A 143,536-nucleotide genomic window follows, 5' to 3' on the forward strand; every position below is an offset into this window, starting at 1 on the left:
TGGTGGTGAGGAACTTTAGTATGAGTAGCTCTATTTTGGCTTAGTCTGTTGGGCCTAGTGCAGGAGCTCAGTCCAAACGAATGGTTTCCTTTAAATTTTATTTAACGGGTCTAAAGTTGTCTTCAGTTATTAAACTTTGTCCTTCCAGGTAGAGAGGGGAGGAGGGACGCCTTTGCATAACTTTATGTCCTGCTTTTAGGCAAATGGAAGAGGACAGAGAGCTTTTTGTGTATCCAGGGACTTCTCAATTGCCTTCAGCTCAAAAGAGTCCTTACTGCTAAGGATGTTGCTGAAGGCAGGTTTGGCTGCTGCCACCCAGGAACCGAACACGAAAGGTGAGGAGTGTTGGTGAAGGAAAAGTAGTTGATTCAAGTGCCAGGAGCCTGAGGAGATGGCAGAGTATTGTCTTAAACACCATCATCTCATCTTTCTCTGATTACTGAGCAATTTTATTAACTAATATAAAGGGAAGGCGTAAAGGGGGTACCTAGCAGAAAGCAAGCTTTGTGCAAATCATCACGACTTGTTCACTAGGTATCAGTCAACAATGAATCATCAGGATCTTGTTATCAGCTGTCTACGGCAGGCCCGTTGTGGACTCTTGATCTGTTCATGTTCAAAACCATGTTCTAATCTTGTGACCGTTAGCTGTGTAAACAAGCAGCAGATTAATTCTAAACTTTAGAGAGAAAGCCAGCCAAAAGCAAACCAGAAGCAAAATTGCTTCCCTTTAGCTATCCTAGCAGTATAGCCTGAATGGCCCTAGGGCTGCGCTTACAAAGCGGCATATTTCGGGGTGGTACCTTCTGGTTTCCTTACAGGTATACTACTTTTATTGATGCTATCAGTCACTACTATTCCAGTCCCTTCACCTCAGACCACCCCAGCCCCAGTCTCCCTCATTTTTCTTTCACCTCGCGCCGTTTGCGCACTCATCTCCTACCCAGCAATGCCCGGAACGTAGCGATCCATCAGTAAGCACTGTTGCCCCAGTGTTGTTTCTGGCGGGGATTCGCTGTGTGCGGCTCTCTGACAGGGAGTGGTTGAAAGGGCAGCAGGCACTAGTGAAGAAATGAGGTGCTTCACCGCATAAGATGGGGAGGAAGGAGGGGTGAGCCTCAACCTGTGCCTTTGGCGCATCGGGAAGGAGGGTGGGCTTTGGAGGGGTGAGGTGGGCTTGAGGGCCCGGGTTGCCCGGGTGGATCAGGGGTGCCAGGGGCCTGGGCGGGGCCTGGGCGGGGCTCGGAGCGGCTGGGCTGGGGGTGAGGCGGGCACTGCGCGCGGAGGCGCAAACGCGCAGACTCCCAGCAGAAGCAGGACCGTGGGACTCGAGAGGTTGCGGAGCTCAGGAAGGCCATGAGGCGCGCTGTGGCAGAGCTCGTCTCGCCGCTTGTGGGGCTGTGGCTGTTGCTCTGCAGCTGGGGGTGCCCCGGGAACGCCGAGCCGCGGTCCCCGCCAGATAAGATCGGTAGGCGAGGAGTGGGCGCTGCAGGAGGGCATCGGACAGCCGCTGCATAGCGCGCCCAGGCTCGCGGGCCCGGCGGAGGCCGGGCTGCTGGGGCCAAGCCTGCTTCGCAGGTCGCACTTCACCCTCAGGGCGGCTTTCGGTCCTCCTGGGAGTGGGATCGTGCCTTCGCAGGCGTGGAGAGGTGCCCACTTGAGAAATGGGCGTGGATGGGGACCGGGGCGGGTGGGCGCCAAGCGTTCCTGCAGCCCCTGTGCCCTAGGCCTGAGGTCCCTCTCTGCGCCTTCCCTTTGCTGCACCTTGCGAGGCCAGTGTTCCGACTGGACTCGGAGCGCCCGGCCTCTCCTGCTATGCAGATTTCAGACGCGCAGACACAGCACAGGGCAGTGGAAACAAGCTGACCCTGTCCGCTTCCCTTGACAGGCTGGAACCCCTTTCCCCGTCTCCGCTTTGCTGAGGTCGACCTGCTCTCAGAGGCCCCTGGCTTGCACAGTTTCTTTGCTTAGGACTAGTAGAGCTGCTGAATTCAGAATCTGCTCTTTCTAATTTCAGGTGCTTTGGTGTTTTGCTCCCTGCTCCTCCGCCTCTTTTTAAAATTGTGTTCTTCCGGATCATTAACCTATGTACTTTGAGTCTCCATTGAGACAGAACAAAGCTAGAAATGGCGGTCACTTTGTTTAGCATGCTTACTGCGAATGCCCACCTCTTCTGTTCCCTTGAGCTGGGCACCAAGAGGGGTGTGCAGGCCCATTGGTGCCTCCACAAAGACCTGTGAGACTCTCTGGGCATTGGGGAAAAAATTAAATGTGTGAATTTTTAACTTAACATACTACCACTTTTGTCTGGTGTCTGTGTCTGAGCAGATTCACAGAGTTGGATCTTCACTGCAGGTGTCTTTGCCCCCCTTCTCCAGGCTTCCCTGAACTGTTGGTAATAGCTTTCAGTAACAGCCATTATTAGTTAATGGTCTTTGAAAAACAAAACAAAACAAAACAACACACACAGATAATAAGAGGGGGGAAAAAACTGTTCCTTTTTTCCCCCTCAGCGATTATTGGAGCTGGAATCGGTGGCACTTCAGCAGCCTATATTCTGCGGCAGAAATTTGGGAAAGATGTGAAGATTGACGTGTTTGAAAGAGAAGAGGTGGGGGGCCGGCTGGCCACTATGACGGTTCAGGGGCAAGACTATGAGGCAGGAGGTTCTATCATCCATCCTTTAAATCTGCACATGAAGCGTTTTGTCAAAGATCTGGGTATGTAATTTTGGTCTTAGATCTCATCAGATTTGTGTGTGACATCCCTGGATATTTTTCATCAGATGGAGACCTGAAACTTTTCTGCCTTGTTAATTGTCTTTGACGGTGAAGTTGGTAAAAACTGTTTTCCTCACTTTCCTGTTAGCAGTTGGTACTAGCTGCACTCCGGTAATGGGACACTGGTTATCAGTATCTTCTGTTATCTGGAATTACAGACAAGGGGTAGGGATGGGGGTGGCTGCTCTTGTCAGTTCTTAAACCTCTGGGTTTGTGTTGAAGAATCAGAGAATGTTTTGAGCTAGCAGCAACCTTTGTGTGCTCATTTAACAGCTGAGGAAGTGAGACCCAGAGGCTTGAAGTGTCTGGCTTCAAGTCACTCACGCAGCTATGGGTATAGACATGTGCCTTGAACTTGGGATGTCCGACTGTTGCCCTGCCAGGAGAGGCACCGGAGGGGTTGTGGGGCAGGCCTGGCAGGCCTCTGCAGGCCCTTTCCTCAGGGAATTGTGTAATTTTGGCCTCCTTCCAGTTATCTGAAATATCCAGTTATGCAAAATAGGAGTCTAATGGGAATGGAAGTGCCCCTTTCCCCTCAGCTGCCTTCCACATCCCCTGTGGATGCTTCCTGGGCTTCTGTTTCCTCCATGAAGGCAAATGTCCCCCCGGAACAAGTCATGCCACAGAGAGTCCTGTCTGACAGTTTTTTTTAATTTTTTATTTATTTTTATTTTTATTATTTTTTTTTGAGACAGAGTCTCACTCTGTTGCCCGGGCTAGAGTGCCGTGGCATCAGCCTAGCTCACAGCAACCTCAAACTCCTGGGCTCAAGCGATCCTGCTGCCTCAGCCTCCCGAGTAGCTGGGACTACAGTTATGTACCACCATGCCCGGCTAATTTTTCTATATATATGTTTTTAGCTGTCTGTATAATTTCTTTTCTATTTTTAGTAGAGACGGAGGTCTCACTCTTGCTCAGGCTGGTCTCGAACTCCTGAGCTCAAACAATCCGCCCGCCTCGGCCCCCCAGAGTGCTAGGATTATAGGCATGAGCCACTGCGCCCAGCCCAGTTTTGTTTTAAATTGAATTCAGTTGGTACTCTGCCTTGTTTCCTTTGACTCTCTAGTGTTTTTAGACTAAAAATAGCCAGATAAAAATATATCTCATTTTGATTTGTCTGTATGATCATCTGACCCATCTTCTAGAGAATCTGCTTTTGGACAGTAGTGAGTGTATAGTGTATCGCACTGTTCTAAAGATAGAACTACTTTAATGTGTCTCCTGAATACACATTAAATTTGGGAAGCACCAGATTCATTCACTTCAGAGTGTCCCCAGGAGTTTCAGATCACCTTCTTTCATTTGATCAGCACAGAAACCATTGACTTAGCTACCGTTTCTCTGCTTTTGCAGGTCTCTCTACTCTTCCAGTCTCTGGTGGCCTAGTGGGAGTGTATGATGGAGAGACTCTGGTGTTTGAGGAGAGCAGCTGGTTCATAATTAACATGATTAAACTCATTTGGCGCTATGGATTTCAGTCCTTCCGAATGCACATGTGGGTAGAGGATGTGTTAGGGAAATTCATGAGGTAATTTTTTCCCTTCCATTTAACCTAAGACCTTGCAGTTTGATGAACTTTAGGAATTATAATTTCTTTGAAGAGTTCTACCTATGTGCAAGGTCTGTTTGTAAGATTGCTAGGCAAAATGTTTTGCAGAAAATATTCAGACCATTTATCCACTCAGAAATTGAAAGGGTAGTTTAGTTTTGTCTTGATATATATTTTGCAAATGCCTTTTTAGTGTTGCCAGACACTCTTAGATGCTTTACCAATGTTAAGTGCTTGAATTCTCATGACATCTTTCTCAAGTAGGTAGTCTTCTTAGCTTCTCTGCACAGATGTGGAAGGTGGCATCATAGAGAGGTTTTAAGTGTGCAAGTTCACCCACCTAGTCAGTGGTGGAACTGGAGTTCCTACGCAGGCATTTTGGCTCTAGAGTCCTTACTCTTAATCCCTGCACTGAGCGGGTGTTGTGTAGATGAAAGAGATAATGTGTACAAGAGCTTGTAGAAAGGATCAAAAAACTTAAATGCGCTTTAATAATGACATGATGTTTCAGGGAAGCCAGCAGCCTGAAGTAGAGTGTAAGTTCTGTACCCCAGTAATTTAAATTGGGATATTAAATTCCAACACTGTCCTGGGTAGTGAGAATACAAGTGTCTCTTTTTCGTCCTTATACTTTTATAGATTTTATCTTTTTTTCTTTTATTTTTGGGACAGAGTCTCGCTGTGTTGCCTGGGCTAGAGTGCAGTGGGGTCAGCCTGGCTCACAGCAATCTCAAACTCCTGGGCTCAAGCCATCCTCCTGCATCAGCTTCCTGAGTAGCTGGCACTACAGGTGCACACCACCACACCGGGGTAATTTTTTCTATTTTTAGTAGAGACAGGGTCTCACTCTTGCTCAGGCTGGTCTCAAACTCCTGACCTCAGGCCATCCTCCTGCCTTCACCTCCCAGAGTGCTAGGATTACAGGCGTGAGCCACCATGCCCGGCCAGCTTTTCTAGATTTTAAAAAATTTTCTGTCTATGAATGTGCATTGCTTTGTTGATCAGGAAAAATAAAATAGTTGAATTTTGGAAGATGCAATCTATTTTTTAAAAAGCTCTTGATATGTTAATTGGTATGCTGATTTACAGTTTTAGGTGCTGGAGAAATTCAGCCCCTTGTGAATGTTAATATTTCATTACTGTGACTGTTTTTTTAAAATTTAATTTAATTTATTATTATTTTTTTGAGACAGAGTCTCACTCTTTTGTCCTGGGTAGAGTGCAGTGGGCTCATTGCAACCTCACACTCCTAGGCTCAAGTGATCCTCCTGCCTTAGCCTTCCAAGTAGCTGGGACTATAGGCATGGTGGGTCACAACACCTGGCTAATTTTTCTATTTTTAGTAGAGATGAGGGTCTCACTCTTGCTCAGGCTGGTCTCAAACTCCTGACCTTAAGCAAACCTCCTGCCTTGGCCTCCCTGAGTGCTAGGATTACAGGCCTGAGCCACCACATCTAGCCAATTTTGTCTTTTTCTGTTTCCTAAGTTCTACCAATTTCTGTTTCACCTCAGGGACATCCTAAATTCTTCTATTTCTTGCTTGCTTTTTTTTTTTCCCTTAAGAGACGGGGTCTTGCTCTTGCTCAGGCTGGTCTCAAACTCCTGAGCTCAAGCAATCCTCCAGCCTTGGGCTCCCAGAGTGCTATGATTACAGGCATGAACCACTACTCCAGCATGTTTTTTTGTTTTTGTTTTAAAGGAACATGAGCTAAAATTTAATTGTTCATTTCTTACATTTGAAGTACTCTTTGATGACATCTTTGGCTGGAGATTCTTTGCTGTAGTCCTTAACTGCTACACACCTGCAACCAACCAATATACAGGGTTTCCCCTCTTGTCAATTTTACAGAGGCCTACCGATTCCCCTAGTTTCTTGTTGTCATCAACCTTAATTAGATTGATCTGGTGTTCAGTACAAAGGGCTTTCACCATCTTGACATATATAGGCTCATCACAGTAGGATGTAAGCACACAAAGATAGGCTTGGTGCTTGTCTAAGGCTTTGGTAGCTATGCGAATTCCACATGCAAGGCCATCATGGATGAGGGTGGTCTTCAGGACCTCTTATATAGCAGTTTTAACGTCTCTTACACCTCCAGCAGCAATGCCTTCCTTGGCCATGGCGATGGGTTTCAGGTGGAGCCGAATCTTGAATGCTCCCCAGCCTCTGCCTCCTTGGTACTTGGCAGTCGTGGGGAAAAAGGACGTTACTGTGGTTGTTTTAACATAAGAAAATAATAGTTTTTTTGTTTTGTTTTTGAGACAGAGTCTCGCTCTGTTGCCCAGGCTAGAGTGCATGGCATCAGCCTGGCTCACAGCAACCTCAAACTCCTGGGCTCAAGCAATCCTTCTGCCTCAGCCTCCTGAGTAGCTGGAACTACAGGCATGTGCCACCATGCCCGGCTAATTTTTTTCTATATGTTTTTAGCTGTCCAGATCATTTCTTTCTATTTTTAGTAGAGACGGGGGTCTCGCTCTTGCTCAGGCTGGTCTCGAACTCCTGACTTTGAGCAATCCTCCCGCCTCGGCCTCCCAGAGTGTTAGGATTACAGGCGTGAGCTACTGCGCCCGGCTGAAAATAATAGTTAAAAAGGTAAAATGACCTGTCATATGACCAAGTATTGAACAGGAGTAATGTAAGATTTGAGAAGTTGCTATAGCTTTTATAACTTGCAGTAGTTAGGGACTTTTCTCTCTAAACATCATTCTTAGGTTAATTCCTTGTGTTCCTTTCTTTCCTCTGGGTAAGAAAGTCTAGCAATAAGTCCAGCTACAGTGCATACTGTTTTAAAGTACTCATTCATTCATTTATTCATTCACCCAATACTGAGTGCCTGTTATGTGGCACACATTAATCTGGGTAGAGGGTATAGGACCTGGAACATGTCCTTGCCCTCAAAGAAAATATATTTTAAGCGTGGTGTAGTGGCATGCCTGTACTCCCAGCTACTCTGGAGCTGAGGCAGGAGGATAGCTTCAGTCCAAGAGTTCGAGACTGGGCTATGCAACATAGTGACACCCTGTATCTAAACATAAAAAAAACTAGCTGGGCAGGGTGGCAGGTGCCTGTACTTTCAGCTACTTGGGAGGCTGAGGCGTAAGGATTGCTTGATGCCAGGAGTTTGAGATCAGCCTGGACAATATACCAGGACCTTGTTTCAAAAAAGAAAAAGCAAACCTCCTTCACCACAAAAAAATATTCTAGTGAAGAGACAGGCAATAAACAAATAACTAAGAAAATATATAGAAGTTGTATAGAGACAGCCAATCACTTTTTATAGAAGGTGGTGGCATGTTGCTGTATGCTCAGCAGGCAGGTCAAGGTCAGATGCAGCCCTGCCTGTGTGTGTCTTTTCTTTTACCTGTGGCTTGTTTGTCACGTAGGGAATTGCCCTTCAAGAAATTATGAAGTCATGTTTGAAGGGAATCGGGGTATTACAGAACTGTGAAAAAGACCCAGTGATATACTGTTTTTTCTTTTTTCTTTTTTGGACAGAGTCTCACTCTGTCCCCTTGGGTAGAGTGTACTGATGTCATCATGTCTCACTGCAGCCTCAAACTCCTGGGTTCAAGCGACCCCCCTGCCTCAGCCTCCTGAGTAGCTGGTACTATAGGCACACAGCACCACGCCTGGCTAATTTTTCTGTTTTTAGTAGAAACAGGTTCTCCCTCTTGCTCAGGCTGATCTCCAACTCCTGAGCTCAAGCCATCCTCTTGGCTCAGATAAATATTTTTAATATCACTCCTTGTTGGAGATATTGTGGAATGTCACAAAACCCAGAATTTGAACCCACATAGGTTACCAAAGAAGAATCTAGGACAACTAATTCTCCTCCATTTCAGTTAAAGCAGTAGTTCTCAACCTTGGCTGCACATTAGAATCACAGGGGGGGTCTTTTAAAAATACAAATGCTGAACTTCACCCCTAAGAGATACCTGTAGCCAAAGTTGAGAACCATGGGTTGAAATGTGCAATTGGAGGATATTCGTTTTTTTTTTTTTTTTTTTTAAGACAGAGTCTCGCTCTGTTGCTTGGGCTAGAGTGAGTGCCGTGGCATCAGCCTAGCTCACAGCAACCTCAAACTCCTGGGCTCAAACGATCCTACTGCCTCAGCCTCCCAAGTAGCTGGGACTACAGGCATGTGCCACCATGCCCGGCTAATTTTTTCTATATATATATTTTAGTTGTCCAGATAATTTCTTTCTATTTTTAGTAGAGACGGGGTCTCGCTCTTGCTCAGGCTGGTCTTGAACTCCTGACCTCGAGCTATCCACCCACCTTGGCCTCCCAGAGTGCTAGAATTACAGGCGTGAGCCACCGCGCCTGGCCTGGAGGATATACTTAAGTTTTTTTTCTTTTAAATAGTATAGAAACCTGAAGCCCTTGCTCAAAAATTTATCTTTTTTTGTCTGTGTGTGTGTGTATTAGATCCAGTTTGTCCTCATGTAAGTAGCTTATGTGATCTTCTGCAGAAACTTTTGGGGATATGTTAACCAACCTTAGGGAGGCACATTGTCATTGTGTTCTTCCATTTCAGAGTGTACATAGTGTAAACTAAGGCCCATGTGACAATAATAAAGCATGACACTTGAAAGGGGATTCAAGTTTGTGGTTGGCAACACTTTAGATAGACGCCCCAGGGGTATGCGGTCATTCTTCTCCACTGTTGGAAGTACTTGGGTGGAAATTCTGCAGCCCCTGACATCCACATTGCCTGGTTATTATCCAGTTCTGCACATTTATTTATGCAGTTTGTCTGGTTGGATGCCATTCTATACTCCAAAGTCCAACCTCTTATCTCACCCCTTTCAACAAAGCTTTTCCCCTGATTGGATGTTATTCTTTACTCCAAAGTCCAAATTCTTGTCTCACCCCTTTCAACAAATCCTTGCCCTAATACCTCACTCAGCAATCATCTTTCTTTTTAAACATCCATTAAGGAGTATATGGTGCACACCGTGTGCTTGTGTTCTATAGTATGCACAGTAACTAGAAAGCAGTAGTTGAATTGAATTCTCTGGTCTACTGATAGCTTCCTTTTGAGATACCTTGTCATATAGGCTAGGTTAAAGCTCATTCTTGTCTCTAGAATTAGTGCATTTCTGCAAACATATTAGATCCCTAACACTTCTTGATCTATGTTGACTTAAAATCACAAGGTCTGTAAGTTTGGAGAAGAGAGCTTCATTTTTTATAATGGGTTACGACCTGCAGGCTGGCCACCCTTCAGTTCGGGGAGTGTATCCTCCAACAGAGACCAAAAGAAGGCACTTCAAAGGGGGAAGGGTGAGACAGGAACTTATGCTGAACAGGTCGGCTAAGTGTACATATTCGGCAGTTTACAAGAGAAGATATGAATATTTTCAGAGGGGGGCATGTGTGTGTATATTAAGTAAACATGCATGTTACATATGTTCCATGCTCACTTTGGGGTGGAGTCTTAACATTTAAATGCAGTAAAATTAGGATCTATGTTTCAAAAGGTAAAACAGGGCCAGGTGTGGTGGCTCATGTGTGTCTGTAATCCCAGTACTTTGGGAGGCTGAAGCTGGAGGATCACTTGAGGCCAGGGGTTTAAGACCAGCATGGGCAACACAGCAAGACCCTCATCTCTATAAAAAAAAATTAGCTGGGTGTGGTGCCCTGGGCCTGTAGTCCCAACTACTCAGGAGGCTGAGGCAAGAGGATTACTTGAGACCAAGACGAAGTTGCAGTGAACTGTGATCACACCACTGCCCTCCAGCTGGGGTAAGGTAGTGAGAGCCCATCTGTTAAACTCCAAAGGTCCTAGCACTCTGGGAGCAAGACCCCATCTCTACTAAAAATATAAAAAAGTAGCCAGGTGTGGTAGTGCATGCCTATAGTCCCAGTTACTCAGGAGGCTGAGGCAGGAGGATCGCTTGAGTCTAGGAGTTTGAGGTTGCAGTGAGCTACAGTGACACCCCTGCACTCTACCTGGGGTGACAGAGCGAGACTCTGTCTCAAAAAAACCCAAATGGGTGAAATGGAGGACGGAGAGGTGCCGTGTGTACCATTTAGATTTTGTTTCTTTTACTGTATATTTTTAAAGTTGTTTTCTTTCAGTTGACATCTTAAAACAGTATTTATTGTTAATAATCATTATCTTAATTGTTTTAAGTTAATAACAACTTGCTCTAATATAGTTCATGACTGGGCACGGTGGCTCATGCCTGTAATCCTAGCACTCTGGGAGGCCAAAGGCAGGAGGATTGCTTGAGATAAGGAGTTCGAGACCAGCCTGAGCAAGAGTGAGACCTCATCTCTACTAAAAATAGAAAAATTAGCCGGGCATGGTGGCACACACCTGTAGTCCCAGCTACTCTCAAGGCTGAGGCAGGAAGGAATGCTTGAACCCAAGAGTTTGAGGTTGCTGTGAGCAAGGATGATGCCACCGTCCTCTACCCAGGGCGACAGAGTGAGATTCTGTCTCAGAAAAATAAATACATAAATAATATAGGTTCATTATTTCTCCCCTTTTTATTGTCATACAATTATATCTTTATACATTATAAGCCCATTACTATAGTTCTATAATTATTGCTTCATGCAGTTACAAACAAATATATCTTCATACTGTATTTTATATTTTTATTTGTTGTGGTTTGTTTTTGTTTTTAGGGTCTCGCTCTGTTGCCCAGACTAGAATGCAGTGGGATCATTATGGCTTACTGCAACCTCAAGTTCTTGGGCTTAAGCAATCCTCTTCCGAGTAGCTGTGACTATGGGCACGTGTCACCATACTCGGCAAATTTTTCTATTATTTGTAGAGACATGGTCTCACCTCACTCTTGCTCAGGCTGGTCTCAAACTCCTGGCCTCAAGCAATCCTCCCACCTTGGGCTCCCCATGTGCTAGGATTATTGGTGTGAGCCACCGTGCCTGGCATATTTAGTGTATTTTAATTTATGTAATTACCTTATCAGTGCTGTTTATTTGTACTTGTGGATTCAAGAATCTGTCAAGTGTTCTGTCTTAGCCTGAGGATTACCTTTGGAGTTTCTTGTGGTCAGGTCTGCTAGTGTTGTAGTCTGTGTTTTTGTTTATGTTGGAATGCCTTAATTTTACTTCATTCTGAAGGATAATTTTCCTGCTTATAGAACTCTTGGTTAACAGTGTTTCTTTCAGTATTCTTTGTCAAGATAGTCCCTTCTGGTCTCCACGGTTTCTGATGAAGAGTCAGCTGTTAATCTTATTGAGGATCTTTTTATGGGATGAGTTGCTTTTCTCTTTATGCTTTACAGATTCTGTCTTTCCACAGTTTGAATATGATGTGTCTAGATATGAATCTCTTTGCTTTTATCTTATTGGTGTTTGTTGAGCTTCTTGGATGTGCAGATCAATTTTTTTAAATCAAATTTGGGAAGTTTTTGGCTATTCTCTCATAGGATTCCCATTATCTGAATGTTGGTATGCTTCATGTTGTCCCACGGATCTCTGAGGCTGTGCTCATTTTCCTTAACTTTTTTTTTCTTTCTGTTCTTCAACCTGTACAATCCCAATTTACCTATCTTCAAGTTTGCTGATTCTCCTGCTATTTCAAGTCTACTGTTGAGCCCTGTAGTGAATTTTTTATTTCAGATATTGTACTTTTCAACTCCAGAATTTTTTTTTTGTGTGTGTTTTTTTTAAATCATTTCTGTGTTAATATTGATAATCTATATTTGGGGAGACATTTCTGTCATACTTGCTTTAGTTCTTGAAACATGGTTTCCTTTAGTTCTTTGAACATATTTATTATAGCTGATTTAAAGTCTTTATCTAGTAAGTTCAATGTCTAGGCTTCCTAATGGATGGTTTCTATTGACTGTTTCCCCCCGCCCCTGTGTAAAAGCCATACTATCTTGAGTATCTCATAATTTGTTATTGAAACCTGGACATTTAAAATGATATTATATGGCAACTCTGGAAATCAGTTTCACCTTCATCTCAGGGCTTGTTTTTGTTGCTACTGCTGCTATTGGTTTAGTGACTTTCTGGTACTAATTGTCTGAAGTCTGTATTCTTCATGTAAGCCTTATGTGTGTTAGGGTATGTTTTCAATGCTCTAGCAGGCATTTACAGCTCTGCTTTAGCATTTATACTTGCTACTTGCTCAAAGCGTCAGGGTCAGCCAGAGGTGACGGATTAGCCTGATCTTTCCTGGTCATGGGATAATAGCCTTGCACATGCACATGCCCTTCTAGATTTCCGGGAACATGTTTTTTATTTTCATTCCCCAGTATTAAAGTTTTTAAAGTTTTGGTCAGTCTCTTTTAGCCCCAATTGGTATCAGTCGCAGGAAGCTGTGATGTTAAAAAATTGCCACTGATTTTTTTTTGACACATGCCCTCAGGATGGGGCTGTTTGTATACAGTGAGCTCTGAATCAGGTCAAAGAAAGACAAGCCCCGAGGATAGAGCTTTTTGGGATCTGCCACATAGTGACAGAACTGCCATATAGTGACAGTTCTTTGGGGATGGTGATTTTTAGGAACCCCAAACCGGTTCTGTGCTGTCCAGTAGCTTATGAGTTGCTGATTTCACATTTCTTATAGTGGCAAGACTTGCTGTTTTTCAAAGCTACTGCAGAGCTGGCATGAGGAGGAAGGGAATAGGGCAAGTTAAAATGCTATAGGGCTCATTGTTCTTACTGAGATTCAGCCACTTTTCTTGAATCAATACTCCTTGCATTTTGACAAGGATTTGGTTTATTTCCAGAGTTGTGAAAAAGTTGATGTTGAAAATTTTTGCCAGTATTCTCAATGCTTTTATGGAGGAGCAGATTTTCAGAGGTCCTTACTCTACCGTTGTGAAAGTGCTCCCCACCCCCCTTACTTTTCTGACTTTACCTCCTTCTCTTCTGGAGATCTGCATCAGCTGCACTGGCCTCAGTGTTTCTGGAACATGCCAGGGAAGCTTCTGTTGTGTGGATTTTGCACTGCTTTTACCTCTACCTGAATATTTACCCCCAGGTATTTGTATGCTTTGCTTCCTCACCTTTTTCAGGTCTTTGCTCAGCTGTCACCTTCACAGTGAGGCTTTCCCTGACCTCTCTAATCATTTTATTGGACTGTCTTATTTAGAGTTACAACCCTGCCAACCCCATGCATTCTCATTCTTCCTTTCTGATTTTTCTCCTTAATACTTACCATTCTCTAACCTGTTATATAATTTACCTGCATTTAGTTAATTTTTATTTCCTATTTTCCCAACTAGAACACAAGCCGCATGAGGGCAGAGATTTTTTTCTGTTGCGGTGACTTCTGTATCCTCCGTACATAGAACAGTGCCTATCTCAGAGTTGATGTTCCACAGATATTTGTTGAATGAATAAATAATGTTAAGGGTTATATTAGTGTAATTTGAAAAGAAAAAGGCTGTTTAAACAATCTGACTAGCAAAAACTACTAGTTATATGTCTTCTTATTTTATTTACTTATAGATTGATTGAGAAAAGATCTTGCTCTGTCACACAGGCTAGAGTGCAGTGGTGTCATCACACCTCACTGCAACCTCAGCTCCTGGGCTCAAGCAATCCTCTTGCCTCAGCCTTCCAAGTAGCTGGGACTACAGGCACACGCCACCACGCCCAGCTAATTTTTCTATTTTTAGTAGAGACGGGGTCCCGCTCTTGCTCAGGCTGGTCTTGAACCCCTGAGCTCAAGCAATCCTCCCACCTTGGCCTCCCAGAGTGCCAGGATTACAGGCATGAGCCACTGAGCCTGGCCTGCCTTGTTTGTTTATTGGCAACTATAGCAAAGAAGTTAGACTTCATGAGTTTGAGTCTAAAACTCATGGTTGTTTTTTTATATCAGTCTACATGATCTGGGCTTTATTAGTAAGCAAAAACAAGAGTTTTTTTTTAAATAAATGAATGATGACATATAAGAGTATACTTTAGGAATTCTGGGAGATTTATAAATACTTCAAAAAGAAACTAGAATTAGGTAGATCATTTCACCTTAGTAGTTTGAGTATAAATCCTAACCTAAGATCAGGAAGTGTGAATGGAGTAAAAAGATAGATATTAGGAAGATTGATAAGGTCTGCTTGGGTGGGAGAAGCAGAAAGGAGATGTGAAACATGTTTAAGCTTTAAAACTAAATAAGGTTGGGATGGGGTGAATGGAGATCAAGCCTGGTGGAAAGACAAAAATTTAATTTAGACATGTCTAAGTGCTGCTGGAAGATATAAAGAATGAAACCATGATATATCCAGTTCTTTAAAGGTGCTACCAGTGACCATATTAATGCATAAGAGTGTATAAAGAGTACAAGGACTTCTAAAGGAGGCAGAGGGCCAGGATTGTCTGGGACAGCTGGGGAATATGGTCTCTGAGCTGTGTCTTGCATGATAGGTAGAAACTCACCAGAAGGGAACATGGAAGTCAGTTTGATTCTTGTGATACTATTTCCCTTTATACATCCCCTTCTCCTCTTCTTGTTTGGTGTTTAATGGCCATTTCTCTTCTTTTCATAAAGGATCTACCGCTACCAATCTCATGAGTATGCCTTCAGCAGTGTAGAAAAATTACTACACGCTATAGGAGGGGATGAATTCCTTGGACTGCTTAACCGAACACTTCTTGAAACCTTGCAGAAAGCAGGCTTCTCTGAGAAATTCCTTGATGAAATGGTCGCTCCTGTCATGAGGATCCATTTTGGCCAAAGTGTGGGCGTCAATGCTTTTGTGGGTAAGACAGGGCTTGGAACCATGGTGGACTTTAGTTCACAAAGGGGCTCACCTGATGCTGTGGTGGCTCCTGACTTTAGGCCAAGGTTGGGGAAGGCTGCCTCTCTGTGAACCTGAGACATTATTAGCAAAATTTTATATATCTACATGTGTATTTTTAGGGAGAGAGAGTCCTTAGCTTTCATGAGTTCAGTGATTCTAAAGTGGGGGCCCCAGGGGCCATTTTTCAATGTCTGGAGACATTTAGAGCAGAACATCTCATTGGGAGCGGAGAGTTGGGTAGGCGATCTCTTACAGATTCAGAATTAAAACACATTTTTTCCACCTCTTGACAGGGGCGGTGTCACTGTCGGCTGGTGATCCTGGCCTTTGGGCAGTAGAAGGTGGCAATAAGCTTGTTTGCTCCGGGCTCCTTCAGGCTTCCAAAAGCAATCTTATATCTGGCTCAGTAATGTACATAGAGGAGAAAACAAGGACCAAGCAGACAGGTAAGCTTTAACTTTCAGTTTATTCTTTCTTATTTCCACTGTAGAAAATGATTGCTCAGGGAGGAAAACCTCTCTTCTGCCATCTCTACTCAGATCCATAATGATGGAAGTCTAAACTGCATATGTTGTCCCATGTAGAAATGTCCCCAAATGTACTCAAGTACAGTGGCATGACTCCTTGGATTTAAAAAATAATCTTATTCTCAAAAGTAAAAATTCCTTATTTTGAACTTATTGACATTCTGAAAACTGGCCTCAATGTAATAAAAATGCAAGGGACAGTTATCTTAAGGGATAAAACTCCTTTAATTCCTCAGAATTACAGAGAAACTATTAAGAAGGTATAGAATTATTTTGAGGAGATATAAAATATAGTATGTTGGAAACACTAAAGAAACGTGTGCTTCCTTATTCCCTCTAGGAAATCCCACAAAGATGTATGAAGTGGTCTACCAAATTGGATCTGAGACCCGTTCAGACTTCTATGACATCGTCTTGGTGGCCACTCCATTGAATCGAAAAATGTCCAATATTACTTTTCTCAACTTTAATCCTCCAATTGAGGAATTCCATCAAAAGTATGAACATATAGTGGCAACTTTAGTTAAGGGGGAATTAAATTCATCTGTCTTTGGCTCTAGAGCCATAGATAACTTTGGCCTTGGTACAGTTTTAACCACTGATAATTCAGATTCGTTCGTTAATAGTCTTGGGATTTCATCCCCTGTAAGGAAAGAGGAAAATCTTCAACCATCAGCAGATGGAACATATGTTTGGAAGATGTTTTCCCCAGAAACTCTTACTAAAGCACAAATTTTAAAGCTCTTTTTGTCCTATGATTATGCTGTGAAGAAGCCATGGCTTGCATATCCTCACTATGAGCCCCCAGAGAAATGCCCCTCCATCATACTTCACGATCGACTGTATTACCTCAATGGCATGGAGTGTGTAGCAAGTGCCATGGAAATGGGTGCCACTGCAGGCTACAATGCTGCGCTCCTTGCCTATCACCGCTGGAATGGACACACAGACATGATTGACCAGGATGGTTTATATGAGAAACTTAAAACTGAGCTATAAAATGATACTTTTTTTCCCCTCTCCTGGTTCCAAATGAGTATCACTGGCAAAAAAGGACAAAGTCTGAGCAGAGATGATTTTGAATAGGATATTTTGCCAATATTCCTTAGTAATCCCTGTGGATCATAAGAAAAGTACAAGGTTCTAATTAAGTGTGATGACATAACTATTGCACTATGCCCTCTCCAAAATTTCTTAAGTATTCTTTCAATATGCATTAGCAGTGTTGCTCAAACTTGTCTGATCATAAGAATTATCTGGAGTTTTTTAAACATGTGAATTCTCTAGCTCTTCTCTTAGAGATTGTTTCATTAAGTCTGAGGGCAGGGCCCTGGATTTTGATCAAAAGCGTAGAGCATTTTAAGCTGAACACTTGAGGGAGAACTTAAAGACCATGTTAGTTGGAGATTGGTCCATTTGAGCTTTTACATCTGGCTGTGATCTTCAGTGAGATAAAACTAATAAGGGAGCTGGTGTCTTTATGTCTGGCTCTTAGTAATTTTATAGCCTGTTTTGAAGTAAATGTGCTCATGCCTAAAGCCTTGACTTTCAGAATGTCCTTTGATTGGTTCTGTCTTGATATTAGGGGTGAAATTTATGTCTTAGTTGTGAGACTTTAAGATGTCATACAAAAATCTCAAGTAAATGAAAAGCAAATATGAGCTACTGAGCTAGAAACTGGCATTCTACTACATCTTCACTTAAGCAGCTTTTAAAAATACTGATAGACCCCCATAAGCAAAGATTCTGATTTAATGGATCAAGGATAGGACTTGACATTGTAACTTTTTACAATTCCCAATGTGCAACCAGGGTTGAGAATCACTGATGTGGGGGCAAAACTGTCTACAAAGGGATTTTAGTGCCCTTAAAGCAGATCCATTTTGGAAGGGATGATTTGTCTCAATGAGAACTTCAGTAGTCATCTTGATAGAAGCATTCACAGTCTAACAGCAGAGGCAACTCAAGTAACTCTGAGCAGTTGGCACTAAAGCAGGATACTGAGAGTGACACCAAGCTTGACCAAATGCAGCACATGTTCAAAGTGTTAAATGTTTCAGTTACTGTAGCATTCTGGGTGAGAAACTGGTTGCTGAAATCTTAAGACAGTGGCTCTCAGCCTTGGCTGCACACTGGAATCACATGGAGGGCTTTAAAGTGTCCCAAATGATTCTAATGTCCAGCCCAAATTTGAGAACCAGTTCTACATCTGTTGTACAAGGATCATGATTGGCTGTCATAGGCACTGGTAGAACAGAACAAGTGCTTAAGAATTCTAACAGTAAGTGCAACCAAGTTAACATGTACTGTTATTAAAGAGAAAGCCCTTCACCAGATTATGGCAGTATTACTTTAGCAAAATGGTGGAGAAGACTGATTTTTAATAAAAATGATTTCTTCCCTAGTACGGTTTATTATTATTGTTCCCTAGTACAGATTATTAATATGCTGATGAACTGCCAAAATATATTTGATATAGAGGTGGGATTAAACTCATGGTCTGTCAAAGGGTCAGCTTTTTTCTAATTTTATTCTTAATAGATGTCAAGGGGCATTTGTATTTTTTTCCTTTTATGGTCTTAATGAAGACAATTTGTAGAGAATGTAATACTGTTACGTGTATGCTAAATATTGGTACATACTAATGAAATAAGTTAATTTCTATCCTTTGTAAACTTGTTTTGCAAAGGCATATATTTTTACTTTTAAGAATACCTACTGGCCGAGTGTGGTGGCTCACATCTGTAATCCTAGCACTCTGGGAGGCTGAGGTGGGAGGATTGCTTGAGCTCAGGAGTTCAAGACCAGCCTGAGCAAGAGCGAGACCCCCACTTCTACTAAAAATAGAGAAATTAGCCATGTGTGGTGGTATATGCCTGTAGTCCCAGCTACCTGGGAGGCTGAGGCAGGAAGATCGTTTGAGCCCCGGAGTTTGAGGTTGTAGTAAGCTATGATGATGCCATTGCACTGTAGCCCAGGCAACACAGTGAGACTCTGTCTCTGTCTCACACACACACACCAATGAAAAATGTTGGTATTATATCAAACCTCCTCTGGTTACATTTCTCAGTAGGGCATCTGAAATTGCTTTCTCAAAACCAGAACAGGTTATGAATACTTCAGGCACATTAAGTAATTGTAATGCAACTACAGTATTAAAAGAATAGTGGGAAAAAAATACTATCAGAGCTTGCTGTTCCAGGTGTATTAGGTAGTTTTTCCACAATTATAGTACAAAGAATAATTTTATTGGAAGAAAAAGTGTTATCAGATCTGGCTATTCCAGGAGAATTTGTTTATTCAGTATGTTTGTAATCAGGTCAAAAAATTTATATTTTATTAAGTTCCCAGGTGAAACTACTGTTTTAGGAACCATGCTTGGGGTGCAAGTTCTACAATTCAGCTCTATGTTTCTGCAAAAAATCAATGTCCATGATGATTTACAAAGAGTTGCTGAAGAATGGAAGAATAGAAATGTATTGCACTTCACATCAACTTTCCTTATTGTGATTAAGTTAGTTTAATGCCTCTAGCTCTTTTGTTGTAAATTTTCTATAAATAGGAAATACCATTTTAGAGAGAGAAATACTTATCATAGCCATTTACTATGACCTGTGTTTTACAAGAACCTCACATATGTGTATATTCCATTCTGTACAGTTTTAAAGTTTTTCAAGATTTGCAAGCTTTTTACCACATCACAAAAAGAACAGCAGTTGAAACACTTGCTTTGTAAGGTTTCTTAATGTTAGGTGTAATACAACTATCTATAATATATCTCTTATTTGAGCTTGTGGGGCATAAAATTCATGAACTAGATATATTGTGGACAAGACTCTCACTACCCTTTCTCCACTCACAAAGACCACAATACACTGCAATATATTTTTCTGGAATCCTATTTCTACTCCTGTATTCAAATTTCCCCCCACTGAATGATTATGTTCAAAATACATAACTATAGCATTACTTCCCTGTGTTTTACTTCTGTTGTACTGTATTTGGAATATAGATGTTCTTGGGCAAGTCAGGAGATTAAAATTATTGCTCTTAAATTTTCAAAATTATACTTAATATTTCAGAAGAAACCCACTGATGTTTGCAGCTTCTTTATCTGTTCAGTGTTGAAAGATGGAGAAAAAGAATCTTTGCCATATTTTACATTTAATAAGATTGTTCTGCCAGGCGGGGTGGCTCACGCCTGTAATCCTAGCACTCTGGGAGGCCGAGGCAGGAGGATCGCTCGAGGTCAGGAGTTCAAGACCAGCCTGAGCAAGAGCAAGACCCTGTCTCTACCAAAAATAGAAAGAAGTTAGCCGGACAACTAAAGATCTATATAGAAAAAATTAGCTGGGCATGGTGGCACATGCCTGTAGTCCCAGCTACTCGGAAGGCTGAGGCAGAAGGACTGCTTGAGACCAGGAGTTTGAGGTTGCTGTGAGCTGGGCTAACGCCATGGCACTCTAGCCCAGGCAACAGAGCAAGACTTTGTCTCAAAAAAAAAAAAAAAGAAAAAAGAAAAAAAGATTGTTCCATTTTAATGCATAAAACCCTTTGAAATAAGTTTCAACCATAAGAGTAATTAGTATCTACAATTCATGTTAGAAAAAGTTAAAAAATAAGAGCAAATATTCTATATTCAGAAAATCTGAGATAGCATTTTTGAGTATTACAAAAGTTTATTTAACAAAAAGTTTAATATGAAAATGTACATGACCTGCTTTTTACATCATAGTAAAACAGGCCCTTTGGAGAGGGGACATGGATTTCTCTACTGAACAGCCATTATTTATACTCGTTCCAAGGCTTCTAACATGATGATACTATTTCCTCGTATTACCTAAGAAAGAAAAGTAAATCAGAAAACAATAATTAAGAGACAGATCAATGATGATTAAAGAATTTTCATCAAATCATTAATGGTTTTTCAATATTACAATGTCAGTTTCTGAGGGTTCCCGTAAGCTGCAGGGTCACCAAGTCTTTTTAGACATGAAGCCATGAAGCCATTTGTTAAGAGGCACGTTTTCCAGACAAAAGGCTGACAATTACCTTTATGAGATGCCAAGTCTTCACTGACTTGTCTTACTTTCTAAACTGCAAAACTGAAATGAACCTATCCATCCCTATCCTTCAGGGATCCAAAAATTAATAGGAAAGACAGGTATAGAAGAATAAGTTAGGTACAGTTTAGAGGTGCAAGATCATTTAGGGAACAAACCAGGATGGAAATTGGTAAAGGCAGGCTTTATGAAAATGACATCTTACCTGGGCCTCAGAAATTGAGTAGAATTTTGACAATAGGAAATTCTAGACAGACTACAATTAAGAAGTAGTATAAGGGGATAAGAAAATAATCTAATTTGACTGAGTGGACATGAAGTAGGAAAGAAAGATAGCTGGCATCAATCTTAGAAGGCCTCAAATGCCAGTCTTAAAGTATTTAGAGGGCATCATGAAAGCCACAATGAGCCAATGAAAGTTACAGCTGGGGGAATGACAATTATAACACTTCTTGAAACCATACATACAAAGCTTGAACAGGAGCGGCAGGAAAAGAAGTTACAAACAAAGGGCCCTAGGAGAACAGTGTCTGACCCAGTACACATGCCATACATGAAGATAAGCAAGAATACTTATGAAAACATAGCTGAAACAGCTGGTAACTGAATTCAGCAAGGATAGAAAAAGAGGTGAAACTGGAAGGCTAGGGGAGTGAAAACAAGAAGTTCCCAATGGACTGTAGATTACAATAATCCGTAGTGACCAGTCAAGTAGAATTGGTTTAGGTGAGTGCGGTGGGGGAGATGGGGTGGAGGCAATGACAGAAAATGTATTATAATTTGAGGTGTTTATTAGAAATGGAGACATTCTAAATAACATTCAGGCTAGGCACAGTGGCTCATGCCTATAATGGCAGCACTCTGGGAGGCCAAGACTGGAGGGCATTCTAGCTAGGATGACAGCAAAACTCTGTCTTCCCCCACCAAAAAAATTTCAATGTATAGCTATACCAGAGTAAAAATACTTATAACTTGTTCTTTTTTTCCCCTTCATTATTCTTGTTTTATTTATATACACACTGTGATTTACTGTCCCCCCATACAAATGTAAATTTTTGACAGCAGGGACTTTGGTGCAAAATCCCCAGTGCCTAAAACAGCAGTAGGTACACAGAGGTCTCCTGTACCTGTTAAGTAAACAAATGAATTTGCATGTAACTCCTGCAGTTGATAGAAGGGAAAATGACTGGTGGGAAGAGAGTCTTAGAGCCTGGCCGAAAATATCAGCAAGTATGGTGACAAGATGGCAAAGAATTAAAGAGCAGCTTTAAAAGAGAAGAACTTCGCCAGGCACAGTGGTGTGGGCATGTAGTCTCAGTTACTCGAGAAGCTAAGGCAGGAGGATTGCTTGGGCCCAGGGGTTTGAGATTATAGGGAGCTATGATGGTGCCAATGCATTCCAGCCTAGGCAACAGGGCAAGACCCCATCTCTTACAAATAAAAAAGAGAGAGAGAACAATGCCCTAAAAATGACAATGGTCATTGAAGGAGTCTACAGTTCCGTACTCTCAAGTTAGGAATAAAAATGTAGAAAGCTAAACAATATGCTTATCTAGTTCTCATAATTTTAAACACCTTGCCTGTTTTTTTCTTTTATATCGGATGATGAACATCACATCCCATTGATCAAAGCATAAAAACTAGCATTCCTTCCTAGTTCCCTCCTACATTTGTTGATGACTGAAAATTTCCCTAGGAATGGATGGTGGAGGAGAGAAGTTGTTTTGGATAACTGGATAACTAAGATTTTCCAATCTAATGGGCATTTCTTTTTAGCATCATTAGGAAACAAAAACTCGGGAACTTTCACGAACATTTTTTCAAATGGCATTACATACTTGTCTTGTCACATAATATTCAGAAAATAAGGCTAGTTGGTGAACACCTTTGCCTTGAATAGTATTTTCTTCCCCTTATCTGTTGTCCGAAAATATTACGTGGAAAATTCTAGAAATAAACAATTCATGAGTTTTAAACTGCATGCCTTCTGAGTAGCATGATGAAACCTTACGATGTCCTGCTAGGGACTCGAATCCTCCCTTTCTCCGGTGTTTGCACACTTCCCATTAGTCATTTAGCTATCTCTTAGTTATCAGATTTGACTGTTGTGGTATCATAGTGGTTGTGTTCAAGTAACCTTTATTTTACTTAATAATGGGCCCCAAGCCCGAGAGTAGTGATGCTGACGATATAGATATGCTAAAGGGAAGCAATAAAGTGCTTCCTGTAAGTGAAAAGGTGAAAGCTGTCAACTTAAAAAGGAAAGAAAAAAAAATCACATGTCGAGGTTGCAGAGGTGTACAGTAAGAACCAATCTCCTATCCATGAAGCTATGAAGAAGGAAAAAAAAATTCGTGGACAGTATACATAGGGTTTGCTACTATCTGAGGTTTCAGGCATCCACTCTGAGGATAAGGAGGACTATTATAGTGTTTTTCCTCTTTTGCCACTATGTTTGAGGCCCAATACCAAATCAAGTTGGAACCATGAGGTCCAGAATTACGTATTGCTTCTTTCGTTGTGCTGAACTGCTAGTTTTTGCAAAGTGCTGCTCAGGCTTTCAGCCTCTTGAAAGAGCACAGTTGTCTATTAAGAAAATGAACCTAAAATGGAGTGACAGAAGCACAACTCTAGCAAGAGCTACTGAACTATGTAGAATAAGATACAGAATTTTTACTACATTCTTAGAGGTAACTGGGGTGGAGTGAAATCTTAAGGAAGACAGAAGTTATGCCACTGACAACTCTGGATGTCTCAGAAAGAAGAGAGTTGAGATGTATCATTAGGTAACTAGGCAGCTGACAGATGCTACCAGCAAGTTAACTCCCCCTCAAAACACACTCATTCTTAATACAGTAGCATTAAGAAATTATCATGGCCTCAACGGGTCACTGACTTGGACAAGGTATTGACGAAACCAACTGTCTCCTTTGCCAAACAATTTCTGATAAAACAAAATGAACATAAACTTAACCTGTTTGTTTCCCTTCTTCCAGCTTCAAAAAAGTCCAAAGTCCATTTCTGTTTTTCCATTTTCCTTAAAATGTCTTTTTATTAAAGACCATGATGTATTATCATTACTTCATTTTCAAAGTAAAAACTCAGCTGTAAGAATTACTGTCTGCTGATCAGTTTAGGGGGAAAATTGCCAGAAGGATCTATGATCCAAGCTCAATTCCTTTTCTGATAAAATTCCAATGAGCAGTATGTCACACAATTCTCTAAAAATATTATCTTTTCAAATAAGAATTGACATTCAATATACCAAGGCCTTTCTGAACCCTTTTCAGCAAATTTGTTGAGATGAATGAAAAACCCAATCTACCCTCTATTAGAATGAAGACTTCCCAATTTGTAAAAAGGGTCAGAGGAAAATCTTGAGGTATTTAGAAACTGTTTTTATAAGAACCTGGCTGCCAATAATTCTGTCAGAGCTTTATACAATAGAAGCTCACAGGGGAATGCAAGTGAAAGGCAGTGAATGCAATTTGGGGGTTGGGGGTGATATGTAGAGACTCTAAACTGTTTTTTCAGTCATGAGTACTTTGACAAACCCTGAGAAGAGCGATTTTTTAAAATTTACATAGGCAAAGATGTTAAAAATAGGTCTATCTTCAACTCCCTACTGTTGAAACTGTAAAAAAAAAATTAGTGAGACAGAAAAAACTCAAGGCTAACAATAAGGAACTCTTATCACCTTTCAGAGGTTGTCATGCTCAATGATTTGCTAAAGCTAAGTTGTCCTTTAGGTTCACCTTTTTCAAAAAATTTGGGCTTGCCACTTATTAGGTACCCTGTCCTATGTTAGACAAAGAGGGATTCAAAGTCTGGGTCTTATTGACAAATATCAAAACTCTTCTTCAGTAGTCATACAACTATGGCCTAATGAATGTAGAAAAGTTTGCTCCTCTAGTGAGAACTCAGTATTTGTTTTTCTGGTTTTCCCTGTTTTTTTCTCATATCAATGGCTATCACTGTGATTATCCCTTTTAACTTTTACTTTGGTTACTTTTAAGTTTGAAGTGTGATAAATCCGAAAATCTAGCTTAACTATGTATACAAGTAAAATCAAAAAGTGTGATTTGTGGACTGGCAGATCTGCATTACCCTAGGCAGTTGATAGGAATACAAAATCTCAAGCTCCAACTCACACCTACTGAATCAGAATCTGCATTTTAGTAAGATTCCCTGTGGCTGATACATATGTTAAAGTTTGAGAACTATTGCTATAATAACTAACTGACTATGGGCCTCTATTATAAAGCTCCTAAATTATTTCCAACAGCTATTTCAAGCCCTAGGACCTTTGAAGGTTCTGTACAGTTGGGATCTTACCTATAGGTAACCAGATATTATCATAGCTAAATGACTGCCATGTGTTAAACTATTAATAAAAAGGAGACGGAAAGTCTAATCTGCCTGTGATTTGCTTTTTCTGGGGGGTTATCAACTCTAATTTAATCCAAGAGTTTGATATAAGGAAAGTTACTATACATTCCAAAAGAAAAATGAATTGTCTAAGAGAAATCTTAAATCTTCACTTACCACCATTCCGATATTGTTCTGTTGCCCACTAGTTGCCATCTCTACACATTCATCTATCACAAGATTCATAAAGGGATCAAATCCCCGTAATATTCCTTGGACATGTCTGCCACCATTTAATTTCACTATTAAAAAAGAGAAAAAGAAGTTTTAGGAAAACTACCCACTAACCATCAACTATTCATTAATAATTAGGTGGGATAAAACAGTTATTTGAGATGTTTGACACCCTATCCTTACTGTAGGACAAGCACTGGGTTACATGTGCTTTATATTTACTTCCACTTTTTAAAGTATTCCATAAAGTAGTACTATCTTTACTTTACAAGACGGAACTGAAATTTAGAGCTTTTAAACAACAGCATTCAAGGTTATATAGCTACTGTATGGTAGAGGTGAGATTCAAACTGAAGGCTGTCTACCTCTAAATCTAAAGCCCATGGTTTTAACCCATGGGTATACTTCAAATATTGTGTGGGTCAGATTTTTAGTTAGGTTGAACAAACCTGTTTTTCCTACACACTCCCAAGAAACAGATTAACTGTTGCTTGTCTAAGTTCTTTGTAGCTTGTTTAAAGGAAAAAAAGTTGATAAATTTTCAAATACCACAACACAGAAAAATCCTGTTAATTTTGTCAAAGTAACGGAGGACTTACAGGAAATTACTGAAAGTCTGAACCTGTTAAATTTATGAAATATCAGAAATTAGGTAAATAAAATCGTCTAGTTAGGAATTTAATCAATCTGTTTATTTAGTGGATATGAATTAGGGATTCTGTGTGCTCTATATTTTTATAAAGTTGTTCCAAACATACACTGCCAAGACACATGTAAGAAGCAACTGAATAATTAAAAACAAACTCACATGATAACTTCTTGTCCATAAATCTGAAAAAGCAAAAGGGTAAAGATTATGGAACTGATTTTAAAATTTTAAGCATAAACAAGAACAGAAGTAGGTACATTTAAAATAATTTGCTAACATTTATACAATAGGAATAATTAAAATTTAAAACAGTAAAAACCTTGTATTGCTGTAAAGAGTGAAGGAGTAATGGGTTACCTAAATAAGATACTCTATAAAGGAATGTAAATCCAGAAGGGGAAAAATTAAAATAAAAATGAAATGCATTTAGAATATATTAATCTCCATTAAGCTGTGTATTTATAGTAATGTGAATTACAAAAGCATTCTTATTCAATGCTCTTGTTTCACTGATCTTTCGATTAGATTTTCAATAATAATAGAAAAACAAAGATTTGGTTACCTTTTGGTTATTTTCAAAACTAAATAAACTAAGTTGTAAAGACAACAAACCGTAATCAAACCATATCCAATTCAATAGGTATTTTACTTCATATTTAGAAAAATAAGTAATGTTGTTTTACTGAATATTAAAGCATCAAGTTTGTATGTTCAGAATAGTTCTCAACATGTAAGTATGTTTTAGTAAAACAAAGGCATATTTTGAAACTTTAAACAATTTGAATTAAACAAGAAAATTACAGTTTACTGGCATAGTATGAGAACACTAAAGCCATGCAAGAGTCTTTACCTCTTTCAGTTATAGGCTAGAAAATATGAAATTTCATTCAATTTTTTTGTATAAGGTATCATACAATGATTCAAAGATAAATAAAACCTGGGGTCCTGAATGAAAGTGGGAATGGATATATTTACAAATAAAAATATTTATGGGATATGACAAATAACACCATATATTTTAATAGGATATATTATATAAAACATAGCAAATATAACATACAAAATCTTATTAAATCCTTACAACTTTTCAATTATGTACTATTATTACCACCATTTTACAGATGAGGAACTAGGCTCAGAAAGGTTAAATAAATTGTTCAAAGACACACAGCAAGCGAGAAAGTTTGAGCAGAGACCCTGTCTCCACTAAAAACAGAAAAATTAGCCACGTGCGGAAGCCCATGCCTGTAGTCCCTGCTACCGGGGAGGCTGAGGCAGGAGGATCGCTTGAGCCTAGGGTTTGGAGGTTGCAGTGAGGTATGATGACGCCACCGCACTGTACCCGTGGGAACTGGGCGACACTGTCTCCAAAAAAAATAAATAAATAAATAAAAATAAGGATCTCCTACTTAAAGTTTGACTTATCGGATGTAGGAAAAAATTCCAACAAACGACGAGCCTTCTCTGATTTGAAAAATGAATGTTCTTAACACAGTTCTAATGTCAGAGCAAGATATCACACGACATTCAAGTTTAACTTAATTACAAGAACACATTCTCTAAGGTTAAAGTGGTTTTTTGATTCTAATTCCTCTTGTACTATAAAACACTTGCATCCAGCTCCCTCTTTAGTTCCTTACAGAATTACCCCTCTAGCCACCTTAACTAGAACATGATGCCATTCACGATGTTCAACAAAGGGTGGTAGTCGACATCTTCCAGTAGCGAGGGAGAGCGCGGGGAAGACGACAGGCCGCGACCTCGGGACTGGGAGGCAAGTCGCCAAATGGAGGAGCCTCGGCTGCCTCGGGCGTGCGTGCTGGCGGGAAACGGAGGGTGACCTAAGGGACGCGAAAACTTCGGTGCCCATACTTACTTTTTCAACTCGGGAGGGTGAGCTTTGCTCATGGTATCTACTCCGCGGAATCAGAGACGAGTAGAAACGCAATTCGCCGCTTCCAGCACGCTCCCGCGGTAGGCCCGGCGGCTCGGGTCTGACGTCACTCATCCCCTCAGCCAATTGCTTGTCGGCACTTTTCACATTTCACCTCGCGATACTTGGGCAAGTCCGAGCGCGTCTGTCACGCGCAGTTACTGGCTGTGCCGGCAGGGATTGGCCAGGACGGAGGTGGGGCCTCTAGGCACCTTCCTCAGTTCCGTTTCCTTTGTGTAAAATTGAGATAACGGTCCCGCCCTTAGCTTGTGGTGCCAACGCGGCCAATCTTCCATCTGTGGACCGCATCGTTTGTTTTCTTCATCTATGCCGAATGAAAATGAGCTCTGGAGGAGTGGGCCCCTCGTATTTCTTAGGCTCGTATTCCCGCAGCGAACTGTCAGGGCAAGCCTAGGGTTCCAGTAACGTGTAAATTAGCGGCCTCTTTGCCCCATAGCAGCGTGAGGTGACTGGGCCTGTCTCCAAGGATTTCACTCTGTTCCCGAGTCACGGTCCTTGAATGGTCGGAACACTGCCTCCAGAACCCCACTAATGTGCCGTTCCCCCATATATAGACGTGAGGCGCAGCACACAGACGTTCTCTAATATGAGGTATTGACTTTCCACATCAAGCATGAGTGTAAAAGTGGTCTCTGACTCATTCCCATTTTTTACCTTAGCCCAAAATAGGAGAATCCAGGAATTACAGGAGAGTAGACCAAAAGAGAAGGCCTTGTTGATTTTAAGTAGGAGATGGTTCACCAAAATTCAGTTCATTCTTATTGCTCAGGAATGGCTCTATTTAAATACCAATAATAATAAAGTCCAACCCATCATATGTAGTACTTAGTACTTTTTTTTAAATTTTATTTTTTTGAGACAGAGTCTTGATTTGTTGCCCAGGCTAGAGTGAGTGCCGTGGCGTCAGCCTAGCTCACAGCAACCTCAAACTCCTGGGCTTAAGCGATCCTACTGCCTCAGCCTCTCGAGTAGCTGGGACTACAGGCATGCACCACCATGCCCAGCTAATTTTTTTCTATATTTTTTAGTTGGCCAGATAATTTCTTTCTATTTTTAGTAGAGACGGGGTCTCGCTCTTGCTCAGGCTGGTCTCGAACTCCTGACCTTGAGCGATCCACCCGCCTTGGCCTCCCAGAGTGCTAGGATTACAGGCATGAGCCACTGTGCCCAGCCAAGTACTTAGTACTTTTTTAGTACTCAAAATCCTAGACACTGAATTTTATCTAGAGGGGTCATAGCAGAGTACCTTTCCCACCACTTGCTGTTAGTGTCTAGTGGAAACCAGAAACGTGATATCGATACTGAATTTCTCTTGTCGTACTCATAGACAGTTCATTTTCTACATTAAAGAAAATCAAGTCATAATGCCCTAACCTTCCCTCAAAGTTATCCCAATTTACAATGAACCAATTCTGACACCTAAACTATAACAAATAACTAATTTCCACTCTTCTGGACACCTTAAATTTCTTATTTCACACATTACAAGAAGCATACTGAGAAAGTTACATATTTGCTGCCCAGGTATAAAGGTATAAGATAAAATAATAGTAAGGGGAAAGTTAAACCTTATTTTTAAAAACCATACCACTAGAGTCTGCAGGCAGTTGTCGAGGAGTGGTAGTGACTTTCAGCTTCTGGAGTTGGTCGTCCTTTCCTAAGGCGCCCCTGAAATGATTCAACCACCCTTCCAGTTGTGCACCATCTACAGGTGGTTATGATGTTAAAATGTCAGAAGTATTGAAAGGATCAGTTTCCTTTCAGAAATCACAAAGATTTAAAAAACAAAAAGACTCTCAACAAAATCCTAATGTTGACAAAGATGCTACCTTGCCTGCTTTAGCTAGGCAAGTCAAGACTTTGGAACTAAAGGCTGTTAAACAGAAGGAATCTCAAAAGACTGATAAAGATTGGAAGATATTAGAAAAAGAGATTCATATTCTTGTGCAGGAACGTGCTGCTCAGGACAAGAGGATCCAGGACCTGGAAACTGAGTTGGAAGATGGAAGCAAAGCTAAATGCTGCAGTCAGGGAAAAAACATCACTCTGCAAATAATGGTTCACTGGAAAATCAACTTACTGAATTCACAAGGATTAATGAACTACTAAAATCCAAGTTTTTTGAAAATGGAAACCAGAAGAATTTGAGAATTCTAAGCCTGGAGATGATGAAACTTAGAAACAAAAGACAAACAAAGATGAGGAGTATGATAGATAAACAGGAAGGCATGGAGATGAAGCTGCAGGTCACCCAGAAGAATCTCCAAGAGTCTTCGGGGCAAATAGCCCAACTTGAGGGGAAACTTGTTTCAATGGAGAAAGACAAGATTGATGAAAACTCTGAAATGGAAAAACTCTTAGAATACATTGAAGAAATAGTTGTGCATCAGATCAAGTAGAAAAATACAAGCCAGATATTGCCCAGTTAGAAGAAAATTTGAAAGAGAAGAATCATGAAATTTTAAGCCTTTAGCAGTCTCTTGAGGAAAGTATTAGGTTGTCTAAACAAGTAGAAGACCTGAATGCTAAATGTCAGCTGTTTGAAAAAGAACAAGACCTTGTAAACAGGAATAGAGAAAGGGATGAAAATCTAAGTGGTGAGATGCAAAACTTAAAAGAGAAGTTTATTCTTGAAAAACAAGAACATGCAAGGCTTCAGCAAAAAGTTACAAATTGATTCACTTCTGCAATAAGAGAAGGAATTATCTTCTTTTAGTCTTCAGCAGAAGGTATGTTCTTTTTAAGACGAAATGACTAAAGAGAGGAATCTCTTTGAGGAAGAATTAAAGCAAGCACTGGATGAGCTCGATAAATTACACCAAAAGAAGAGACAAGCTGAAAGGTGGGTCAAGCAATTGCAAGAACAAACAAAATTTAGAAATGAAGAACTCAAACTCCTAGAAGAAAGGTGAAAGGGAAAGAAGGTGAACTGGAGAAAAGTAATGCTGTTAACACTCAGGCCACCCTGCTTTTGTAGGAAAAGTGTTAATAGTACAGTGCAAAACCCTGGGGATGTTACTGCTCAGTCTGAAAGCTATAAAGCATTAACAGCTAGTGAGATAGAAGATCTTAAGCAGGCGAAGTCATCATTACTGGAAAAAGTGGCCAAGGCTGAGAAAAGTGCAGAGGATGTTCAACATCAGATAATGGCAACTGAGAGCACAAATTAAGAATATGCAAGGATGCTTCAAGATCTGCAGACCAAGTCGGCACTTAAAGAAGCAGAAATTAAAGAAATCAGTTTCTTCTCTTAAAAAAAATAACTGATTTGCAGAACCAACTTAAGCAATAAGAGGAGGACTTTAGGAAACAACTGGAAGATGAAGAAGCAAGAAAATCTGGAAGAGAAAATACAATATCACAATTAACTGAAGAAATAAGTGGTGTCTCTTGTATGAAGAACTGTAGGCCGGGCGCGGTGGCTCACGCCTGTAATCCTAGCCCTCTGGGAGGCCGAGGCGGGTGGATCGCTCGAGGTCAGGAGTTCAAGACCAGCCTGAGCGAGACCCCGTCTCTACTAAAAATAGAAATAAATTATCTGGCCAACTAAAATATATATAGAAAAAATTAGCCGGGCATGGTGGCGCATGCTTGTAATCCCAGCTACTCGGGAGGCTGAGGCAGTAGGATCGCTTAAAGCCCAGGAGTTTGAGGTTGCTGTGAGCTAGGCTGATGCCACGGCACTCACTCTAGCCTGGGCAACAAAGTGAGACTCTGTCTCAAAAAAAAAAAAAAAAAGAAATAAGTGGTGTCTCTTGTATGAAGAACTGTATAATAAAACAGAACCTTTTCAGGAGGTGTCAAAAACCTGCTCTCAGTTTGCTAAAAAGAAACAAAGTGAGACAAAACTTAAAGAGGAATTGAATAAAGTTATAGGTATCAAACGCTTTGATCCTTCAAAGGCTTTTCATCATTAAAGAAAATTTTGCCCTCAAAACCACATTAAAAGAAGATCCAGCCTGTCCTTGAAGCTAAGATGATTCCACTACATTCTAGCCCTGGAGACAGAATAAGACCCTGTCTCAAACAAACAAACAAAAAAACACACAAAAAAACCCAAAACAACAAACCAGAGAAAAAGATTGAAAAACCAGGGATTCCAACCTGTGGGATGATACTTAAGTAGCTAACATGTGAATGGATTTCCAGAAAGAGAGAAGAAATAAACTGATGTAGAAAAAATGTCATCAAGAATCTTGTCATCCAGAGATAACCAATATTTAATATAGACATTTTCAGGCTTTTTTCCATATACATAAGCACATACAAACACATACCCACACACACACACCACTATGGGATACTAAAATATTTGCTGCTGGTAAACTGTTTTTTCCTTTAATGTTATATTGTGAATGTCTATGTCAACAAATGTGCACCTGCACAATAATTTTTAATGGCTGGTTAACAGCTCATTACATAAGGTAGGCAAAATATTTTTATTCATTAAGCTACCACTGCTTAGTTTTTTCCTCCATTTTTGAGCTATTATAAAAATTCTTCAGTTATCCTTATTGCTAAATCATTTCACATCATTATTATTTTCTTCATTTATATTCCTAAAAATAAAACTGCTGTGTAAGAGGGTTAAAAAAAAAAAACTACTAGGAAAATATATTACAGCCTGGAAACAACAAACAGACAGGCTATGTTATCGTTTCAAGTAATAGGTTCCTAAAAAGACAATGAGGTCCTTATCAAAATGACAAAGTGCCAGGCGGGGCAGAAACACTGGATGTTGCAAAGGCCCCAGGCAAAAATGGTATTTGGTAATGGGGGACTGCCCCTCCTTCGCTCTAAGGGAGTCACAGCTCCTGCCTAGCCCAGTTCACTTACTTTTTTCCCCTTGAATTTCCCGTGGCCAGGGGATTGTCTCAATAGAGTTCTGTTAATTCAGGGGGCTAAGTAAGCAATGCTCAATTTAAGCTTTCATTGCATTCTGTCCTATGAAAACCAGGTTCTTTCAAACCTGGCACTTCACAACTCTCTTCTAATCAGGCAGCCAACAATTACTCTTTTACTGTTCCTTCCTGGATATTGGTATATACCAGAATCAAAACCCGCTTTCTTTTCAGGGAGAAAGTGTTACTGTAAGATTGTCCTGTCACTCTGCTGCCGACAGCCTCAGGGCCCATCAGCCAATAAGAGGGAAGTTCTGCTTCCCACAATCAGTGTGATGTTGCTTCTCATGTTTCTGCATGGTGTCCAGGCTGAAAGATACAGTGTGTAATAATTTTAAGAACTGCACATCCACCCCTTGATGGTCAGAAAAGGATATCCACAAGGAACTTTTCAAAGTTCTTATCCAAACTACTCTCTGTCCCAACTCCACATCTTAAATCAACTTTGTGCCCCTGTATAAATAAAACAAAACCAAGCAAAACAAAGACCCAGAAACCTTTCTTTCCACTTCTAAACTACTGACTTCATGGATTTTGTTTTACAGATTGTGGAAAATGGTGTGGTAACACTTCTGGTAAACAGGAGGTTGGCAACAAGGGGAAACACTTCTCCTCAAAGTCCACCAGATCACAGGCAGGTTAGAGGAAACTGCCAGTCTGTTGGTATCTGTGCAGTAAGAATTTGGTATCTTGGAAGGCTCTGGCTCTAGTACAAGGGAGATCCCTACTGCCAGAACAAGCACTTGCCACATAAAATATAGGCTTTATAACACTCTCCTGTACTATCTCTGACCCAAATTTTATACCAATTTTTTCCATTTCACTTTTCAGGTTTAAAACAAAGAAACCAGTGTCCAGTGGCAAGTGACATATGCCTTATGTTCATTCCCATCCTTAATTTCTTCATTCATAGACTTTGCTTAGAAGACAAAATTCCCATTCCTTTTTAAAAATAGACTCTTGCCCTCAGCCCCGGTGGCCACTGGCAAAGACTTTTATTTCCCAATGGATACGAGAGACTCCTTCATCTTCTTGGTCATAGTTGGGATGAGGTGCATGTGGTCATCGACACACTTGGTCACACAACTGTCCAGCTGCCGCTTCACCTGAAGCTCCTTACTCCCTGCATCTATGGAATCTTTGGCTTTGTCGTTGCAATGCATGGTGCAGCGGGCCAGGCGATCCTGTGGCAAGAAGGAAGAGGGTAGAGAAGGCCTCCATTTACTGAGTGCTCATCTGCTAGGCCCTGTGCTATAGGCTTGACTTGTATTATATTCATCCATTAAAGGGACATTCTAGTGTGACTGATCAAGATTGTTAGACCGAAACAGGGAGGCCCAGATAAAACATTATTATTAGAAAGCAGGTGAGTGACAGAATAAATTGTACAGAAGACTCTTCCAGTAAGTAAGAGGTCACTAGAGGTTACTGTTAGATTTACAAACACCTTGATTCTTTAATGTCTATTCTTGCTACAGAATAATCTCAATTCAACAAATATTTATTGAGCATCTACTATGTGCTGGGTACTCTTCTCTTGTTGGGGAATATAGCAATGAGTAAAACACATAAAGTTCTTGCTAGAACTTACATTCCAGTGAAGGAAGAGAAACAAACAAAGTAAGTAGAGACGTTGAACAAATGGTTGGATATATGAATCTGGAGTTCAGGAGTGAGGTCTGGTCTAGAGATACAAATGCAGATGTCAGCATACAGATGATATTTACAGCTGGGAGACTAGAGTAGTTAGAAAGGAGAAAAGGACCAAGGACAGCCCTGAGCACTACAGTGTTCAGAGGTTAGAAAGGGGAAGAGCTAGCAATGGAGGCCAAGAAAGGAGGGAGGTGGAAAACCAGGAAAGTGAGGTGTCCTGGTGGCCAACCACATATAGTGCTTCAAGGAGAAGAGCGATCCACTGTGTCAGTGCTACGGATAGGTCGAGTAACTTAAGGACTGAGAAATGACCATGGGATTTAGCCCCATGGAGGTCAGTGGCAAGAACTGTGGAAAAGGGAAAGTATGCTTTGAAAGGACTAAAAGAGTGGAATGAAAAAGTTATATAGCAATCCAAGAATCAAATTTTCAAAGACAAAATCTATAAAATTAGCTGTCAAAATGAACACTGAAACCCTTTGGAGTTCCATGATCTTGAAGAAATTAGTCCTTCATAATGGCAGTAATTTTTAAGAGTTTTGTATAGCAGAATATAAAATTATATCACATTAGGTATAATTTTTCCATGTGGATGGAACTTCAGGCTATGAAAGACAAGTTTGGCAGCAGGCCATGCTTCCCCTCAAGTTCTAGAAAAATATACTTAAAGGAAGGGAGTAAAATGAAGTTGTGGATACCCTGTGCTCCAGAGAGGGAAGAAGGGAGGTCTTTTATTAATAGCAGCCTCAGAGGGGCTTGTGAACCAGGCGTCAGTAAGTCAACAATAACCACGCTTCATAGAAGCGATTGCTCCTTAGTGACAGAGGAGCTTCTCCCTGGGTGTAGCAAGTAGAAACAGTCCTGGGTGGGTGTACAGGTCCACTAAGTGGTGGTAGGGTCTTGTTCTAATATGTACCTTTTAAAACTATCCTAATTTTTTGGAGCGATGCGAGCACCGCCCGCGGCCCCGAGCTGGTCCCGAGCCACCGGCCGGCTGAGCCCTCGTCTGTAGGCACCGCGCCCGGGCCGGGCCCATGTGCGTGAGGCCCTCTCGAGGCCGCCCGGGCTTCGCCGCCACCACCAGTGCCCTGGCCTCCACGTGGGCCTCCAAGGAGCCGCCGCGACGCCGGGCCCGCGGGGCAGGAAGATTCTCCACTTTTTGACTGTGTTTCTGGACTCTTCTTGGGGACATATGTCAAGCTGGGGACCTGCAGGGAGGAGAAGCTGGCTTAGCTATCAGCAGCGGCAGCTCACCAGCCTGCTGTTCTCTTCCCTGGTCTCTGCTCTTGTGGACGGGCCTGGAGTCCCCCTGGAGCCTGGTGAGGGGAAGGAATCTGACCTCAAGACGTTCACCACTGGCACCTGTTTTGGGATCCAGTCTCTGCTGTTTCCTCATCAATTTGGTTCCATTTGCTTATTTATTTTGATAGAAAATGCCTTCCTCTAGAACTGAAAATGTTTCCATATATTTGTGTATATTATTCTCTTATAAAGATCAGGATATTAATTTTAGTTAACAAAGTAATAAATATATAGCACTTCTAATTAAAAAAATCAATCCTTACATGCAGCCCTCCCCATCTCCTGGTCTTATTCCATACAAGCAACTATTTTCTTTTTTATTTCAGCTTATTGTGGGGGTACAAAAATTTAGGTTATGTATATTGCCCATGCCCCCCCATCTCCCCAGAAGCAACTATTTTCAAGCTCTTATAGCTACTTAATTCTGGTAGTTACTTTCATAAATTAATAATAATAAAAATAATACTAATAAAAAAAAACTATCCTATGCCACTTTCCTGAAGATTTTGCTGTTTTTAAAAAATAAATTATTATGTTTTAGGAAACTTTATACTATATAGTAAATATATTATATTTGGTGGTTACGGCAAACAACAACAAAACCACAAACGGGGCTCTTGGTCATGCACTCTGATGGTAACTCCCTTTATGTCATTGTTTCTACTGGAAAATATGTGCTCTGGGAAAAACACTCCCCAAGCTGTGCTTTCTTCTAGACTCCACAGCAATCAACACAAAGAGGACTTCTGTGACCAAATGTGGGGTTTTCCCCCACACACCAAGCAGTGGACATCAGGTGAGTGTCCTCTAATTCAATTCTGACACCATCTACCTGGAGATAGTATCAGATCCCACATGGTGAGGGAGCAGTCCAGAACACCCCTTTGCCCCAACATGTGTCACAAATCCAGGCCTCTGGAGCTTCTGACTGGCTTAAAGTTAGGGTTCCAATGACTCCCTCCCTGTTTGAGTTAGATTTATTTGCTGGAGCATTTCGCTCAACTCAGGGAAACACTTAGTTATGTTTATTGATTTATTGTAATGGATAACAGATGAAGCGATGCATAGGATGAGGTATGGGGGGAGGGGGCGTGAAGCTTCCATGCCCTCTCTGGGTGCACCACCCTCTAGGAACCCCCTCATGTTCAGCTATCTGGAAGCTCTCCAAACCCAGTCCTCCTGGGTTTTTATGGCAGCTTCATTACATGGGCATGATTGACAACCGTGCAGAAATGTGACTGGACAAAAAGCATGTGATCCAAACCCAGCAAGGCCTGTCTAGCTTCACATTCTTCCTGGCCTTTCTGTGCAGCATTCCTTCCTCCAGATTATGGAGCAGGACCCTCTCTGGAATGAGCGTCTTTTGACCCACAAGCAGATTAGAGTCCTGCCTTGGGCAGGTGAAAGGAGGAGAGGAGGTCAGAGAGAGAGATTCTATCTCCTGAGGCCTAAAGCGCCCCAACATTATAACAAGGACTATGGGAGTTATGAAACGCCATAGGCACCATGGATGAAACCAATATATACATCATAACACCACAATATGGTTCAACTTATAGCACTCAACTTCCAGGATTTTTTCTAAAATTTCAAACCCTGTGAAGACTGGTTGGTCACAGGACTATCACAAATGTTAACAGAAGCAAGACACTAAAACCAAGAGTTCTGAACAAATGCTTGTCATCTTCTGCAAAAGAGGACATCAAGGACTGCAGTGCCCTCTCTGGGATATTCCTCACCTGGAACTTCTCCAATTCGTTGGTCACCAGAGCCTGAGCTTGAGCCAGAGGTGCATGGCAGCGCTCGATGCACTGGTGCACCTGCTGCATGGACGCCTGGCTGTCGTCACAACAGCTGGCGCTGCACCGGAACATGAGCCCCTGGGGAGGGAGGGTAGAGCGAGGTTAGGTAAGAAAGCGGACAGAGATGACCGCGGAGAGATACAGGAGTCAGAAGACCACGTCTGTATTTGTGCCTCCCTCTCCACCTTCTGCTTTCACCTTCCCTTGGACACCAGGTCCTTAAAACCACGACTGGAGAAAACTATCCTGGGTGCCTAGCAGAGTGTCCCATGCCTCCTTGCTGCTGGCTCACTGGCACTTGTTGCACCGATGGTTGGGTGGACCGGGAAGGTGGGGGTGAGTCAGAGAACATGTGCTGAAAACCAGGTGCCTAGCCCACAGGGTTCAGAGGTCAGAAGCCTAGTAAACTGCATTCCACTAGGGGGCAACCGGCCCATTAATTAACCACTCAAGGAGCACTATAAGGGAAACCCACAATCCGGTGAGGGAAGCAGGACCAACACCCACAAAAACATGTAGGGGTCAAAGCAGAACAGCAATAAACCAGCGCTGTGTGAAGCGGCGTTCGGCGCAATAGCAGCGGGCATGACCTGGCCAGCGGGGAGACCGGGAGCCTTCGCCTTTCTGGTCTTTCACCTTGGGCGCGCCTTTTCTGGGCCTCGGGCTGCTCACCTGCGGAAGGGGCCGCGCGTGAGGCGAAGGTGGGGGGACGAACCCCAGGGCTTCTGTCTCCGGCCCCTGGACCTCCCCCTCCCCGGGCCGGACTGGGTGGAAACGGCCTTGCGCGTGGCGGGGGCACACGGCCTTCACCCTAGCGGCCGCAGCCCCCGAAGCTCCGTGACCGCGCCGCGGCCACCTGGGGACGCCCAGACCGGGTCGACTCCGAGGGCGGCCGCAGTGCCAGGCATCGCGCGGCGGCTGAGGGAAGGGTCCGGCTCGGCCACCGCCCCGCTACCTGCATCTTCCGGATGTTTTCTCTCTCCAGACTCTTCACCATGGAGTCCACGGCCTCCTGCACTCGCACCTGAGGAAGCTCCGCCATGGCGACCCCGCATGGAGTCCGCGCACGGGCCCGCCCCCTCGCCGCCGCTCCCGGCTCGCGCCAGCCCTTCCCGGACCCACGCCGCCCCCTGGCGGCCGAGAGGAGCAACTGCGCGCCGGGCGGCGGCGCTCGCCTCCCGCTACGCTGGGAGGGCCTGGGGCTGGGCTGGGCGCACCTGCCTGCCTTTCTTTCTACACTCCCTTGCTTCCTCCCCGCCTCCCTTCAGAGTCTTAAAAAATCCTTCATGTGATTGAAATGTAATTTAACAGATAGATGCCCAAATCTTGGGTGTACAGGTAGATGAGCTTTAACAATCTTTGCCCTTTCCCAGTTTCAGCCCTTTCTCCCCGTGCCCACACTCTGACTCCAAGGATCTCCTTTCTGTCACTAAAAACTACATTTTCCCTTTCTAGAATTTCACACATAGGTGAGCCTTCAGTATGTACTCTTTTGTCTGGCTTCTTTCACTTAGCATGATGGTTGTGAGACTGAGCCATGCTGTTCCTTTTTACTGCTGAGTAGAATTCCATGGAATGACACCACAATTTGTTTATCACTTCCCCTATTGATGGGCATTTGGGCCTTTTCCGGTTAGTAGCTGTTATGACTAAAGCAGTGACTCTGGACATCCTTGAGCAAATCTTTTTTAGACATAGATTTTCTTTTATTTTGGGTAAATATGTAGAAGTGGGATTGTTGAATCACAGGGTAGCTGTATGTTTATGTGTTAATTCCTAATAAAAAATAAGCCTCAAAGTCAAAGCAGGGGCTACAGATATGCAATCAACAATGAAGCTTTTATATGCCAGCAACATGGAGTTGTTCCCGAACTCCTGGGACAGTTCTATACTGAATGCCTGACCCTCCCACCACCGACTTGACTGTCCTATGCATTCATTTATCAGACACATATTGGACACCTTCTAGACATGGAGTACAGTCTAGGGGCTGGGGTACAGAGGGGAACATCTGTGAGAGGGGAAGGGAGCAGATACAGGCAATGTTGGAAGAGATGTGGTCCAGGAAGGGAGGTGGCCCAGGCTGGCAAGAAGGAAGTGAGCCATCCAGGTGCCTCAGGAATGCCTTCTTAGAGGAGGTAAGGCTTGAATTGAGTCTTTGGATTGAATTCAGATAAGCAGGTGTTTGCTTGGCACATGGGAAGGGAATGCCACTCCAGGCATGGGGGGCTGCCATGAACAAAACAGAGTGTGAAAGAGCTTGAAGTTTTGGTGAAGCCAAATTGTTATACTGATTTTGGAGCCTGGAGTAGAAAAGGAGCCTCGTGGTTGGAGTTTGGGGGAGTGGGGGTACATGGGACAAGGAATGGGGCCCTGTCATTGGAATTTAGGAATTTGGTGCCATTGGGCACTGGATGGCAGAACTGTGGTTTGAGGGCAGTGGGGAGCTTGACTCAACCCAAGGTCCTCTGTGGCTCAAGTGCTGGTAACTCACCAGAAATCAGTGTTCAGAGTCCAAGATGCCCTTTCCACTTCAAGCCCAACTACAGGTGATTCTAGGGTGAAGCCAGCTATTATACAATGTGCCAAGCACTGTTTTAAGGGCTTTACATGGGATTATCTCATTTAATTCTCACATGAGGTGGGTACTTTGCTATCCACTTTTCTCCCACTCAGGGCAGAAAACTGAGGCCTAGGAAGATGAAACCACTCGCCAAAGGTTGTACTTTAGAAACTGGTAGAGCTAGAATTCCAACCCTGATAGGTTGACTACAGACTGTAGAAAAGTAGGAAATTTCTGTTGTAACTGAGTTAATCTTTATACTTATATCTCATATTCCACAGAAAGTTCTTTCTTCTATGTAGCAAAATCTTTAACTCCTTACTTTTCTTTCTTATTCCTGAAATGTGAGACTGAATCTCTCCAACATCTCCTACTTGTAAGGAGTCATGTTATTCAGGTTAAAATGAGTTTAAAAGTCCTTGAGTGACCCAGCCTTATTAGTTTGTGTATACGGAATGAATGGTTCTTTAGCATTTGTGAAAAATGATTCCTGACTTCTGGTTAGTTGGCTTTGGAAAGCAAATGAGACTGTCCTTCCTCAGGTGTTTAAAAACTCCTCAACAATCTTCAGAAAAATTCTGGCTGGAGATTTGAGGGAAATAGACTTAGACAAAGGAATGATTATCCAGTATGTAGATGACATCCCAGTAGCCAGTGAGACTGAAGCTGAAGGAAGGCAGCATGCTGTAATTGTGTTAAATTTACTGGCTGAAAAAGGCTATAAAGCATTTCAGAAAAAGCTCAGATCTTGGAAGGGTGTGGTGGCTCACGCCTATAGTCCTAGTACTCTGGGAGGCTGAGGGGGGTGGATCCTTTGAGCTCAGGAGTTCGAGACCAGCCTGAGCAAGAGCGAGACCCCATTTCTACCAAAAATAAAAAGAAATTAGCTGGACAACTAAAAATATGTAGAAAAATTAGCCGGGCATGGTGGTGCATGCCTGTAATCCAAGCTACTTAGGAGGCTGAGGCAGCATTGCTTGAGCCCAGGAGTTTGAGGTTGCTGTGAGCTAGGCTGATGCCATGGCACTCTAGCCCCGGCAAGAGAGTGAGACTCTGTCTCAAAAAAAAAAAAAAAAAAACAACTCAGATTCCACTTCCCATTGTCAAATACTTGGTGTCTGAATTACCTCTTGAAACTCAGAACCTACTCCCAGATTGGAGGGAGGTGAAAAATTGAATAGGAGTCCCTATTTCCTACACACAGTTGGGAGGATTCTTGGGGTATGGCTGGGTTTTGCCAGATTTAGATTTCCAACTTCAGGATAATAGCACAACCCCTCTAAAAAGCCTTAGGAAGGGAAGAAAAAGAACCACTTACTTGGACCAGAGAACGCCACAATGCTTTCTTGACAATTAAAAAAATTAATGACCACCCCTGCAGTTGGCACCCCCCAGACATATATAAGCCTTTGATTTGTTCATGTAAGAAAGACAAGGAATTGGACTCAGGGTATTGACACACACTTTGGGGGATGATAAGTAACCTGTACCTTATTTCTCTAAGCAATTGGATATGGTAGTAAAAGGATGACCCATTTGTCTGATAATGGTGTCTGCTACTTTGTTTTTTTTTTTGAGACAGAGTCTCTCTCTGTTGCCTGGGCTAGAGTGAGTGTCGTGGCATCAGCCTGGCTCACAGCAACCTCAAACTCCTGGGCTTAAGCGATCCTACTGCCTCAGCCTCCCGAGTAGCTGGGACTACAGGCATGTGCCACCATGCCCGGCTAATTTTTTCTATATATATTTTTAGTGGGCCAGATAATTTCTTTCTATTTTTAGTGGAGACAGGGTCTCACTCTTGCTCAGGCTGGTCTCGAACTCCTGAGCTCAAACAATCCACCTGCACCCACCTCGGCCTCCCAGAGTGCTAGGATTACAGGCGTGAGCCACTGCACCCGGCAGGTGTCTGCTACTTATGATACTTTATAGGAAGCTGAAAAGTTTACACTTGGGAAACTGATGACTTTTCACAGCATGTAGTGTGTTCTTCTGCAGCAGTATGTATTACTCCAACTAGAACAAAAGGCAGGCTTTTGGTTAAGGGCCAGTGGCTGGATTGGTAAATAACAGGCTACTTTGTTAGGTAATTCTAATGTAACTCTGAAGATTGTGTCCACCTTAAATCCGGCCACCTTGCTGCCTATGGACTCTTGTTCCTCATTCTATGATTACAGTCAGATTACTGACCAAGTGTATTCTGGTTTCTTGGATTTGACTGAGCAGCCCCTGTAGGACCCAGATGAGGAGGTCTTTATGGATAGAAGTAGACTTATGGAACAGGGACAATGCAAAGCTAGGTATGCTGTGGTTAGTGGCCAACAGTTAATTGAGCCACAAGCTCTACCATCTGGGATACCTGTCCCAGAAGAATAAATTAACTGCACTAACTAGACTGATTCTGAGTGTGCCTTTTTTGTGATACATGCTCAAATGCTATTTGGAAGAAACAAGGGTACCTTACCTTTGAAAACAAGAAAACTGAACATGGACCACAAATTCTTGTGTTATTAAAAGCTGTTTTGCTGCCCAGGGAAGTAGCCATCATAAACAGCCGGAGACATCAGAGAACTGTCTACGGTAGACTTCAGGGCTAAAAGAGCAGCCTGGTAAGTAAGTGTTCAACCAATTGGCCTTAATCCGCTTCCTCCAACTGGGCAGCCAGGGAACCCCTATTTGTACAAGAGTACATCAGCAAATGTTTCCTGAAGGTCTAAGGAAATTGATAACACACTAGCTCCCAGAGGAACCAGCAAACAGGAGCAGGTACTCTTGGTGCACCCTCTGAGTATATTTTTGACTATGGGGTCAATGGAAAAAAAGTCCTTGGGCCTATGACTAAGAAGCTGGACAATGGGAGACACTTGTTTGTTGGAAATCCTTACCACCCACTTTTTAGTCCATAACAGGTCAAAAGTTGCCCATTAAGATAGCTCCCTAAAACTGCTTTCATGAATGACTAGGGGAATTTTGGATGGAAATTCCATCTGGGGACACTGGGTCATTATTTCCCAGGTAGGATCCCAGATGGGAATAGGTACTTCCTTCGATATGCTTTGCTACGTTGGTGCGGAGAGGGTGGCAACTCAACAACATGTACAAAAAAGTTTCAGTTACAGGCCCAACATTTTCGTTCTTCCTCATACCCCAACTATGTCCCATTTCAGCAGGAAGCAGCCAGATAGACAGAAGTTCTAATTCCCCAAGACTAAGAAATGAACTAAAAACAAGGAGGGAATTGTTATGGGCTCCATGAACAAATTTCAATGACCCCTATAAGTTTTTTATAATCCTCTCTTGAGTTACTTGAACTTTTGAGTTGTTTCTCAGAAATGGATTTTCTGCAAGACAAAGGAATTGAGATTCTGAAGGCCCCAGGGTAGATTTCCTAATGCCAAGACTTACCATCCCCCTAGACTTGCCCTGCCCCAAGGCACGTGGCCCTTCCTTAAAAAGCCGATGATCTAAGTCTGAGAAACAGATCTGAGGTAGCTTTTTCTGTTCTTCCAACAAGACATCATTCATATTAAAATTTCCATTCTTCCCTGCCAATCCTCCTTGTCTCACCAACTGGATCTTTGTGCTGTGAGCAGCTGGACCTAGGATGAAAGGTATATAGGGATGGGTGGATGGATTTATGCCTATTATATCTTTTAAAAAATATTTACAAAATACCATTGTAATAATCCTTGCAACATTAGAGTTTAAATAGAGTACATTCCTTTTATTAAAATTTATATCTCTTTCCATTTCCCAATATTTTATTTTGAAAAATTTCAAACTTACAGACCAGGTGCAATGGCTTACACCTGCAATCCCAGTGCTTTGGGAGGCCAAGGCAAGACGACAGCTTGAGGCCGGGTGTCCAAGACCAGCCTAGGCAACACAGGGAAGAGACCCTATATCTAAAAAAATTTAAAAAATTAGGCATGGTGGTACACACCTTTCATCCTTGCTACTTGGGAGGCTGAGGCAGGAGGATCGTTTGAACCCAGTTTGAAGTTATAGTGAGCTATGACTAAACCACTGCACTCCTGCCTGGGTGACAGAGCAAGAACCTGTATCTAAAACAAAAAAAAAAAGAAGAAGAAGAAGAAGAAAAAAAGAAAAGAAAAATTTTAAACTTACAGATATGTTGAAAGAATATAACAATATACACCTATCCCAGATAATTGTTAATGTTCTGCTACATTTACTTTTTCTTTCTGTACGTTATTTTTTTTAATCATTTGAAGTTAGTTATAGACAACATGATTCTTCCCCCCTAACTACTTCAGTGTGTACCTCCTAAAAACAAAGTACTTCTCTTACAAAACAATACCAGTTTCACATTCAAGATATTTCACACTGACCCAATGGTATCATCTAATATGCAGATTCCATTAAAATTTCCCTTATGATCCCCATAATGTACTTGGTGGCTGGGTTTTTTGTTTTTGTTTCGTTTCTTTCACCAGCCATAATTCAATTAAGGATTACATATTTCATTTAGTTGTCAAGTCTCTTTGCTATCCGTTAACCTACAATAGTCTCTCACATTTTCTTGTCCTTTATGACAGGGAGATTTTTAAAGACTTTCAGGCTTGTTGCCTTATAATATTTCCCAGCCAGGGTTTGCCTGATTGTGCCTGCACAATTAGATTCAAGTTCAACGTTTTGGGTAAAAATTCTACATAGATGATGCTATCTCACCAATTTGACCCTATTCTCATTTTCTTCTACTCTCATACTTAACTACATTTCTCCTACTTTCTTCTGGAGGAATCCCATCCAGCCCTTCCCCATTAGGACTGCTCTTTCACCTTCCCTCTGAAGATATATATTTTCAAACTGTGGGACACAAGTCATTAGTGTGTAGTGAAATACATTCAAAGGATTAAAAGTAGTACTTTAAAAAACAAAGCAGAATAGATTAAAATAAAATAGAAAATATCAGAATACAAGGGTTAAGGGACTGCTTTGTGAAAACCTTCATTTCAGTTATATATATGCATAGGTATAAATGTAATATTATATTTCCTACTGTGGGTAAATGATCACAAGAGTTTGGAAAGTCCTGAGCTGAAATATTTTGTAGGTCACAGATCTAGGTTCTGTTGAAAACACTGGTCTACAGATTCAATCTTGGGCTGAGCATCAAACTCTTCTGTGTTTTCCACCTACCTCTGACAATCTGTCCTTCAGCTAACTCAGTAACAGAGCCACTCCCTTTTCTCTTCCTTCCTTCTCCCTTTTATAAATTGTGAACAGTACTATTAACTCTCACGGGTGTGGTGGCAGGCCATGAGTTAGTATCTCTGAGGTATGAAGTAAACAATTATTATTGTTGGGAATCCTGTATTTCACTCTTGTCCCCTCTTATTACTGTGGTTGTCATAGCAAAAAAACAATGATGGTAGTGATAATAATTTGTGGAACCTGCTGTGGGTCAGGCTTTGGGAGCACAAGTGCCCAGGAGCCACTAAGGAAGGGCTCTGGTGTGGTTGTGCTCAGTTCACCCAGGAAGAGGAGACCTGAGGCCTCCTCCTGAGACCACACACACTCTTGCCCAAAGGGCTCTGCCTCTCATGACAGAGAAGGTCCATTCTGGGAACTTTCTTTGGAATCTTTGGATCTGTGCTGGTCTTAGGCCTTCCTTTTTCCGGTACTCAGTTTCTTTATCTGTAAAATGAGCATGACTGGATTAAAACATCTCTGTGGTTCTCATCAACTTTACTCCCTACAACACCCTTTATTGGCTGGGTGCGGTGGCTCATGTCTGTAACCCTAGTATTCTTGGAGGCTAATGGGGGAGGACTGCTTAAGGCCAGGAGTTCAAGACCAGCCTGAGCAAGAGTGAGACCTTGTCTCTACTAAAAATAGAAAAAATTAGCCAGGTGTGGTGGTGCACAACTGTAGTTCCAGCTACTCAGGAGGCTGAGGCAGGAGGATCACTTGAGCCCCAGGACTCTGAGGTTGCTGTGAGCTAGGCTGACGCCCTGGCACTCTAGCCTGGGGAACAGAGTGAGACTCTGTCTCAAAAACAAACAAACAAAAAAAGTTTACCTCACAGAAAATGAATACAAGCAGCCTCCAGAAAAAAATTATCACCGAGAACAAAAACAATGGAAGAGTTTCAGGAGGATATCAAAGTAAAATTAAAGGGAGGCGGCTGTAAAGATAAAAGGTTAATCCAAAATGAGGGGGGCGGGGAAAAAAACAGAAGGAAAGAGCAAAGGGACAAAAGGAAGGTTCGCTGGGTCCTAAAAAGAGGTTTGAATGAAAAAGTCTTTTCTCCAGGTCTACGACCACAGAGGGCCCGCGGCGAGGCCAAAGGCCACGCAATGGTGTCGTTAAGGCGAAGGGATTAATTTCGAGAGTGGAGCCTCCTCTCCCTCCACCTTAGCCTCTCACAGCCCTGGTCTCGGTTCTGAGCATCCAGGTGCGTGCTAGGGAGAAAAGAACCACGATATCGCGGCATCCACGGAGAACAATAAGCTGGGGAGCGGCGCAGGGCCGAGGCCTTCCCTCCGGGACGACCACCATCCCGCCCCCCTCATCGCTGCCCCAGACTCAGAGTCTTGGGCATCTCGTCCTCCATGGCTGCTGCTGTCGCGGCGGCGCCTCCGGGTCCAGCTCCCTGCCCTTCACTACCTCCCAAATCGTTTAAGCGGCTATAACTGAGGAATGGCTAGGTTTTTCCGGCTAACCACAGGTTTCTCCATCTCCTTTTTCGCTTGCAATTACACTAAACTGTTCCGCCCGGCGCGAACAGTAAGATTACCTCGTCTACTGCTTAGCAGCAGCCAGTGAGGTGACCTGCGCCGCGCAGGCGCAGCACAACCTTGTACGTTTAACCTCGCTGTCGCCAGGCTACGCCTCAATCCATAGGTTCACTACTTGCGCAGCCGCTCTTTCACCCGACGCGAGGGATGTCTCACACTGCGCAGGCGCAAGGATTAATTCTTTCCGGATTTGCATAAACTTTTTGTGTTCCAGCTCCAGATCCGAATGACTCAACAGTGAATACGAATGAAATAGTAATATGCCAGGAGATTAAGAATCCTAAATATTTTCATAGGAGGATAGATTTATCGGGACACTTCAAATTGTCTCAGTTTTGGAAAGGGGGAAAAACAGTAGCTGCGCCGCCCGGGAATCGAACCCGGGTCGCAAGAATGGGAATCTTGCATGATACCACTACACCAGCGGCGCTGTTGGCAGGTTTTTGTGAGACACTCTATAACCAGTATGTACAAGAACACGTTCATTTTCACGTGAAGATGACTTTCATATATTATTTGTTTATTGAAAAGTCAGAGTTTATTGACAGTGTATAATCTGCTGTTTTTCACTGATACAAAAAACCATTTATCTTCTCTCATCCCAATACAGTTCAATAGATGTTTCTATTTTTTCTGTGCAGAAAAATCTTAATTGAAAAATTTTTACTTAGAAAATTCAGGTTTTCATTAAGAAGAATTTGCCTTGGTGCTAACTAAATATTTGAGAGAGAGAAAAATATATCCAGATGCCAGATTTTTAAAATATTTGCATTTGTTTGATATATACAGCGTACATTGAAAATTAAGAAAAAGTTATTTAATGCAAATTGGTCACAAGAATCGTACAAGTAAATGAGTCAGAACATTTAATCCTTTTTTCGGGAGCAGAGAAATCAGGGCTCTGAAACGTGGTTCATGGTACACACTATGCATTTCATAATGCTTTTTATAAGTTATAGAAATTTTTTTTAAACATAGGAGAATTTACACATCCAAATATGTGATGTCCTCTTTAAAGTAGTTTCTTTAGATTGATAAATTCTCGATTTACAGTTTTGGAATTGTCTTTAGAATCTGTAGTAAGTTCTGCAGCTTGTATTCAAAGATAGATTCCAAATACTAGTCTTTTCAGGATGAATGAGGCAAATGTTAATAGTGGATAGTATTTTCAAACACTTTTTTGAGACACCCATTTAAAGTGTTTTTCAGTTTAGTGTTTTGTTTTTCTTTTTATGTATGGAGGTGTGCAACAATCACCACAATTTTAGAACATTTTCATCACCTCCAAAAGGAACCTCTTACCAATCAGCAGTCACTCCCTGTTTCCCATCCCACCCTACTTCCCAGCCTATTCTTGACATTTCACATAAATGAAATTGTAAAATATGTGGTCCCTTGTGACTGTTTTATTTCACTTAGCGTTATGCTTTCAAGGTTTGTCCATGTTGTACCACGTTATCAGTCCTTCATTCCTCTTTAGTTCTGAATAAAATTCCATCATATGGATGTTTCACAAGTATATTTTTTAGAACAGTAGCTTTTTAAGTTACAAATGTAATAATATGTGGTCACTGTTACAAATGAAACACATAGATATATAAGGAAAATATTAATTCCCTTATTCTCCTCCTCTTGAGGTAACTAATATTAACAGATTAGTCTGTAAACTTCCACATTTTCCTTTATATGTATACAGATACACATGTACATAAGTACTTGAGATTTAGTTATTTCCAAAAGTGCAGTTATGCCATAGCTATTACTTGACAACTTGCTTTTTTCGCTTAAACTTCTACCTTAAATATTTTGCAGTGCAAAAATACACATCTAATTTATGGTTTTTAGTAGCTATAAAATAGTCCATAGAATGCATGTTCCACAATTTATTCAATGGTAAATTGAATAAACTACCATAAATGGTATTGATGAGCATTCAGGTTCCTGCACATTTTTTTCCCCTACTACAAACAATGTTGCAATATTATCCAGCTACATATATCCTTATAAATTGATTTTTTTTATTTTTTTAGGACAGATTCCCAAACATGGATTACTGAAGTGAATGAAATATATAATCTTAATAAATACAGTAATAGGTAAAGGTTGTAGTCATTCACATCCCCACCAATAATGTTTGAAAGTCAGTTCCTGGTCCCTCCCCCAACCCAGCTCCATTTATCTTACACTAAGATGTTATTAGTCTTATTAATGTTTGCCAATATTATAGGTAAAAAGTGGTATCTCCTTGTTTTAGTTTGCATTTGTCTAAACTATTACTAGGGTTGAGAATCTCTTTATATGTGTGTGTGTGTGTGTGTGTGTGTGTGTGTGTGTGTGTTTTAACCATCTTTTGTAAATTGCCTCTTTCCTATTCATATACTTAGTCTATTTATTTTTTATTCTGGCTTCTCTCTGGAAGTAGAGCTCTTTGTGTTTTGTATGTTTGTGATATTAGCCACAATCTTGTTGTCATATTAATGCCAAATATTATTATTATTATTATTATTATTTAAAGATGGAATCTCACTCTGTTGCCCAGGCTGGCCTCAAACTCCTTGGCTCAAGCCATCCACTCTCCTCAGCCTCCTGAATAGCTGGGACTACAAGTGTGTGCCTGTACAAAAGAGTGGCAAATATTTTTCTCATATATATATATTTTTTTTCTTTGAAAATTCTGTCCTTTGCCATCTGAAAACATTTATGTTTTATAGAATCAAATTTGTTATCTTTTTTTATATTGCTTCTGAATTTCTGGTCTTCCATAAGATAAAGTAAATATCATTTAGACTATGGTATTTAGAATAAGAAAGGAATAAAATGTGAGGTAGAAAGTATGAGAATGATTTTCTTCAAGGCAGTTTCAAAGAAGAAAAAAACCATGTGGAACAGTGTCAGAATGTTGGATCTCAGTATGGTCAAAGATAAACAAAGCTGGACACTAGAATTATAAAGACAGATTTTAATCAGTAATGTATTACTAAGTCCCTCATGAACTGAACTGAATTTCCATTTGTACGGTGGTGACTGAGCATTTTAAAAGAGAACACGGGAATAGGGAAAGGAGTGAGTAGGGGCTCAGTGGAATCAGGGAAGCGAAAAAATTACAAAAAGCAGAAAGAGGGGATTGGTCCATATGAAACCCATGTGGGTTTGTTAACCTAACCACCCACAGAGGTTTGGGAATGGGGCCCCCTATCTTCAGATATTGATTGGAACAAACAGTCAATTATTTTGGCAGCCCTGAATTTTCTCAGGCAGGTACTTTCAGGGCCTTAGGGTCAACCTAGGGATGCATCTTTGAGCTGTTAGAAACTATGTTAGTGTTTTGTTCCAGTCTTTACAGGGCAAGGTTGAGGCCTAGTTGAGAAGAGGGCTCAGGGGAGCCTGGCTAGAATTTGGTCAAGGAGAGAATCTTCCTCAGTATTTAGCTTCCTAAGGACACTGCTTTCCTGGACAACACTCTGTTGACCTAATGTTACACTTCAAATATATGGTAACATTTTCCTCCCACGATTTTTTAAAAACCCTTTTGAGTTTCCATGGCACTGTTGTTTTGAAAGGGTGATGGTAGAGAATGTGAGAGTCCTCTGCCTCCCACTTTGCAAGTCTTCTAGCTGTCTTTGCACCAAAGTGCCCTTCCAGTAAACTCTTTAGAAGGTTTCAGTGCCACAAAGTTTCCAAATATGACACCTGGATCAAGGTCACTAATATGACCAATTCTAATCAGCCAACAAATGCTTATTAAAGGCCTATTGGACTTAACACACTGAGTTATTGTGGTTGTCATGTAATTTAGAAAATGGAAAGTAAAAGACACACAGTTTAGTTTTTTTCTTTGCAATTTCTGGATGTAGTGGAAAAGAGGACTTAATCTTCATATTTTTATGTTCCCAAAGAGAATGTTTATTTCCTGTAGGACATGCATCTTGTTCTATTAACACCTCCACTCCCCCTTTCCATTCTGTTCCACTGGCCTCCTTGCTGTCTCTCAAACATGCCAGGCTTCCTCTTTGCCTAGAACATTCTCTAAGCAGATATCCTAATGACCTACTTCCTCCCTTCCTGCAAAGTTTTGCCCAAATACCATCTACAAATGAGGCCTACGTTGGCCATCCTATTTAAAATTGCAACTCCTTCCCCATTCCTCTAACCTACGTATTACATCACTCTATATATTACATCATTTACTTATTTATTCTAATTATCATCTGTCTGTCTCTACTAGAATGCCATCTTCATTAAAGTAAGTGGTTTTTGTTTTGTTTTGTTTTGTTTTTGTCACGCTGGGTAGAGTGCAGTGGCATCATCCTAGCTTACTGCATTAAACTCCTGGGCTCAAGCAATCCCCCTGCTTCAGCCTTCCGAGTAGCTGGGACTACAAGTACGTGCGTACCACAATGTCGGACTGATTTTTCTATTTTTAGTAGAGATGGGTCTCAGTCTTGCTCAGGCTGGTCTAAAATAAGTGTTTTTAAAAAATCTGTTTTATTCCCTGATTTTTCTCAAGCAGTTAAAACATGTCCTGACCTTAGTTGGAACTCAAATATTTGTCCAAAGAATGAATGCTTTTTTGCCCTGGATTTTCTACTCTTTTTCTCCCAATTCAACCTTACCTGGCATCTAACTTCTTTTCCTCATATCTATAATATTCTTCATGTTAGTATAGTAGTTATTCTTTTTTGTTTGTTTGGGTGAAGTATTTTAATTACAAAAATGAGATCGTATTATACCTATCACTCAGCCACCAGCTCTTCTCAACTAATCATATTAGGACACTATTTATAGACTCAACATTTTAGTACAGTGGAATGATCATAGCTCACTGCAGCCTTGAACTCATGGGCTGAAGAGATCCTCCTGCTTCAGCCTCCCAAGTAGCTAGGGCCACAGATTTGTACCACAACAGGTTTATTTTTTGTAGAGATAGGGGTTTCTCTATGTTGCTCAGGCTAGTCTCAAAACTCCTGGCCTTAAGCGATTCTCTTGCCTTGCCTCCCAAAGTGCTGGGATTACAGGCATGAGCCACTCTGCTGGCCCCAACATTATTTTTAATGCATACATAATGTTTTACTGTATGGTATGTAGAGGAGAAAAAATAATTTTTCCTCTACTTTTCTGAGTTTTTAGTTGGGACAGACCCCTATAACAAGAGATATTATCAAAAGAAAAATAAATGGAAGTTTAGTAACTTGTACCTCATGTATGCAAAGGAGATACCATAGAAATGAATAAATCTCCAGCAGGTGGCTTTGAATTTGAGACAGTATAAGGAAGAGACTCAGTCCTGGCAAATAGAAAATACAAATAGCCAAAAATCCCAATAGACCTCACAGGTCCTGGCATATTCCCTCCCCCACCTACTTGCTGCCCTTAACAAGCTTACCCAAGTCAAGAAGCAGAAAGGAGGATTCCTCCTAACCTAGCAGATCAGGCCACATTCCTAACCATAAACAGAAAACCTAACTGTTTATCTCCTTGAGTAATGCCTTCCCAGGTCACTTAAGCAAGACTCTAATACAACCTGATAAATACCTAATCAGATATAGCTGCCTAGTGACAAGATGGACTCCAGCACTGACCTTTCACCAACTTTTTCCTCATTACAATCTCATTGTAATACTAAAATGTATGCTCCAGGCAGGGCTTGTGTTGTTTTTTGTACATGTGATGCATGTTAGGGCATGAAGCCTTACTACACAGGCAAGAGAAAACCACACCTAAACATGCTTCATGCCACTCCTTTTCCCACCTCAACTTCCTTAAAATGACAAGAACTGTACCCCTCCAGGATGTAGCACCAGGATCTCTTTCCTGCAGGCTGCTCCCTTGTGCTGCTTGAGCCACAAGCCTATTAAACTTTGCCTGAGAAAATTTCTGTTTGGCCTGGTGTTAATTTCTACTTACACAGAAGCCAAAGGATTGGGGCTTCCGGCTGTGGTTACAAATTCAGGCATATATCCCATCTCCAAAAAAGAACAGTAAATTTTTAGAGAAGTGACAAAACAAAGGAAAAGCATTTTGATTCTCTAGGGGTGTGTCAACAGAAAAGAACCCAGATTCTGTAAAATAAAGAGGTTTATTCTGGGCTGAATATGTGTTACCATGGCCTGGAAAGCCATGTCCAAGAAGCCTTGAACAAGTGGTGTTGCAGTGGTTGAGTTACAGTTTGATTTTATACATTTTAGGGAGACAGGACTTACATGTAAAGTTATAAATCAATACGTGGAAGGTGTACATTGGTTTGGCCTGAAGAGGTAGGACATCTCCATTTTTGTGCTTAGGTTCAACAGAATATGGACAGCTGTGTAGAAATATGACTGGACAAAAAGGGTGTGATCTAATGCTAACAGGCTGAGTGAGGGAACCCAGAAAGGCCTTTCTGTCTAGATTCTGATGGCCTCTCTGAGCTTGCATTCCTTCCTTCAGGCTGTGGGGCAGTGCCCTTTCTGGAATGGGGGTTTTACAGTAAAACAAAGTAGGTCAGATAATTACTTTATGGCCGGTTTATTAGAATAATTTTAGGCTTTATGGCTGGCCTTCTAGAAAAGGGGTTCTGCCTTTTATTAATAAGCCTGCCTTGGGGAAGAGGGATTCTGGTTTCTATGGCTAGCCTCAGGAAAGAATCGAACCAAGAGGCAGGAGGACCCAAGAGAAGGTCAGAGAACTTTTGCATCTGAGGCCTTCATTTTAGGGTACTGGTTCTGAGCCCCATCAACATGATACCACCTGACTTTAGGCTGAGTAAACCTTCAACACCAATCCTTAGCACCTCAAAAAACGACACAAAGTTGTAACTTTTTTGTTTTTTTACATAAGGATCAAGATTAAGCTATTTTAAAAACAAGCTAAATAGTCTCAAAACATTTTCCAACTTGAGTGTAAACTTCAGTACATGTAATACTTCCAAAGAGTAAGATTGTTTTGAGATTTTTCTTGGATTCTAAGAACAACCACCTTGTTTATCTTAAAATAAATTATTATACAAAAATTAACACTTTAGGGATGTTCCCCCCCTAGGCAAAAACTTTGCTATGGCAACATAATGTACACATAACTGACTAGCTTTTAAAGGGCAGGACAAATCAAGAATGAGCAAGACTGAAAAGAAAACTAAAGCCTCCAATTTAAGCTCTTGTAACTGCACTTCCTAGGAGAGCTGCAAATCCCTAACAGTACTGTTAATATCAGATGATGGAAAGAGTGAGTCAGAAATAGATTTTTTCGTGTACCTTTTCACAGACATTAAAATAGGTGGAAGAGATTGCATCTATAACTAGGATTAAAAGACCAAAACCAAAATATCTTCATAAACTTTTGTCCATAAATTTCTGTTTTTGTGCTCCTATTTACTTGATGTTTTACTTATTTTAATTACTGACATATATTTTTGTTTAGGCATGTCTACATTTTTACCTATGTAAGAACCTTAAACACATGGATATTTTTGTCACTAACTCAGGAGATTTAGCTATTATTATTAGACAAGCAATACTAAATTAGTCTTACTTATCAAAAATTATACAAACAGATCATTTTGGTTTTGGCTGGGTTTATAGTTTTATAACCTTTGTGTCAAACCCTGACATCTTAAAAACATAAAAATGACCAGTAAATCCAGGTAATAATGTATGCTGACAATTTGAAGACATTTTTAATTTTTATTTTATCAATAACAATAAATTTTTAAAATCCTGATTATTTACCAAAGATTACTAAAATCATGTGAACTAGAAAAGGATTTGGGTTTATTTAATTAATTTATGGGCAATATCTTTATTTACAAGCCAGTCTGGTACCAGGTAGAAACAACATATAATACACGTACACACACAAAACATATCTAAACATATACATGTACACTCACACTTACACACACACACAAATTTCCAGTAGTGTTTACCTCCAAACTCTAGCCATGAGATAATAATACAAACTTACCAGTTTACAAAAGACAACTGGATCCACATTACTTCTAACAAAACTAGAACTTGTTCACATGGCTAAACTTTAGTTGCCCTGATAGGTAATCTAATAATGCCTGTAGACCAAAGTTTTGGGTAAGGCAGTTTCCATGGCTGTTTGATTTCAAAAAGCCTCTATTATCCTTTTCTTCCCCTTCAGTTTAAAATGAATTTTCAGTGTATATGTTTTAGCTAGAACTGCCTGAAAGATCTCCAGTTAGCTTTGAATTAGCAATACCATAAACATTGAGTTTATCTCAATATCAGTAGAAAAAGTTATTAGGTTCATAGTAGGCAGAAAAGAAATTAGAGAAATGGAGCACTTAAGAGACATTTTAACTGCATAGTGATAGGTTGACCACCTGATTTCTGAATTTTCCTTGATGTAATTTGCCCATCAGTTAAAGTATGTGCACAAGAATTGGCCATAACCCACTGCAGTCCTAGGAAACCTAGCATGCCTTCAAACCTTTCCATTTACACAAATACTTGGAAGTAGAGGTGTCATAAGCCAACTGGGGTACCCAAAGGAGGTCGTTCTCCTTGTCTTTCCTCATTTTTAAAGGATATGTTTCCCAATTTTCTTTAAAAGAAGCAACTGAACTGTAGTCTAGGGTTTAGTGTAATGGATCAGAGTGTGCTGATTGTGGGTGGGACTCCACAGTGTTTCACCACTGAGTTATGTCTCAGTTTCTTTCTTTGGGGGTCTATCACCTCCCTGAGGGCTAAAAACACCAGTGATCAGCTTTTACGTGCATTTCCTGGACGAGACTTCTTTTAATTAATTTTGTCGGGGGGTGCCCTATAGGGCGTCTTTGAATCATGAGGAGTCACCCCAGACATTCCCACTTAGGTTCCTGGTCACCCAGGAGCACCTTTTGGCTGAGAGGAGTAAAATATCCTTCCTCTTTGGAGCTGAGGAACTCAGTCTCTCATTTATCTACAAACAGGACAGTTCAGTTTCCTCTTTCAAAAATGTGCAGAAAAGCCCATTGATGTTAATTTTGGGAGGAAAAGGCAATGGAGAAGACTGTTTAGAATTCACTGTCAAATCAAAATTAGGATTCCAAACAACATCTTCCCAGGAAAAGAGCCAAAAGCTCAGAATAAACCAGAAATGTCAACCAAGAGTAGGAGGTCCAGGGCTCAGGAGGACTTATCAGTTCCACCCAAGGAGAAGCTTGGAGTCAGGGGCCCTAAGGGTGGCCCATATGGTACCTGACACCAAGTTCAGGTGACTCCTTTGGGAGGTCTTGAGTCTTCTCTGAGCCCCACATCAGGGTGACATTTTGTTGATGGAAAAGAGCTGAAACTCTGTAAAATAATTTAAAGAGGTTTATTCAGACCTGCATATGTGTGACCATGGCCTAGAGAGCCACGCCCAAGAAGCCTTGAGCAAGTGGTCTCATTGTGATTGGGATACAATTTGGTTTTATATATTTTAGGGAGACAGGAATTATACATAAAGTCATAAACCAATACGTGGAAGTTGTACATTGGTTTGGACGGAAAAGGCATGACATCTCGAAGTGGGGCATTGCAGGTTACAGGTGGGTTTAAAGATTCTTTGATTTGCAATTAGTTAAAACACCAATCTTTATCTAAACACTTGGAATGTGTTAAGATAAGGAAGGCTGTTAATCAGAGACAACCACTGGACATCTACTAAGAATCAAGTAATCTGTTAAGTAAATTGATGACCTGCAGGTGTGTTTAAACTTTTCCCTTATATGGCCTTAGGCCTGTTAAATATTTAGTATTATTGTTACACAGAATAACTCTAAAAGTGAGGTGGCATAACTAGGCCTGTCTGACCTCCCTCCTTCCCATGGCCAGCAACTCAGCTTTAAGGTTTTTCTGGGCTTCCCTTTAGCTATCCTAGCAGTATAGCCTGAATGGCCCTAGGGCTGCGCTTACAAAGCGGCATATTTCGGGGTGGTACCTTCTGGTTTCCTTACAGGTATACTACTTTTATTGATGCTATCAGTCACTACTATTCCAGTCCCTTCACCTCAGACCACCCCAGCCCCAGTCTCCCTCATTTTTCTTTCACCTCGCGCCGTTTGCGCACTCATCTCCTACCCAGCAATGCCCGGAACGTAGCGATCCATCAGTAAGCACTGTTGCCCCAGTGTTGTTTCTGGCGGGGATTCGCTGTGTGCGGCTCTCTGACAGGGAGTGGTTGAAAGGGCAGCAGGCACTAGTGAAGAAATGAGGTGCTTCACCGCATAAGATGGGGAGGAAGGAGGGGTGAGCCTCAACCTGTGCCTTTGGCGCATCGGGAAGGAGGGTGGGCTTTGGAGGGGTGAGGTGGGCTTGAGGGCCCGGGTTGCCCGGGTGGATCAGGGGTGCCAGGGGCCTGGGCGGGGCCTGGGCGGGGCTCGGAGCGGCTGGGCTGGGGGTGAGGCGGGCACTGCGCGCGGAGGCGCAAACGCGCAGACTCCCAGCAGAAGCAGGACCGTGGGACTCGAGAGGTTGCGGAGCTCAGGAAGGCCATGAGGCGCGCTGTGGCAGAGCTCGTCTCGCCGCTTGTGGGGCTGTGGCTGTTGCTCTGCAGCTGGGGGTGCCCCGGGAACGCCGAGCCGCGGTCCCCGCCAGATAAGATCGGTAGGCGAGGAGTGGGCGCTGCAGGAGGGCATCGGACAGCCGCTGCATAGCGCGCCCAGGCTCGCGGGCCCGGCGGAGGCCGGGCTGCTGGGGCCAAGCCTGCTTCGCAGGTCGCACTTCACCCTCAGGGCGGCTTTCGGTCCTCCTGGGAGTGGGATCGTGCCTTCGCAGGCGTGGAGAGGTGCCCACTTGAGAAATGGGCGTGGATGGGGACCGGGGCGGGTGGGCGCCAAGCGTTCCTGCAGCCCCTGTGCCCTAGGCCTGAGGTCCCTCTCTGCGCCTTCCCTTTGCTGCACCTTGCGAGGCCAGTGTTCCGACTGGACTCGGAGCGCCCGGCCTCTCCTGCTATGCAGATTTCAGACGCGCAGACACAGCACAGGGCAGTGGAAACAAGCTGACCCTGTCCGCTTCCCTTGACAGGCTGGAACCCCTTTCCCCGTCTCCGCTTTGCTGAGGTCGACCTGCTCTCAGAGGCCCCTGGCTTGCACAGTTTCTTTGCTTAGGACTAGTAGAGCTGCTGAATTCAGAATCTGCTCTTTCTAATTTCAGGTGCTTTGGTGTTTTGCTCCCTGCTCCTCCGCCTCTTTTTAAAATTGTGTTCTTCCGGATCATTAACCTATGTACTTTGAGTCTCCATTGAGACAGAACAAAGCTAGAAATGGCGGTCACTTTGTTTAGCATGCTTACTGCGAATGCCCACCTCTTCTGTTCCCTTGAGCTGGGCACCAAGAGGGGTGTGCAGGCCCATTGGTGCCTCCACAAAGACCTGTGAGACTCTCTGGGCATTGGGGAAAAAATTAAATGTGTGAATTTTTAACTTAACATACTACCACTTTTGTCTGGTGTCTGTGTCTGAGCAGATTCACAGAGTTGGATCTTCACTGCAGGTGTCTTTGCCCCCCTTCTCCAGGCTTCCCTGAACTGTTGGTAATAGCTTTCAGTAACAGCCATTATTAGTTAATGGTCTTTGAAAAACAAAACAAAACAAAACAACACACACAGATAATAAGAGGGGGGAAAAAACTGTTCCTTTTTTCCCCCTCAGCGATTATTGGAGCTGGAATCGGTGGCACTTCAGCAGCCTATATTCTGCGGCAGAAATTTGGGAAAGATGTGAAGATTGACGTGTTTGAAAGAGAAGAGGTGGGGGGCCGGCTGGCCACTATGACGGTTCAGGGGCAAGACTATGAGGCAGGAGGTTCTATCATCCATCCTTTAAATCTGCACATGAAGCGTTTTGTCAAAGATCTGGGTATGTAATTTTGGTCTTAGATCTCATCAGATTTGTGTGTGACATCCCTGGATATTTTTCATCAGATGGAGACCTGAAACTTTTCTGCCTTGTTAATTGTCTTTGACGGTGAAGTTGGTAAAAACTGTTTTCCTCACTTTCCTGTTAGCAGTTGGTACTAGCTGCACTCCGGTAATGGGACACTGGTTATCAGTATCTTCTGTTATCTGGAATTACAGACAAGGGGTAGGGATGGGGGTGGCTGCTCTTGTCAGTTCTTAAACCTCTGGGTTTGTGTTGAAGAATCAGAGAATGTTTTGAGCTAGCAGCAACCTTTGTGTGCTCATTTAACAGCTGAGGAAGTGAGACCCAGAGGCTTGAAGTGTCTGGCTTCAAGTCACTCACGCAGCTATGGGTATAGACATGTGCCTTGAACTTGGGATGTCCGACTGTTGCCCTGCCAGGAGAGGCACCGGAGGGGTTGTGGGGCAGGCCTGGCAGGCCTCTGCAGGCCCTTTCCTCAGGGAATTGTGTAATTTTGGCCTCCTTCCAGTTATCTGAAATATCCAGTTATGCAAAATAGGAGTCTAATGGGAATGGAAGTGCCCCTTTCCCCTCAGCTGCCTTCCACATCCCCTGTGGATGCTTCCTGGGCTTCTGTTTCCTCCATGAAGGCAAATGTCCCCCCGGAACAAGTCATGCCACAGAGAGTCCTGTCTGACAGTTTTGTTTTAAATTGAATTCAGTTGGTACTCTGCCTTGTTTCCTTTGACTCTCTAGTGTTTTTAGACTAAAAATAGCCGGATAAAAATATATCTCATTTTGATATGTCTGTATGATCATCTGACCCATCTTCTAGAGAATCTGCTTTTGGACAGTAGTGAGTGTATAGTGTATCGCACTGTTCTAGAGATAGAACTACTTTAATGTGTTTTATGAGAACTGGGGGAAGCTCCAAATTCACTCACTTCAGAGTGTCCCCAGGAGTTTCAGATCAACTTCTTTCATTTGATCAGCACAGAAACCATTGACTTAGCTACCGTTTCTCTGCTTTTGCAGGTCTCTCTACTCTTCCGGTCTCTGGTGGCCTAGTGGGAGTGTATGATGGAGAGACTCTGGTGTTTGAGGAGAGCAGCTGGTTCATAATTAACATGATTAAACTCATTTGGCGCTATGGATTTCAGCCCCTGCGAATGCACATGTGGGTAGAAGACTTGTTAGGCAAGTTCATGAGGTAATTTTTTTTTTCCTTCCAATTACCTAAGACCTTTTAGTTTGATGAACTTTAGGAATTATAATTTCTTTGAACAGTTCTACTTAAGTGCAAGGCCGGTTTGTAAGATTGCTAGGTAAAAAGTTTTGTAGAAAATATGCAGACCATTTATCACTGGAAATTGAAAGGGTAGTTTAGTTTTGCTTTGACATATAGTTTGCAAATGCCTTTTTAGTGTTGCCAGACACTCTTAGATGCTTTACCAATGTTAAGTGCTTGAATTCTCATGACGCCTTTCTTAGGTAGGTAGTCTTCTTAGCTTCTTTGTACAGATGTGGAAGGTGGCATCATAGAGAGGTTTTAAGTGTGCAAGTTCACCCACCTTGTGGGTGGAACTGGAGTTCATACCCAGGCATTCTGGCTTTAGAGTCCTTACTCTTAATCCCTACACAGAGTCGGTGTTGTGTAGATGAATGAGATAATGTGTACAAGAGCTTGTAGAAAGGATCAAAAAACTTAAATGCGCTTTAATAATGACATGATGTTTCAGGGAAGCCAGCAGCCTGAAGTAGAGTGTAAGTTCTGTACTCCAGTAATTTAAATTGGGATATTAAATTCCAGTACTGTCCTGGGTAGTGAGAGTATATATACGTCTTTTATTTCCTTATGGTTTTCTAGATTTTAAAATTTTCTGTGTGTATAAATGTGTATTACTTTGGTAATCAGGAAAAATAACATAAACTAGCCAGTCGAATTTTGAAAGGTACAACCTATTTTTTTTAAAGCTGTTAGTATGTGTTAATTTTTATGCTGGTTTACAGGTTTAGGTGCTGGAGAAATGCAGCTTGTAAATGTTAATATTTCATTAGTATAACTGTTTTAAGATAATAAAATAATAGTTGAAAGGGTGAAATATGTGTCATATGACCAAGTATTGAACAGGACAAATGTAAGAGTTGAGGAGTTTCTATTGCTTCTATAATTTGCAGTAGTTAGGGATTTCTTCTTTCTAAATATCATTCTTATGTCAATTCCTTGAATACCTTTCCTCTGGGTACATTAAGTCCAGCTACAGTGCACATTGTTTTGAAGTACTCATTCATTCACCCCATACTGAGTGCCTATTATGTGCCAGGCATTATTCTAGGTAGAAGGTATAGGACCTAGAACATGTCGTTGGTCTTAAAGAATATATATTCTAAGCCCAGTTTGGAGGCACGCGCCTGTAGTCCCAGGTACTTGGGAGGCTGAGACAGGAGGATTGCTTGGGGCCAGGAGTTTGATACCAGCGTGGGCAACATAGTGAGACCCTGTCTCTACAAATAAAAAACTTAGTTGGGCTTGGTGGTGTGTCCCTGTAGTCCCAGCTACTTGGGAAGCTGAGGTGTGAGGATCGCTTGAGGCAAGGAGTTCGAGACCAGCCTGGTTGACATAGGAAGACTTTTTCTCAAAAAAGAAAAAAACCCACACATGCGTGGGTTTTTTAACAGTCTTTATTATTAATGATAATCATTATCTTAATTGTTGTATGTCAATACCAACTTGGTGTAATATAGGTTTATTATCTCCCCACTTATTGTTATACAAATTGTATCTTTCTACATTAGAAGCCCATTACTACAGTTCTATAATTTTATGCAGTTTCTCTTAAATGTGGTAGAATAAAAGAGTTACAAACAAATATATTTCATACTGTGTTTTATGTTTACTAATGTAATTATGTTTACTGGTACTCTTTGTTTCTTTATGTTTGATTCAAGTTTCTGCCTAGTGTTCTATCTTAGCTTGATAGAAACTTTGGTATTTCTTGTAGGTCAGATGTGCTAGTGTTGAATTCTCTGTTTTTGTTCACATGGGAATGCCTTAATTTTACTTCATTCTGAAAGATAATTTTGCTGGATGTAGAACTCTTGGTTGACAGTGTTTCTTTCAGTATTTTTTGTCAACCTAGTACCTTCTGGTCTCCATGGCTTCTGATTAGGAGTCAGCTGTTAATCTTATTGAGGATCTTTTTATGAGATGAGTTGCTTTTCTCTGGATGCTTGAAAGATTCTCTTTGTCTTTCCACAGTTTGACTATGATGTGTCTATTTTCTTTCTTTCTTTTCCAGAACTGAATTACACCAACAAGAATATGATGTGTCTGTCTAGATATGAATCTCTTTGATTTTATCCTGTTGGGGTTTGTTGAACGTCTTGGATGTGTAGATTACTGTTTTTCATCAAATTTGGGAAGTTTTTGGCTATTCTATCCTTCTAGGATTCCCATTATTTGAATGTTGGTATGCTTCATGTTGTCCCACAGGTTTCTGAGACTGTGCTTATTTTCCTTAACTCTTTTTCTTTTTGTTCCCTCAACCTGTATATCAGTTTGCCTATCTTCAAGCTTGCTGAGTCTTCTTCCATTTCAAATCTGCTGTTCCTGTAGTAAATTTTTTATTTCAGATATTATACTTTTCAATTCCAGAATTTGTTTTTTTAATCATTTCTGTTTTTATATTGATAGTCTCTATTTGGGGAGACACTGATTTCATACTTGCTTTAGTTGTTTAAACATTGTTTCCATTAGTTCTTTGAGCATATTTATTATAGCTGATTTAAAGTCTCTCTCTGTTAAGTTCCATGTCTGGGCTTCCTAAGGGCCAGTTCCTATTGACTCCATTTATTTCCTGTGTTTAAGGCATATTTTCTTGTTTCTTTGAGTATCTCATAATTTTTTGTGGAAAGCTGGATATTTAAAATAATATTATATGGCAACTCTGGAAATCAGATTCACTTTTACCTCAGGGCTTGTTGTTGCTGCTGCTGCTATTGGTTTAGTGACTTTCTGGCTCTAACTCTGTGAAGTCTATATTCATCATGTAAGGCCACTGAGTTATGTGTGTCGGGGTATGTTTTAAATGTTCTGGCAGGCAGTTTACAGCTCTGCCTTAGCCTTTATTTTCTGCTTGCTCAAAGCATCAAGGCACCACAGATTAGGGCCTTCGAAGGTTTTTCCTGGTCATGGGACAGCCTTGCCTAAGTACATGTCCTTGTAGATTTGTGGGAACATGTTTGTTATTTTCATTCTCTAGAATTTCTTTTTAAAGTTTTTTGGTCAGCCTCTTTTAGCCCCAGTTGGTATCACAATCTCAGGATGTTGCAATGTTAAACAATTGCCACTGATTTTTTTGACACATGCCCTCAGGATGGGGCTGTTATATACAGTGAGCTCTGAATCTAGTCAAAGAAAGACAAGCCCTGAGGATAGAGCTTTTTGGGATCTGACACATAGGTCATATGGCCACAGTTCTCTGGGGATTATGCTTTTTGGGAACTCCAAACCCTTTCTGTCCTCTCCAGTAGCATATAAGTTGCTGATTTCGCCTCTCTGTAGTCTCAAGACTGCTGGTTTTCAAGGCTACTGCAGAGCTAGCAAGAAGGGGATGGGAATAGGACAAATTAATAATGCCACAGGGCTTATTATTCTTACTGAGATTCAGGCGTTTTTCTTGAATCAATATTCCTTGCCTTTTGACAAGGCTTTGGTTTATTTCCAAAGTTGTGAAAAAGTTGATGTTGACAATTTTTGCCAGTGTTCTCAATGCTTTTATGGAGATTTTCAGAGGTCCCCCCCCACCTGCCTTACTTTTCTAACTTTACCTCCTTCTCTTCTGGAGATCTGCATCAGCTGCACTGGCCTCAGCGTTTCTGGAGCAAGCCAGGCAAGCTTCTGTTGTGTGGCTTTTTGCACTGCTTTTACCTGAAATATTTTCCCCCAGATATTTGCATGGTTTGCTTCCTCACCTCCTTCAGGTCTTTGTTCAGATATCACCTTCACAGTGAGGCTTTCCCTGACCACTCTAGTTATTTTTTTGGACTACCTTATTTAGAACTGCAGCCCTGCCAATCCCATGCATTCCAGTGTTCCTTTCTGATTTTTCTCCTTAATACTTACCATCCTCTAACCTGTTATATAATTTATGTGCATTTAGTTCATTTTTATTTCCTATTAATATTTCCCCAACTAGAACACAAGTCTCATGAGAGCAGGGCTCAGAGCTGATGTTCCACAGGTATTTGTTGAATGATCAAATAATGTTTAGGTTTGTGTCAGTGTAATTTGAAAAGAAAAAAGGCTGTTTAAGCAATCTGGTTAGTAGAAACTACTAGTTATGTGTCTTTAAAAAAATTTTTTACATTTAAAATTTTTTTAGAGACAGGGTCTTCCTATGGTGCCCAGGCTGGAGTGCAATGGCACGATCATAGCTTACTGTAGCCTTAAACCCAAGTGATCCTCCTATCTCAGCCTCCTACGTACTAGACTATAGGCATGTGCCACTGTGCTGAGCTGCTCTTTTGTGGTAGCATTCTAATGCAACAAGTATTATCATTAAATAATAACAGTGCTGTACCTGTTAGGTAGGTTTTTACCCCTCCCTGCTTTGTTTCTTTATCTGCAATTGGAGGAAAGGTGTTAGACTTGATAAGTTTGGGTCCAAAGGTCATGATTTTTTAAAAATTTATTTCAGGCTAAATAATCTGGACTTTATTTCATAAGCAACAGTAAGCCAAAATTTTTTTTGAGACAGGGTCTCACTCCATTGCTTGGGCTAGAGTACAGTGGCGTCATCATAGCTCACTGCAACCTCAAACTCCTGGGTCCAGTGATCCTCTTGCCTCAGCCTCCCCAGTAGCTGGGACTACAGGTGCACACCACCACTTCTGGCTAACTTTTCTATTATTTGTTGAGACGAGGTTTCACGACGTTGCCCAGGCTAGTCTCAAATTCCTGGCCTCAAGCTATCCTCCCGCATTGGCCTCCCCAAGTGCTAGAATTACAGGTATGAGCCACCATGCCTGGCCAGCAAGACTTTTTGTGAATAAATGGATAAGATAAGAGGTGTATTTTAGGGCTTCTGGGAGATTCATAAATATTTCAAAGAAAAGAAACTAGAAGAATGTAGATCATTTCATCTTAGTAGTTTGAGTATAAATCCTAAGATCAGAGAAGTGAGAACAGAATAACAAAACAGATGTTAGGAAGATTGGTAAGGTTTCCTGCTTGGCTGGAAGAAACAGAAATGAAATATGTCTAAGCTTTGAAACTACATAAACTGAGGATGACAAATGGGATGTTAGCAGTGGCCAGTTATTTTTGGTTGGGATAGGGTGAGTCAAGATCAAGCCTGGTGGAAAGACAAAATTTAATTTTAGACATGTGTAAGTGCTGCTGTAAAATATAAAGAAGAATGAGAAGAAGGTGCTCCCCGTGATCATATTACTGCCGAAAAGCAAGAGTCTATACAAAGGACAATGGACTTGTAGAGGAGGTGGAAGGCCAGGATTGTCTGGGAGAGCTGGGGAAGATGGTCTCTGAGCTGTCTCACATGATAGGAAGAAACTCAATCAGAAGGGAACATGGAAGTCAGTTTGGTTCTTATGATACTATTTCTCTTCTTTATAGATCCCCTTCTCATTTGTTTAATGGCCATTTCTCTTCTTTTCAAAAGGATCTACCGCTACCAATCTCATGAGTATGCCTTCAGCAGTGTAGAAAAATTACTACATGCTATAGGAGGGGATGAATTCCTTGGACTGCTTAACCGAACACTTCTTGAAACCTTGCAGAAAGCAGGCTTCTCTGAGAAATTCCTCAATGAAATGATCGCTCCTGTCATGAGGGTCAATTATGGCCAGAGCACGGGTCTCAATGCTTTTGTGGGTAAGCCAGGGTTTGGAACAGTGGTAGACATTAGTTCACAATGGGGCTTACCTGATGCTATGGTGGCTCCTGACTTTAGGCCATGGGTTGGGGAAGGCTGCCTTTGTCTGTGAACCTCAGATATTATTAGCAAAATTTTGTATGGATAGATGTGCCTTTGTAGGGAGAGGGGGCCCTTAGCTTTCATTAGTTCAGTGTTTGTCAATTGGGGGACGTTTTGCCCCAGGGGCCATTTTTCAATGTCTGGAGACATTTAGAGCAGAACATCTCATTGGGAGCGGAGAGTTGGGTAGGCGATCTCTTACAGATTCAGAATTAAAACACATTTTTTCCACCTCTTGACAGGGGCGGTGTCACTGTCTGGTGCTGATTCTGGCCTTTGGGCAGTAGAAGGTGGCAATAAGCTTGTTTGCTCCGGGCTCCTTCAGGCTTCCAAAAGCAATCTTATATCTGGCTCAGTAATGTACATAGAGGAGAAAACAAGGATCAAGCAGACAGGTAAGTTTTAACTTTCATTTTATTCTGTCTTATTTCCACTGTAGAAAATGATTGCTCATTGAGGAAAACCTCTCTTCTGCCATCTCTACTCAGATCCATAATGACGGAAGTCTAAATTGCATATGTTGTGCCATGTAGAAATGTCCCCAAATGTCCCCAAGTGCAGTGGCATAACTCCTTGGGTTTAAAAAATAATCTCATTCTCAAAAGTAAAAATTCCTTATTTTGAACTTATTGACATTCTGAAAACTGGCCTCAATGTAATAAAAATGCAAAGGACAGTTATCTTAAGGGATGAAACTCCTTTGATTCCTTAGAATTACAGAGAAACTATTAAGAAGGTATAGAATTATTTTGAGGAGATATAAAATATAGTATGTTGGAAACACTAAAGAAACGTGTGCTTCCTTATTCCCTCTAGGAAATCCCACAAAGATGTATGAAGTGGTCTACCAAATTGGATCTGAGACCCGTTCAGACTTCTATGACATCGTCTTGGTGGCCACTCCATTGAATCGAAAAATGTCCAATATTACTTTTCTCAACTTTAATCCTCCAATTGAGGAATTCCATCAAAAGTATGAACATATAGTGACAACTTTAGTTAAGGGGGAATTGAATTCATCTGTCTTTGGCTCTAGAACCATAGATAACTTTGGCCTTGGTACAGTCTTAACCACTGATAATTCAAATTTGTTCATTAATAGTCTTGGGATTCCGTCTTCTGTAAGGAAAGAGGAAAATCTTCAACCATCAGCAGATGGAACATATGTTTGGAAGATGTTTTCCCCAGAAACTCTTACTAAAGCACAAATTTTAAAGCTCTTTTTGTCCTATGATTATGCTGTGAAGAAGCCATGGCTTGCATATCCTCACTATGAGCCCCCAGAGAAATGCCCCTCCATCATACTTCACGATCGACTGTATTACCTCAATGGCATGGAGTGTGCAGCAAGTGCCATGGAAATGAGTGCCATGGCAGCCCACAATGTTGCGCTCCTTGCCTATCACCGCTGGAATGGACACACAGACATGATTGACCAGGATGGTTTATATGAGAAACTTAAAACTGAGCTATAAAATGACACCATCTCTTTCCCTCTCCTAGTTCCAAATGAGTATCACTGGCAAAAAAGGACAAAGTCTGAGCAGAGATGATTTTGAATAGGATATTTTGCCAATATCACTGTTTAACAAAAGTAATCCTTGTGGGTCATAAGAAAGTACAAGGTTCTAATTAAGTGTGATGATGTAACTATTGCACTTATGCCCTCTCCAAAATTTCTTAAATATTTTTTCAATATCCATTAGCAGTGTTGCTCAAACTTGTCTGATCATAAAAATTATCTGGAGTTTTTAAAACGTGAATTCTCTAGCTCTTCTCTTAAGAGATTGTTTAAGTCTGGGGGCAGGGCCCTGGATTTTGATCAAAAGCATAGAGCACTGTAAGCTGAACACTTGAGGGAGAACTTAAAGACCATGTTAGTTGGGGACTGGTCCATTTTGAGCTTTTACATCTGGCTGTGATCTTCAGTGAGATAAAACTAATAAGGGAGCTGGTGTCTTTATGCCTGGCTCAGTAATTTTATAGCCTGTTTTGAAGTAAATGTGCTCATGCCTAAAGCCTTGACTTTCAGAATGTCCTTTGATTGGTTCTGTCTTGATATTATTAGGGGTGAAATTTATGTCTTAGTAATTTAACCTTAAGATGTCATACAGAAATCTCAAGTAAATGAAAAGCAACTATGGGCTAGTGAGTTAGAAATTGGCATTCTACTACATCTTCACTTAAGGAGCTTTTAAAAATACTGATAGACCCCCATAAGCAGAGATTCTGATTTAATGGATCGAGGATAGGACCTTGGCATTGTAACTTTTTACAATTCCCGATGTGCAACCAGGGTTGAGAATCACTGATGTGGGGGCAAAACTGTCTACAAAGGGTTTTTAGTGCCCTTAAAGCAGATCCATTTTGGAAGGGATGATTTGTCTCCATGAGAACTTCAGTAGTCATCTTGATAGTAAGAAGCATTGACAGTCTAACAGCAGAGGCAACTCAAGTAACTCCGAGCATTTGGCACTAAAGCAGGATATTGAGAATGACACCAAGCTTGACCAAACGCAGCTCATGTTCAAAGTGTTAAATGTTTCAGTTACTGTAGCATTCTGGGTGAGAAACTGGTTGCTGAAATCTTAAGACAGTGGCTCTCAGCCTTGGCTGCACACTGGAATCACATGGAGGGCTTTAAAGTGTCCCAAATGATTCTAATATCCAGACCAAATTTGAAAAATCAGTTCTACATCCGTTGTACAAGGATCATGATTGGCTGTCATAGGCACTGGTAGAACAGAACAAGTGCTTAAGAATTCTAACAGTATGTGCAACCAAGTTAACAGAAAGCCCTTCACCAGATTATGGCAGTAATTACTTTAGCAAAATGGTGAAGAGAACACTGATTTTTAATAAAAATGATTTCTTCCCTAGTACAGGTGTGATTATTAACATGCTGATAAACTGCCAAAATATATTTGATATAGAGGTAGGGATTAAACTCATGGTCTGTCAAAGGGTCAGCTTTTTTCTAATTTTATTCTTAACAGATGTTAAGAGGCATTTGTATTTTTTTCCTTTTGTGGTCTTAATGAAGACAATTTGTAGAGAATGTAATACTGTTATGTGTATGCTAAATATTGGTACATACTAATGAAATAAGTTAATTTCTATCCTTTATAAACTTGTTTTGCAAAGGCATATGTTTTTACTTTTAAGAATACCTATTGGCCGGGCATGGTGGCTCACATCTGTAATCCTAGCACTCTGGGAGGCCAAGGTGGGAGGATTGCTTGAGCTCAAGAGTTCAAGATCAGCCTGAGCAAGAGCGAGACCCCCATTTCTACTAAAAATAGAGAAATTAGCCAAGTGTGGTTGTGTATGCCTGTAGTCCCAGCTACCTGGGAGGCTGAGGCAGGAGGAGGATCGCTTGAGGCCTGGAGTTTAAGGTTGTAGTAAGCTATGATGATGCCATTGCACCGTAGCCCAGGCAACACAGTGAGACTCTGTCTCTGTCTCTGTCTCACACACACACACCAGTGAAAAATGTTGGTATTATATCAAACCTCCTCTGGTTACATTTCCCAGTAGAGCATCTGAAATTGCTTTCTCAAAACCAAAACAGGTTATCAATACTTCAGGCATGGCCGGGCACAGTGGCTCACGCCTGTAATCCTAGCACTCTGGGAGGCCGAGGCGGGTGGATCGCTCGAGGTCAGGAGTTCGAGACCAGCCTGAGCAAGAGCGAGACCCCCGTCTCCACTAAAAATAGAAAGAAATTATCTGGCCAACTAAAATATATATATATATAAAAAAAAAAGTAGCCAGGCATGGTGGCGCATGCCTGTAGTCCCAGCTACTCGGGAGGCTGAGGCAGTAGGATCGCGTAAGCCCAGGAGTGTGAGGTTGCTGTGAGCTAAGCTGACGCCACGGCACTCACTCTAGCCAGGGCAACAAAGCGACACTCTGTCTCAAAAAAAAAAAAAAAAAAAAAAAAAAGCACATTAGGTAATTGTAATGCAACTACAGTATTAAAAGAATAGTGGGAGAAAAATACTATCAGAGCTTACTGTTCCAGGTGTATTAGGTAGTTTTTATACAATTACAGTGCAAAGAATAATTTTATTGGAGGAAAAAGTGTTATCAGATCTGGCTATTCCAGGAGAATTTGTTTATCCAATACGTTTGTAATGGGGTCAAAAAATTTATATTTTATTAAGTTCCTAGGTGAAACTACTGTTTTAGGAACCACACTTGGGGAGCTAGTTCTACAATTCAGCTGTATGTTGCTGCAAAAAATCAATGTCAAGGATGATTTACAAAGAGCTGATGAAGAATGGAAGAATAAAAAAGTACCAGACTTCACATCAACTCTGCTTACTGGGATTAAGTTAGTTTGATCCCTCTAGCTGTTCTTATTTTTTAAAATTTTTAAATATATTTCTTAAATAAATCTATATATATTTTTTTAATTTTTAAGAAATGAGGTCTCGATATGTTGTCTAGGCTGGAGTGCAGTGTCTATTCACAGGCATGATCCCACTACTGATAAGCATGGGAGTTCTGACCTGCCGTTTCTGACCTGGGCCAGCTCACCCTTGTTAGACAACTTGGTGGTCCCTCGCTCCCAGGAGGTCACCATATTGATGACCAACTTAGTGTGGATATCTGATCATACAGCCCAGAACTCCTGGGCTCAAGCAATCCTCCCACCTCACCCTCCCAAGTAGCTGGGATTACAAGGCAGGCGCCACAGCATCTTGCTACCTGTTCTTTTTGTTGTAAGCATTTTCTATAAAGAGGAAATACCATTTTGGACAGAGATAATAAAAGCCATTTACTGTGTTCTGTCTTTTTCAAGAACCTTACACATTCACTTGTGTATATTCCATTCTATACAGTTTTAAAGTGATTCAAGATTTGTAGGCTTTTTACCAGATCACAAAAAGAACAGGCCTTAAGCATTTGCTTGGTAGGGTTTCCAAAGGTTAGGTGTATAATACAACCATCTGTAGTATATCTCTCATGTGAGCTTGTGGGCTATAAAATTCATGAACTAGATGAATATATTGTGGACACCATTCTCATTACCATTTCTCTGTTCACAAAGAACCACGATACACTGGAATGTTTTTCTCTGGAATCCTATTTCTATTATTGTATTCAAATTTTTTCCCCAGTTAATGGTTATATTCAAAATAAACAACTACATCATTACTTCTCTGTTTTATTTCTGTTGTACTATATTTGGAAAGTAGATGTACTTGGAAAAGTGAGAGTAGATCATAGTTACTACTCTTAAATTTTGAAAATGACAATGTTTTAGAAGAAACCCACTCATGTTTGCAGCTTATCTGTCCAATGTTGAAAGAAGAAAAGGAATCCTTGCCATCTTTTATATTTAATAAGATCTTCCCATTTAAATGTATAAAACTCTTTGAAATCAGTCTCAACCATGAAAGTAGTTTCTAAAATTCATGTTAGAAAAATTTAAAAGAGTTAATATTCTATATTCAGAAAATCTGAGAAAGCATTTTTGAGTATTACAAAAGTTTATTTAACAAAAAGTTTAATATGAAAATGTACATGACCTGATTTTGACATCATAGTAAAATAGGCCCTTTGGAGAGGGGACATGGATTTCCCTGCTGAACAGCCATTATTTATACTCGTTACAAGGTTTCTAACATGATGATACTATTACCTAAGAAAAAGTAAATTTGAAAAGAACAATTCATTTAAAAGACAGATCAATGATGATTACAGAATTTTCACCAAATCATCAATGGTTTTTCAGTATTACATGTCAGTTGCAAGGCTTTTTTCAAGCCACAAATAAGTCTTTCTAGACAGGAAGCCATGAAGCCTTTTGTAAGATACACATCTTCCAGATCAAAAGCCAACAATTACCTTTATGAGATGCCAAGTGTCCATTGACTCATTTCACCTTCTAAACTGCAAGACTCAAATGAACATGTTCATCCTTATTCCCAAGGGATCCAAAAATTAATGGGAAAAACAGGTACAGCAGAATAGGTTAAGTATAGTTTAGAGGTGTAAGTTCATGAAATCAGGATGGAAAGCTGGTAAAGGCAGGCTTTATGAAAATGACATTTTACCTGGGCCTTGGAAATCGGGTAGAATTTTGACAAGAAAATAGGAAAGTCTAGACATATTAAGATGAAGTATAAGGGGATAAGAAAATAATCTAATTTGACTCAGTGGACATGAAGGGAAATAGGAAACAGATAGCTGGCATCTATCTTAGCAGGCTTCAAATGCTAATGTTAAAGTGTTTGGAGGACATTATGGAACCCATAATGAGCCAATGAAAGTTGCAGTCAGGAATGACAATCATAACTCTTCTGGCAACAACACATATAAAAGTTTGAATAGGACAGTGCTTAGAGGCAGGAAAAGAAGTTTTACAGAAAGCCCTAAGAGAACAGTGCCTGACCTAGTAGACATGCCATAAATGAAGACAAGCAAGAATACTTATGAGAACATAGGTGAAGCAGCTGGTAACTGAATTCAAGAGGGGTAGAAAAAGAGGTGACTGGAAGGCTAGGGGAGTGAAAACAAGAAGTCCCTGATGGACTGTAGATTACAATAATCTGTAGTGATCAGTCAAGTAGAATTGGACAGGTGAATGTGGGGGAGAGAAATGACAGGAAATGTAATAATTTGAATTGCTCATTAGAAATGGAGGCATTCTGAATAACAAGATTCAGGCCAGGTACAGCATCTCATGCCTGTAGTTGTGGTACTTTGGGAAGCCGAGGTGGTAGAGTTTGAGGTTGCAGTGAGACATGATCATGCCACTGTACTCTAGCTCAGGTGACAGAGTAACACCCCATCTCAAAAAAAAAAAAAGAATTCAAAGTGGAAATTGGTAGGTAAGAATAAAAATAATTATGACTTGTTCTTTCCTCCCTTCATTATGCTTGCTCTATTTAGACACACACGATTGTCTCCCCTATGCAAATGTAAATTTTAGGAGGGCAGGGTCTTTGGTGGAAAATCCCTAGTGCCTAAAATAACTGTGTAGGCAGAGGGCTCCAGTACCTGTTTTTTTTTTTTTTGAGACACAGTCTCCCTCTGTTGCCCGGGCTAGAGTGCTGTGGCGCCAGCCTAGCTCACAGCAACCTCAAACTCCCGGGCTCAAGCGATCCTCCTGCCTCAGCCTCCCCAGTAGCCGGGCCTACAAGCATGCACCACCATGCCTGGCTAATTTTATTTATATATATATATATATATATATATATATATATATATATATATATATATATATATATATGTATATACATATAAGTTAGTTGTCCAGCTAATTTCTTTCTATTTTTTTTAGTAGAGACGGGGGTCTCCCTCTTGCTCAGGCTGGTCTCAAACTCCTGAACTCAAAGGATCTGCCTGCCTTGGCGTCCCAGAGTGCTAGGATTACAGGCGTGAGCCACTGTGCCTGGCCTCCAGTACCTGTTAAATAAACAAATGAACTCACATGTGAGTACTACAGCTGACAGATTAGAAGGGAAAATGACTGGTGGGAAGAATGTCTTGGATTCAAGCAGATTAATATTAGCAACGAGTAGGTTGAGAAGGTGGCAAAGAATTAAAGAGCAGCTTAACTGTGCAGAAGCATTTTACTTCCTTGGTGTGATCCCATTTGTCCAATTTTGCTTTGGTTGCCTGTGCTTTGGGGGTATTACCGAAGGAGTACTTGCCCAGACCAACGTCATGAAGCATTTCCCCAATGCTTTATTAGTTTTATGCACATAAGGTCATTTCACATGAAACTTGAGGGTTGGGTGTGATATAAAGAGACCCCAAACTGGTTTTTCAATCATGATTACTGATTTGCTTTTCAAAATTCAGTAATGGAAAAACATTTGAAATAAGTAATGACACAAACCCCCAAAAGAGTGATTTTTAAAAAATTACATAGGCAGAGATGTCAAAGATAGGTCTATCTTCAACTCTCTACTGCTCAAACTTAAGAAAAGTGAGGCAAAAAAAAAAAAAAAAATCAAGGCTAACAATGAGGAACTCTTACCACTTCTTGGAGGTCTTTATGCTCATTGATTTGCTAGAGCTAAGTTGTCCTTTTGGCTCACCTTTCAAAAAGTGTGATCTGTGGACTGGCAGATCTACACTACCTGGGCATTTGTTGGAAATACAAAATCTCAAGCTCTACCTCACACCTACTGAATCAGAATCTGCATTAAAACAAGATTCCCTGGAAACTGATATACATGCTAAAGTTTGAGAACTATTGCTGTAATGACTGACTGACTATGGGCCTCTGTTATAAAGGTCAAAAATGATTTCCAGCCTGGTTTGGTAGTTCATGCCTGTAATATTAGCATTATGCGAGGCTGAGGTGGGAGGATTGCTTGAGCTCAAGACTTTGAGACCAGCCTGAGCAAGAGCAAGACCCCACCTCTACAGAAAAAACCAGAAAAATTAGCCAGGTATGGTGGTGTGCACCTGTGGTCCCTGTTAATCAGGAGGCTGAGACAGAAGGATTGCTTTAGTCCAGGAGTTTGAGGTTGCTGTGAGCTAGGCCGATGTCAGGGTGACAGAGTAAGACTTTGTCTCACAAAACAAACAAACAAACAAAAAGATTTCCAACAGTTGAGCCCTAGGACTGTAGAATGTCCTGTATAGTTGGGATCTTACCCACAGGTAACCGAGATATTATCACAGCTGAATGACTGCTGTATGTTCAACTAAAAAGGAGATGAAAAGTCTAATCTTTGCCTTTTCTTGGGGTTACTAAGTCCAATTTAATCCAAAAGTTTGATATAAGGAAAGTTAATGAAATTCCAAAAGAAAAATGAAATGTCTAAGAGATATCTTATATCTTTACTTACTACCATTCCAATATTGTTCTGTTGCCCACTAGTTGCCAACTCCATCTATCATAAGATTCATAAAGGGTCAAATCCCTGCAATGTTCCTTGGACATGTCTGCCACCATTTAATTTCACTATTAAAAAGAGAAAAAGAAGTGTTAGTAAAACTGTCCATTAATCATTCATTAAAAATTATGTGGATGGAACTGCAAACTAGTACAACCTCTATGGAAAGTAGTATGGAGATACCGCAAAGAACTAAAAATAGAGCTACCATTTAATCCAGCAATCCCACTACTAGGTATCTACCCAAAGGAAAAAAAGACATTCTATAAAAAAGACACTTGCATTCAAAAGTTTATAGCAGCACAATTCACAACTGCAAAGATGTGGAAACAGCCCAAGTGCCATCAATACACGAGTGGATTAATAAAATGTGGTATATGTATACCATGGAGTATTACTCAGCCATAAAAAATGGTGAATACCTTTTGTAACAACTGGATGGAAGTGGAGACCATCCTTCTAAGTTAAGTATCACAAGAATGGAGAAACATCACATGTACTCACTATTAAACTGTAACTAACTGATCAACACTCACATGCACATATGGTAGTAAAATTCAACGGAATTCAAGTAGGTGGGGGGGGATGGGTACATTCACTCCTAATGGGTACAATTCACACTATCTGGGTGATGGATATACTTATAACTTTGTCTCAAACTGTACAAAAGCAATTCATGTAACCAAAATGTTTGTACCTCTGTAATATCCTGAAAAAAAAAATTAGGTGGGATAAAATACAGGTATTTGAGATGTTTGATCCACTATCCTCATTATATTCTAAGCACTGGGTTAATTGTGTTTTGTATTTACTTCTACAATTTAATTTATAAGTATCCTATAAAGTAGTATTATTCTTACTTTACAAGAGGGAACTAAAGTTAAGAGCTTTCATTTATTATTTATTTATTTATTTATTTATTTTTTGAGACAGAGTCTTGCTCTGTTGCCTGGCTAGAGTGAGTGCCGTGGCGTCAGCCTGGCTCACAGCAACCTCAAACTCCTGGGCTTAAGCGATCCTACTGCCTCAGCCTCCCGAGTAGCTGGGACTACAGGCATGTGCCACCATGCCCGGCTAATTTTTTCTCTATATATTTTTAGTTGGCCAGATAATTTATTTCTACTTTTAGTAGAGACGGGGTCTTGCTCTTGCTCAGGCTGGTCTCGAACTCTTGACCTCGAGCGATCTACCCACCTCGGCCTCCCAGAGTGCTAGGATTACAGGCGTAAGCCACTGCGCCCGGCTATTTTTTATTATTTTTTTTAAGACAGAGTCTCATTCTGTTGCCCGGGCTAGAGTGTCATGGCATCAGCCTACCTCACAGCAACCTCAAACTCCTGGGCTCAAGTGATCCTCTTGCCTCAGCCTCCCATGTTAGCTGGGACTACAGGTGCACATCATGATGCCCGGCTAATTTTTCTATTTTTAGTAGAGATGAGGTCTTGCTCTCCTCAGGCTGGCCTCAAAACTCCTGAGCTCAAGCAATCCTCCTGTCTTGGCCTCCCAGAGTGCTAGGATTACAGGCATGAGCCACCATACCTGGCCAGCATCATTCAATTTTAATGTATAAGATATCATAGGAGAATTCAAAGATAAATAAACATGGAATCTGATTGAAGCTGGGAATAGATACATTTACAGAGAGAAATGCACTTATGTAGTATGATGAATAAAACCACATATTTTAATAGGATATAATACATAAAACATAGGAAATATAACACACAAGTGCTTATTAAATCCTTACAACAACTTTTCAATTTTTAGGTACTCTTTTGGGGAACTAGGCTTAGAAAGGTTAAGTAAATTGTCAGAAGCCACACAGCAAGCGAGAGAAGTTTGAGCAAACACAAATGGCTCAGTATGACTGAAGAACAGAGCACTCAAATATTAGTAGCTGTAAGATTTGGTGCTTGGATATCAGATAGAGGGGCTTGAATGTTGAGACTTGATTTGATAAGTTATTAAGGCAGTCAGTCACTGGCAAAACTACTGTGGCAGCAAATTTTAAGAGTTAGGCCAGGGTATCTCAACTTCAGCACTATTGACATTTGGGGATAGATAATTCTTTATTGCTGGGGGCTGTGTGGTAAATTGCAGATGCTCAGCAGCATCCCTGGCCTCTAACTAGAGCCAGGTTCAGCTAGTAGCACAGGTTCCCTACTCCCCATTTAAAAACCACTGGGTCACGATAAACCACAAGGAGGGTATAAAGGTGTAAAAGAAGATGATATTTGTGAGAAAGAAAAGAAAAAAAAGGGAAAAGTCATTTTGGAGGCGGATCTGACAGCATTTCAGAATTCATGAAATCTAGGGATGAAAAGAGAAAGGTATTAAAATTAGCTTCATTAAGTCATCGCACCAAGAAAAAAGCTATCTTCATTCTGTGAAATTCTCAAATAATATCTATTAAGAATCAGCAAGGAAATCATAGATTACAAGTAGAGAATAATCCTTGTGTTAAAAACAAACAAAAAAATCACCATTTCACCAGTTCCTGAAGAATCCAGAGGATACTTACAAGACTTCTCCAGCTCATCAATAAAAGAAAAAATTTTACAGAAACATTTTCACAATAATTTGTTTTTCTTAATGTTGGGTTTATCATTTAATACATTTTTAACAGACCCAAGTAAAATATACATGGAGTTGTCTCACAAAAGATAGCTTTGAAACAAATGTGCATTTAAGTGCAAAATGACTTGCAGAATTCCAGCATTAGATAGTATAAACAAGACAAAGAAGTATTCAGGAGACAAAGAACATGTTAAGTTCAGTCAAGAAGTGTTTGAGGAGGTTAAAGCTTTAACTTAGAACCCATCGAAAGTAAGGATCTCCTATTTAAAGTTTGACTTTACTGGGTGTAGAAAAAGACTCCAAAAAACCACAAGCCTTCTCCAATTAGAAAAATAAATGTTTTCAAACAGTTCTAATGTCAGAACAAGGTATCACAGTACATTCAAGTTTAACTTAATTACAAGAACACATTCTCTAAGATTAAAGAGGTTTTTTGATTCTGATTCCTCTTGTACTATAAAACACTTGCATCCAGCTCCCTCTTTAGTTCCTTACAGAATTACCCCTCTAGCCACCTTAACTAGAACATGATGCCATTCACGATGTTCAACAAAGGGTGGTAGTCGACATCTTCCAGTAGCGAGGGAGAGCGCGGGGAAGACGACAGGCCGGGACCTCGGGACTGGGAGGCAAGTCGCCAAATGGAGGAGCCTCGGCTGCCTCTGGTGACCAAGCCGACGCGCTGGGGCTGCCCGGCCTTCACGTCCCGAAGCGCGAGCCCCTGGCCGTGATCCCGGCGACCTAGGACCAGAATAAGAGATGAGGTGAAGGGACCCATGCCATCCGGCCCAGGAACGCTGGGCATACTGGCGGGAAACGGAGGGTGACCTAAGGGACGCGAAAACTTCGGTGCCCATACTTACTTTTTCAACTCGGGAGGGTGAGCTTTGCTCATGGTATCTACTCCGCGGAATCAGAGACGAGTAGAAACGCAATTCGCCGCTTCCAGCACGCTCCCGCGGTAGGCCCGGCGGCTCGGGTCTGACGTCACTCATCCCCTCAGCCAATTGCTTGTCGGCACTTTTCACATTTCACCTCGCGATACTTGGGCAAGTCCGAGCGCGTCTGTCACGCGCAGTTACTGGCTGTGCCGGCAGGGATTGGCCAGGACGGAGGTGGGGCCTCTAGGCACCTTCCTCAGTTCCGTTTCCTTTGTGTAAAATTGAGATAACGGTCCCGCCCTTAGCTTGTGGTGCCAACGCGGCCAATCTTCCATCTGTGGACCGCATCGTTTGTTTTCTTCATCTATGCCGAATGAAAATGAGCTCTGGAGGAGTGGGCCCCTCGTATTTCTTAGGCTCGTATTCCCGCAGCGAACTGTCAGGGCAAGCCTAGGGTTCCAGTAACGTGTAAATTAGCGGCCTCTTTGCCCCATAGCAGCGTGAGGTGACTGGGCCTGTCTCCAAGGATTTCACTCTGTTCCCGAGTCACGGTCCTTGAATGGTCGGAACACTGCCTCCAGAACCCCACTAATGTGCCGTTCCCCCATATATAGACGTGAGGCGCAGCACACAGACGTTCTCTAATATGAGGTATTGACTTTCCACATCAAGCATGAGTGTAAAAGTGGTCTCTGACTCATTCCCATTTTTTACCTTAGCCCAAAATAGGAGAATCCAGGAATTACAGGAGAGTAGACCAAAAGAGAAGGCCTTGTTGATTTTAAGTAGGAGATGGTTCACCAAAATTCAGTTCATTCTTATTGCTCAGGAATGGCTCTATTTAAATACCAATAATAATAAAGTCCAACCCATCATAATGTAGTATTTAGTACTTTTTTAGTACTCAAAATCCTAGACACTGAATTTTATCTAGAGAGGTCATAGCAGAGTACCTTTCCCACCACTTGCTGTTAGTGTCTAGTGGAAACCAGAGACGTGATATCGATACTGAATTTCTCTTGTCGTACTCATAGACAGTTCATTTTCTACATTAACGAAATTCAAGTCATAATGTCCTACCCTTCCCTCAAAGCTTTTCCCATTTACAATGAACCAGTTCTAACATCAAACTATAACAAATAACTACTTTCCACTCTTCTGGACATCTTAAATTTCTTATTTCACACATTACAAGGAGAGGCATACTGAGAAAGTTACATATTTGCTGCCCAGATATAAGATAAGAAAACACAATACCAAGGGGAAAGTTAAACTTTATTTATTTATTTTTTAAAACTAAATCACTAAGAATATGTATTACAGCCTGGAAATAGCAACCAGACAGGCTATATTATCATTTCAAGTAATAGGTTGGTAAAAAGACAATGAGATCCTTATCAAAATGATAAGGTGCCATGTTGGGGCAGGAACATTGCATGTTGCGAAGACCCCAGGCAAAACTGGTATTTGGTAATTGGGGACTGCCCCTCCTGTACTCTAAGGGAGTCATAGCTGATCCTAGCCCAATTTGCTTACTTTTTTCCCCTTGAACTTTGTTTTGCCAGGGGATTGTCTCCCTAGGGCTCTGTTAATTCAGGGGGCTAATTAAGCAATGCTGGATTTAAGCCTTCATTCCTTTCTGTTCTGTGAAAACCAGGTTCTTCCAAATCCAGCACTTCACAACTCTCTTCTAATCAGGTAGCCAACAGTTCCTCTTTTACTGTTCCTTCCTGGATACTGGTATATACCCAATTCAAAACTCTCTTTCTTTTCAAGGAGAAACTGTTACTGCAAGATTGTCCTGTCACTCTGCTGTGGACAGCCTCAGGGCCCATCAGCCAATAAGAGGGAAGCTCTGCTTTCCATAATCATTGTGATGTCACTTCTCATGTTTCTGCATGGTGTCCAGGCTGAAAGATACAGTGTGTAATAATTTTAAGAACTGCACATCCACCCCTTGATGGTCAGAAAAGGATATCCACAAGGAACCTTTCAGAGTTCTTATCCAAACTACTCTCCCTCCCAACTCCACATCTTTTTTTTTTCAAAACAAGTTTATTCATACTTCAAGGTCTTTAAAAGAAATATACATTTTTAATTTTCATTTACTAAATCAGGCAACTCTAAGTAGAATCTCCCTATCTATTTAATAATTAAAAATGAACAGCTTTCAGCAGCTTGTTAGTATTATTTGTTTCTGCCAATTTACTAGTTGTGTGACATTGAACAGGTAACTTCCCAACTCCACATCTTAAATCAACTTCATGCCCTTTCATAAATAAAACAAAACCAAGAAAAACAAAGACCCAGAAACCTTTTTCCCCCTTCTAAACTACTGACCTCAAGGATTTTGTTTTACAGATTTTGGGAAATGTTGTGGTGACACTTCTGGTAAACAGGAGGTTGGCAACAAACAGAAACACTTCTCAACCTCCATCAGATCAGAGACAGGTTAGAGGAAACTGGCAGTCTGTTGGTGCCTGTGCAGTAAGAATTTGGTACTTTGGAAGGCTCTGGCTCTGGTACAAGGGAGATCCTTACTGGCAGGACAAGCACTTGCCACATAAAATATAGAGTCTATAACACTCTCCTGTAGTATCCCTGACCCCAACTGTAGCACCTGTTTTTTCCATTTCACATTTTAGATTTGAAACATAAAGGAACCAATGTCCAGAGGCAAATGACATATGCCTTAAACTGGTTGCCATCCTTAATTTCTTCACTCATAGACTTTGCTTAAAATACTAAAATTCCCATTCCTTTTTAAAAATAAACTCTTACCTTCAGCCCCAGTGGCAACTGGCAAAGATTTTTAATTCTCAATGGATGAGAGAATCTCCTTCATCTTCTTGGTCATAGTCAGGATGAGGTGCACGTGGTCATTGACACACTTGGTCACACAACTGTCCAGCTGCCGTTTCACCTGAAGCTCCTGCTCTCTGCATGTATTGAATCTATGGCTTTATCATTGCAATGCATGGTGCACTGGGCCAGGCAGTCCTGTGGCAAGAAGGAAGAGGGTAGCGAAGGCTGAGTCTGGCCTCCCTTTACCGAATGCTCATCTGCTAGGCCCTGTGCTGTAGGCTTGACGTAATTATCTTCATCCATTAAAGGGACATTCTAGAGTGATTGACCAAGATTGTTGGACTGAAGCAGGGGGGCCCAGATAAAACATTACTACTAGAAAGGCAGGTGAGTGACAGAATAAATTGTACAGAAGACTCTTCCAGTTAGTGAGAGGTCATTAGAGGTTACTGCTAGACTTACAAACATCTTGATTCTTTAATAGACCTGTTCTTGGTACAGAATAATCTCAATTCAACAAATATTTATTGAGCATCTACTATGTGCCAGGCACTCTTCTCATATTGGGGAATATAGCAATGAATAAAACAGATAAAGTTCTTGCTAGAACTTACATTTCAGGTAGGGGAGAAAGACAAACAAAATAAGTGGAGAGGTTGAGGAAGTACTTGGATATTTGAATCTGGAGTTCAGGAGTCAGGTCTGGTCTAGAGATATGAATGCACAAGTTGTCAGCATTTAAATATTTACAGCTGTGAGACTAGAGCAGATTGGAGAAGTAGTTAGATAGCAGAAAAGAAACAAGGATAGCCCTGGGTACTCTAATGCTCAGAGGTTGGAATGGGGAAGAGCAAGCAATGCAGGCCAAGAAAGGAGGGAGGTGGAAAACCAGGAAAGTGAGGTGTCCTGGTGGCCAGCTGAATAAAGTGCCTCAAGGAGGAGAGTGATGCACTCTGTCAATGTTGCAGATAGGTCGAGTAAGACAGTGGTCCCCAACATTTGTGGCACCAGGGACAGGTTTCATGGAAGACAATTTTTCTACAGACTGCAGGGGTTAGGGGAATGGTTTTGAGATGATTCAATGGCATTACATTTATTGTGCAGTCAAACTTCTCTGCTAATGATAGTCTGTATTTGCAGCCGCTCCCCAGAGCTAGATCACCGTTTCAGCTCCACCCCAGATCATCAGGCATTAGATTCTCATAAGGGGCAACCTAGGTTCCTCATATGTGCAGTTTACAATAGGGTTCACATTCCTATGAGAATCTAACGTCTCTGCTTATCTGACAGGAGGCGGAGCTTATGCAGTGATGGGAGCGATGGAGAGTGGCTATAAATATAGATGAAGCTTCGTTTGCTCTCCTCCTGCTCACCTCCTGCTGTGCAGCCTGGTTCCTAACAGGCCACAGACTCACCAGTCTGTGCTGGGGGTTGGGGGTTGCAGGAGTAAGATAAGGACTGAGAAATGACCATGGGATTCAAGCCCCGTGGAGGTGAATGGCAAGAGCTGTTCTGGCACAGTGGAAGAGTGAAAGTCTGCTTAGAAACGATAGAAGGAGAGAGTTATATAGCAACCCAAAAATCGAATTTTCAAAGACCCAATCTATAAAATTAGCTGTCAAAAGGAACACACAGAAACCGTTGGAGTTCCATGATCTTGAAGAAATTAATCCTTCATAATGGCAGTAGTTTTGAAAAGTTTTGTATAGTAGAATGTAAAATTATATCACATTAGGCATAATTTTTCCATGTGGATGGAACCTCAGGCTATGAAAGACAGATTTGGAAGCTGGCCCTGCTTCTCCTCAAGTTTTAGAAAAATAGAGGAAGGGGGTAAAATGAAGTTGTGGATAACCCTGTGCTCCGAAGAGAGGAGGGAGCTCTTTTAGTAACCTCATAGGGGCTTGTGAACCAGGCATCAGTGAGTCAATGATAATAACACTTCATATAAATGACTCCTTTCTCCCTCATCCCCACACTCTGACTCCAAGGATCTCCTTTCTGTCACTAGAAACTACATTTTCCCTTTCTAGAATTTCACACATAGGTGAGCCTTCAGTATGTACTCTTATGTCTGGCTTCTTTCACTTAGCATGATGGTTGTGAGACTGAGCCATGCTGTTCCTTTTTACTGCTGAGTAGAATTCCATGGAATGACACCACAATTTGTTCATCCCTTCCCCTGTTGATGGGCATTTGGGCCTTTTCTGGTTAGTAGCTATTATGACTAAAGCAGTGACTCTGGACATCCTTGAGCAAATCTTTTGTAGACATAGATTTTCTTTTATTTTGGGTAAATATGTAGAAGTGGGATTGTTGAATCACAGGGTAGCTGTATGTTTATGTGTTAATTTCTAATAAAAAATAAGCCTCAAAGTCAAAGCAGGGGCTACAGATATGCAATCAACAATGAAGCTTTTATATGCCAGCAACATGGAGCTGTTCCTGAATTCCTGGAACAGTTCTATCCTGAATGCCTGACCCTCCCTCCCCTGACTTGACTATCGTATGCATTCATTTATCAGACACATATTGGACACCTTCTAGAAATGGAGTACTGTCTAGGGGCTGGGGTACAGAGCGGGGAGCATCTGTGAAAGGGGAAGGGGGGCAGATACAGGCAATGTTGGAAGAGATGTGGTCCAGGAAGGGAGGTGGCCCAGGCTGGCAAGAAGGAAGTGAGCCATCCAGGTGCCTCAGGAATGCCTTCTTAGAGGAGGTAAGGCTTGAATTGAGATGAGCAGGTGTTTGCTTGGCACATGGGGTGAAAGGAATGCCATGCCAGGCATGGGGGGCTGCCATGAACAAAACAGAGTGTGAAAGAGCTTGAAGCTTTGGGGAAGCTAAGTGGTTATGCTGACTCTGGAGCCTGGAGTAGAAAAGGAAACTGGTGGTAGGGGTGTGTGTGTATGTGTGTGTTGAGTGGACATGGGACAAGGAATGGGGCCCTGTCATTGAAATTTAGCCATTTGTAGCCATTGGGCACTAGATGGCAGGAGAATTCTGGTTTGAGGGCAGTGGGGAGCTTGACTCAACCTAAGGTCCTTTCAAGAAAGCTGTGTTATTCCAGAACCAGATCCTCTCTAGCTCAAGTGCTGGTAATTCCCCAGAAACCAGTGTTCAGGGTCTGAGATACCCTTTCCACTTCAATCGCAACTACAGGTGGCTCCAGCTGCAGTTGGAATCAGGGTGAGGCCAGCTGTTATACAATGTGCCAAGCACTGTTTTAAGTGCTTTAGATGAGATCATCTCATTTAATTCCCACATGAAGTGGGTACTTTGCTATCCACTTTTCTCCCACTCAGGGCAGAAAACTGAGGCCTAGAGAGATGAAACCACTTGCTAGATGTTGCACATTTATAAACTGTTGGATCTGGAATTCCAACCGTGATAGGTCGGGTCCAGACTGTAGAAAGTAGGAAATTTCTGTTGTGACTGACTTAATGTTTATACGTATATCTCATATTCCACAGAAAGTTCTTTCTTCTATATAGCAAAATCTTTAACTCCTTACTTTTCTTCCTTATTCTTAAACTGCCAGACTGAATCTCTCCAACAACTCCTACTTGTAGGAGCCAAGTTAATCACACTAAAATGATTAAAGTCTTTGAGTAATGCAGCCTTGTTAGTTTGTATGTACAGAACGAATGGTTCTTTAGTATTTATGAAAAATGATTCTTGACTTCTGGTTAGCTGGCTTTGGAAACCAAATGGGAGTCATGGTGAAATTGCAATTTAAGCTCATGTTAGGAAGCTCAGATATCTGTTTGTGTTATTATCCTGGTGCTTTTAGGCGTAGGAAATTAGGTTTCAGGGGTGTCTGGCCCAAGCCTTGGCTGACCCACTGAAATCTGAGCCCTTTCAGAGTCTTGGGTAGTCAGTTATATAGTCTCAATTCCTTTCCCACCTCTCCTGCATGCCATCTGGTGAACCCAGGCCCAACAGTGGCAGAAGTATTCCCAGCCTCTCTTCCAGAGGCAAATAACGGCGCTAGATAGACTGAGGCTCTTTCCTAGTTACTTATATTCAGGATGTGAGTGAGATAAATGGGGGTCAGGAGGCCTGGGACGGGGGAGAAAGTAAATTTTGCTCATTGCTTCCACCTTTTCTAAGCCTCAGGTTACCAGTGGGTGACAGCCAGAAACCCAACTACAGCCAACCTTAGTGGAAGAGTTCCAGATGAACCTTTGTGGATCAAAGTGATAATTTAGAAAGCATTTCTTATGTTATCACTCTCTAGCCATGACACTCCTTGGTAGATTAGGATGCCTTGCTGGGGAAAAGAAAACTCACAAAGAACATTAGTTTTTGCACAATGAAGAATTCAACTTGTTGGAGTCATACTTTATTAAAATATATTTGAAACTTTGGCTGAATGATTATTTTATATAGTCATTAAATATAAAAAAGCAAATGTTCTATGATTATAAATATTCTTCCTTGTAAATATTTCTTGAGTCTATTCCTATCTCTCTAGCCTACTGTTATCTCCCTAAAGCTACCATTATTATTATTTGCCTAGGCTACTACAATTGATCCTGTTTAAATGTTTTGCGTATCTTCCTATTTAGTGGTCTTGTACGTATTGGTTTACAGAATATATTTACATAGTCTAGTTATGAGCTCTTTGTCAGGTATATTATGTTACAAATATTTTCTCCTACTCTGTGATTTGCCTTTTTACCTTTTAAATGGCATCTATTGATGAAAAAAAGTCCTTAATTTAAATATCATGATATTTATATTTTTCTCTTTATTGTTAATTATTTTTATGTCTTTTATAAAAAAAATCTTTCTTAACTCCAAGATATGGGGATTCTTGAGATGTTAAACATTACATTTATTTATTTTTATTCAGCCTTTTTTCTTTCTAATATATATATATATATATATATATATATATATATATTTTAAGGATATAAATGTTCCTCTTAGTACTGCTTTAGCTACTCCCACAAATTTTGATATGAAGTATTTTTGTTCCAACGTTTTCGTATTTCAATTATGATATATTTTTTAAAGATAGGATCTTGTTCTGCTGCCCAGGCTAGAGTGCAGTGGCAACATCATAGCTCACTGCAACTTTGAACTCCTGGGTTCAAGCACTCCTCCTATGTCACCTCCCAAGTAGCTGAGACTGCAGGTATGTACCACCATTCCCAGCTAATTTTTCCACTTTTTGTAGAGATGGGGGTCTCATTATGTTTCTGAGGCTGAATTATGAATTTTTGAAGCATGGGTTATTTAGAAAAGTACTTTCAAATTTCTCACCATCGGTAATTTTTTGGTAAATTTTTATCAGTTGCAGGTATGATTGCATTATGGTCAAGAAATTTTAATTTTTCATTTAATAATTAAATTAGTAATTTAATTTTAATTTTAATTATATGGGTTTGTATAATTTTAATCTTTCATTTGTTGCAACTTGCTTTATGGTATCAAAAAAAGAGTTTTCTAGCTGGGTGCAGTGGCTCATGCCTATAATCCCAGCACTTTGGTAGGCCAAGACAGGAGGATCCTGTGAGCACAGGAGTTCAAGACCAGCCTGGGCAACACAGCAAAATCTCATCTCTACAAAAAATAAGAAAAATGAGCTGGGTGAGGTGGCATGCACCTGTAGTCCCAGCTACTCAGGAGGCTGAGGCAGGAGGATCACTTGAGCCTAGGAGTTGAAGGTTGCAATGAGCTATCATCATACCACTGTATGGTAGCCTGGGTGACAGAACCAGAACCTGTCTCTTAAAAAAGAAAAAGGCTTTTCTGACTGGCTGCCTCCACACTGTGAGCTCCTCAGCCATGCATTTTCTTAGCACCTTGTACTTGTCTGTGATGGTGCCCATTAGTACCACTCATTATTTGTCTCATGTTTATTTTCTTTGGAAGATTAAAAACTCTATTAGGACAGGAACCATGTCTGTGTTTTTCATTGCTCTTCTCCAATTCTTTGCTTAGTGACTGGCACATACTAACCTCTCAGTAAAGGTTTACTTAATGAATGAATAATTAATTTCATTATAAAAGTAATCAGATTACTAAAAATATTTGGAAATCAGTTTTTAAACCTCGGGCAAGGATAGTCAAACAATATTGGCATTAGGCTTTAGATCTTAAATCTTCCCATTTGAAAGCAAATCATTCTTAGGATTCAAGAGCAAGGGGAATGCAAAAGAAAGCATATTTTAAATCTATCACTGAGAACCAAGCAAAATTTTCCAGATAAAGTAGTGAGGAGAGTGTAAGGATTAGGTACCACAAGATGAATGTCCTCCACAATTTGGTTTACTGCCCTTAGATCTTGAAAAAAACAGGATTTCCTGGGTTCCAGGTTTTTTAACTGGCAGAATGGCAGTATTGTAAGGAAAGCGATAAGGTCGAAATCCATATTCCAAAAAGGCTGAAACTAGGGGTTGAAGGCCCTCCTTAACTTGAAGATTTAATGGGTACTGCTTGAGTTGGGATGAAGGCGACGAATTCCCAGTTTTATCTTCATATGAATGGGATCCGTGTGTACCCTTCTAGGTTGTCTGGTAGCCCATATCTCAGGGTTGACTTGACGGAGAACTTTGTTGGGCAGCTCTTGAGAGACAGCCGACCGAGTAAGCAGAGCCACTTGTGAGCCACAGGCATGTCCTGGGGGAACTGAAATACACACTTGCTTATTCTGAAAGGTCACTTGCACCTGCAGTTTGGAGAGAAGATCCTGACCCAACAGTGGGAGAGGGCACTCAGGTACGTAAAGAAAACTGTGTGTGAGGAAAGAATTTCTGATAGCACAATACAATGGCTGGAGAAGATATTTTTGGGAGGGTTCTCTGGTGATTCCAGTCACCAATATTGAGTCTTCAGTAAGCTTGGCCAATTTAAGATTTAATACTGAATAAGTTGCACCAGTATCATTTGGGAAATCAATTAATTTTTCTCCCACCTTCATTGTTACCCTGGGCTTCTGGTGGGAGATGTTAATCACAGGCTGTAATTCTTGCAGATCTTGGGGAACCCTAGGGTCCTGTCATTCCATACCCTTTTCATTGAGTCCTATCAACTGCAGAGTAGGTTCCCTACGGTCCTTCTACTTTAATTTAGGGCCATCCTTCTTTCAATGACCCTCCTTGCCATAGGCACATTGATTTTTCCCTAAGGGAATACTTTCATTATTTTTCCTTCCTCCCTGGGGCTGCAGTCCCCTTCAGTGTACCCCTTAGAGTTTTTCATCAAAGCTGCTGCCAAAAATTTTGCCTGTTGCTTCATTTCATGTAATTTTCTCTTTTCCTTCTGCTGTTCTTTAGTTTGTTCACAGTTTATAAAAACTTTGTAAGCCACTTCAACCACATGGGACATGGGAAGGGATAGAGTACCCTCTAGCTTCTGTAACTTTTGTTGGATATCATGCATGCTCTGACCAATGAAGGTCATACTGATCAACCTTGAATTTTCAGGGTTCTCTGGATCTGTATTGGTATACTTCTGATATACTTCCAGAATTTGTTCTAAGAAGGCTCACAGATTTTCATCTGTCTCCTGTTTTATTTCCTGAAACTTGGAGTTTAGTTTTGGGAACCCTTTTCTAAGCCCAACCAAGATACAATCTTGGAAGTATGGAATCTTATCTTCATTCCCATTGTTTGGATTCTGGCTGAGATCATGAACTGGGACAGCTAAATTAGCTCCAGTCCTCACCTGGTTATTTGGGTCTTCTGCATGCAATGGTCAGCCTCCTCTTGAGCCTTTTCCAAGACAATGTGATGTTCTTCAGAGGTTAAGAGAATGTTAAGCACTGGACCTCCACCTAGGTAGGATGATGCGTGGTGAAAATAGATTGAAACAGATTATTTATACATTTTGGGTTGTGCCTAGAGGCAGGAATATTCTGTTTCCAATTATATAAATCAGAAGTGGTCAATGGGCTATACACCCACATTAATCCATCCAGTTGTCCATTTTCATCCAGTCCTCAAAGGATATTGCCAGGCTAGGAAGGAAGGAGGACCCTGACCAAATCGTGTACCCTGACAGGTGTGTGAGGGAGAGACCATATCATGATCCTTCCCAGGACTGTCCTCAGAAAAGAAAGAAAGTGAAGGATAGATGGTGGGAGGAGCCAATGGGGAAGAAATAAGGGTCCCAGGCTTATAAGGAGGAGCAGGAGGGCTAAGAAAGGGATTTCCAGAAGGAGTTAAAGTGCTCGGGACCACAGCTGGGGCGGCAACCAGAGCTGCAGCCTGGGAGTTGCCCAAAGGTGCTCTTCAGAATAAGAATCCCCTCTGATGGCAGAATGGGGTTCTTGGGTTTGAATTCTCACCCCCTGATATTTTTAAGTGCTTCTGTCCTCTGTTCAGAATCTTACATTGAATCTGGTCTCGCTTATTTTGATAAAGAAGCATAAAATACGGTACACAAGGAATTTCATCCCATTGCTAACATGATAAGAGAACAAATCTAATTGGAGAATAGTATTACAGTTTAGTGATCCATTTAGTTTCCCCAGACCTGAGACAGTACTAGGGCCAAACAATATTGCAGAAAAATACTGTTTTCTTCTTTTTCATGGGCTCATAACTACATTCAGACCAGTTTTGAAGAATGCAACCCAAAGGGCTGTATTCAGGGATTGAATTCTGATTTAGCATGGCCACACACACATCAATTCACACAATCATTCAACATCCACCAAAAGACAAACAAATGGACTGCTTTTCTAACAAATAAGCCTGGGGTGTGCCGAATAGAAACAGAGCAGTTTCCACTCTCTCAGATGGTTGGGGCTTTTCCAACCCAAATCAAATGGGAATCTCCTCAGAATTCCCCAAATTGAGAGGGGTGCTGTTTATTGCACAATACCCTTAAACAGCACTCACCGATCCAGATGTAGGTGCCAAGATCCAGGAATTCTTTGGAGGCAATCAGGGATGTGCTTGAATCTGGTGACAGCCAAGTCAATGGGAGAAACAAAAACCAACCTGTGGCAGAAATTTAATTGGGCAGCCGCTAGGGAGGTTTCAAGACTCTCCCCACTCCACAGCCAGCAAGCCATGAGCAACAAGTCCCTGTATGGGCCATCAAGATTTGTCACTGAACCCAAAAGGCCATACTGGCCTAGGCCTGATTGCTCACTGCACAGAAAGACAATTACTAAGATAGTGGGGACTGCCAAAGAAGAAAGGGAATATATTACAAATGATGTCATCTGGGAGATGGGAGAAATGTCTCAAATCCATCTACTTGACTAACTGAGGGTAGGGGTTTCTGTGTGGGGTTCAAGAAGATGGCTACGTGTGTTGGGGCAGGTTGTGTTGAAAGCAATGTGTGCAGGAGGTCTAACTCAGAAACCACAGGTTGGTGATGGATGGTGAGTCACGGCATTTTTACCCTGCGAAGAGTCTGCTGTTTCTGACAGACAGCTCAAAAGGGGTGATAGGGTTAGTTAAACAGAAAGATTATAATGTTCTGGTCATTGAGCCCTACCGGCCTGGGAATCCAACGCATAAGAAAGTTCCAGGGAACACATATTGTGGGGAGGTGTATTTGTTCATAGAGCCAATTACAACTGTCTCTCACTTTTCTTGTCCTTTATGACAAGGAGATTTTTGAAGACTCCCAGATTTGTTGCCTTATAATGTTCCACAGCCAAGGTTTGCCTGCACAATTAGATTCAGGTTCAGCATTTTGGATAAAAATTCTACATAGATGATGCTGTATCACCAATTTGACTCTATTCTCATTTTTTTCTACTCTCATACTTAACTACATTTCTCCTACTTCTGGAGGAATCCCATTCAGTCTTTCCCGATTAGGACTGCTCTGAAGGTACATACTTTAAAACTGTGGGACACAAGTCATTAGTGTGTAGTGAAATACATTTAGGAGATTGCAACTAATAATTTAAAAAACAAAGTAGAATAGACTAGAATGAAATAGAAAATATCAGAATACAAAGGTTAAAGGACTGCTTTGTGAAAGCCTTCATTCCAGTTATATATATGCACAGGTATAAATGTAATATTATATTTCTTACTGTGGGTAATGATCAAAAGAGTTTGGGAAGTCCTGAGCTGAAGTATTTTGTAGGTCACAGATCTAGGTTCTGTTGAAAATGCTGGTCTACAGATTCAGTCTTGGGCTGAGCATCAAACTCTTCTGTGTTTTCCACCTACCTCTGACAATCTGTCCTTCAGCTAACTCAGTAATAGAGCCACTCCCTTTTCTCTTCCTTCCTTCTCCCTTTTATAAATTGTGAACAATGCTATTAACTCTCAGGGGTGTGGTGGCAGGCCATGAGTTAGTATCTCTGAGGTATGAGGTAAATAATTATTATTGTTGGGAATCCTATATTTCACTCTTGTCCCCTCTTATTACTATGGTTGTCGTAACAAAAAAACAGTGATGGTAGTGATAATAATTTGTGGAACCTGCTGTGGGTCAGGCTTTGGGAGCACAAGTGCCCAGGAGCCACTAAAGAAGGGCTCTGGTGTGGTTGTGCTCAGTTCACCCAGGAGGAGGAGACCTGAGGCCTGTCACACACTCTTACCCAAAGGGCTCTGCTTCTCATGATAGAGAAGGTCCACTCAGAACTTTCTTTGAAATCTTTGGATCTATGCTGGTCTAAGGCCTTCTTTTTTCTGGTACTCAGTTTCTTTATCTGTAAGATGAGTACGCTTGGATTAAAACATCTCTGTGGTTCTCATCAACTTTACTCCCTACAACACCCTTCACTAAAGAGACTGAGAGCCCCTCCCTAATCCAGGAACATACCTGGCAGCCAAAATTTGAAGAGTAAGAGGAGAGGAGAGATCCATTCCCAGGCCTTGTCAAGACTGAGTGGTTCCTGCAGTCTCAAATACTTGGGAGGCTGAGGTGGGAGGATTGCTTGAGCCCAGGGGTTTGAGACCAACCTGGGCAACATAGTGAGACTCTGTCTCTAGAAATAATAATAGTAATAATAAAAGACTGGGTGAAGGTGGTGGGGGTTGAGGGGATATTGCCAAAATTGTGGACAGAGGGCTGAATGAGGACATCAGGCTCCTGAGAGGACCAGGGATTAGGTGAGGAGTTTTAAGAAGGAACCCAGAGTTGCCAAAGACATTTTATCTGCTGTGAATACTGAATACTTCATATAGCTAGAGACAGTGCAGATGTTAAAAATATACCCAAGCTCAACAAGAAGAGTGATGCAAGTGGTCTGGTTGTAGTTTCTCCTGGTGACATTAGGATGTCAGTGGCACTTGAAATAAGGTCACTGATCACATCTCACATCTGACAGGACAAGCACAAGCAGCTCTTTCCTTATCTGGCCCAGGACGGCTATGGGTGTTTAATCCTGGAAATGAAATGAAAAGGGCGCCTTCAACTTTTCAAGACAAGATTTGCACATCTACCTGTGTCATTAAGTCCACATAACTTGGTGGGGCTTGGGAGGGTAATGTGGGCTGGGAAGGGAGGGCTGCCATTCAGGCAGTCTGTGTGAGGGTGGCGAGCCATACTGAAGGGAGTGAGGGGCTGTCATCCTACCAGCAGCACTGCTGGGCTGTGGGACCTCCAGCCACGACGTGTGGCTCCTGGTCAGGAACTCGAGAGGCAGGACCATCAGGTAGGTGCCAGCCGAACTTTTAGCAAACTTGCAGGGTGGCTCTATTAACTAGCTAAGGAGGTGGGATACATTTTTTCTCCTGACTTGAGATAATGTTGGCAACAACCAGAAAAAGACCAGGGTGATTTTTCTCTCTTCCTTGTTAGGAGCACAGAGAGTGGCTTAGTAAAGGGCTAGGTAAGCACATTTTTAATGGAGGGGCAGAAGAGGAAAAGCAAATGCCTTTGGTCTACCTGTGCCAGTGGAACCCTTACGTGGGAGGATCTCGAGCTACCAGGACAGAACTGTGTGTTCTTTACAGGAGTGAGGTGCAGGGCATGGCCAAGGCTGGGTTTCTCCATCATTTGTACACATGAATAATAATGCTAAAATGTGTTTGACAGGCAGACAGGAAGGAGACAAGATATTATACCTGGACAGCCACGAAATGGTGGGCTGTGTGTGGGAGGTATGTGATAGGTAAGGGAAAAGGAAAGAACCAGCTTGTGGGTATCCAAAGAACTTTCTGGAGTACAGACAGATTGTATGTACATGAGCCTCGTGGGTATTTTAGCTCCAGATTCCTTATACCTTTTTGTCCCCCATCACTACTCCTTGGGAGTCGTCATATCCTCATGGCACCTTGGGCCCCTGTAACCCAGAGAGATGGACATCATGTGGAGTGGTCATCCCTTGGGACTGTGGAAATAAACAAAGCCCAACTGAATGGGAAAAGCAAAGGCTATTTATTCTGAACTTGCTATAGCAGGAGAGTCAGCCACCCTCACTCGTGTTTGGCAGAGACTGGAAGGCAACTGGACAAGTGGGAAAGCTGTATAGTGGCCAAAAGGGAAGGTGTCAGGTGTGCCCCGATTGGAGGCAGCTGGCATGGGGAAGCTGTAGGGGAGCTGATGAGAAGTGGGGCATATTTGGCTTACTCTGGTTTGTCCTAAGTTGGATGTGGGGACAAAAACCAGGGAAGATGTCAGTTATTAGTCAAGTCCTGGCCATTTTGGGCTTATTGTTACAGAAGATATTGTTTGACTTCCTGAATTGTCACCAGAGATAGCAATCTGGTTCCCTGCAAGCATGACTTATAGTAGGCTGTTTTCCTGGGTTAGTTATTGTAGATAAAAGGGGGTTGGCTTCCTGGTCAGGTTGCCATGACAGAGGTTGCAATATTTGTTATGGATGTTAAGTAGGGCTGAAGAGCCACCAGGTGCCACATAGTACAGCAACTTCATGCTAAAACATAGAAGACACTTGCAAAGAAATTCCCCTCCCATGATTGCCCTTGGCCCTTATTCCTCTTGGACACCTGGATCAATGAACAGGCACCACATCCTTCAGTAGGAATACAAGACTTCTGGCCTATAAATGGAGAGTGAGGGGAGCTGATAAGAACCCACCAACCCATTTTCTAGGAGAAGCACCTGAGTCAGATAAAATGCTTACATTTTAGGAATAAGTAAATTGAGGGAGGAAGAAAAAAAGAATCCTATGAAAAGTTTTTGTGACCTGCAAGAAGGATATTACAATATAGAACAGGTGCAGGAAAAATGTCTTTGAAAAAGAGATTTATTGCAGGAAACAAAAGATTTCAGATAATATCTCCATTGTTCTTCAGATAAAAGTCAAGAAAATGTGGTTCTAGGAAATGGAAAGAAAGATGAGATAACAGACAGAAATAAAGATGGAGCTGCTAACAGAGTACATAAGTGAAAAGGAAGGAAGATGAAACAAAAAGGAAAGAATGCTTTGAAATGAAATGCTGGTGGTGATATTTCCACAGAACTTAAACATGTTTTACAAGTGGGGATCCCATGGGAAAATTTAGCTTTCAGTTAACGCAAGGAGTAGAAGGAAATAGTAGAAAGTTGGACAGTACTGGGGGATTTATTATACAAAAAACTGAATCTGCTGGGCACAATAGAAAAGTCTGGAAAAGAAGAAAGAAGTTGAGTCAGGGCATGGAAACCCTGAGTGGTTTTTTTTTTTTGACATGGAAAGATGTATGCTATATTTTGATTGAGTAAAAAAACCCAAGTATCAAGAGAGTTTGTGCATCGTGATTCTGTTTTTTATAAGAAACAAACACGTGCATATGCATGTGCATAGAAGAAAGTCTGAAGTTTCACCACAAAATGTTAAGGGTGATATATGAGTGGATTAGAAATGATGATAAATTTTCTCTGAATGTTTACAGGGGGTTTCTAGGTTTTCTCCAAGAAATGTGTCTCCCTTAGTTATATAAAAATTCTCTCAAGTTAGAACACTCCATCCTAATTAATGAGGAAGAGAGCAAGGATTGATCACTTCATGTAAAACTACAGCTCACTCAACAACACTTTTAAATTATTATTATTTTTACTAACTGTCAGGTGCTTTATCCACAAACACGTAAGGCCATGTCACTGCCCGGATAATTGGTTGGGCAGCACGGGCAGCACAGGCAAGCTGGGCAGCTCAGCAGGGGGCAAGTACCATGGATTTCGGTTTTCATCCTGACAGAGAGGCCCACCTGTACTCATAGCTCTGCCAGATTGCCTTAATGACAGCCCTGCGTCACGTGGCGTCCTGTGAGGATGCATTCTTTCCCCCCCGGGGTCACAGAATGCTATTCTGATTCTCCAGGGTGTGGGCCCATCCTAGCTCAGTGTCTACTTGCCAAGGACCTGCCGTGAGTCACTCTGTCTTTGGTACTAACCATGTGATTGCTACAAGTGGAGTTTTTTCTTCTCATCTCCTTCAACTTGAAGAAAACACCCTCCTACTCACGTCTCCTGCTGCCCCGCTCAGGAAAGTCACTATAAAGTTGAACAGATTGTCCGTCCTCTGTCCGTCACTCTGGGAAAGCAAGTGAGCTGGAGTACAGAGCGCACATGGGGCACAGTGGCACTTTGACTTCGGCTCTGATGGATCACCAGGGTGCACAGAACAGTTCGCATAGAAAAGGCATCCTGCCATCTTGTGGAAGGTAGTTAGTTTTGAGAATCTGCTGTCAACCTCCCCATATATTTACATGTACAGACACACAAATAAGTTAAGAACTATAGTGCTCTACAACTGTTAATTATTTTCTTATCAGATACGCTCCTGGCTGACCTTTTGCTTTGATTCTTCTGAGCTCATCAGTGAAGGGCAGATGGGAAGAAATCAGAGACAGACATTGGAGCCGCTTGTCCTCTTAAGGAGAGATTTGTGACCAGAGGTTAAGGCTTTTAACGGGGGCAGAGCCTGCATTGTGTTCTTTGTTCCTTAGAGGCCATCACCATGTTGCGGAGGGAAGTGACATTTACAGAGCATCTGGCATGTGCCAGGCACTCTAATAACCACTCTGGTTCCCAAAGAGCATGTTCAGAGACCTTGGATTTCTGGTTTTATTTCTCCAAAATGTTGCATTCATTTACTCTGAGGAGTAAATGAAATAACCATGTGATTGGAACTGGCACATCTATAGTAGTCAATCAATAAATGCTAGTTCATTCACCAGCTATTTATTGACAGCTTCCCTTTGCCAGGCACTGTGCTATGATACTTGTTAACGACAATGCTACCCATGAAGTGCTCATTATGTATCATCATTATGTACCGGGTAGACCGTGGTTAAAAACATTTCCATGTGTGTTCATTGACTTAATCCTCATGGCCATCCTTGGAGGTTGTACTGTTATCACCATCCCCATTTTCAAAGGAAGGATCTGAAGCACAGAGCCTTGAAGCGACTTGCCTGAGGCTGCACAGCTGGTAAATGGCAGAGCTGGGATTGGAACTCAAGGCAGTCAGGGCTCTAGAGTCTGTGTTTCCAACCACTACACTATATTCCCTCTCAGCTATTGTTATTGTTCCCATTTCACAGACGAGGAAAGGGGGGTTCAGAGAAGTTAAGTAACTTGCCCAGGATCCTATGGCTAGGAAGAAAGTCTGACTCCCAGGTCTGTGTCTTGTTCCTGTTAGGTGCTCTGCTCCACCACATCTGTTTTATAATGAATTAATCCATTTATAAATATTAGTACTTATGTTATTGATCTCAGATAAACGGGTCCCATGTAGGGCCCAAGGGACCCACAGTAGACAGTGTCCTGATAGAGGGCCCCAGACACTGGGTCACACTGGTACCCAGGCTCAGAGGAGCCATAACTTTAGGTTTTCTTTTGGCTTCTCTTCCACCCAGGCCATTTAATGTACACTCTTCAGGGGTCCCTGAGCAGGAAGGACTATTTTGTACCTGGGCCAGCCTATCACCAGCGGATGAGTGGCCAGGTGGTACTCCCTGTCCAGGGAGAGGCGTATCACTGAATGGTTCTGAAGAGGGCTGCCTGCCTGAAAAGGTGGGCTGGCTCATCCCTGCCTCGTCCTATGAGCTGTGATAAAAATGTTACAGTTGATTGCATATTTTCGAATTTGACTACTTGCTAAAATTTGTCACTCTAAAATCAATACTTGTGGCACTTTCACAGTCATTTATGGACACACAGAGCAGCAAAAAATTTGAGTTGCCCACTGCATGCATTCCCAGGTGGAAGAAAGTCATACTCTTTCTTCTTGTCTAAGCTCTCATACTGTGAACAGTATCCTTTTTGCAGTCTATTTAGTGCCACTTTTTTGCATTTTTGTGCTTCCCTAAGCACAAGAAGGTTGTGATGGGACTTAGGAGAAAATAGCTGCATCTGATATGCTCTGTTCAGGTATGAGTTATAGTGTTTTTGGCTATGAGTTCAACGTTAATGAATCAACAGTTTGTATTAAATAAGGTATCTTTAAACAGAAAGACACATAAAACAAGGTTATGTATTGCTTGGTTGACAAAAATGTTGTGACGAGAGTCTCATAGGAACCTGCCCTGTATTTCCCTTAGCAGCTGCAGTTCAGATAATTCCACATTCCCACCAACTGTACAGAACATAGCTATTGTGAATAATGAAGATTTTTTTTAGTCTTTTGCCTCACTCAAGATGGTGGGAACTTTTGCGTATGAAGATTCATAAGTGACAAAGATTTGAGGGGCCGTGGAGGCTCCTAAGGAACATCTCCAGTGAAGGCATGAGTGTTGCACGTCATGCAGCCTGGGCCTCCAGCACTCAGCTTGTGAGCTCAGAGTGGGGCCCTCTCTCCTCTGCACTCTAATGTCCAGGCACCAGCATGAGTTGCTGTCTGCTCCTCCCAGCAACCCAGAGATGCCTTTGGAAGCTTGTGGCTCAAACTGGAAGTCACTGGACATGTCTGATTCTAGGGACAGGGAGACCTCTGCAGGAGCTCTGGTGCCAGGTAGAGGTCACTGCTTGGGTCAGGCTGGCTGGGGGCAGAGGGGACTAATCACCTGCAGAGAAGCAGGAAGGAAACTGCCTCCTCCTAGACAAGAAAAATGGAGGTCACAGCTGGAGACACTATGTGGAGGGTGCAAAGAGAGGCTGTAAATTGGATTTGAACCATGATGTTGGAAGCTGATGGGCCTGGGAGCAAGTCGGGATGGAGCAGATGAAAGAGGGAGATGTTCAACAGGAGATCACCGAGGACAGCCCTCTTTTGGCACTCTTTAAAAAATGTCATGGCTACTGTATTATACATTTCCTCTTCTAGATGGAGTTTTAAGGTCAGTCTATGAGTTTGATAAAAAATTGATTTTGATTTGAATTGCATTGAACTTATGGATAATAATTTAAGAATAATTGATATTTTTATGATATCGTCTTACCTATATTAATTTTCTATTGCTGCTGCCACAAATTACAAAAAACTTAGTGACTTAAAACAACACAAATCTATTATCTTACAGTTCTGGAGGTCAGAGTCTGACATGGGTCTCACTGGGCTAACATCAAGGTATCAGCAGGGCTATGATATTTTTTGGAAGCTCTAGGAGAAAATTTGTTAGTGGAGTATAGGTAACCGATGAATTGTCTTTTAGTGATTTGGTGTCAGGTTGCTTTGGTGAACTCCTTTTTTACTTTTATTTGCCAGTTGTTTTCCTTGGATATCTTGATAGACAAATAATGAAATAATGGCAGTCTCTTTTCATGTGCATTCTTTTTGGTCTTAATGCACTGGTCAGGACACTCACACAATGTTATTAATAATAGAGGACATCCTTGTCTTTTCTCTGGCTTTAGTAAACGCTTCTAGTGTTCGGCTCAAGTACAGTGTTTTCTTTGGTTAACAGTAAACTATACAGTTCAGGAAGTTTTCCTTTTTTTTTTTTTTTTTGTAGTTTGCTAAAAGCTCCCCTTCTCCTTCCCAAGAACGGGCGTTGAATTTCGTCAAATTCTCTTTTTGCATCTATTAAGATGCTCATAGAGATTTTCTCTCTTAATCCATTAATGTAACAAATAACACTAACAGTATTTGTAATGTAGGACTGTCTTTATATTGTTCAGTTACATCACATTTGGTTGTTATATATAATTGTTTTAAGTACTGCTAGGTTCCATTTTCTGATGTTTTATAATATTTAGGATTAATAAAACTATTCATAAGCAAGAATGGCCTATATAATTTTTTTCCTTGCACTTTTCTTGACCAATTTTGGATTCCACATTATGTGAAACTGTGGAATCTTTCCCTTTTCTATAGTCAGATTTCATGGGTAGAGTTTCGAGTTGGGAGTCTCTGATTATACTACAATGACTGACCTTTCCCCATCAGCAGTTGTGTTAGTGGCCTGGCCAGTCTGCTTATCACTGGGGTCCTAACCTTCTTTTGCCTCCCTGCTGTGACTTGAAGGGTGACTTTGGGAAGTCCTGCTTGAATTAATGTCCCTGACCTCCGTGATCCCATCCCATTCTGACCCTGGCTCCCCTCTTTCTTCAATACATGTGAGAGGCCTTTGTGCACCCTTAGTGCTGCGCATCCCTCATGGCTGATGGAGCGGGCTGCTGGTTAAAGTCACAAGGCTCGGTGTCTAGAGGTGAGGCCCAGCAACCCCTGCATTATTTATCAGTCCAAATCTGCCGTTCCTCAGGGTGGGAGGGGGGACAATATTTTTTTTTCACACAAGTCAAACTGCTCTCTGAGCCTGGCATACCCACCTTGATTCTCCAGATAGCAGTCATCTGTACAAGTCCACACTTTGTCCACCTAATGTTTCTCCAACTGGGGCTCAGGTGTATTGTTAGTTTGTGTATTCTATATAAAATTTTTAATATTGTATCTTTATTTGACTGATAATCTAAAAAAAATTAATACGAGCATGTCTTGGATTATCCAGATGACTCAATTGTGAATAGATTCTCCCATGTGATTTCAGGGTTCATGTTTGCATCTGCGTTTACCCTCACATTGGTGCTAAGTGATGTCCCAAAGTGATGTTTTAATTTAAAAGTTGAAGTGCTTTCTCCAACTGTGGCCTTAGGCCAGTGGAAAAGTCTCAGGCCTGGACTTTTCCTTTCCTGAAAAGAAATCTATGCATCCCTCAAGTTTGAGCATAACTGCTCTACATTGCTCTGTCTGAAACCACTCCCTGTGCTGGGGTGGGCTCCATTTGAGTGTCCATGCTCACCGCAATGACTTTCCAGCCATCCCTCACTTCCGAAGCTTCTCTGCAGTGTCACCTCCTAGTCCACAACTGTAATCTGCACAAACAACCAATGCCAACCAGGAGGGGGCCAGAGCCCCTCCCCAGGTCGGCACCGTGGTTTTCGCATGTGTTTCCAGGTCCCGCCTGTAGGCGTCGCTGCACGTAAAGTTATAACAGATGACAGCTTTTCATCAGCTTCCTGGTGTTAGCCGAAGGGAAACCAGGGCAGCTTTGCGTTGGCTGTTTATCCCATGGCTGTCTAACCCTGCCAAGTGCACAGTGCAGCAGCCGAATGGATCTGACTTTGTCGGGACTTTTGCCAGCATCGTCTCAGGGAACGGGAGTGTGCCCACTCCACAAGTCCATTGCTAGGACTAAGGATGCACTCAGACAAATTAGACCCACCCAAGTAGACCAAAAGTTATTTATAAACTTTCTAGATGGTTATGCATATTAAGAAAATAAAATATTTAAATAAGGCCCAAGGACTAGATCTCTTAGATACTTGATATCTTGAAAATTTCAGTAATAGCTCCTGTTCTTCTGACCTGCCTGTGAATCCCAGAAAAGTCCTCAGAGACCAGGAGGAAGTTAGCATACCTGTGAATCTCCCCAAGTCCTTTTTCCTCCTGAAAGTCTGAAGCAAAGAATAACCTACCATCTTGGCCAGATTATTTCCCCTTCTTGGCCTCAGTTTTCCCCCTGAAAATGAGGTTAAATTGTTGTTTCTAAATCTTTCTTCTGTGAAGTGATCCTAAACATCCTAAAACCAACCAAAACCAAACTCTTAAAATAACGCAGACAATATTTTTTCTTAAATGTATTTAAGAACATGTAATAAAATAGAAACACACATATATTGTTGTTGTTATTATGTAATAGTAAGGCTCAGGGCTGGGCACACGGGGTTGAGTGCACGCTGCACGCACAGGTGGTGATTACCAATTGATGGTGGAGTCGATACTGCTTCTATGTTAGGTCTCTTGTCTTGTAATTATTATACATTTTGGTCATAGATTGTGCTTTTCATTCTTTTTTTTTGAGACAGAGTCTCACTCTGTTGCCCGGGCTAGAGTGAGTGCCGTGGCATCAGCCTAGCTCACAGCAACCTTAGACTCCTGGGCTTAAGCGATCCTCCTGCCTCAGCCTCCCGAGTAGCTGGGACTACAGGCATGCGCCACCATGCCCGGCTAATTTTTTCTATATATATTTTTAGTTGGCCAGATAATTTCTTTCTATTTTTAGTAGAGACGGGATCTCGCTCTTGCTCAGGCTGGTCTCAAACTCCTGAGCTCGAGCGATCCACCCACCTCGGCCTCCCAGAGTGCTAGGATTACAGGAGTGAGCCACCGCGCCCGGCCGGTTTTCATTCTTAATGCAGTAAAAATGATTTAATTTATCTGATATTTTCGCTTCATTATGAGATAAAACAACATATGAATAAACTTTGGATCATCTCGTGTAGCATTTAACTCTCTTGTGAGACCATTTGGGCTGCTCAGTTGAATCCAGGTGACCTACCAGTATTTTGTCTAGTCATGATGATTTTTTAAAAAGTGTCAAATTTCTCAAGAAAGCACTGAATTCTAGGATCTTCAAAGTTCCTTTTAGGCTGGTTAATCTATACTAATATGGATGTAATTCTGGGAAATAGAGAAGAAAAAAGAAGAGGAGGCCCCATCCAGTAGAAATTTAGGGATCTAACAATCAAAGTAAAGGGTGTGTATGTGTGTGTACCTGCGTGCACAGTGGGTGAGTGAGAAAAACACCCGGGTGTGGCAAGGCCTAAATAACCTGAATAGAAAGGACTGTTCCCGGAGCTTGTTAGGAAATACCTTGTCTAAAGGGCCTTCCCAGGACTCCTACCATGGCCACACACACACATCCAGACACACACACAAACACACACACAGCCACTCTCAGACACACACAGAGACACAGAGACATAGACATATACACATACACAAACAGACACACATATACATGTACATGTTTGTACAGACACACACGCAAACACACACAACTCCTTAGAAATACAATCTTTTTATCAAATGAAGGTGTTTCCAGCCTTGATTCTTAATTTATAGGAGCCCTGCGTGAGCTTTCTTGACAATCAGGGCTACTTCCATGTACCTCCAGGGTGCAGTGGAGAACCTCTCAGTATTCTGAGCAGTGTAAAGGCCTTTGCATGATAGAGTTAACCTTCACTTTCTAGGGGAATTAGAATTTCAAATATAGCAACAGTCCTCCCTGTGACTCAGTAGATCTCAAACTGGGGAGCTGGGTTAGGAGGCAGAGTCTTGGGCCCCATGTCTCTGATACTGTAGGTTTGAAAAGTGACCCAGGAATCTGCATTTTTACAAGCCCCCAAGAGATTCTGATGCAGCAGTTTCACAGACAAAATTACCATCAAATCTTATTTACCAAGAGAACCAACGCACCAGGTATTATATTAGAATAGTAAAAATATACAAGAACCACCTGGAATACCACTTTCTAGGAAGTGCCTCCTTTCTTACTCTCACAGGCAGAGGCGTTTCTGGCTCCTTGCTTTAGATGAGAAAGCTAAATGGACCCACCTGTAACTTGCTCACAATGTACTAGGATTCTCAGCCTCCTTGACTCACTGAGATGGTATTAGCCTCAGTGGGGTTTGGTTTTTGTATTAATAGCTTCTGGAATTGCAGCAATCGTCTGGCTTCTTAAAACTTGAAAAAATTTTACATGACTCACAGAAACAAATACTACTTGATCTAGCATGCTCATAAGCAAACATACACAATTATTGAAAAAATTTTCTCAACAATACCTTTATCATGACATTTTCCATTCTATTTTATTCTACTTAATTTTTAAAGACATGCTGATTGTGATACACTAGATTGATTTCATGATCCACTGTTCTAGATATCTATTGTGGCATAATAAATCATCCCAAAACTTAGTGGCTTAAAGCGACAGTAATAATTTCATTATCTTTCATGTCTTCTGTGGGGCAGGAATTTGGGAAGGGCTGTTCTGACCTAGGTGTCTCATGTGATTGCAGTCAGTAGCTGGGGCTGGGACAGTGGCGGCTGAATCAGCATCTGTCTTCACGTAGTCTCTCTGTGTGGTCTCTCAGCTGAGGCTAGTTTGGGCCTCCTCAAGGCTCCAAAGATAAGAACCAGGCAGCAGAGTCTAGTCTAGTGGGCCTCATCCAATCAGTTGAAAGCCTTCAGAGAAAAGATGGAGGTCTCCAGAAAAGGAAGGAATTCTGTCTCCAGACTGCCTTCAGACTGAAGCCTGCAACATTAACTTCTGAAATTTCCAGCCTACTGGCCTGACCTGCAGATTTTGGACTTGCAAGACCCTACAATTTTGTGAGTCAATTCCTTAAAAATCTCTCTCTCTCTTTCACCACGCACACACACACACGCGCGCACACACACACACACAGACACACACGTCAACACCCTATTGGTTCTGTTTCTCTGGATAACCCAGACTAACACAGAGAGCTACACTATATTAATAAGTGGGAACAATTCTCCCCCAAATTATGCATTTAATACAATTCAAATAAAACTCCTAGTAGGGGCCAGGTGCGGTGGCTCACGCCTATAATCCTAGCACTCTGGGAGGCCAAGGTAGGTGGATTGTTTGAGCTCAGGAGTTTGAGATCAGCCTGAGCAAGAGCGAGACCCCGTCTCTACTAAAAATAGAAAGAAATTATATGGACAGCTAAATATATACATAGAAAAAATTAACCAGACATGGTGGCTCATGCCTGTAGTCCCAGCTAGTCGGGAGGCTGAGACAGAAGGATCGCTTGAGCCCAGGAGTTTGAGGTTGCTGTGAGCTAGGCTGACGCCACGGCACTCTACTCAGGGCAACAGAGTGAAACTCTGTCTCAAAAAAAAAAAAACCAAAAAACAAAAAAAAAACTCCCAGTAGGGGTTTTCATGGAATTTGGCAAAATTAATATTAAAGAGTAAAGGATAAACAAGAGCTAAGAACATTTTGAGTATGATGAGGCTATATGCCCTTACATTATTAGGACATCATAAAACTGTAGAAATGAAAACTGTGTAACTTTTGCAGAATTCCTGCCCCTACCCCCCTTCAACTTTACTGAGATATAGTTGACAGTTAAAAATTACACATATTTAAGTTGTATAATTTGATGATTTTGTATATGTATACATTGTGAAATATTTACCACAATCAAGCTAATTAGTGGATCCATTACCTCACATAGTTACCTTTTTTTTTTTGGTGTGTGTGACAAGAACACTTAAGGTATACCCTCTCAGCAAATTTCAAGTATGCAACACAATCTTGTTAACTACAGTCACATTGTTGGAAAATAGCTGTCTTGAACTTATTCCTCCTGTATAATTAAAATTTTGTATTCTTTGACCAACACCTACCCACCCCCTACCCTCCCAGCCCCTGGTAATCACCATTCCACTATCTGTTTCTATGAGTTTGACATTTTTACATCCCACATCTAAGTCAGATCATGCAGTATTTTTCTTTCTGTGTTTGGCTTATTTCACTTAGCATAAGGTCCTCCAGGTTTATGCATGTTGTCTCAAAGGAGAGGATTTTCTTCTTTTTTTAAAAAGGCTGAATAGTATTCCATTGTATGTGTCTGAGATACCTCCCATTTTCTTTTAATTTTTATTTATTTATTTATTTATTTATTTATTTTTAAGAAGTGTTAGGGGATTGAGAGAAGGGGTGCTCAGTTCCTTTTGTTGTTATTGTTGTTGTTGTTGAGACAGAGTCTCACTCTGCTGCCCTGTGCAGACTACAGTGGCATCATGATAGTTCACTGCAGCCTCAAACTCCTGAGCTTAAGCAATCCTCTTGCTTCAGCCTCCTGAGTAGCTGGGACTACAGGTGTGTGCCACAATGCCCAGCTGGTTTTTTGTTTTCTTTCTGGTAGAGATGGTGTCTCACTCTTTCTCATGCTAGTCTTGAACTCCTGAGCTCAAGCGATCCTCCTGCCTCGGCCTCCCAGAGTGCTAGGATTATAGGCATGAACCACCATGCCTGGTCTCCCCCACTTTCTTTATCCAGTCATTCATCAATGAACAATTAGGTTGTTTCCATGTCTTGGCTATTGTGAATAATGCTGACATGAACATGGGAGTGCAGATATCCCTTTGAGATACTAATTTCATATCTTTTGGTTGTATACCCTGGAGTGGGATTGCTGGATCATAAGGCATTTCTATTTTTATTTTTTTGAGGAACCTCTCTACTGTTTTCCATAATAGCTGTACCAATTTACATTCCCACCAACGGTGTGTAAGCGTTCCCACTTTTCCACATCCTTGCCAATACTTGTTATCTTTCCTCTTTGATAACAGCCATTCTAAGAGGTGTGAGGTGATATCCCAGTGTTGTTTTGATTTGCATTTTCCTGGTGATTAGTGAAGTTGGGCATCTTTCCATATACCTGTTGGCCATTTGTATGTATTCTTTTGAGAAATGTCTCTTCAGCTCTTTTGTCCATTTTGAAAATGGGTTATTTGTTTTTTTTTTGGCTATTGAGTTGGATGAGTTATTTATATATTTTGAATATTAACCTCTCATCAGATATATGGTTTGGAAATATTTTCCCCCATTCTATAGGCTGCGTCTTCATTCTGTTGATTGTTTTTTTTTTTTTTTTTGCTGTGCAGAAGCTTTTTAGTTTGATGCAATCTCAGTTGTCTATTTTTGCTTTTGTTTCCTGTGCTTCTGGTGTCATACCCCCAAAATCATTGCCCAGACCAATGACAAAAACCTTTTTTCCTGTGTTTTCTTTTAGTAGTTTTACAACTTCAGGACTTGTGTTTAAGTTTTTAATCCCATTGTGTTGATTTTTGTATATGATGTGAGATAGGGGTCTAGTTTCATTATTCTGAATGTGGACATCCAGTTTGCCTAACACTATTTATGAAACAGACTGTCCCTTCCCCATTGTGTGTTCTTGGCACTCTTGTCAAAGATCAGCTGACTATAAGAGGGATGAACTTCTGAGGTCTCTATTAGTATATGAAAACTTGGATGTAATAGTAAAGCCACCACAAATTATAGGCAACAATGGACTAATCAATAAATGTGCTAAGACCAATGGCTATCTATAGAGAACAACAAATTTGAATTCTTACCTCATACCACACATAAAATAAATTCCATATGTATTAAAGCTCAAGTGTGGCAAAATGTATAAAACCTTAAAAAGAAATACAGAAGAATATTTTCATGGAGTAGGAATGAATTTCTCAAAGAAAACAAAACTCCCATGAACCATGAAGGGATATTTGACAACATAAAATTAAAACCTGTCAAATAATAAAAGGCATGATAACCAAAGTGAAAAGACAAAGCACAACTGAGTGAAGATGTGTGCTATGCACATAACTGACAAGTCATTGGTACCCAGGATATACACGGATTTACAAATCAGTAAGTAACAGACAACCTATAGAAAAATGGGTGATTTGTAGAGAAAGAACCTGAATATCTATAACCTTATGAACAAATGCTCAACTGGTCCCCAGAGAAAGAAATGCTCATTAAAACAACAATAAGATTTTATAATCATCATGCTGAAAGAAATATTAAGTCTGATATACCAAGGGCTGATGAGGATAGGTGGGGAAGTGAGAACTCTTACAGATTGCTGGTAGGAATGTAAGTTATTTCAACCTTTTTGGAGAATAACTTATCAATGTCTAGGAGTTGAATATATGCCTTGGGACCCAGAAATTCCACTCTATTCTATTTTATACCCTAGAGACACTTTCACACTAGTGCACAAGTAAAGGTGAGTAAGAATGGTCCTTGCAATTCCTTTGTAGCTGGGAAGAGTGGACACAACCTAAATGTCCTTCAGTAGGTATGTGCTGTTATTTTCTATGGTGCTTTCTTCTTGTTTGAAGTGTGTTTCTTCTCCCTCTCCCCTCCCCTTTCTCCTCCTCCTTTCTTTCTTCCATGGCAGATCAGGACAGAATTTTTAAAACAAAAGCTTTACAGAGATATAATTTACATATAACATAGCTTGCCCCTTTAGAGTATACAATTCTCAGAGTTTTGCAACCATCATCACAATCAACACCTGTTGACCTCTTTTTCTGGAGTGGTGTCGGGGAGGGCAGTGGGGAGGCAGTTAAAACAACAGAAATTTGTTCTTTCACAGTGCTGTAGGCCAGAAATCAGAAATGAAGGTGATGACAAGGTTAGTTCCTTCTGGAGGCCTCAAGGGAGAATCTGTTCGACACTTCTCTTAGCTTCTGGTGGTTACCGACAGTCCTTGGCATTCCTTGGCTTGTAACTGAATCACTCCAATCCCTATCTCCCTCTTCATGTGGCATTCTCCTCTGTGTGTGTCCTCTCCTCTTCTTATAAGGACACTAGTTATTGGATTTAGGGTTCACCCATTTCAGTGTGCAAGTCAGGGACACAATTGAAGCCTCTTTGAAGACAAAAATGATCATGACAAACAAGGACAGAAAAAGGAAAAAGGGAAAGAAAGGACAAAACCAGTTCCCAGGTGAAGAAGAAAAGGGAAAAATGAAGAGCAAAGGAGGATGAAAAGACACAAGATGAAGACCTCATGGAGGGTGAAGCAAGGTGCTTCTGGGGTCAGGCTCCTATAAGTTTGGAATTTCTAGCTCTGAGCTTTCCTGAGAGCCCTTTAGCTAAGCAAGGACAATAAATATCCCTTCCAGTTTTGTTGTTGTTGTTGTTTTTGTTGTTGTTGTTGTTAGGATCTGGCTCTGTCACCAAGGCTGGAGTGCAGTGGCGTCATCATAGCTCACTGCAGCCTCAAACTCCTGGGCTCAAGTGATCCTCCTGCCTCAGCCTCCTGAGTAGTTGGGACTACAGGCAGGTGCCACCACATCTGGCTAATTAAAAAAAATTTTTTTTGTAGAGACAGGGTCTCACTATGTTGCCCAGGCTGGTCTCGAACTCCTGGCCTCAAGCAATCCTCCTGCCTTGGCCTCCCAAAGTGCTAGGATTATAGGTGTGAGTCACTGCACCCAGCCCCATTCCAAAAGTTTTGAATCAATAGATGAGGCAATTGCAGAGAAAGGACCCAAGAGCTTTCTTTTCATTTCCTGTGACCCCTGACTACTCTATAATTATTAATCATTAGTGACTTTAGTACTTAAAAGAGATCTAGAATAATGAATACCAGCCCATAGAAGAATTAAATAATAATATATAAAGTCCTTTAAATGGCCTATTAAAAATAAAGGATAATTTAGAACTGATGTGTACCAATGCCACGCTTTACAACAGAGACCATTTATTATAAAGTTGCAAAGATGCTATTGCACTCAGGGGTGCCTACTCAGCTGGGAACAAACTCAGAACCTGAATCCGAGGAGAGATTTCATGGCAGACTCACAAAAGACTGGAGAGCAAAAAAATGAATCCCACACTTTGTGGAGTGGGGAGAACCATGGCTGATGCCCACAAAAGAAAGAAAACCCTGTAGCTCATGATGCCAAAGACTGCAAAATTCTCTCTGAGGAAAATAAAAAGAAAGTCAGAGATATGCTCTAAGATAACTGTAAAGCAATAATTTAGAAAGAGAACAGAGGCAGGCAGGTCCTGTCAAAGGACTCCTGTTAAAGATAGTTAAAGGATCTGGAGGAAAGCTGACCATCAGGCTTGTTTTGGTCAGTTGAGTTTGAAAGAAGAAGACCAGATGGCCAAAAACACTGAGACTTCTCCATTTGTAGTATCCAGTGGTAGGAGAACAGGCCACCATCCTCTAAGTCTGGGGATAACAACTCAATGGCTTCAGTCTGGAGTGAATATCTTGTGGAGGTTCTAAGAAGACCAAAGGAATTACATTATTACAGTGTTATGTTTGAATTATAGACCCTACAATCCATCATTATTACACAGTGTATGATGACTCGACAGTCCATAATTCTTATATGGTGTGATATTTGTAACTGTCAGCAAAGATGATTCAGATTTAACTGAACTTATGGGGAAGATTCTGAGCTTCTCAGTAGTTTCAGCATCCAGGTTTTGTTTCTGCCTTGTTTTTTTTTGTTTTTGGCATGTGCCAAGATTATCCATATATTATGGCAGGTAGTATACTGGATATTCTGATGAAAGGAGGGCTTTCTAGAATCCTGCAAGAGTTGGAAATGTTATCGCCTGAAGATGAAGTTCAGAAAAGGACACTTGATGTAGCAAAAGACAGAAATACACACAACAGGCCCCTTGCTGTCCAGGAACCAGAATGGATTCGCAGCACTAAAAGCAGTAACAATTTTGGTGCTCTGGTTGAAGTTTTTCACTCTGAAGAGTTCCAGAAGAAAACTCAGCAAAAGACCAAATTGCTCAAGGACTTCCAGGGACCCAGAATAAGCCTCTGAGCACCAGGTTCTTCTCTACATAATGTGTCTCCCACAACTGTCTTACCAAGAGAGACATTTTGATGAACACATAACTTAGGAACTTAAAGAATTGGCACAAGTAACTCCAGCATGTATCACAAGCATTATGGAGGTGGAAAAACAATGGGGGTCTCCAGTCCTTCTCCCATGACATAAAACAATCTTGTAGATTTTACAGAAGAGTTTGAAGAACCTAGAAAGACTGATCTTGCTGATTGCTGACTGTGGACCTAATGGAATTAGAAAACTAACTGGTATTTAATGAGTTATAATATAATTTATTTTTCATTGTTAACTTGGAAATGCTTTTCAGGAAATCTTATACATTAGTATTACATTAGACATTACATGTTAATAAATTTTTAATTAAATTTGGAAGAATCAGTGTTCCAGAGATTGGAAATGTTTCGAGTAGTAAAGCTGAACCTTGAATGTGGGGCGGAAAAGGAAATACAGTACTCTTAGATATTGGCTGCATTAGGCATCTGTTGGTGTGTTCAATATTCTTTATCATCTTCCTTTCTGGTAACAGCACCATCCCTTCTCGTTTGTGGAACTGACCAGACCCCATTCTGTGTCATTTTGGTAGGAACAGTACCTGGCCAAAGGTATGGAATAGCCTAGACTTGGCCAATCAGGACACATCATCCATTTGGCCAGAGCAATTGGCCCAGGGTGGGCATATAATCCAAATAGGGCCAATTAGAATTTTTCCCTGGAGTTTACATGCAGATACCAGAAGAGAGACGCTCTTTCTTTACTCCAGTGTTACTTGCTACATGGAGGAAGCCATCTATGGAAAGAGAGAATGAGACCAATCCCCAAAGAAAAGCAGAACTGAGGGAAGGAGTTAGAAGGCCCTAATAACTTTGAGTCATTGGAACCAGTCATGCTCAGTTCCAACCCTGCCATGAGAGCTAATAAATCCCCTTTTTCATTAAGCTTAGTTTTGAGTTGGACATCTGTCACTTGTAATTCAAAGATCTATTATTAATCCACTGCTGGCTATACCAACTTTGATGGTTGTCCCCACCTGACACTTCCCCAGGGAATGTGTGATCTTATTTTGGATGGATCTAATGATTCTGTTCTCTGAAAGTGTATTCACACAGTGTCACTGTGATAACCACCAAAATAAGAATAGCCAACATCTCATCAGAATCAAAATCTTATCAAAAGCCCTGCGCTAGCCCTGCCTCATTTCCTTTACTCATCACTACAGCCCTACACGATATTAATATCTCCACTTCCCAATTTTAATTTGAAGAAACTAAAGTTTGGAGAAGTTGAAAAATTGTTCATGGTTCTGCCACAGTAGGTGGTGGAGAGAATGTTTAAGCACAGCAGTCTAACTGGAGCAAGTGCTGTTGCCCTTACGTTGTATTACTACCTTCCTTGACTCGGCCTCCCAAGAGCAGCACAGCCCAGCAGGGCCACACTGAATCCCATGGCCCCATTTATCTAGCAGTTGGGCAGCTACTATTTTGAGATAGTGAGTAATGCTGAGGGGGCATTTTGCAGGAGGATTACAAAATGCACCCTTTCAATAATGTAAAAAGGTAGGAATTTGTGTTCCCAGTTTACAGATTGAGAAACAGAAATCCAGAGTGGTTAGTGACTTACTCATGGTTATACTGCCCCAAGTGGGGAAAGGCTCCCAGAAATGTGTGACTTTAGCCACAAGAAGACTGAAAAGAAAATGTTGTGGCATTGGAAGGTATATAGAAATCAAAGGATTCAGGTGGATGGCGTGAAAGATTTGTTTCCATAAAAAAGTTCATTCCTTGTTGAATCAGTTATTTCATTCTAGGAAGGAGGCCTCAGTCTAGTTTTCCTTTTTATGGAAAGGTTGGCCAAGGTTGGCCAGTGGGTCAGACCTTGGGGAATGTGTGCTTTTCCATGAGTTCAGGCTTCCTGATTCATGGGGTGAAATTTAGCTTTCTTACTGCCTCTCAGAGAAGGATGAGCTCATTGGCAGTGACAAGAGCAGCCCTCTGTCCTTCCTTCTTCCCTCCAAATGCTGAAATAAGTGGGATGTGAGCTCTCAAATGTCACAGAAGCCTACGAAATGCTGACTCCCAGATGCCAGGCATAACTGGTGTTGGCTCAGAACCTTTGAGACAGGGCAACACCATCATCTGCTAAGAATTCCTTGTTCTGCAGCTTGCCCTGGACACAATGGCAAGACTGAGACAGGAGGAGTAGATGTGGGGTGGGGTCAGGGCAGGCAAACTGGGTGTGTCTTTGCCAACATAGCCTTCTTGGGGTGGGGAGAAGAGCAGTGCAGGATTAGTCAAGGGGCAGACCGTGTGTGGGTTTAGGGCACCAAGAAACACGGACACAAAAAACCCCAACAAAACAAACCAAACCAAAACAAAACAAACAGCCAAACAAAGAAAGGAAAGGGGGAGCATGTGTTTGGAAAGATTTTGCTCTTCACTGCTTTTAAAAAAAGCATTGAAGTAGTCATGGGAAGATTCAGAACTTTGTTTAGTGTTTTGTATTTTGAATCACGAAGGGTGAGTGGGTACTATGATCTTTGCAGAGTCAAGGTGCTATTTGGATGAGGAGTTCTGTTGGATTGAAGGGTGCCAGGCTCCCCTGCGGAGAGAAAGGCACCACCGGCTGATGGGCATGCTTTAAGTGGGCCTGAGCAGACCCCTGACCCTTTCCAAAATAACTGCAAGGAGGAGCTCCAGAGGGGTAGCTATTGCGGTGGGATTTGAGGCTATTTTATTTAATTCTTTGTTGTCTGTGTGTTTTCCAAATTTTCTTTTGTGTGTATGTACGTGCACATTTATTTTCAAAACTTTAATTTTATTTATGTAAAATTCCATAGTTAATATGTTATTATATTCTTCTTATACAAAATTACTATTTTATGGTAAGAGTAAGCTGTCGCCTTGACCATTGCTTCTTTTCTGTGCATTTGCAGGTATATATAGAAACCTATGGGTGAGAATCAGACTGTGTGAGTGGCTTTTAAAAAAGCACAATGACATCTAACTGTATATTTCTTTCTGCAACTTGTATTTTCCACTCAACATGTCTTGTTAAGTGTTGTGACATCTTGATCCACTTCATTCTTTTAACTACAGCATGCTAGTCCATAGTGTGGCTTCATATGCATACATACATGCAAATATATATATTAATATATATGTGGCTATTAGGTTGTTTCTAATTGTAACCTATTGCAAATAATGCTTTAGTGGACACCTTTGAACACAACTCCTTGGGCACATGTGCAAGAGTTTCCCCAGGACAGATGTGGAGGAATCACTGGGTTCTAAGATTTTAATTTTCTACAGGTACTGTCCATAGGGGCTGTAATAATTGATATTCCCAATTGCATTACTAAAGTGTCTGTTCCCACAACTTTATCAACCTTTGATCATAAGGAAAAAATTGCTAATCTGATGAATGAAAAATGATATCTTGTTGATTCTCTTTGATATTTTCCTGATGACTAGTGAGGCTATTTAAATATATTTCTTTATCCTTTCCTGTATTTAAATTTTTTCTTAAGAAATATGCACTACCTTCATGATATTGAAAGGAGTTCTCACCTCCTCCTCATTCTTCTTGTTAAAACAGACACAAACACTTAGATGAGGACTATTTGCTCTGATTGGACGATCTTGGGTCAAACGCCTATTCCTGAACCTATCACTGTTAGGAGATAGGAGAGCCAGATGAGTGGGATTCCCATGATTGGCTTCCAGACCACTCCTGGAGCTGGGCTGGGCCAATCCCACAGTCCTCATAGCTGCTGCTGAGCAGGGGAGGTGTTTGTTTATTGTACAATGACCCTTTCTAATTCTAATATTCTTGGACTCTAAGAAGTACTGACATTCCATTTGTTTAATCACTGATCTTTTGGTTGAAAAGAACAGAGACCTATTCAAGCTAGATCAAGTGATAAGTGAGATTTATTTGGGGGAGGGGAAGCAGAGGTTCCTCCCAGAACACAAGGGCGGGAAATAGAGCTGGTCTGGGGTAGGAACTGGAATGCTGGCAGAAACAAAGGCCACTTTCTCTTTCTCTCTTCCTCTCTGCTTTTCTAGGCACATCTCCCCTTTCCTCCCTTTCCCTCCTGGCCAACTCATTTTGCTCATGTATCTTGTGTGGCCCAGACTGGCCACCTTAACGCTGATTTAATGTCTTTTCTCCGTAAGTACCCATCATCTCTTTCCCATGGTCTCTGGGTCTCCTAGTTCAATTTTTGAGAGAATAAAAATATGACTGACTTCTAACCAGCCAATGAACTGGCTGATCTGGGGTCATATGTTCAACTCTGATCCTATCACCTTGTCCATCTGAGGTGAAGAACAGGGTTCTTGGCCATAGAGGCCCGCCCCTTCTAGAGTCTGGGTGTCAGTGCCTCCAGAAACTCCTTGGTCAGGGCAGGAAGTGGAATGTGCTTATGCCAAGGGTGTAGTCTAAAATCTGAGGAGTTGTGTTGTGTTCTAAAGAATGTCAGCTTAAGCAAGAATAACATGAACGTGAGCTCCCCGAAAATGTTCTGTTTTCCCTTCTTCCTCCTTTGACCCCCAAAACCCAAATTCTGGAAAGCTAGGATAAGGTTTATGCACAAAGACGATCTATAATAGTATATATAACACTGATAAACAGAAATTAGCAAAATGTCCTATACTGAACAGATGGCTAAATAAAGCATGTCTGTTCTGTGGCATATTGTGTGTCATTAAAGTGATGCTCTTAAAAATTTAAAATAACAAGGGTAATGCATATTATAAGAGATAATAAATAGACTATATAGTCTATGAAAAAATAGACTACATCTGTATATATAGTTTCATCACAGCTATATAAATAAAAATGAACAAAAATTTGATATACATATGATGTGGCTGGCAGTCTGTTAGTTTGACAATGTGTACTTTCTCTCTTCTACTTTTGTATGTTCTTTTTTTGAGACAGAGTCTTGCTCTGTTGCCCAGGCTAGAGTGAGTGCTGTGGCGTCAGCCTAGATCACAGCAACCTCAAACTCCTGGGCTTAAGTGATCCTACTGCCTCCGCCTCCCGAGTAGCTGGGACTACAGGCATGCTCCACCACGCCCAGCTATTTTTTTCTATATATATTTTTAGTTGGCCAGATAATTTCTTTCTATTTTTAGTAGAGATTTGGGGGGGAGGTCTCACTCTTGCTCAGGCTGGTCTCGAACTCCTGAGCTCAAACAATCCACCCACCTTGGCCTTCCAGAGTGCTAGGATTACAGGCATGAGCCACCGCGCCTGGCCAACTTTTCTATGTTTTTAAATGCAATAAACATACATTGATTTTGTAAATGGAAAAACCTAATGAACTTTATTCTAAAGAAGACAGCTTGGGCCTCTTGAGCCCTGGGCTGTGACTGATGGCTCTCTCAGTAATGTCTAAAAACTATCTCCCCTAGATTCTGACTTTTGGGACAAAAGAGAATATTTTTTATTTCACCACTGTATTGCCAGAGTTTAGCACAGTGCCTGAGTGTATTAAACACTAAGCAAATATTTGCTGAATAAATGAATGAATAATGAGTGAATCCTCAAGCTGGGGGTGATTGGGCAGGGGGAGATGAGGTTAGTGACCACTATGCTGTGGGATTCCAGGCTCTTAACTAGCAGTTTGAGTGGGATGAACCCCTCAGTGTTTCCAAACTAATAATCCTCATCTGAGAAGAAAGGTTCATTTGGAGCCCCATTATCTCCTTCTTGGGGTCACCACCGGTAGCATGTCCTGATCAGGGATTTGGGAGATGGCTTTGGCTCACACCTGGACCCACCAATTTGCTGACATGCAGGGAGCTGGGGCCCACAGCTGGGGAGTTCAGTCCTTTGTCCACGCCTGGGATCAGCAGCAGCCCCGTACTCATTCTCCTCTACTACGAAGTGTGTTCCCTGTCTCAGGCGGTGCGTGTCTACAGTTGGACTGATGTGTTACTAAAACCAGAGCCTTCTACTCAGAGAGAGAAGAGGGCTCCAGACTATCACTGCAAGAGAATGTGTGTGTGTGTCTGGGAATAAAGTTCTGAGAGCAACAAATCTACCGAGAATGAGAGTCTAACGCCCACTGCAACCTGTCTGTGCTGCATCTTCTTCTGATCACAGAACACCCCTGCACCTCTGCATTCTAGATTTCTTCTCTTTCCTCCTTTATCCAGGTCTACCCTACTGGTGGTGGCTGTCCTCACCAGACGGCACGCTGTATCCCTTATCGCTCCTGTGTCCTCCAGGCCCCAGCACCACTGGTTTCCCGTGGGGACCCTCAACCTCCAGGGGCTGTCCAGTCGCTTCTCATACCTCTTTTCGCAGCCAGTAAGCTTTTATCCCTTCACCTTCTCTGCCAGTGGCAGTACTTGGGAGAGGTCTGGGCCACCTGGAAGTAACTTCAAGATTTAACAAATATTTACTGAAGACCTATTATGTGTCAGGCATTTCTCTTGGTGCTGAGGGCACAATAACAGACAAGGCCAATATAGAACTGTTCTATATTGTATATCGGCTGTAGTCTTGCCTAGGATGTAAAGGAAAATTTAATTAGCTAACATTTTTACAGAGCATTACAATCTAACAAGACTACTTTTATATATAGTGTCTTTGCCAAGAGAGAAGGCAAACTGGACCATGTGATGGTTAATTTTAGATGTCAATTTGACTGGAGTAGGGAACACCTAGAAAGCCGGGGAAGCATTATTTCTGGGTGTGTTTGTGAGGCTGTTTCCAGATGAGATGGCTGTGAGTCAATGAGCTGTGTGGGGAAGGTCTGCGAGTGGGGGCCATCCATGAGCTGGGGGCCATTCATGAACTGGGGGCCAGGATAGAGCAAAAAGGGCAGAAAAAAAGGTGATATCTTCTCTCTCTCCTGGCACTGAGATTCTCTTTTTCCCTCAGACACCAGAGCTACAGGCTCTCCAGCCTTTGGATTCCAGCACTCACACTAGAAGCCCCCTGGCTTCTCAGGTCTTAGGCTTCAGACTGAGGGTCACACCATCAGCTTCCCCGGTTCTGAGGCCTCCCAAATTAGACTGAGCCATGCTACCAGCATCCCAGGGTCTCCAGCTCACAGATGGCCTGTTGTGGGACTTTTCAGCCTTTATAATTATTGCCTGAGCCAATTCCTCTAATAAATCCCCTCTTACCTGTGTATCCATCTACCTATCTAACTAATATGACCTATTTTTACATGTCTTAGAAAGCTCACTGAAAATGTAATCAGACTCTTTTTTTTGCAAAATAACCACTTTTGACTGAGCAGCACATTTAATGAAATAAAACTGACTTCACTGACTTTTTCCTGTGAGACTGATTCTCAGGAGCAAACTAACACAGGTGGGGACTGACAGCTTCCATGTCTCTCTCTGAATCTACCTGTCAGTTCTGCTCCATACCCAGCCTCCCCTAGGGCACCTCTGGGGAAATAATACAAATATTCTGTACTTTAGCCAAGTTCCTTTGCATATGTGTCCCAGGGCACTGATGAAAGACCAGGATTGGAAAGAAAGATGACTAAACCTTTAATCTATCGTGACACAAAATTATTTAGGGAAGCAGATGGAGGTGAAGATAACAGAAGGCTGTTGCCCTACCAAATCCTTCCTTCCTACCTTCATTCTCCCAGGCACTAAGGAGCTGGAGCTTCACAGATGACTAAGAAGCCTTGCCTGCCCTTGAGAAACTCACAGCTGCGGACACAGAAAATTAATGTATAATTAAATTACAGTTATTTTATCTTTAGGCTTTAGCTAAATGCCATCTAAACAGGCAGGATGGCACCGAGAGGAGCTGGAGATGTGGGCCGAGAGGGGACTGTTAGGACAGTGCAGACACTGGAGGCCAGTCCCTGCGGCTGATGTGCAAGTTTTGGCAGTAGGTGAGGCCCCCGGACTGAAGTGGGTGGTGGGCTCCAAGGAGGTTCAGGCAGAAGTTGGCCACCAGTTGATTTCCAGAAGGGTGGGAAGCAGGCAGAGCCCTCAGCACGGAGTCTGGATAGTTGGTCTTGCCACTCCTGGTGATTAACGAACAGTGGTGGTGGCGGGCTTGTCAAGGGATGGGTTAGTGGATCTGGCTCTGGAGGATGGGTCTGTGAGATCAAGGCAGGGTCACCAGAATGGGAATAGCAGCCCAGGCCTGGGCTGTAGGGCACACCGGGGCAAGGTGGGAGCCCAGGGATGAGCACCTGGACTCAGCATGTTGGCTTCAGGTGACAGCCAAGGAGAACGTTTAAATTATTTATTGCTCCATAATAAACCACCCCAGGAGTGAATATCTTAAGATGACAACAGTTTATTATTTCTCAGGATTTTACAAGTTGCCATGCAGTTCTTCTGAGATTGAGATGGAGCAGGGACCCGTCTCAGGGGCCTGTCTGGCTCCACCCGCCCCGCCCCCCACCAAGCATGGAAATAAAGGAAGACTCTTAAGTTTCTTGAAGGGAAATTCCAGGCACCTAGCTAGCCTTGTGAAGTAAATGAGCAACTAGGTAAGCAAGAAGATAGTGATAACTTAAACAATGGTCTCCCAAGCAAGTCAGGGTCACAGGGTGTTTTGGGATAGAAACTATAGAAATTAAAAGATAACATCTTAATGTATGTTCTTGAGTTGTTTTTCAAACCTGGACCCTCACCAGATGGAAAATGCCAACTGCTGTCACATAGATCTCAAGGAAGGGGGAACTGAGGACAAAGCTCTGACCACAGTTCTTTGTTCTAAATTTCTTCCTGAGGGGCCTGGAGAGAGCCACACCCACAGGCCAAACCTTAACATTCCTTTCTACTGGCTCCAGATTTTTAGACAAAGCCTTAACTTCCTTAACCAATTGCAAATCTCTGAATCCACCTCTGACCTATAAGCACCTGCTTCAAGATATTCCGCCTTTTTGGGCCAAACCAAGGTGTAACCTTCATGTGTTGATTTATGATATTGCCTGTAACTTCTGCTTTCCTGAAACATACCCCTGCCTATAAAAATCCTTGCTTGTAAGCCATCAGGGGTTCGGATCTTAAGCATTAGCTGCCCATTCTCCTTGCTTGGCACCCTGCAATGACTGCCTTTTCTTCTTGCACTGCAAATCTCGGTGTCAGTAGTTGGCTTCGCCGTACCAGATGAGTAGACCCAAACCAGTTCAGTAACAGGATCTTGCCTGGGCTCGCTAATGCTGTGAACGGTCAGATGGTGGCTGTAACTGTTAGAAAGGCCAGCCTGGTCTCATTCACACATCTGGCAGTGGGTTCTGGTTGTTGGCTGGGGTGCCTGGGTTCTCCAAGTAGCATAAGCTAAGCTGCCTGCAGGGCATGAGAGCCCGGGTGGAAGCTGCAAGGCTTTCTAAGGTTCTGGAACTCACATAGGGCATTTCCTTCCCATTCTATTGATCAAAGCTAGTCACAAGGACTGCCCAGATTCAGGGAGATATAGATGTCTATGGAGACATAGACCCCACCTCTTGGTGGGAGGAGAGGTAACACTACATTGCAAAGGGGTTGTGGGCCTTTAGTGTAAAGATTTAATGCAGAGATCCAAGCAGCTACACAGGGGCTGTATGGTCAGAGAATGGAATCTCTGGGCTGGGGATGGAACCTCTGTTTAATCATTGTGGGCAGGAGCCTGACAGTGGTCTCAGACTGCCTGCTTCAAATCCAAATTTCCGACCTCAACTTTGCCCCTGGTGATGAGGTGAGAAGACCGGAACGAGAGGATGGGTGCACTCCCCAAGCCCTGTGGCAGGCTTAACCTCATGGTGTTCCAGCCTCCAGGGGCCCTTTCCACACACAGCTGCTCTCTGGCCAGTTCAGACTCCATAGATGGGGTGTATCCTCCTAGAAGTAGGCAGCTGTCATCAGGGTGGGACTGCAAGGCAGCTCTGTCTCTTAGAGCTGTCTCATCCTGCCAACAAGTACACCATGGGTAGGGTGTGTTCTGAGTGTTTCATCCTTTAGCAGGGAATTTGGGACCTTTGGGTTAAGGTCTGGGGGAGTGAGAGGAAGAGGGAGGAAGATGGGGATGTGGGAGCCAAAGACAGCCTTGGAATTTTGCAAGGTACGCCTAGCCTGCCTCATGTGACCTGGCGGGGATGCTGGGCAGAGCGTCCTCTAATCAGGGCTTCAGTTTTGGGAATAGGGCGATGACTGGGGTCTGGGGACTGAGGCGAGGAAGGATCTCACTCAGTGGCTGCTGATATGGATCTGTAAGCTGCCACTGTCCCTAAGATAAAGAGGAGGGGTTCTCTCCCTGCCGTCCCCCTCAAATCACCACCCTCACCCAACAGTAGTCACAGTGAGCCCGTGGCCACTTATTCAGTCTTCCTTGCAGAGGACATTTGATCTATTTTAGATGAAAGGTCCTGGTCTTTCCTCAGCAAACATGGTCCAGTTCTGCCAGTTCTACCTACAGAGAAGCTTTTAGTAAGTGTTACTCCCCTGGCCCTGTCTCCCGCTTTCTCCAGGGACTGCCTGATCCTGCCCTACAGCCCCTGTAGTGGGGGCAGAGGAAGGTGCCAGAGCCAATCCTGGGTGTTGCTCCTTCAGGGGGCTCAAGGGGTCACTCCTTTTAGGCTGGACCAAATGGCGCTTCCTGTTTCAAAGAAAAGAGGCTTATTGTGGAGGAGACTCTAGCAGCTTGGCACCAGCTAGTGGGAGAGGTAAATATAAAGTAAATTATGGAATGTAACTTAACTTTCTCTTGAAGTGAAGTGCATTAAAAATCCTGCCCCCCCCCAAAAAAAATCCCAGAGAATGTGCACTGGGCACAGCTAGTTTCTTGAGATGTGCTGGATGCCAGGAGGCTGGCTGGGTGAGACGGTGTGGGTGGGCCTGCACGTGTCAGGGGTGCAGGGAGAATGGATTCTTAAGAAGCAGAAAGGTTTTCTAACCCTTTGATGGCCATAAAATGCCTTCTTCACGGCTTCAGGGCTCCACATCTCCCAAACCTACGAACTAAGGCTCACAGGGCTGCCCTGACCTTTCTAGGAGCAGAATCATCAGGAATTAATTCCTAAACTTTTCTAAATCAATACTCAATCTGCTGAGCCCAACTCTAGCGTTGGCTGCGTTAGCCTCTATTTGAGAAGATGGGTCCTCCCAGCCCTAGTTCAAGGCCTTCCAGCTCCTACTGGGAGTATCTACTCATGTGACCTCTCACTTCCAGCAATACTAATTTAAGTCATTCCTTCAGAAGGGGCAGCTACAGTGCCAACAGCCTAGGTTTCCCCTTGCTATGGGACGAAGGGTAAAGGGTGAAGGGAGAGGCTGAAAACACCAGTGAAGGGGCTGGGAGTGAAGACAACTGATGGATCTAGGGCTGCTCAGGGTCAGGAGTTGGCATCTAGAAAGGTCCTTGGTGAAGGGAGGGATCTGTGGTGGGGGGTGGGGAAGAGCAGTTCAAGGAGCCCAGGCCTGTTAGCCTCAACTCTCTCTGACTTAGGAGATGAGGAGTCCATGGCATAGGAAGGCAGTACGAGGTGGGGCTTGCAGGAAGTGGGCACGATTGAGAAAAATTATATCTGAGATGCAAGATGGTGCCCAGGGCACAGCTAGGCTGGATCCCCTGGATTTGTATTGGTACCAATCCAATGATTGTGCGATTCTCCCCAGCAGTGCTTGGAAGCCCAGGCCAGGGGATCCGGCCCCCAGAGTAGAAGAGTCGGGCAGCTGACTGGACATCTTGTTTCTAAAAGATTGTTGACCCCGTGAGAACCTCACTCCAGAGTTCTCAGGGTCTGAAGATTTTTTTATGGCACATAGAGACCTATGTGTAATGTTACCTGGGAATGCTGATACATTACAAAAGTTTATACATTAGTAAATCAAAATGATACTTCGCCTTGTGGCTGAACAGTGCCCTCACATGACTGCTCTTGGCTAAGGTAGTCAGTAAGGTGACAGAGAGCACTCGGGGGCCTGCATGTGCTGAGCCTCTCCTAGCCCTCATAATGACCATGACGTGGTGATCGGGCTCCTGCCTCACCCTCCAGCCATACCTCTGGTCAGTCGACCATTCACCTCCTGGTACTTCAGCCACTCACAGATGCATCCACAGCGCTAGCCTTTTTCTTCTATGCCAATGCTCAAGCTTTATTCTCATCCTACAAAGTTCCTCTCCCCTTCCCTAGTGGAAGAATCACTCATCCTCATTCAACTTATGGTCTATTGTCTGCAACTCCAGAAAGGCTTTTGCTGGGCTAAGTCATGTGTTTCTTCCTCTGTGCTCCTCAGCCTCTGCACTGCATCTCCTCGATGGCATTTGTCATTTTGTAATATAATTCTGTGCCTACGCAGTTTTCCCACTAGACTGTACGTTGCATGAGTCAGGGGTGGTATCTTATTTACCTTTATACCCCCAGAGCTTAGCATAGTGTATCTGCTTAATAAAGCGTCCTAGTTTACTTTATAAAATCAAATAATTCAACACTCTTTGTCTTTAAGGAACTCATTTGAAGGAACCTGGAAAGATATAAAGATTTGCGTGTTTTAAAATGAAATAAGGGTAAGTGTACTTTTTTGGAGGGAGAAGTTATAATTCTCTAAGAATATAAGGGGTGGTATCTTAGACTGCTCGGGCTGCCGTAACAAAATACCATAGACTGCATGGCTTAAACAATGGAGGTTTATTTTCTTATAGTTTTAGAAACTGGAAAGTTCAAGATCAAGGTTCTGGCAGAGTTCAGTTGCTGGTGAGGACTCTCTTCCTGGCTTGCAGATGCCACCTTCTTGTTGTGGGCTTACTGTGGCCTTTCCTTGGTGTTTGTCCAGGCATGTAGAGAAAGACAGAGAGAGCACTCTAATGTCTCTTCTATAAGGACACTAATTCTATCAGAGCAGGGCCCCAGCCCTAGGACCTCATCTAACCTTAATGATCTCCTAAGGCCCTATCTCTAATTCTAGTCACATTGATGTTTAGGGCTTCAACATATAAATTTTGGTCGGGGGACAAAAATTTTCTGGGTCCTAAACGAGAAATGGTCAAGATGGGCCCTTTCTCTTGGTAGCCTGGGACCTTGCTCAGCCCTGCCAATTCTCCCAAATATCTTTCTTCCCTAGTTTCATTACTGCACTCCCACCTTACATCCTCTCCATCTCTCTGACGTTAATTTTTACTTAGGCAAAAGTAAGGAAGGAATCACTTTAATTGCCCAGAAACGGGTCACAGTTGATTCCATTGCTGGCCCTGTTCTCCCTGCCCAGAGGCGGGAGGACTTGAGGTGAGTGGAGGATTTGTGCAGCTATTTAACTCCACAGGGTCACCTCTCCTGCCTCTGCTCTTGAAGCGCTTGACCTTGTGGTGACAACTGTGAGAGGGCCAGGCTCCCATCAGACTCATGGGAAGTGGGAGGGAGCTGGGCTTTGGCCTAAGAAAAGCATCTGACAAACATACATATACATTTTAATTATAAAGGAAGCTATAAAAATGGGTATAAATGAAGTGGTTTTACTACCTTGTTTGAACATTAAACGTCGTCTTTATATGGCATGTGTTTTTTTGTACCAGTGACTGACATCTGTTAAACACAAAGTTTTGGAATTTGTTCTGGCTTGTATAAGACTGGAATGTTCCAGACTGTGGTTCTGGTAGGTTTCCTGATGTGAAAGAAAGGCCCTGGTCCTATCTCTGACAGGGGCAGTTAATAAGCCTTCACTAAACTGCCTAATGAGCATCTCAGTGGAGATTAAATGCTAAGGAGGTGTTTTTCCCCCGGCTGTACATATAATTTAAATTAAAATCTTTATTTATTTTACACCGATTACTCTAGAAGTTGTTTTCTTAGGAGCAAACGCTGAGCCATGCATGTTTCCATTATAAAAAGGAAACATAAGACATCCATGAACTTGGAGGGGCCTTCAGGTTCCTGGCACACTGCCTGTCCAGCTCCCCTGTGGCGGCATTTGCACTCTCATTATCTTGCAGATGCTGCCTGTGCCCTGAGTCCTGCTCTACCTGTTTCTCAGTGTCTTCGTCCTTCCTTTCGGTACAGAATGTATTTTATTCTTTCCTCTTCAAAGATTTTTTGTGCGTTTGTGGCTATAAATGAGCCATTCATGTTCATTGTAAAAACGTGCCAAGTGCAGAATGGTATGTAAAGAAGTGGGAACAGCAACAAAAAACCACTCCTAAATCTCAGTACCCCTTGGCAATCCCTATTCATATTTTGTCTTTACTTCTTTCTGATGGATTTTCTTTTTCTTTTTGATGTTGTTGAATCACACCGTATTTTTCAATATTTTGTCTTGTTTTCTTCACTTGACATTCTTTCTTAAGCAGTTTTATTGCCATTCAAGCAATATATTCTGTAAACATACTTTTTTTTTTTTTTTCATGGAGACAGGGTCTCCCTCTATCACTTTGGCTAGATGCAGTGGCATTATCATCGCTCACTGTAACCTCAAACTCCTGGGTTCAAGCGATCCTCTCGTCTGAGCCTCCCGAGTAGCTGGGTCTATAGGCGTGCACCACCACACCTGGCTAATTTTTCTAATTTTTTGTAGAGATGGGGTCTTACTCTTGCTCATTCTGGTCTTAAACCCCTGGCCTCAAGCTATCCTCCCACCTTGGCCTTCCAGGTTGCTAGGATTACAGACGTGAGTCACCTTGCCTGGCCTGTAAACATACTTTTTAATGGTTGACTGCCATTCTATCCTGCAGATTATTAATAAATAATTTCTGAAAAGTAAAATTATGGCTCTCATACAAATATAAAATGAATACATCAAAGATTTTATTTAAATCATTAATTAATGAGGATCCAATAAGATGCTACAACTGGTTCAAAGGGGGAATTTAAAGAACTATATATATATGTATGTATATAAAGACAGTAATGAATGCTGAAATGAATTAATAAGTACAGTAGATGCAAAACTGCACTACGCATCTCAAAGACAATGAAAGGCAATTATAACCCAGTCATCTTTTTTGGCCATTTGAAAGTCTTTCACAATTTTTCCTGGTAAGATGTAATATGATTTTACTTAGCTGTTAGGATTGTGTCTGTTGTGTCCCTACAAGAATGTGTGTGCCGTAAAAGGCTTGGCTTTCTTCCTGTCTGAGTAAGATGCAATAAGTCACTGAAACTCACTGGGCTCACAGGTCCCATCTGTAGGGTGAGCATAGTTGGGTGGTCTCTAAAAGCCTTTCCTAAAGCTCTGATGTCCATAACTCCCCTAATTACCCATAAGGCAAACATCCACATGGAATACATCCTCATTTCTTTGTCTCTCTTACTCTTTTTAGCAAGGTTATATAGGTAGGATATTAGTACCATCTTTGAATATAAGCCCAAGAGTGACATAAAAATCTATATTTAAATTAGTCTTCAAAAACTCTTTCAAGAAGTTTAAATGAAAAAAATTATGAGTAGAAGAGCATTGTATCATAGTTTAATTGTCATTGTTTTTGCTACCTTAGTGGCACACAATAATGATATGTCTTACCATGTATGGTGTCTTTTACTTGATGAAATATATTAATAGCTTTACAGAAAGCACAAAGAAACACCACTGTAAATGTAAACATAGATTATAAGACAAATTCACATTTCAGAATTTTTTAAAAATCCTAAACCAAGAAAGAAATAAACAAAAGTTATGAGCCTTAGAATGGAGAAAATATGATGTTTGCCTTTAGTCGGTGGATGAAGAAAGAACTAGAACAGTAGCCTCCTTCTGCCTCATGGATAGAGAAAATTTGGTAACCCAAATAAAACAAAATAATTTTTTTTCTGATTACAAAAGTAATACTTGTTGGAAGCAACTCAAATGTCTATCACCTCATGAATGAATAAACAAAATGTGGTATATCCATAAAATGAAATATCATTCAGCCATAAAAAGGATGAAGTATGATACATGCTACAACATGGATGAACCTAGAAAACATGCTAAGTGAAAGAAGCCAGCAGAAAAGGCCACATATTGTATGATTCCATATATACAAAATTTAAATCCAGAGCAGTCAAATTCTTAAGAGATGGAAACGAGATTAGTAGTGGCCAGGAGCTGGGGGAGGGGAGAATGAGAAATGACGGCTTAATAAGTATGAGGTCTCTTACTGGAGTGATGGAAATGTTTTGGAACTAGATTAGTGGTGATGGTTGCACCACACTGTGAATATACTAAATGCCTCTGAGTTGCATGATGCAAAGTGGTTAAAATGTAAATTTTATGTTATATGTATTTTACCACAATAAAAATAAATAAATACCACCTCCCCAAGGAATACTTGTTGAAAAATTTTAAAAAATCTGAAATGTAAAAAAGCAAAAGCAAAAGCAATGTTCGTGATGAAATATTATGATTTTTAGTGGTTGGAGCCTGCCACTTACTTGCTTTTTGTCTCACTGAATCCAAGAGCTGATGGTAAGGCCCAGAGTCAACCAGACACCCAGAGTTCCTTTGCCTGCCTTTATGGGGCCATGCCCATTCTTGGAACTGCTACTTCTGTGGGTCCACCAGAACTGTGTGATGGGCCATGGGGCTCTCAGGGCCTTTGGGAACGTTTCCAGTGCAGCCTCCAGAAGGCTCTGAGGTGGCTTACACCGTCTCTCTAGCTTGAGTGGTCACTCCGTGCCCTTTCCCCATCTCCTCAGGCACCACGCAGGTACTTGTGACTCAGGGAGAAAGACAAGAGTCTGTACAATTTCCCAAATGGAGTTTTGGGTACAGTAGGAGGAGCCCATTTCCTGACACAATGAGCGGTTGATAGGAGACACCTCAGAGAAGGTCCTCTGAGAGTGAGGGAGAGAGGACAGAGAAAGCTTCCCAGTGGCAAGACCTGAAAGGTGTGTGGAAGTTAGACACACAAACCTCTATTTTCTAACAACCACTACTTTGTTAAAGCTTCTCTACATTCTAGCAGAGAAGCAGCAGTTCATCTTTGCTTCTAGGCCAATTTGAACACGTAGGGGCTGGGGGTGGAGAGAGGGTCCAGGGTCAGGGACTAGCTGGGCAAAGGCCAGGAGGCAGGAGAGAGCTTGGGACGAGGAGGAACCAAAAGGATTTCATGTTGGCTGGTGTTGGAGACTGTGAGGGCCTCAGGAGTGAGAGGTGGGCTGAGGGGTTGGGTCTGTATCCCAAGAGTGAGGTGAGCCATTGTGATACCCTATTTCCTTTCCTGAATACAGGAATATTTAACAAGGCATTTTCTTCCTGGAAAGGCCAGGGTGTCTGTAATGACAATTGTCCCAGCAGATGAACCCTCTCCTCTGTAAGTTTGGCTGGAGTTGAACTGACTCTGAAGGCGCCAGTCGGTGGAGGCTTCCTCTCCTGTTGGCTTCTCTTCCTGTGAGGAAACGAGCTTCTCCTACTGCCCCTGAAGCTTAATGGGGGAGGTTACACAGACTCTTATCTTTCCCCTAAGATACATTTCTGTCCAAGAGCATGCACTTCTCACCTTTCCTTCAATACCCCAACTTGGACGCTGTGTCTGTCAGTCCCCTTCTGGGGTAGTGTTTGATCTGGAAAAGCAAGTAGTGAGAGTCCAGGAGGAGCATTAGAAGTAAGGTGGAAAGTAAATTTAATGGCCTAACAACTTGTGTGGGAGTCAGGAAAGTTATCAGGTTATTGAGTGACTGCTGAAATAGATTTCACTTCTCTACCTCTCTTCCTGAGGAGGGGGAGCCGCATGGAAAACCAACAGAACATTTGCTGTATGCTTGAAGTTCTTTAAAGAAAAACCAAAGAGGACTACAAGGCATTTATTCATTAAATAGGAAAACCTTTCATGTCCCACCCCACCCTCAACCTGGAGACCTTGGTTATAAAGAACTAATGTAATAACTCTGTTGCAACATGTTTTTCCTTTGGTCTGTTTCTTGTTCCTCTGGAGTAAGAGGCATGGACGTTTAGACCTCAACTGAAGGCATTGACTGGAAAGGTTTCTCCCAGAGTTGGCCCAATTGGAAACCAGGTAATCTGAGCTGGAGGCAAAAGGCAGAAACCCGCAGCTTGTTAACACACACAGCACAAAGTTTGGAGCTCATATCAGCGTTCAGCTGGCCTTTCTGTGTGAGCTGGGGGCTGGGGGAAGTTGAGCTGGGTTAGAAGGGAGATGGCGGGCACTTGCTTGCTTTCCAGAATCAAGAGTCTCTTGCAGTGGTGAAAGGGAAGAGGGAGGGAAATTTGCCAAAATAGAAAAGCTGAAGCGAGAGATGGGCGGAGTATGCTAGGAATGTACTGGAGATTATCTCATTTCATGGAAACCTGGCTGTTGGGTGGTTGATGTGTTTTTTCAAACTCCAAACTCCCATGCTTCAGGACTGTGGATTTAGATATTATCAAAGGACTACTTTGCCTTGTGGGTAAATGGCCCATTACCTCAAACTGTCAAAAGGGTCCAGCAGTCTTTCAAATAAGGATCAGTCCCCCAAAGTCAGGGAATGGGCTGACCCAATTTTGAAAAGTTCCAGGCATAGATCTGGAGACAGCATGGCTTTGTGTGGGTGTATGGAAATGTGGGGGAGGAATGGAGTCTTAATTTTTAAAAAAAATCTTCATTGAGATATAATTCACATACATGCAATTCACCCATTTAAAGTATACAGTTCACTGGTCTTTAGTATACACAGAGTGTGCAACCCTTATCATAGTCGATTTTAGAACATTTGTCACCTCAAAAAGAAACCCCGTACCCTTTAGCTATGGCCCACTCTCCCCATCCTGCCCCACTGATGTACTACTTTCTGCCTCTGCAGAACTCTCTATTCTGGACTTTCTATAAATGGAATCATATAATATGTGGCCTTTGTGCCTGGCTTCTTTCACTTAACGTAATGTTTTCAAGGTTCATCTGTGTTGTAACATGTGTCAGTACTTCATTTCTTTTTATGGCTGAATAATATTCCATTGTCTGTTTGTGCTACATTTTGTTTATCCATTCATCAGTTGATGGACGTTCAGGTTGTGTCCACCTTTTGGCTGCTAGGAGTAATGTTGCTATAAATATTTGTGTGCAAGTTTTTGTGAGGAGATGTTTTCATTTCTCCTGGGTATGTATCTAGAAGTGGAATTTCTGGGTTATATGGTAACTCTCTGTTTAATTGTTTGAGGAAAAACAGAATGTTTGCCACAGCAGCTGCACCATTTTACACTTTCATCAGCAATGTGTGAGGGTTCCAATTCCTCCCCATCCTGCCCAACTCTTGTTCTTGTCTGCTTTTTTGAGCACAGTCATCCTAGTGGGTGTGGAGTTGTCTTATTGTGGTTTTGGTTGGCATAGCCCCAATCATTAATGATGTAGAGCATCTCTGTATGTACTTTTTGGCCATTTGTATATCTTCTGTGGAGAAATGTGTATTCAGATCCTTTGCCCATTTTAAAAGTGGGTAACTGGTCTTCTTTTTTTTTTTTTTTTAGAGTCATAAGAGTTCTTTGTACATTCTAGAAGCAAGTCCTTTATCAGATATGTGATTTGCAAATTGTCCCATTCTGTAGGTTGTCTTCATTGTATACTTCATGGTGTACTTTGAAGCACAAAAGTTTTTAATTCTGATGAAGTCCAATTTATGTATTTGTTGTTGTTGCTCTTGCTTTTGGTGTAATATCCAGGAATCCTTTGTTAAATCCAATGTCATAAAGATTCACCCCTATGTTTTCCACTAAGAATTTTATAGTTTTAGCTCTTACATATAGATGTTTGATTGATTTTGAGTTAAAATTCATTTTATTGAGGTAAAATTAATGTACCACACTATTAACCAGTTTAAAGTGTACAATTCAGTAGCATTTAGTGCATTTATAATGTTGCGCAACCACCACTTCTGTCTAATTTCAAAATTTTTCACCACCCTAGAAGAAAAACCTCTCCCATGATATAATCACTCTCTATTAGCCTCCTCTTCCAACCCATCTGACAACTACAAGTCCACATTATGTTTCTATGGATTTGCCTATTCTGGATATTCCATATAAAAGGAAGCTTATAATCTGTTACCTTTTGTGTCTGATTTCTTTCAGTTAGCATAATGTTTTAGAGGGTCATCCAAGTTGTAGCATGTATCAGTACTCCATTCCTTTTTTATGGCTGAATAATATTTCATTGTGTGTATATAATGCCATTTGTTTATACATTCATCCATTGATAGACATTTGGGTTGTTTCCACCTTTTAGCTATTATGAATAATGCTGCTATAAACATCCATGTACCAGTTTCTACATGGACATATGTGTTCATTTCTTTCTATCTATCTGTCTATCTATCTATCTATCCATCCAGGAGTGGAATTGCTGGGTCATGTGGTAATTATGTGTTTAACTTTTTGAGAAACTGCCAAACCATTTACCATAGTGGCTACATTATTTTACATTCCCACCAGCAATGCATGACAGTTCTAATGTCTCCACATCCTCATCGATACTTGTCCTCTGTTTTTTTCAAAAAAATTATTATGGCCATCCTTGTAGGTAGTAAGTGATGTGTCATTGTGGTTTTGATCTGTGCTTCCTTAGTGACCAATTGAGTTAATGTTTGCATACGATGTGAGGCAAGGGTCCAACTTTATTCTTTTGCCTATGTCTATACAGCACCATTTGCTGAAAAGATTCTTTTTTCCCCATATAATGGTCTTGGTACCTTGTAGAAAATTAGTTGATATATAGGTATACGAGTTTATTTCTGGACTATTAATTTTATTCCATTCATCTTTATGTCTATCCTTGTGTTAGTATCACACTGTTTTGATTATTGTTGCTCTGTAGTGAGTTTTGAAATCAGGAAGTGTACATCTTCCTGCTTTGTTCTTTTTGAGGATTGTTTTGGCTCTTCTGGGTCCCTTGCAACCCCATATGAATTTTATAATCATTGTCAATTTCTTTGAAGAAGTCAGCTGGGAATCTGATAGGATTTTTGTTGAATCTGTAGATCACTTCAGGAAGTTTTACCATCTTACCATTGTTAAGTCTACAGATTCATGAACAGGGGATGTTTTTCCATTTATTTAGGTCTCTTTAATTTCTTTCAACACCATTTTGTAGTTTTTAGAGTAAAGTTTTGCACTTATTTTGTTAGTTTTATTTCTAAGTATTTTATTCTTTTTAATGCTATTGTGAATGGAATTCTTTTTTTAATTTTCAGATTATTCATTGCAAGTATGTAGAAATACAATTGACTTTTGTATATTGATTTTGTATTCTGTATCTCTGCTAAATTTCTTAGTTCTAACAGTTTCTTAGTGGATTTTCTTGGATTTTCTATATATAAGATCATATCATCTGTGAATAAAAGTAGTTTTACTTTATTCCTCCCAATCTGATTGCCTTTTATTTATTTTTCTTGCCCAATTGTTCTGAGGAATGGAGTCTTGAAGGGCTACAAAAACCAAAATGTACTGGACCAACCTTTCTCTGTAGGGAAGCTCAAAAGTGTACCCACTGTGCTCAGCGTGCTACTGAGTGATCATGTCTGCATGCAACCATTTATCAAAAAAAACCCATATATGAGGTATTCACTGTGTCCTGAAAGTCTGATAAGAATGCTGTTCTCCTCCCCTTGGATTAACACTTTCCTTTTTCAATAAACAATAAGGACATCTTTTTGGAACGTTCTTTTGTAGCATCAGGGACATGGTAGTGAACAGGAGTGGCTAGCACTGAGCTCAAGGTCTTGCCAGGGAGAGAGACAAGCCAAACTCATAATTATGTGCTCGTGAGATGTTCTACGGGAGGGAAATATTGAGTGATATGCAGGCACAGGAGAGGGAAAGTTGGGGGAAGTTAAGGGGAAAAAAGACTTACAGAGGAAGTAGACTGGATTGGGACATCTTGAAAAGGAGGCAGGGGTCCAAAGTGCATTTCGGGCACATACCAAAGCCTCAATTGGCCCTCTGCTATGACTGGGAGACAAATAGGGAATTTTCCTTACCTGTTTGGCTTGTATGTAAATAGGACTGTGTAGACTGCAGGAGGGGTCTTCTGAGGACCCCTGGAGGATTGAGTAAGGCTAAGAGAGGAGAAAGGGAAAGAATGGAGGGGGCCAACCAGGAAGCATTAATATGACTTCCTCTTGGCTGCTTGAGAGAAATTACCCATACTTATCTTTCCAATAACCCTCTCCGCTGGCCCTATCTGTCATGTGGCTTTGCTCTTTGGGGCTCTTCTGTACTTAGGGGAAGGGGCCTCAGTTCAAATCCTGCTTTAGGTAGCCACCAGTGTCTACTTTACTTGTTCAGTTGAACAGATCTCAAATAGACCATCAAAATGTTGATGGTAGGGTGACCAACCATCCTAGTTTGCCTGGGACTCTCTAGATTTTATCACTGAAGGTCTTGCATCCTAGGAAACCCCGTAGTCCCAGGCCAATTGGGATTCTTGATCACCCTGTCAGCATACCCCTGACAGGAGCAGTCTTCCAAGGAGGTTTACTAAACATTCACAACCAAACCAACGGTTTCAGTGTATCTGGGAGGTACAATGTCTACTGTTGACTAGTTAAGGCTCTGGAGTTGAAGTTACTAAGACGTTGGCTAGACTCACAGCTCTGCCAGTTACCAGCTTCCAGATGTTGGGCCAGTTATCTATCACTCTGAGCCTCAGTTTTCATGTCTGTGGAACTCTGGGAATAATATCAATCTCATAGGATTCTTTAGAATTAAATGAGAAAACCCCTGCAGAGTGCATGGCACAGGCTCTGGACATTGTAAGTGATCAATAAATTACCCATACTCTTGTTCAGAGGTGGATATACTACTCTGGTGGGCCAAATCCTGCCTGTCTCCTTTTGTAAATAAAGTTTTATTGGAACACAGCCATGCCCATTCACATATTGTCTATGGCTGCTATCAAGCTATTATACAAAGGCCTAATCGAGTAGCTGCGACAGAGAATGTACAGCCTGCAAAGCCTGAAATATTTATTTTCTGGCCCTTTATGGAAACGGGTAGCTTACTCCTGCTCTTGTTAATATTAGTAGGTACAGTTCAGGGCATCCTGACTCAAATCCAGGAAGCCTGGGCTCCCGTCTGATAGACATCTGATCTGAAAGGTACTTGCTCTGTGACCTTGGGCAGATCATTCAACTCTTCAGGATTTATGTTGTTGTCTGTGAAACAAACAGGTGATTTCTAAGGCCCATTCATGTGGTCAACTTTTTGAGACTGATATTTTGAACCTATGAGACATTCAGGGAAAGAAGGTGAGTGAAGGGTGTAATGAATTCTGGCTCTGATGCCTCATTCTCAAATTCCCCAGAGTTGACGAGCTCCTCTCCTGAGCTGTGCCCTTTACAGTAAGTCCCAGCAACCTTCAGGAGAGGGTGGGCTGAGCAAGCTCATCAAACCCACCGGAAATCCTCCGTCAACTGCCCTGGAGAAAATGCCTGAGAAAGGGGCACATTCAGGGGTCGTGTTCTGCCCCACCAGCCTGATTTCTGGTGTGAGAAAAAAGGAATCACGACCCTCTCAGACCTGATCTACCTGCCTAAAAAGGGTTGTGGTGAGTCATCCTTATTTGCCAATGATAATTTTTAAATGAACTTTGAACCTTCTCAAAGATTTGCTTCTATTCTCCTGAAAGTGCTGATTTACAAAATGATGCTCTCTGGTTGCATAACCAGACAATGCATATCAACAGTTGAGAGAGAGAGAGAAAGAGAGAGTGCACGCACACACACATATATCAGGCCCTCCTGATGTTTCCATAATTGATAACCCATGACATGGAAAACTTCCACCAACTCTTTTGATGTGACTCCATTTTATTGTAAAGAAATCTCTTTCTCTGTTTTTTTTTTTCTTTCTTCCCCCATTCCAGCTGCTCTTCCCTGCTGCAGGAAGTCCTCATCTGTCCCTAAGTGCCTGTTTAAGTCCTCCCCCTTTGTGAGCCTCCTCTGGGTAATCCTGACCACCCATCACTGCCTTTTCTGCATTTCTGGGGTATAGTCAGAATTGGTTTCTGATAGGGCCAGGCGGGGGTGACTCATGCCTGTAATCCTAGCACTCTGGGAGGCCAAGGAGGGAGGATCACTTGAGGTCAGGAGTTAGAGACCAGCCTGATCAAGAGTGAGACTCCGTCTCTAATAAAAATAGAAAAATTAGCCAAGCGTGGTGGTGTGTGCCTATCGTCCCAGCTACTTGGGAGGATGAGGCAAGAGGATTGCTCGAGTCCAGGAGTTTGAGGTTGTAGTGAGCTGTGATGACACCACTGCACTCTACCCAGGGCAATAGAGCAGACTCTGTCTCAAAAAAAAAAAAAAAAAAAAAAAAAAAAGAAAAGAAAAGAAAGGGAGAATTGCGAATTGCTTTCTGACAGTTCCATGGGCATCTCTCTCCTCTTCCCAGCACTGTCATCTCCACAAGGGCAGTGCAGGGCCTGTGCTGTCTACTTCGTCTCCATGCCTGGGGAGATCAGCTGGTGCTGGGTGCAAGCAGGAAGGGTGGCCCTGGTAGAATGTTCTTACTTGTTCCTGCACAGGACTGGGACTTCTTGTCCTCTTGCTGGCCATGGATGTCACATTTAAACCTCTCCTCCTCAATGGTTATCCTAGCAGGTTGGGTTGATTCATCCTGCTCTGCTCATTCCTCAAGGCTATTGTGTGTCAGGTCTGGGTCTTAATCCTGATTAGGATAATAACATCCTGAGTTTGGCCAGTGGGCAGCCTTTCCTTAATGAATGAAAAACGAACTGGAATGTCACCGCAAATGAGTGTTTATCTACCTTGCTCTCTTTCTGCAGAACTATTAGCATTCTGTTGTTATGAAATCTACCAGTGTCATGTGGGTGTCTAATTGCATGTGTATTACTAGAGCTCTTTTGATTTTCTTTATTCTGGCATCAAGTTTCATTTTGATTATACGGGGGAAAAAACTAACCCTTTTAATTAAACCAATGTGGATATTAATTATTATCATTGCCTGCTAGCAGAGAAATCTCCCTCACATTCAAGCAATAGGACAGACACCTCCTGTACTCTCTGGGTAGCCTGTGGAGTAGCCTCTGGGAACCCAGCTGTAAGGGGATGAAGGATCCATGGACAGTCCCAGTTTCCATCAAGGATGGGGACTAGGCCGGGCGCGGTGGCTCACGCCTGTAATCCTAGCACTCTGGGAGGCCAAGGCCGGTGGATCGCTCAAAGTCAGGAGTTCGAAACCAGCCTGAGCAAGAGCGAGACCCTGTCTCTACTAAAAAAAATAGAAAGAAATTATCTGGACAACTAAAAAAAAAAATATATATATAGAAAAAAAAAAAATTAGCCGGGCATGGTGGCGCGTGTCTGTAGTCCCAGCTACTCGGGAGGCTGAGGCAGTAGGATCGCTTAACCCCAGGAGTCTGAGGTTGCTGTGCGCTAGGCTGACGCCACGGCACTCACTCTAGCCCGGGCAACACAGTGAGACTCTGTCTCAAAAAAAAAACAACAAAAAAACAAAAAAAAAAACAAAAAAAAAAGGATGGGGACTAGCATGGAACAAACAGGGTTGTCAGGGTTATTCATTCACTCCCTTTTTATTGTGTGTCTGCTATGTCCTCACAAATAAAGTTTGTACATTTTCTGTCTGTACGTTCAGGTAATGCTGTTTTCCACATATGGATGTTGGATTTTCTAATTTTTAAATTCCTATATATCACACACGTGGCTAACTGGCTCTATTTAGAGTTCATGTGTAGTTGGACATGGAGAGGAAAATTTCACCTTACACAAAGCAAAACACACTTTAGGTGCCAGCCATGGGGAGCCCTTTGCTATCCCAACTTTGCCACGCCGTCCATAAGGGTAGTGCTTGGTGGCAGGTCCAGGAAAAGCCCCAGATACTCCCTAATATTGAAGAGTCAATGGGAAGCGAAGGAGTCACAAGCTCTGAGCTGAGAGGGCGCCTTAATAGGAGGGTATCTTTCGTGACCCGCTTGCTCCTCACTTTGGGAAGGAATCCCCACAATGGCAAGGGGGTGTCAATATGAAAGGGTGGTTTTCAGCATTTGTTTTGTGTCAAATGTCATCTAGTCCTTCTGACAAACATGGACCAAAGGGTCCTTGACCATGGATGTAGCAAGTAACCAAAGTTTCATTTTATTTGCAGAGAGCTGCACATCTGTAGGTAGACAGGGCATGTTTGCAAATGGTCAAATGAGTCTTGCGGTAAGGTCAGAGAAGCATTTTTGGTGTTCCCTTGATGTTTGCTGTCCCAGTAGGAGCTGGGCAAACCTGCCCCTCGAGCAAGTTCCTTGTTACAAGGGAGCCCGTTGGTTTTGTACTCCTAACAGTTCTTCTTCCAACTGTGGGACATAATTCACAGCATAGCTCCCATGCCCTGTGTTTATTTAGATTTATTTAAATCAACACACACTTTGCCCTGAGTGCAACAATTTCTGTGCTATCTTTATGGTCAACTTTTTACATAATTGAAAGTCTATTTTCCAGACTTGAACCAGTGTTACCTACCAATTTGGATGTTGTTTTGTCCCTTGCTTTGGTGGATTTTCAGACGTAGGCAGGCACCAACAGAGTTCTGTCTGGAGGAAGCTGCTGCCGCTGTGTGAAGAATCTGCAGAAAATGCAAAGCCAGAGGGAGGTGCTGCCCCATGTGACTCCCCCACCCCGCAGTGCAGGCTGGGTTGGCTGCAGTCTGATCAGCCGCAGGGCCACTGCTTTGGGACCAGGCAGGACCACAGCATAACCTTCCTCTCGATCATAGTTGCCTCTCACTCTCAAACTCAGGAGTTCTGCTCCACATGAATGGACTAAGGGCTAAGCCGCATTTCTTTTCGAAGGTCTTCTGTTTATCGGTAATTTCACCTGGAGATTGGTGAGGAGAATCTGGCAAGAGTGTACAGAATGTTGCAGAGCAGTAGCTCCTGAAAGGTCAGCGTGTCACTCTTCATGGAGCCCTGTGGTCCTGCTCTGGTTGCTGGACTTGGGGCCCAGGCTGGCTGCAGCTTCTAGGCCAACGTCCCATCAGATCAGCCTGAATCTCCCTTTGTGGGAGGCGAGTTTGGACAACTCCCCACTAGCATATACAGAAGAAAATGTTACTGGGTGCTATGAGCTGAACTGTGTCCACCCCCCAGTTCATTTGCTGAAGTCCTAACTCCCAGCACCTCAGAACACATGTGACTGAATTTGGAGACAGGGCCTTTCAAGAAGTGAGTTGAAATGAGGTCGTTAGGGTGGGTCCTAGTCTAATGTGACTGGGCTCCTTATAAGAGGAGATTAGGTTAGAGATGCACACAGGGAGAAGGCCATGGGGAGACACAGGGAGAAGACAGCCATCTACAAGCCAAGAAGGGAGGCCTCAGAAGAAACCAACCCTGCCGATGCCTCAGTTGTGGAATTCTATAGCCTCTAGAACTTCCAGGAAATACATTTCTGTTGTTTAACCCCCCAGTCTGTGGTATTTGTTACAACAGCCCTAGGAAACAAGACACTGGGTGTGGCGATCACTGTATATACTTCTGGTAACTATGAACTCCTCAGTCAACGCTAGCTGTTCTGTAGAACTTTTCTTTTGCAGTTCTTTGTGAGCTCTCAAAGGGTATTGTCCTTCTCACCCATCAAGTCTTTTTTTTTTTGTTTTTTTTTTAAAGATAGGGTCTTGCTCTGTCCCCTGGGCTAGAGTGCAGTGGTGTCATCATAGCTTGCGGCAACTCAAACTCCTGGGCTCCAGTGATCCTCCTGGCCCAGTCTCCCGAGGAGCTGGAACTACAGGCATGCATCATACCACCCGGCTAATTAAAACAATTTTTTTTTGTATAGAGATGGGGTCTCGCTATGTTGCCCAGGCTGGTTTTAAAACTCCTGGCCTCAAGTGATCCTCCTGAGCTTGGCCTTTCAAAGTGCTGTGATTACAGGCATGAGCCACTACGCCCAGCCCTCACCCATTGAATTTCACCGCAGAGTTTGTACCTCATTTTAAAATTCTTTGCATTCTTTTCTTCTTGGGTACTGGGAAAATCTGAGACTGGGAGTCAGGAGACTGAAGCCCTAGTTGCAGGAACACTGTTATCAAGCTGTGTGAGCTTGGGAGGTCATGCAGTCTCCTGGGGCTCAGGCTCCTGGCTTATAACACCAGGGGTGGAGCAAGTGCTCTCTGAAGACCCTCTCAACTCTGACAAATACTCCAGAGACCCCACCATTAACCTCATGCTGTACACTGGTGAACTCCCTTTTTCTCAGGTTGCTGATTTCTCCCATTCATAAAATGGCTAGAAAATTCATGCTTGCCAACATCTGCTAAGGAGGCCATCAGAAAAAAGGTCCTGTTAGAGTTCAGACAGGCTAGTGAGAGAACAAGGAAGCCTAGTTCCAGTTCCAGGGAGTAGATCTGAAATTCCAGAGCTATCAGTTAAATTCCTGGTGCTACCTCTGACTTACTTTGCTTAGGCAAGTTGATGAATTATTTTTAGTCCCAACAAAGGTGGTGGTTGAGGTAAAATCAGGTGTCCTTTGCAAACTGAATGATCATGATGATGTAAAGTGGTGCAAAAATGGACTAATGAACAGAAACTCCTGTGAACTTGGCATCTGTTTCAGAGGAGCTTTGCCATTTTGGCAGCCTGACTTGGCCTATGGTTTTGTGTTGAGGCTTGTTCCAAATAAAGCATGGATCTTCCTCCCCCTTTCCCTTTCCATGTGCAGGCAGCTCAATCCAAAACCTCACAGTGCTCTGTCAGCTTACCTGTTGTAACAGGTACTGGCCCATGGATCGTTCTGGCTTATATCTTGGGCCCATCCTAGGCATTAATTCACCTTAAATTGGAGCCACTAAACATTTTCCCGATGAGTGCCCAGTGGCTTCATCTTTTGCTCAATGCTTCCCCTTAATTCTGATCGGCTCCATGCAGCTTCACAAATTTAAACATTTCCTATGTATTCAGAACCACATACTGAGCGCTGTATATGGTACAGTGTCATATACTAAAGAACTACATGACCCAGTCCTAGACTCCAGGGAGCTTACAGTTTTCCTAGGAAGACAAGATACTTACATGAAACAATCTGAGAATAGTCAAGACATAGTCTCTGTTGGGCTGAACAGAGTCTCAGGTGCTCAAATGGATGATACAGTTAGTAAATTTCAAGACTGGCGAGGAAGAAGAGAGATTAGAGATGGCTGCAGTATTCAGGAAAGACTTCAAAGAGAAGATTTGGTCCTTGGTCTGTTGTTGGCATTTTAAAATGGGACAGATGATATTAAGTTTATACGGGCAATTCAGGCCCTTGGAGGATCAGCAAGCATTCCTCAGACTGTTATAGCAGTGGACATTGGGTTGAAAGAGAGCTCTTAGGAGAGGTAAGAATTAGTAGAGAGAGGGGCAGTGGTGGAAAGTGGACTTGAGCAAAGAGTCTGTTTAATTTGGACTGTGTGAGATGGTTTCCAAACAAACATCCCTCACCTTTCTCCATCCTGTGCCTTCTTCAGTTTCCAGACCCTGACGTCATGACGTAGTGCAGCTGCGGTTATGTATCTTTTCCTTTCCGTTTGACCCCCCAGCTAAAGTACCACTTTCTTGGCACCCAGAATGGAGTGCACTGCCAGTGGAGCAGAAGAGAGATTGATTTTGGACTGTCAGCCCCGATGGAATGCTGAGGGCTATTCCACGGCTTTCCTTGAGCCAGCCACTAGAAATGGTGGGGTGGCTCTTCTGAGAGGGTAGAATTTGGGATGCCTACGGAACCCTTCTCTAAAAACTGGACACTGGTTGACCTCCATTTTTCCTGAATCAGTCAGAGCTGTGACTTTAGATGGAGTCCCAGGGCTTATTCCTGTCCAGGGGGACAGAGATGACATTGTCTTGGGAGTTAATGTAATGGTTGACCTGGTGAAGCCTGAGGGTTCAAGGGAAGAGAGGGATGCTGGATGGGGCAGTGGCCCATGTCAAGCTATTACAGGAAACCACAAATGTAACAAGAGAGAATAGATTTTTTAAAATCCCCTTGGGAGAACCACCTCCTTGGAGGATTCCAGGAGCTCACAGTGTCTTCATTATTTAAAATATTATCAGGAAGGATTTTGGGTAGGTCTTGGTTGTTCCTAGGTGGAGGGATGGACATGACCTAATGAGGGTTTCATTAAGATGATTGTCTTAGGGGCTTGGAAATGGCAACACATTCTCAGAGCTCTGACACACTTCTGTAAATTAATTCACTCATGCCCATCTCTTCCCAGAGAGATGAAAGGAAGAAAGGGCAGACCCACAAAGGGAAAACCACAAGTTGATTGAAAACACAACTTCCTGTCATTATGCTGCCACCGTCTGTATTATTCTTGGGCAGTTAAGGGTTGCCATGGACAGTCTCCACTTTAGTTGCTCTGATCTGACTCTGATAGCACACCAGGGAGAGATGACATCAGTGACCCACTCAACTCAGAAAGGCAGTTTTGCTGCTTCCCAGAAAATAACTGAATAATCCAGGTTGGAAAGGAGAATCTGGGCTGGATATTTTTCCTTGTGAAATTTTGACATGAGAGAGAGAGAGAGGGAGAGAGAGAGAGAGAAAAGGCAATTCACTTATTTTGTGACCTTGTGAGAGGCAGTATAGAGTAGTGGTTAAGTGCAAGGGCTTTGGATAGACTCGGTTCACATCTAGTGTCCTTGCTTAACAGTTGTATGCCAAGTTTCTTAGCTTCTCTAAACCTCAGTTTATCAGTGAAAAGGGGACAATAGTACAAATCTGAGAGTTGCTTTAAGAACTTGTTGAGACAGTGTACGCATAGCACATGGTGATCTATCAGTAAACGACAGCCAACAGTAATCATCATTACTTACACGTAAGTGTTGCATAGGGCAGCTGTTTGGTGGCTTTAATGAGATGGGCCTTTTGGCAAAGAAATTAATTATAGTACTTGTTATTTAAAATAAACAAACGTTAAAAGAGAGCTATGAGATGCTCTTGAACTTCCCTGTGCTCCCCACCCATGACCATGAGAGCATAGTACCTTTTGTCTTGCTGGTGGCTAACACAGAAGATCCAAGTTGGAAAAATACATACTCAGAGAATATTTACTGATTGCCTGCTGTGTGCCAGACACTGTTGTAGAAGCCAGGGATCCAGCAGTGAATAGGCCACGACATTGACCCTATGGACCATCCATAGAGGGACCTACATGTAAACAATTAAATTAACAAGGTTATTTCTGATGGTGATGAGGGCTATCTGGTTATCTTTTCCTCCAGACTCATGAGGTGTGGTCTTTGCCTCCTGATGATGTCTGGCGTGGCTTTCAAGGCCACCAGGGCTGACTGCATTGTGCCTATCTATGCCCATACAGGACTCTAAGGCCAAGCTTCAGGCTAGTCAGACACTAAAGCCCCCAGGTCCTTCGAGATACAGAGCACCATTGAGCGTGGGAGAGCCCTGGAAAATCCTGTTGCCCTCCCCCTGAGATCATGTTAGCACTTATATCCCAAAGGTATCCTTTGCAATAAAACTCAGATGTTTCTGTCCAAGTCAATACTTCTCTGTCTCTCCCACTTGGGCAGGTCTCTGTGCTATTTGAAGGCTTACAAAATTTGTGGAGTCCTTGGGATCATACATTTATTTGTCAAACAGAAATGTGTTACCTCTTTTTTTCCTCCATTAGAAAAGTATCTCTGGAAACATACACCAACCAATGCCAAATGCCTGGGAGTCAGGAATAGCGTTACCTGCCAAGCCTTTAAAGTTTGACTCTCTGCCATCCAGAGTGCAATTAGGGAGCTGGCCATCCTGAGCTTTGGATCTGTGACACAGGAAGCCAAGCAAACCCGAATTAGAGGTCAGGGGAGCCCAAGTTTTCTGGAAGTTATTAGTCATGTGACATTGGGCAAATCACTGAATATCTCTGGGGCTCAGTTTCCTCATCTGTGAAGTGGGACAATTCAGAAGTTTTTGCAAGGGGTAAAACAAGGTAATGGCCACCCTTCAGTCAGTGCCTCAGCTGTGAAGCAAGCAGGCTTTCAGCAGAGCAGGAGTCAGCTAGAGGGTGTGGGCAAGGGCTAAAGGGACTGAGAGGTGGGTGGCATTTGGATGTCGGAATCTTAGAGGGCCCAGTGACCTCCAGTCTGAGGCAGCCTGTGCCAGCATCCATGGGGCCATGGCTGGTGGCGGAGGTGAGGCAATAGGAGGTTCTGAGCCAGGCTCTAGTTCTAGAGACGTGTGTGGGAGGTGAAACAGGGCTGTAGCCAGCAGGCGAGGGTAAAGGAAGAATGCACCAGGCTCCAGAGAGGGGGTTAGTGCATGGTAGGCAAGATGGGCTGGAGCTCAGTTTTAGCATCATCAAGGGCATCCTCAGAAACCCAAGGCAGAAGGTGAGTTATTGGCCTGAGGGGTCCTGTTCAGAGTTAGAGGGAACATTGCAGACTGTAGTTTGGAGATATCATAATTTAAGGCAGCAAGAACAATTCAGAAGCCCACCTGTGCAGTGGGGGAGGGGAGAGGAAGGTGGGGATCGGGCCCCTAACATACTGCCAGGACTGGTTAAGGTCAGCTCAGGACCTGCCATGGTCTGTGTAGCCATCTACTCCTCACACAACCTGTGACGTAGATATGGTCTCCATTTTACAGATGAGAAAAATCAGACACGGGAGGTAACTTGCCCAAAGTCTCACAGCCGGTGAGAGGTAAAGCCAAGATGAAAACCCAGGTCTGTCCTATGCCAAAGGCTGCCTTTTTAACTGCTGGAGACCAGGCTGTGATGGCCTAACTAATGGCACTCGAGGGAAACCAGAGGCCTTTGTGTCTAGTTCTTAAACAAAGGCCCTTCCCTTTCGATGTTCCCCCAAGTCCCACTGCCTCTGCAGCCCTCCTTGTCCCCAGCCTGATTTGGGCATTAAAACTTTTTGAAAACACACATTCTCTCTCTTTTTATCTCTAGAAGGCTGAAAATTGAAATTAAAGCCAAAGAGACTTCTGCTACAAACAAGGACAACCTTGTCTGTAAGGAGCACAACATTTTTTGAGTGAGATCTACATAAGGGTGTGGAATGGCTTTGCCTTGAGGTATTTGTGAAGAAAATATACCATAGCTGTGGTACTTGCTTAGTTCAGGGTGACTAAAATCCATCCGTGATATCAACCAAGACCTGGATTACCGTTTTTGTTCTTAAATATAAATTCCCTATTGCCATGGTCTGAATGTTTGTGTCTCCCCAACTCTGCCAACCCAGATGTTGAGAGCTAATCTCCAGTGCAATAGTATTAAGAGGTGAGCTCTTTAGGAGGCGATCAGGTCATGAATGCTCTGCCCTTACGAGTGGGATCAGTGCCCTCATTAAAGAGGCTGGGGGGAGATTGATTGCCCCTTCTGCCTCAACAGACACCAGATCTGCTGGGGCCTTGCTCTTGGACATCCCAGCCTCCAGAACCATGAGCAATAAATTTCCGTTGTTTATAAATTACCCAGTCTAAGGTATTTTGTTATAGCAGCTTGGACAAACTGAGACATTTGTTAACTTATATTATTGAGAAGAATTGACAAACATTTTACAGATATATTTAATAATTTATCCATTTATTCACTTGCATGCAAAATCTGTTTTGTATGTGCATGTGAATAACATTGTCTTTTGCATTACTGCTTTAATGGTAAGTTTATTACCCTACATCTGTTTTGTTTGCACACCCAACTCTCCAGGCCACAGTCACCAGGATGCAAAAACTCATTTTCCAAATCTCCTTCTAGTCCCTAGAACCTCCTCGTGTGCCCTGCCAGAGGCACCTAGGATCACCTGCACAGATAAAGATGTCTGTCTTTTAAAAGAATGTGGGGAACAAAATAGTGTTGGATCATAACTCAGAGTATAAAATAAATATTTATGAGTCTGTAATGATGTAAATAAGTCATTGAACAAATACACGAACTGGGGCGAAGAGACAAATCTCCAATGCAACAGAATCCCAAATTATTTATAAAGACATTCCACCCTCAAGGAGGTGGAGCATAACTCTCTGTATTAGTTTCTTGTGGCTGCTGTAACAAATTACCACAAACTTGGTGAAAACAACAAAGATCTATTGTTTTACAGTTGTGGAGGCCAGAAGTTTTCAATCAGTATCACTGAACCAAAATCAGTGCTGGTAGCTCTGTGCTTCCTCTGGAGGCTCTAGGGAGATTCCATTCCTTGCCTCTTCCAGTGGTAACCACTGTCCGCATTGCTCCGATCTCTGTCCCTGTGGCCACATTGCTTTCTCCTCTTCTGTGTCAATCTCCCTCTGGCTCCCTCTTATGAGACACTTGTGATTACAATTATGGCCCATTCGGATAATCCAGGATAATCGCCATGCTCCAAGATCCTTAATTGAATCACAACTGCAAAGTCACTTTTGGCACATTCGGTGTCATTCACAGGTTCTGGGGATTAGCACAGGGACATATCTGGGGGAT

The 143,536-nt window shown here is 42.0% G+C and overlaps 4 protein-coding genes, 1 non-coding gene and 2 pseudogenes across 11 annotated transcripts; 3 read left to right on the forward strand and 4 right to left on the reverse strand.

Annotated features, from left to right (window-relative positions):
- The first annotated feature begins 1,308 nt into the window (after window positions 1-1,308).
- Window positions 1,309-17,994, forward strand: LOC123637018 (prenylcysteine oxidase-like). The gene is made up of 6 exons (XM_045549798.1): window positions 1,309-1,468; window positions 2,514-2,720; window positions 4,134-4,308; window positions 14,811-15,022; window positions 15,357-15,509; window positions 15,931-17,994. The coding sequence occupies exons 1-6, from the start codon at window positions 1,357-1,359 to the stop codon at window positions 16,587-16,589; spliced, it is 1,518 nt and encodes a 505-aa protein (XP_045405754.1). The 5' UTR covers window positions 1,309-1,356; the 3' UTR covers window positions 16,590-17,994.
- On the reverse strand, window positions 6,053-6,450 carry LOC123637022 (annotated as a pseudogene).
- A 2,255-nt stretch (window positions 17,995-20,249) lies between the features above and the next one.
- Window positions 20,250-27,927, reverse strand: SNRPG (small nuclear ribonucleoprotein polypeptide G). Its single transcript, XM_045549808.1, has 4 exons — window positions 27,781-27,927; window positions 26,064-26,086; window positions 25,199-25,323; window positions 20,250-20,430 (listed from the first exon to the last, which is right to left on the reverse strand). Exons 1-4 carry the CDS (start codon window positions 27,810-27,812, stop codon window positions 20,380-20,382), a joined length of 231 nt encoding a protein of 76 aa, XP_045405764.1. The 5' UTR covers window positions 27,813-27,927; the 3' UTR covers window positions 20,250-20,379.
- Window positions 27,928-29,011: 1,084 nt separating this feature from the next.
- On the forward strand, window positions 29,012-33,402 carry LOC123637436 (annotated as a pseudogene).
- Window positions 33,403-33,735: 333 nt separating this feature from the next.
- Window positions 33,736-46,706, reverse strand: FAM136A (family with sequence similarity 136 member A). Of its 7 annotated transcripts, none has more exons than XM_045549807.1 (5): window positions 46,631-46,706; window positions 38,061-38,188; window positions 37,454-37,594; window positions 35,329-35,620; window positions 33,736-33,943 (listed from the first exon to the last, which is right to left on the reverse strand). In XM_045549807.1, exons 3-5 carry the CDS (start codon window positions 37,586-37,588, stop codon window positions 33,876-33,878), a joined length of 495 nt encoding a protein of 164 aa, XP_045405763.1. In that variant the 5' UTR covers window positions 37,589-37,594; window positions 38,061-38,188; window positions 46,631-46,706; the 3' UTR covers window positions 33,736-33,875. The 7 variants fall into 7 exon arrangements, with proteins under 7 accessions (XP_045405763.1, XP_045405756.1, XP_045405757.1 ...); XM_045549800.1 differs by lacking the exon at window positions 46,631-46,706 and adding an exon at window positions 38,472-38,638; XM_045549801.1 differs by lacking the exons at window positions 38,061-38,188; window positions 46,631-46,706 and adding an exon at window positions 38,472-38,625.
- Window positions 46,707-47,199: 493 nt separating this feature from the next.
- TRNAG-CCC lies at window positions 47,200-47,270 on the reverse strand. The gene has a single exon. It is a non-coding gene; the product is annotated as a tRNA-Gly (tRNA).
- A 9,970-nt stretch (window positions 47,271-57,240) lies between these two features.
- LOC123637020 (prenylcysteine oxidase 1) lies at window positions 57,241-68,537 on the forward strand. The gene is made up of 6 exons (XM_045549799.1): window positions 57,241-57,408; window positions 58,454-58,660; window positions 59,699-59,873; window positions 65,344-65,555; window positions 65,901-66,053; window positions 66,475-68,537. Exons 1-6 carry the CDS (start codon window positions 57,297-57,299, stop codon window positions 67,131-67,133), a joined length of 1,518 nt encoding a protein of 505 aa, XP_045405755.1. The 5' UTR covers window positions 57,241-57,296; the 3' UTR covers window positions 67,134-68,537.
- Window positions 68,538-143,536: the final 74,999 nt, after the last annotated feature.

The sequence above is a fragment of the Lemur catta genome, chromosome 4 (assembly GCF_020740605.2).
Source record: "Lemur catta isolate mLemCat1 chromosome 4, mLemCat1.pri, whole genome shotgun sequence".
NCBI lineage: Eukaryota > Metazoa > Chordata > Mammalia > Primates > Lemuridae > Lemur > Lemur catta.

Bases quoted from the DNA above. Each gene is read 5' to 3' on its own strand.
- LOC123637018 (XM_045549798.1), top strand. From the start codon at position 1,357: ATGAGGCGCGCTGTGGCAGAGCTCGTCTCGCCGCTTGTGGGGCTGTGG. The intron at 1,469-2,513 runs GTAGGCGAGGAG...TTTCCCCCTCAG, and splicing joins GTCCCCGCCAGATAAGATCG to CGATTATTGGAGCTGGAATC. The intron at 4,309-14,810 runs GTAATTTTTTCC...CTTTTCATAAAG, and splicing joins GTGTTAGGGAAATTCATGAG to GATCTACCGCTACCAATCTC.
- SNRPG (XM_045549808.1), bottom strand. From the start codon at position 27,812: ATGAGCAAAGCTCACCCTCCCGAGTTGAAAAA. The intron at 26,087-27,780 runs GTAAGTATGGGC...TTGCTTTTTCAG, and splicing joins CACCCTCCCGAGTTGAAAAA to ATTTATGGACAAGAAGTTAT. The intron at 25,324-26,063 runs GTGAGTTTGTTT...CTTTTTTAATAG, and splicing joins TATGGACAAGAAGTTATCAT to TGAAATTAAATGGTGGCAGA.
- FAM136A (XM_045549800.1), bottom strand. From the start codon at position 38,571: ATGCGGGGTCGCCATGGCGGAGCTTCCTCAGGTGCGAGTGCAGGAGGC. The intron at 38,189-38,471 runs GTAGCGGGGCGG...CCCCTTCCGCAG, and splicing joins AAAACATCCGGAAGATGCAG to GTGAGCAGCCCGAGGCCCAG. The intron at 35,621-37,453 runs GTGAGGAATATC...TCCTCCCTGCAG, and splicing joins ACGAATTGGAGAAGTTCCAG to GTCCCCAGCTTGACATATGT.
- LOC123637020 (XM_045549799.1), top strand. From the start codon at position 57,297: ATGAGGCGCGCTGTGGCAGAGCTCGTCTCGCCGCTTGTGGGGCTGTGG. The intron at 58,661-59,698 runs GTATGTAATTTT...CTGCTTTTGCAG, and splicing joins GCGTTTTGTCAAAGATCTGG to GTCTCTCTACTCTTCCGGTC. The intron at 59,874-65,343 runs GTAATTTTTTTT...TCTTTTCAAAAG, and splicing joins TTGTTAGGCAAGTTCATGAG to GATCTACCGCTACCAATCTC.